This window comes from Myotis daubentonii, chromosome 2 (assembly GCF_963259705.1).
Source record: "Myotis daubentonii chromosome 2, mMyoDau2.1, whole genome shotgun sequence".
Taxonomy (NCBI): domain Eukaryota; kingdom Metazoa; phylum Chordata; class Mammalia; order Chiroptera; family Vespertilionidae; genus Myotis; species Myotis daubentonii.
In genome coordinates, this window is record NC_081841.1 from 22,948,062 (window position 1) to 23,090,918 (window position 142,857).

The 142,857-nt window shown below is 43.6% G+C and overlaps 6 protein-coding genes, 1 long non-coding RNA gene, 1 other non-coding gene and 2 pseudogenes across 13 annotated transcripts; 4 read left to right on the forward strand and 6 right to left on the reverse strand.

Moving 5' to 3' along the window:
• Window positions 1–22,819: 22,819 nt before the first annotated feature.
• Window positions 22,820–27,765, reverse strand: LOC132225963 (transcription factor EB-like; annotated as a pseudogene).
• Window positions 27,766–35,694: 7,929 nt separating this feature from the next.
• Window positions 35,695–40,987, forward strand: GDF3 (growth differentiation factor 3). The gene is made up of 2 exons (XM_059680921.1): window positions 35,695–35,962; window positions 40,158–40,987. The coding sequence occupies exons 1-2, from the start codon at window positions 35,695–35,697 to the stop codon at window positions 40,985–40,987; spliced, it is 1,098 nt and encodes a 365-aa protein (XP_059536904.1).
• A 514-nt stretch (window positions 40,988–41,501) lies between these two features.
• On the reverse strand, window positions 41,502–41,605 carry LOC132228889 (U6 spliceosomal RNA). The gene has a single exon (XR_009451498.1). It is a non-coding gene; the product is annotated as a U6 spliceosomal RNA (small nuclear RNA).
• Window positions 41,606–46,341: 4,736 nt separating this feature from the next.
• APOBEC1 (apolipoprotein B mRNA editing enzyme catalytic subunit 1) lies at window positions 46,342–54,855 on the forward strand. Its single transcript, XM_059682138.1, has 5 exons — window positions 46,342–46,472; window positions 48,865–48,892; window positions 50,712–51,109; window positions 53,241–53,359; window positions 53,823–54,855. The coding sequence occupies exons 1-5, from the start codon at window positions 46,457–46,459 to the stop codon at window positions 53,949–53,951; spliced, it is 690 nt and encodes a 229-aa protein (XP_059538121.1). The 5' UTR covers window positions 46,342–46,456; the 3' UTR covers window positions 53,952–54,855.
• LOC132227244 (proteasome subunit alpha type-6-like) lies at window positions 52,153–53,103 on the reverse strand (annotated as a pseudogene).
• A 1,534-nt stretch (window positions 54,856–56,389) lies between the features above and the next one.
• LOC132226020 (uncharacterized) lies at window positions 56,390–57,844 on the reverse strand. Its single transcript, XR_009451000.1, has 2 exons — window positions 56,901–57,844; window positions 56,390–56,666 (listed from the first exon to the last, which is right to left on the reverse strand). It is a non-coding gene; the product is annotated as an uncharacterized LOC132226020 (long non-coding RNA).
• Window positions 57,845–76,712: 18,868 nt separating this feature from the next.
• LOC132227246 (eukaryotic initiation factor 4A-III-like) lies at window positions 76,713–78,034 on the forward strand. The gene has a single exon (XM_059682139.1). It carries the CDS (start codon window positions 76,757–76,759, stop codon window positions 77,972–77,974), a length of 1,218 nt encoding a protein of 405 aa, XP_059538122.1. The 5' UTR covers window positions 76,713–76,756; the 3' UTR covers window positions 77,975–78,034.
• Window positions 78,035–85,222: 7,188 nt separating this feature from the next.
• On the reverse strand, window positions 85,223–94,869 carry AICDA (activation induced cytidine deaminase). Its single transcript, XM_059680922.1, has 5 exons — window positions 94,786–94,869; window positions 89,395–89,542; window positions 87,061–87,331; window positions 86,672–86,787; window positions 85,223–86,223 (listed from the first exon to the last, which is right to left on the reverse strand). Exons 1-5 carry the CDS (start codon window positions 94,791–94,793, stop codon window positions 86,170–86,172), a joined length of 597 nt encoding a protein of 198 aa, XP_059536905.1. The 5' UTR covers window positions 94,794–94,869; the 3' UTR covers window positions 85,223–86,169.
• A 13,604-nt stretch (window positions 94,870–108,473) lies between these two features.
• On the reverse strand, window positions 108,474–122,095 carry MFAP5 (microfibril associated protein 5). 6 transcript variants are annotated; one of them, XM_059682140.1, is made up of 10 exons: window positions 121,898–122,093; window positions 121,291–121,350; window positions 120,108–120,140; window positions 117,437–117,475; window positions 117,072–117,104; window positions 116,143–116,178; window positions 113,651–113,677; window positions 112,530–112,626; window positions 111,695–111,768; window positions 108,474–110,408 (listed from the first exon to the last, which is right to left on the reverse strand). In XM_059682140.1, exons 2-10 carry the CDS (start codon window positions 121,346–121,348, stop codon window positions 110,296–110,298), a joined length of 510 nt encoding a protein of 169 aa, XP_059538123.1. In that variant the 5' UTR covers window positions 121,349–121,350; window positions 121,898–122,093; the 3' UTR covers window positions 108,474–110,295. The 6 variants fall into 6 exon arrangements, with proteins under 6 accessions (XP_059538123.1, XP_059538124.1, XP_059538126.1 ...); XM_059682141.1 differs by lacking the exon at window positions 121,898–122,093 and adding an exon at window positions 121,712–121,836; XM_059682143.1 differs by lacking the exon at window positions 116,143–116,178 and having other exon boundaries at window positions 121,898–122,095.
• A 12,547-nt stretch (window positions 122,096–134,642) lies between these two features.
• On the forward strand, window positions 134,643–136,278 carry LOC132227249 (calponin-3-like). The gene has a single exon (XM_059682147.1). It carries the CDS (start codon window positions 134,643–134,645, stop codon window positions 135,156–135,158), a length of 516 nt encoding a protein of 171 aa, XP_059538130.1. The 3' UTR covers window positions 135,159–136,278.
• The last annotated feature ends 6,579 nt before the right edge of the window (window positions 136,279–142,857 follow it).

Sequence of the window (142,857 nt, forward strand, 5' to 3'; positions counted from 1 at the left end):
ATTTACCCTTAAGTGTCCTTGGTTTAGGGAAGATGGGACTTACTAGGTAGCTGCAACTGCTCTTTAACTATAGGTGTAAGATTCCTTATTCCATGTGTCCAGGAATTTTCATAGCTTCTTTTTTAAAAAATTTATTTATTCATTTTTGATAGAGATCAATGCATTCATTGGTTGATTTTTGTATGTGCCCTGACCAGAAATCGAACCCACAACCTTGGCATATGGGTCAGCACTCTAACCAACTAGGCTACCCAGCCAGGGCCTTCATAGCTTCTTATGAAACACAATATAGTATACAGATGATGTATTATACAACTGCTCACCAGAAAGCTATATAATTTCATAATGTCACCCCAATAAATTCAAAAAATAAACATGTTTCAGATATGCCTCATTTATTAAAGATGCCCTATACACACATTTGCTAGTAAAAATTGAAAGAGTACATCAAAAAATGTGTTACAACTCAAATAAGTACAAGAATACAGTGTACATCATGTCATAATTCTTTTTTTAAAGGTGTGAATTTTATTATTTATTTATATATATGTATATGTATATTATTTATTTCAGAGAGGCAGGGAGAGGGAGAGAGAGATAGACACATCAATGATGAGAGAGAATCATTGATCAGCTGCCTCCTGTATGCTCCAGGCATGTGCCCTTGACCGGAATTGCACCCAGGACCCGTCAGTCTGCAGGCTGACGCTCTTTACACTGAGGCAAGCTAGCCAAAACCATGTCATAATTCTTAACAATACCAAAAGGACCTGGATGTGATAGGCAATGACAACAGTCACATTGAAGTATTGGTTCTTTCTGGGGGGGGAAAAAAAGAAGAAAGAAATGGATTAAATGAAATGATCAAATGCTCCCTCAAATCTAAATAGCCTTTGGAATAAGGTACACTAAAAGGTAAAAAGCAAAACCTTTGTGGCGGTGGTAGTGGGGAGGAGGCAGAATTGAAATGCATGAGTACCAACGAATACCAGAGCTTGGGCAATTTTGTAATGGTAACAGCTGCTGGTTGTCAATCAGAAGTTTGTCCATTACCACCCAGTATTATTGGCATGAGCATCCGGTTTCTGACAGCATATAGACAAGTAAACATACACCAAAACAGTGAACCTTAACGTAAATTATATTTAGGTGATAATAATGCCTCCATGTAGATTCATCGCCTAAAGCACTGGTGCGGGCTGCTGGTAGTGCTGGAGGCTATGAGTGTGTGGGGTCAGAAGGTACATGGGAATTCTGCATTTTCTGCTCAATTTTGCTGTGAGCCTAAAACGGTTCTAAAAAGATGATATTTACATTATGAGCATCCCCACCCTCCCTTGGGAGAACTGGAGGCCCAGATCACACAAACTCACCCTATTCTTCTGGCGGTTTTGAATAGCCTCATTCCTCCTCCTCAGCCATGTTAGAAACTGTCCTTTGAGGTCCCTTTTAAGACTTGCCATTGTCCTCACTCCGCGTCGTCTCCGGTAGACCAGGCCATAACTCAGCGTCAGTTCATACTCCTTTAATTCTTCTTCTTGGCCCCGTTGGGGAGAAGCATTTCCTGGAAGAGAAGGGAATTAGGGGTGAGAGCCAAGTTGGTAAGGGTGTTTGCTAGTGCTTCTGAGACAGCTTGAGTGTCAGCTGAAAGAAAAGAAATGTAAGATCCATTACCCCCGGCCGCCATTTCTTAGGAGGGCGCCCGGCCCGTTCTCTGTAGCTTCCGCCGCCGCCACGTGGTCCCCGCAGAGGCCGCCCGGGAGCACGTGGGGCCGAGGACCGGGGACCGGCACCTCCCACGGCGCCGCCTCCGCCCCCCCCCCCACCCCCCGCGCAGGAACCCGGGGCGGCCGCGCGCAAGCGCGGGGAGGAGCCCCCAGCCCGTGGGCTCCGCGGACGTGGCCGTGCACTTCTCCCCGGAGGAGTGCCTGTACCGGGACGTGATGCGGGAGAACTGCTGCCACCTGGGCGCGCTCGGGTTCCGAGGCACCGAGCCGGCCCTCATCGCCTGGGTGGAGGAAGAGGCTGAACTGGGGGGGCCAGACGCCCGCGATCCGGAGTTGGGAGCGTGTCTGGCAGAAGACACGGGTGAGCAGGTTCCAGAACCAAGGAAGAGAAAGGACTGAGAGAAGGCACCGGGGCGCTGGAGAAGATCCTTCCTGTGGCCGCTCGGCCTCTTCGTTAAGATTTCACACAGGGAGCCGAAACCGGTTTGGCTCAGTGGATAGAGCGTCGGCCTGCGGACTGAAAGGTCCCGGGTTCGATTCCGGTCAAGGGCATGTACTTGGGTTGCGGGCACATCCCCAGTGGGAGATGTGCAAGAGGCAGCTGATCGATGTTTCTCTCTCATCGATGTTTCTGACTCTCTATCTCTCTCCCTTCCTCTCTGTAAAAAATCAATAAAATATATTTTTAAAAAAATAACCCTTATTTAAAAAAAAAAAAAGATTTCACACAGGGAGCATTATCTCAATTCGTTGAGGTTCTGCTTCCCAGCATATGTTGACAGTTTGGCTCAAATAAACTCACAAAAATTCTTTACAGGTTTTAAAAAAAAAAATTTCACACAAAATCCAGGTTTCTGACTTCTCTTGAGAAATCCAAAGATTTGGCAACTCAACCTAAACTCCCACAAAACCACAGCTGGCAGGAGCCGGGGGCAGCTGTTCCCTCTGGATGGAGCCGGACCTGTGCTCCGGTTCGGCATGCTCGCCACCCTCATCAGCTCCCGACCAGCATCGGCCGGCGCTCATGGCTTGCCCAGGTCTCTTCCAGGCAGGCTCGCTCCACCTGGCGTTTTCCTCTCCTTTACATGACCTGCTGGGCTCCTGTGGTAACTGGAGTTTGCAAACCGTGGTCTGTGGCAGCCGTCGCCAACCTTTTGGACCTCACGGACCACCAGTGGTCCACGGACCACCGGTTGGCGTCTACTGGTCTATAGCATTCAAGTTTTCCTGAATCGGGGATTTACATAGAGGGCATATATGTGAAAGGGCACAGGAGAGAAGTAAAAGCAGGCTTTATTTTGGAAAGAAAAAAAAAAAGAAAAAAGATCCATTACGCCCAAGTCACTAGTCTGGTCTCAGGCTCAAACTAGGCCTGCCCTGACACAGGTGAACATGGACAGTGGGAGGTTTCTCAGGTGGAGGATTCCTTCTATCCCCTGCGTTACCGACTGTGCTAGTGGAGAACTCTGCACAGTGGCGGGCATACATTGGGAACATGCCTTAAAATCCACTATTATGGGAAACATTGCCTTCAAACCTTTCTTTTTCCTGCTTTTTTAGTTCTGAATGTTAGATTTTTTTCATGACGTCAAAAGTAGCTAAGTACATAATTCCAAGTGGAAGATTATGGGACAGAAAGTAGGTACTGGCAGTCATTCCATTGTCATTTGTGTAAGTGTTTAATATGAATGAGGGGAGGTAAAGCATTAGTAAAAGTCAAAATTTCTTCCGCAGTTCAACTTTGTAACTGCAACTCTACTAAATTTTTCTGGAAAAAGAACCACTCCAGTGAAAAAGCCAAGAAACCTCACTTAGAACAATCTCTCCCCAGCATTAAGCAGAGTAGGAAGTTGAAATGGCTATCGCCCTCTCCGTGTACACCCAGATTTTTCATGGTAGTAAATCTTTCTACTCAAAACCAATATTATGGGAAGCCAACCACTTTAACTCTTGCCTCTTCGCTCACAAACCATTCAGCATATCTCACACATATGCATGCCATATAATAAAGCTGTGAATGGGCTTACAATATAAATTAGGATTTTCTTAGAAGCAGTGTTCTAGGATACTGCTAAGTAGGTCCCCACCTTCCTGCCTCCTTTCTGTGGCCCAATTTTTCTGGGAGCCTCACCCACTCCCAGGCTCACTCCTTTGAAACATTTTCCTGACCAATGGTGGCTGATGGTGTAGGACCTGGTGCATGTTCTTCTGTTACCTGAAAAGCCACCATTTTCCTGTTTATTAACATCCTCTAAAGCGTAGATTTAGCCAGAAAGCCAATCCTGAAAATCTTGGCAAGATTAAAAAATGTTGCGGGGCTGACATGGCTCAGTGACCTATGAAACAGGAGGCCATGGTTGGATTCCCCGTCAGGGCACGTGCCCTGGTTTCATGGTTGATCCCCAGTGGGCCATGTGCGGGAGGCAGACAATCAAGGATTCTCTCAACATGGATCTTTCTATCTCTATCCCTCTCCCTTCCTCTCTGAAATCCATAATAAAAACATATATATAGCCCTGACCAGTTTGGCTCAGTGGATAGAGGGTCGGCCTGCGGACTGCGGGGTCCAGGGTTCGATACCGGTCAAGGGCATGTACCCTGGTTGCAGGCACATCCCCAGTGGGAGGTGTGTAGGAGGCAGCTGATTGAGGTTTCTCTCTCATCGATGTTTCAAACTCTCTATCCCTCTCCCTTTCTCTCTGTAAAAAATCAATATATTAAAAATATATATATATATATATATCCTAAGTTAAAGATCTGGAGACAGAGAAGCATTAATCAGACAGTCAAAGCTCAGAGGGAAGGTAGGGGAGGGTGGGGGTATGGGGGAGAGATCAACCAAAGGACTTGTAGGCATGCATATAAGCCTAACCAATGGACAGACACCAGGGGGGTGTGGGCATGAGTGTGAAGGATGGGGGGGCGGGCATAGGGGGATAAGGACATATATGTAATACCTTAATCAATAAAGAAAAAAAAGAAAAGAAAAAAATAAATTTAAGTTAAGTTCCTTATGTTTTGTTCCTTTTCACTGTTCCTGACCTGTATTACTGATGGAAGTACTGATTTCAAGACCCTATGAGCCATTCTAGCAAAATTTTGGTTGCTTTTCCCCAGAAAGTGAACTGAAAAGATTGAAATGTTCCTAAGCATAGGAAGCAAGCTAGGCAGTTTAATACTCTTCCCTTTTTCCTCTTTGTCCCTGCGCTTTTCCCCCACTGGAGGGGCCTACTTAGCCTATTCTTTTAAACACTGAAGGCATCCCCCTAAGAAGGGAGGGCAGGCTTTTCACTGCCCCCCAAAGGACAGCATCTGTCTTACCGGAATCTTCTTCATCGGACATCTGAGAAAACGACCCAGTGGAGGGGGCGTTGAGCTCTGCTGGTGAATCCATTGCAAGTCTTCACAGGCTGAAATTCCTCCTAGAATCTGAAGGCAGGATCAAGCATAAGGTGATGCTCAAAAATCTCAAGTTGCTACAACGTAGCCTGGAAAGAACAGGAGTGAAATGTGGGGAAAGCGCTAAGCTAAATAATGCTGGTAAACCAATCAACAAGCCTATTTTAATGTAAATGCTGATGACAAAAGAGATAAGGCGGGTGGGAGTAGTTCTGCATCTGCTCTCCGAGAGATAATCATGCCCTCTGGCCCTTAGGCTGGAAAATTTATCAGCAGCCTCGCTGGGTGTAGAAAAAGTAATTCCCAGAAGAAAGGGGCTTAGGAAACAAGTTATAGAAATGAAGGAAGGGCCCTTGGAGCTTGGGAAGGTGGGATCTAATGGTAAGGTGCCTGGGGCAGGGAGGGGGGAGGAAACTAGAAAGGCAGGGGCATGCTCCCAGGAGTGAGAGGGCCTACAGGTAGTCCTTACAGAGCCAGAGGTGCGGCTCTAGAACATCAGAGCCCACAGAATCCTTTTACCTCCCCCTAAACCTCCCCTCTTCAGCTCAAAACGCTAAAAGATAATTGGCTTTATGAAACCAAGGTCCTTCTAGGACAGTGGTCCGCAAACTCATTAGTCAACAGAGCCAAATATCAACAGTACAATTGAAATTTCTTTTCTTTTTTTTAAAATATATTTTATTGATTTTTTACAGAGAGGAAGGGAGAGAGATAGTTAGAAACATCGATCAGCTGCCTCCTGCACATCTCCTATTAGTTATGTGCCCGCAACCAAGGTACATGCCCTTTACCGGAATCGAACCTGGGACCTTTCAGTCCTCAGGCCGACGCTCTATCCACTGAGCCAAACCGGTTTCGGCTGAAATTTCTTTTGAGAGCCAATTTTTTTAAACTTAAACTATATAGGTAGGTACATTGTTATTAACTTAATTAGGGTACTCCTAAGGCTTAGGAAGAGCCACACTCAAGGGGCCAAAGAGCCGCATGTGGCTCGAGAGCCACAGTTTGCCGACCACGGTTCTAGGAGAAGCTTGCATTTTTTTCCCTGTACCTTTCAGAGTCAAATACCTGGTCTTCTTTAAAAAATCTTATCTGAGCCATATTTTAAAATGCAAGTTTTGCCTGCCTAGTGTGGTTCATGGTTGAACATGGAGCCATGAACCAAGAGGTCACTGGTGGGATTCCAGGTTAGGGCACAAGCCCAGGTCTCAGGCTGGATCCCCAGTGGAGGGAGTGCAGGAGGCAGATGTTCAATGATGTTTCTCATCAAAGTCTCTCTATTCCTCTCCCATCCTCTCTCTTTAAAAACCAATGAAAACGTTCAAGCATATGAAGATGGGAGGGTAGATGAAAGATTTTATGTATATTTTGTTTCCCAAAGAAATTCACATCTGTAGATGAGGAGTCATGAAAAAGGAAAATAACCTAAGTAAAATACCATTGGATGGCAGCCTTCTCTTATATTTCAACCACTATCATATTTCATTTCCTCCTGTCAAAACCCTCTACTTTCCTTCTACCGCTAACTCTTCTATTATTTTTTTTACATTTTTTTATTGATTTCAGAGAGGAATGGAGAGGGAGATATAGAAATGTTAGTGATGAGAATCATTGATAGGCTGTTTCCTGCAAGCCCTGTACTGGAAGTCAAGCCCACAACACGGGCATTTGCCCTGACAGGGAATTGAACCATGACCTCCTGGTTCCTAGGTCCAACCTCAACCCAAACTGGTGGGTTCCCTATGTTTTGTTAGTTTTTAATCCTCACCCTAGAATATTTTCCCATTAATTTTTAGAGAGAGGGAAAGACAGAGAGAAACAACCATGTGAGAGAAACACATGAAATGGTTGCCTCTTGTACAGCCCCTGACCAGGGCCCTGGCCAGAGAGGAGCCTGAAACCGAGGTACTTGCCCTGGACAGGAATTGAACCAGGGCCCCTTCATTCCTCAGACTGACACTCTATCCACTGAGCCAAATCTGCTAGGGCTAAAAAATATTTAAAACAATAGGGAGCCGAGCCCTAGCCAGTTAGTTCATTGCTAGCAAAATCAGGTATAAAATAAGGACTAAGAACAAGGTAGTGAACATGTTACTGGGAGAGAAAACCTAAGTTCTTGTTTTCTTGAGGGAAACATTTCCATCAAGTGACAAAGTGGAGAAAAGCAGGCAAGAATTTGACCTCAACCGTGTGAAATGTTTTGAGATAGAGTATTATATTTGTGAGTGTAATTTTATGGCTTCTTTCCCATATAGGAGAAACCTTTCCATCAGTATGGAAAACTAAGAAAATTACTTTCCACTGCATAATCTGGATGTCACAGATTAAAGCTTATTTTTCTGTGAATAAAATGTATTGAATAAAGTACTATTCTTTAAAAAGATCTTAAAAAAAAAAAAGAATTTATTGACCTCACCACAAAATCTTTTTGGGGCAGTGACACAAGGGCATAAAGAACCAGCAGGAGAGCCTAGGCTGGGCTGCTTTGGCTTTCTGGGAAGTCAGAGAAAAGGGGGAAAAGGGGAACCTTGGAGACAGGTCCAGGATGAGGTGCTGCTGCCCATTGCTCCCCTTGTTGCAAGTCTCCTGGGGTACCTTAGAGATTAGGGGATATGTCCCCAGGGGTGCGGTGAATAGAGGGGGAAGAGAATGGCATGGGCATGGTCTCTGGGAGCTTCAGAGGTTTGAAAGGGTGGGTGTTTTGTGAAGAGCTTATGGATAGAAAAAGAATATTCACTAGCTTTATGCTGATGCACCAAAATGAGATTTATTCTCTTAACTGGATTTCTATTATCTGCCTCCCTGACTAGGGTGATTTAAGCTATTTACCCTCTGGTTGGGGAGGGGAAGTGTAAACCATTTACCCTTAAGTGTCCTTGCTTTAGGGAAGATGGGACTTACTAGGTGGTTCCCCAACTATAGGTCTAAGATTCCCTATTCCACTTGTCCTGGAATTTTCATAGCTTATCAAATACACATTATAGTATACCAGTGATGTATTATACAACTGTACACCAGAAAACTATAATTTCATAAACAATGTCACCCCAATAAATTCAAAGAACAAGAATACACATGTCTCAGATATGCCTCAAGTTTATTAAAGATGCCCTATACACACATTTGCTACTAAAAATTGAAATACATCAAAAAATGTGTTACAACTTAAATGAGTACAAGAATACGGTGTATGCCTAAAATGACTTCATGTCATAATTCTCAGCAACTCCAGACGAAGGACCTGGATGTAATAGGCAATGACTACAGCCACACTGAAATACAGGTTCATTCTGGGGAAAAAAAAAAAAAAAAAAGGATTGTGTTATGAGTAATGAAATGATCAAATGCTCCCTCAAATCTAACTAGCATTTGGCCCTAGCTGGTTTGGCTCTGTGGACAGAGCATGGGCCTGTGGACTGAAAGGTCCCAGGTTCGATTTCAGTCAAGGGCACATGCCTGGGTTGCAGGCACAATCCCCAGTAGGGGACGTGCAGGAGGCAGCTGATCAATGATTCTCTCTCATCATTGATGTTTCTATCTCTCTCTCCCTCTCCCTTCCTCTCTGAAATCAATAAAAATATATTTAAAAAATAAATAGCATTTGGAATAGGGTACACTAAAAGGTAAAAAAACAAGACCAAAGAATACTAGCACATGGGCCATTTTGTAACAGCTGCTGGTTGTCAATCAGGGGTTTGTCCATTACCACCCAGTATTATTGGCATGAGCATCCAGTTTCTGACAGCATATAGACAAGTAAACATACACCAAAAGAGTGAACCTTAACGTAAATTATATTTAGGTGATAATAATGCCTCCATGTAGATTCATCGCCTAAAGCACTGGTGCGGGCTGCTGGTAGTGCTGGAGGCTATGAGTGTGTGGGGTCAGAAGGTACATGGGAATTCTGCATTTTCTGCTCAATTTTGCTGTGAGCCTAAAATGGCTCTAAAAAGATAATATTTACAGTATGAGCATCCCCACCCTCCCTTGGGAGAACTGGAGGCCCAGATCACACAAACTCACCCTATTCTTCTTCCGGTTTTGAATAGCCTCATTCCTCCTCCTCAGCCATGTTGGAAACAGTCCTTTGAGGTCTCTTTTAAGACTTGCCATTGTCCTCACTCCACGTCGTCTCCGGTAGACCAGGCCATAACTCACCCCCACTACATACTCGGGCATTTCTTCTTCTCTGTCCCGCTGTTGGGGTGAATGTTTTGGTGGAAGGGAAGAGAACTGGATACTATGGTTGAGACTCAACTTACTAAGGTTTTTTGCTAGTGCTTCTGAGACAGCTTGAGCGTCAGCTGAAAGAAAAGAAATTTCAGATCCATTACCCCCAAGTCACTAGTCTGGTCTCAGGCTCAAACTAGGCCTGCCCTGACACAGGTGAACATGGACAGTGGGAGGTTTCTCAGGTGGAGGATTCCTTCTACCCCCTGCATTACCGACTGTGCTAGTGGAGAACTCTGCACAGTGGCGGGCATACATTGGGAACGTACTTTAAAATCCACTATTATGGGAAACATTGCCTTCAAACCTTTCTCTTTCCTGCTTTTGTTAGTTCTGAATGTTAGATTTTTTCATGATGTCAAAGTAGCTAAGTACATAATTCCAAGTGGAAGATTATGGGACAGAAAGTAGGTACTGGCAGTCATTCCATTGTCATTTGTGTAAGTGTTTAATATGAATGAGGGGACGTAAATCATTAATAAGAGTCAAAATCTTTCCAGAGTTCAGTTTTGTAACTGCAACTCTACTAAATTTTTCTGGAAAAAGAACCACTCCAGTGAAAAAGCCAAGAAACCTCACTTAAAACAATCCCTCCCCAGCATTAAGCAGAGTAGGAAGTTGAAATGGCTATTACCCTCTCCGTGTACACCCAGATTTTTCATGGGAGTAAATCTTTCTACTCAAACCCAATATTATGGGAAGCCAACCACTTTAACTCTTGCCTCTTCCCTCACAAACCATTCAGCATATCTCACACATATGCATGCCATATAATAAAGCTGTGAATGGGCTTACAATATAAATTAGGATTTTCTTAGAAGCAGTGTTCTGGGATACTGCTAAGTAGGTCCCCACCTTCCTGCCTCCTTTCTGTGGCCTAATTTTTCTGGGAGCCTCACCCACTCCCAGGCTCACTCCTTTGAAACATTATCCTGACCAATGGTGGCTGAGTAGTGTGGGTGATGGTGTAGGACCTGGGGTGCACATTCACTGGACCCTTTCTTCTGTTACCTGAAAAGCCACCTTTTTCCTGTTTATCAATATCCCCTAAAGCAGCGGTTCTCAACCTGTGTGTCGAGACCCCTTTGGCGATTGAACGACCCTTTCACAGGGGTCGCCTAAGACCATCCTGCATATCAGATATTTACATTACGATTCATAACAGTAGCAACATTACAGTGATGAAGTAGCAACGAAAATAATTTTATGGTTGGGTCACAACATGAGGAACTGTATTTAAAGGGCCAGAAGGTTGAGAACCACTGCTAAAGGGTAGATTGAGCTAGAAAGCTAATCCTGAAAATTTTGGCAAGATTAAAAAACGTTGCGGGGCTGGCATGGCTCAGTGGTTGAGCATAGACCTATGAAACAGGAGGCCATGGTTGGATTCCCCGTCAGAGCACATGCCCTGGTTTCGTGGTTGACCCCCAGTGGGCCATGTGCAGGAGGCAGACAATCAATGATTCTCTCTCAGCAGGAGTATTTCTCTCTCTGTCCCTCTCCCTTCCTCTCTAAAACCCATAATAAAAAATTATATAAACTTTACTTTAAATTGAAATTAAGTTTCTTGTGTTTCCTCTTTGTCCGCTGTGCTTTTTCCCCCAGTGGAGGGGCCCACTTAGCTGTATTCTTCCTTAAATCACTGAAGTCATCCCCTACGGACGGAGGGGAGGCTCCTCACTTCCCCAACTCCTGTAGTCAAAAAGGGCAGCATCTGTCTTACCTGAATAGCTTTCATTGGACATCTGAGAAAATGACCCAGTGGAGGGGGCATTAAGCTTTGTTGGTGAATCCATTGCAAGTCTAGTCACAGCCTGAAGTTCCTCCTAGAACCCGTCTGCAAGGATTTCAAGCTGAAGGTGATGCTCAAAACTCACAAGTTGCTACAAAGCAGTCTGGAAAGAACAGCACTGAAATGCGGGGAAAGCGCTAAACTAAACAATGCCGGTAAGCCAATCAACAAGCCTATTTGAAAGCAAATTCCTGATGACTAAAGAGTTTAAGGTGGACTATTCCTGTTAGTGGGCTAATAGAAAACTCTGCAGCTGCTCTCCAAGAGCTAAGCACGCCCTCTGGCCCTTAGGCTGGAAATTTATCAGGAGCCTAGATGGGCGTATCCTAAAATTTAGTGTTTTGTTTTTTGTGGTTTTTCTGTGTTTTGTTTTTTTTTTCAAATTCTACTTCCAGAGATGACTACTGGTTTGTGAACCAGACTTGGCTCGTTCTAGAGCAGAGCAGAAAAGGGCAGTTTCCCCCCATTTTTGGATTAACCCCCAATTACGTTGACTGAGAAAGTTTCCTTGAAGTTTTCCTTGCCTGGCTCATCCTAAATCTTTGATGCTTCTAAGGCAGTGGTTCACAACCTTGGCTGCACATTAGAATCACCTGGGAATCTTTATTTTTTTTCCCTTTGGGAATCTTTTTAAAATCCTGATTTCTGGGCCTCATGCTCCGGAAATTCTGTTTCTTTGTTACTAATGTTGTGGCCCCACCCCATAACAAAGAAACAGAATTTCTGGAGGATGAGGCCCAGAAATCAAGATTTTAAAAAGATTCCCAGGTGATTCTAATGTGCAGCCAAGTTTGAGAACCACTGTTCTAAGAGGAAGTAAGTGTCTGTTATAAACAGCTGATTAGCTTGATATTTTATGGGTGTGTTATTTTAGATCTATAATTTCATTTTATAAGCTACACCTTTTAATGCAGTTAACATTGTTGAGCAACTGAGATTAATTAAATTTATAATTGCTGCCCTTCACCCCAATACTTGTACTGAATTCTAGCAAAGAGCACCAACATTAACGGCTGATTTTCTACAGGAAGTAGAACAAATCTCCTGTCGACCCCATCTTCTTTTTCTCACTCCTCTTCAATGTACAACCTTGTCCATCCCCTTTTCAGCTGGAAACTATGAGAAAATACTCAAAAGCAATCTTGTTTGTTTTTAGTAACAAGAGATGACATTATGATCAAGAAATATTTTTGTAGGAGCCCTGACTGGCTGAGGACCGATGGGTCTCAGGTTGGATTGCTGGTCAAGAGCAAGTACGTGGGTTCCAAGTTTGATCCCTGTGCCTGGTGGGGTGGGTGTGGGAGGCAACCAATTTATGTGTGTGTCTCTCATATCCATGTTTCTCACTTTCTCTCTTTCTCTCTTTCTCTCTCTCCCCTCCCTCCTCCTTCCACTCTCTCTAAACATCAATGGAAAAATATCCTTGGGTGAAAATTAACAAAACAAAACAAAACAAAAGAAAAGAAATATTTTTGTAGGGGATAGAGAATAGCCATGAACATGCTGTGTCACAGCACTTTATTCAAGTGGTTCTTGAAAGCATGGCCTCCAGACAGGCAGTCTCAACAGCCCCTAGTAATTTGTTAGATATGATTAAATATAATTAGCTTCAACCTGAACCTACTGAACCAAAGACTGGGGTTCTCACCCATCATTTTAAAGTTCCCTGGTGACTCAAATGCATGCTAAAGCTTAAGAAGCACGGCTTTATGGCTCTCTTAACTTTCTCCTCCTATTGTTCATCTCTCTGCTGTTCTCCTTTTTGCCCTGAGCCCCTCTCCTACAACGGTCTCTGAGACTTCCAGGGGAGAAGTGAGAGTAAAAATCAGATTGCAGGAGATTTAAGATATAGAGGTGAGACAGTGAAAAGGGCTGACGTACACTTTCACTCAAGAAGTCCAGGTTTCCCCAGCTGGCGTTGCCCAGTGGTGGAGCTTCAACCTATAAACCAGGAGGTCAATTCCAGGTCAGGCCACATGCCTGGGTTGCTGGCTTGATCCCCAGTGCAGGGCTTGCAGGATGCAGCTGAACAATGATTCTCTCTCATCATTAATATTTCTCTCTCTCTCTCTCTCTCTCTCTCTCTCTCTCTCTCTCTCTCTCTCTCCATTCCTCTCTGAAATCAATAAAAAATATATTTAAAAAAGAAAAAAGAAATCCAGGTTTAAGGAAAAGGTGAGAGAAGCATATCTATAGGAAGGTGTTGTGGGGGATAGATGGAGGAGGTTCAGTTTACTTCAACCTGACAGAAACTGAGCCAGAAGCAACAGAAGGTAAATATATGAAGAGGATTGTTCAGAAACACAATCCCTAAAATATGCTTTAAAAGATCAGATAAAAAAGTCTAAGCCCGGCCGAAACCGGTTTGGCTCAGTGGATAGAGCGTCGGCCTGCAGACTGAAAGGTCCCAGGTTCGATTCCGGTCAAGGGCATGTACCTGGGTTGCGGGTACATCCCCAGTGGGGGGTGTGCAGGAGGCAGCTGATCGATGTTTCTCTCTCATCGATGTTTCTAACTCTCTATCTCTCTCCCTTCCTCTCTGTAGAAAATCAATAAAATATATTTAAAAAAAAAAAAAAAGTCTAAGCCCTAACCGGTTTGGCTCAGTGGATAGAGCATTGACTGCAGACTGAATGGTCCCAGGTTCGAGTCCGGTCAAGGGCATGTACCTTGGTTGTGGGCACATCCCCAGTAGGGGGTGTGCAGGAGGCAGCTGATGGATGTTTCTCTCTCATCGATGTTTCTCTCTATCCCTCTCCCTTCCTCTCTGTAAAAAAACAATAAAATATATTTAAAAAAATAAAAGAGTGTGGATCCCAAGAGAAAAGATTCATTTTGTGTGAACCCCAAGAAGGAATTTATCTGCTGAGATGGACTTCTCCTGGTCTACGGAGGGCCCAAATTTTACCTATATATATAAAAGCCCAGTGACCATTATGGCAGAGCGACCAGTAGGACTGGGACAACTGGTGGCTATGACATGCACTGTGGCAGCCAACCAGCCTGATCCAGAATCTGATTTCCCCCCACCCCTACCCCCCTACCCCCTCCAGTTCCTCACCCCCACCTCCCATCCCCTCCCCCCTCCCTCCTCCAGTCCCCTACCTCCTACCCCCTCACCCCCCCCCCCCTTCCCCCAGCCAGCGGGGCCCAATTGGCCCTGAACAGAAGGAGGAGCTTCAGAGTGGCGGAGGCAGCGAACAGAATACACCACAGTCTCCCAAGCCCCAAGTCCTGGTGGGGAGGGAGGGGCAGCAGCAGGGAGCACCAGCCAGTCCAGCCACCACACCTCCATCCCCCCAGTTGCCATCACCGTGCCTGGGGATGCCAGCCATGGTCATGCCACCCAATCCCCAAGAAGAGCTGCTGCCACTGGCCGGCCCAGGTCCCAGTGGTTTGGGGACCAGGAGGTGATAGATCCACCCTTCCCCCAACTGGTGGGCGGAGTATGAGGTAACCTGCAGCCCGGAAATACCTGAGTGACTAACCCTGTACCTTATATGGACTATACATTGGACCACCAATCCACACCTGCCAAATACCCTCAGCCCTTGTCCTATATGGACCATACAGTAAACCACCAATCAGTGTGCGCTGAGTACACTAAGCCCCCACCCCTTCCCATTCCGCTCCTCAAAAGGCGTGCCCACCCCTGCACGAGATGCTGTCCTCCCTTGCGAGACAGCCCTCCTCGAATAAAGCCTGTGGTCCTGGATTTCGGCCTCTGTCTGATTTTTCATCTTTGGTGCCGGGACCAGGATGAAGGGGAGGATGAAGCGGTGACACCCAAGGGGCGAGGCTGGCGCCAGCAGGGGCAGAGTCCGGCCGGGGGCTGGGCGTGGGGGCCAGGGAAGTGGCGCCCCTGGAGCTGGGCTTGAATCCCACCTGGCCACCGACCCTTGTCATTGAAACTGCATCCACAGGTAAGGTGGGCGGGCGGGCACTACAGCCCCACAATGGCGTTGGGGACCCGGGTGCCCTGGCTGCCCCCTCCCTGAAGTGCGCCTCGGCACCTTCCTCAGGCTCCCCACCTTGAGCACCAATCCCCCCCTCCCAGGCCCCCCTCCCCCCCCCACACCCTGCTTCTATAAATGTTAGCGGATCAGTCGAAAGCCTGAATTTCATTTTCCCAAAGACTTGGAAGAAAACAAAACACTATTAATGCTTTTCTTTATGATCATCATTATTCTGGCTTTAAAGTGGTCCTCAGAGGCAAACCGCAGCACCTGGCGCTGGAGGCCCGTGTGCAAGTTTCTTCCTTCTGCCAAGGGGTCGGGGCTGTTCGGGGCCTCTTGGCCGGTTGCCATGATTTGGGGGGAGGTGGGTGTTTGCGCGCCAGCGACCAGGATGCTAACAATTCGTCGGGCAGGCCCGCCGCCCCTAAACCTGGCTCTGTCCCTGGCAAAGAGGTGACTTTAACCGGCCCTTACCCATTCCTTCCACGAATCGCCACACCCTACTCCCTCACAGTCCCTCGCCCCCCCCCCCCCCCAACCCCCATCCTTCATTTCTCCCTCTCTCTGCACAGGAAACAGATATCCCAGGGTGTGTGTGTCTAATTCAGGAGGGGCAGCATTGCCAGAGGGCTGGGGGTTGCCTTTCGTTCCCAGCTGCCCAGAGAGAACACCAGCTTTTGCAGGGAGCATTGAAACTTGCAACCCCTTCGGGTGGCCGGGTGGCCGGCCTGGCTGTGGTGTTACAGGACTTGGGTGGTGAGTGGGCGAGGTTCCGCTTACCGGCAGTCCGGACTCTCCCGGGCTTTAGAATATTGCCCTGGGTTCAGCCTCCCTTTGCCTGACTCCACGGTTGGGGTCCCCAGAGGGGACTAGGCTTGGGGAAGAGCCGCTGGCCTGGTGGTGCTGTTTGTCTAGGGACTGGGGAAGAGGGCGCTGTGTTGTGTGTTCTGAGAAAGCTTTGTTGTGGTGGAGTGGAAATGTGTAGCTTTGGAAATACAGCGGGGCCTTGACTTACGAGTTTAATTCGTTCAGTGACGGAGCTCGTAACTCAATCAATTGTGAACGAGTGAGACACGTGATGCTGGGCTGATGTTGTGGCGTTCACTGTGACGTTCGCTGCGCCAACTAGCGGTGGGGTATCTGAAGCTAGCTCGGAACCTGAATTTTAGCTCGCAACTCAAAGCAAAAATCAGCCGAGAGACAGCTCGTACGTATCTCGAAAAACTTGTTAGTTGTGACACTCGTAAGTCAAGGCCCCACTGTAAATAGCTTTCCAAGGCCTAGAGGGGTGGGCGCTCCCAGCGGAGGGGAAAGACAGTTTGTCCCTCCTCCCTAAGGGTATTATGCTAAGTGAAATAAGTCAGACAGAGAAAAAGACAAATACCATATGAGTTCACTTATTTTTTATTTTTATGTTTTTTAATCCTCACCTGTGAATATTTTTTTTCATTGATTTTTAGAGAGAGTGGAAGGGAGAGGGAGAGACAGAGAGAAACACTGATGTGAGAGAGATACATCCATTGGTTGCCTTCTGCATGCCCCCGACCAGGGCCAGGAGCCTGCAATGTAGGCACATGCCCTTGACTGGAATCGAACCCGGGACCCTTCAGTCCTCAGGCTGACTGGGTCATATAAGTTCACTTATATGTGGAATCTAAAGAACAAAATAAATGAACAAACAAAACAAAAACAAGCTCATAGATACAAAGAACTAACAGGATTGTCAGATAGGAGGAGAGTTGGGGAGTAGGTGAAAAAGGTGAAGAGATTAAGAAATACAAATTGGTAGTTACAAAATAGTCACTGGGATATAAAGTACAACATAGGAAATAGTCACTAATCCTATATAATAAAAGCCCAGCAACCAAATGGCAGAACGACCAGTTGACTAGTCACTATGATGTGCACTGACCACCAGGGGGCAGTTCCTGCATTGAGCGTCTCCCCCCTGGTGGTCAGTGCACTCCCACAGTGGGAGAGCTGCTCTGCTGAGCAGGATGAGTGGTCCTCCCACAGAGGGCCAATCCCTGCAGGCCACGCAACCCCCACCAGTGCACGAATCTGTGCACTGGGCCTTTAGTATTATAACTGGGTGGGACCAAGTGGGTACTAGATTTTCTGGAGATCACTTTGTAAATTATATAAATGTCTAACCACTATGCATACACCTAAAACTAATTACATATATATGGCTAGTATGAAAAGTGTCCCCTCAGGAGTTCAACCAGGAGACCAGGATTTCGATTGCTTGCTATGATGTGTGCTGACGACCAGGGGTGGCACAAAACATGGCGGGTGACCAGTGGCAGTGGGGTGCTGAGGGAGCAAAGGAAGGAGGAGGCGAGGAGGTGGGGACGTGGGGAACCTGATCGGCCTTGATTGCCAGCCAGGCCTAGGGACCCTACCCGTGCACCAGGTAGTATAAAATAATATTGAATGTCAATTGTAGTTGAAAAAACCCCACTCTCTGGTAGCAACTTTGAGTCTCTATTCTGTGCATTAGATCTTCAGAATTTATTTATCTACTAGTTGCACATGATTTGCTCTTAGTGCCTTAATGCTTATTGATTTCAGAGAGGAAGGGAAAGACAGAAACATCGATGTGAGAAACACATCCATTGGTTGCCTCTGGTCAGAGAGGAACTTGCAACTGCAGTACATGTTCTACCCGGAATCGAACCCGGGACCTTTGTCCGCAGGCTGATGCTCTATCCAACTAGGCACAGTGATGGCGAACCTATGATATGCGTGTCAGAGGTGACACGCGAACTCATTTTTTTGGTTGATTTTTCTTTGTTAAATGGCATTTAAATATATAAAATAAAATCAAAAATATAAATCTTTGTTTTTTGTTTTTTTTTTTTTTTTGTTTGTTTTTTTTCTGGTGTAACACTAAACATTTATTTTGATTGAAGGAAGTAGACGCGTAACAGCTAACAAGATGGCACAGCTGCCCAGGGCCTCTCGGATGAGCTCCAGACATGTCCCAAAGATGGAGAGGAACCTGTTAGCAATGTGACAGTGGGAGGATCTTAGAGACTAGAGCAGTGACTTGTGGAAAACACAAAACTAGAAATACAACATACTTGAAAAATAACTGTTTACATTTTAGCAAATGTTTGAAGGAAGAATAAACAAAGGCAAAACTCTCTTTGTACCTTCTGGTTTGCCTCTTCATTCAGGGGAATAACTTCCAAGGTAGAAAGGGTGAGAGTTGAGACCTGAGGCTGGGAAAAAAACATTTGCCCTTGCAGGTGACTGGTAATTTGGTGTTTATAAGTCAGGGGCTGGCTGTTTTTGCCTATCTAACTCCTCTGTCATTCCGGTAATAAACTGCCTATGTCCTCATATCTGAGTTGTTCAGTGCATTTCTTCCAAAGGGAGGATACTCTGTTTTTGTTATCAGCAGCCATTATGTTCTAGCACATTCTGGAATGGTAAATCTTTGTTTTACTATGGTTGCAAAGATCAAAAAATTTCTATATGTGACACGGCACCAGAGTTAAGTTAGGGTTTTTCAAAATGCTGACACGCCGAGCTCAAAAGGTTCGCCATCACTGCACTAGGGCATGAAATTAAAATTTTTTAACCAAAAGCATTTTATGGCAGGTAGTCACATCCTAGGCTAGAATCTTCCCAGACAAAAGTCAATCTTTGCCTTTCTGTGTCTGCATCTACAATAGCCTTCCTTTGGAATGAATGTCAGGGCAACTCCTTTTTTCAAACTCCTTAGGGCAATGCACCAAGGCGGAGACCATTAATCCTCTCATTGTTATTCTTATCATGCTAATTGTTGACTATTAACCATCCAGTACCCACCTACGTCTGTCATTTTCGTTTTCATCCAATCCTAGAGGTTTCCCCTCTTTGCTTTCTCCCATCTTCCTAATCTATCACCAATGCAATATATAAAATAAGGTTTATAACGGCCATTCTCTTTGAGATTTTGCTTCCCTGTATAGTCGACAACAGTTTGGCTCAAATAATCCCAACAATTCTTTACAGGTTTTGAACCTTTTTTACAAAGGGAGATCCAGATTATTTGTATTAATCCAGCCCTTGAAGGAGGAATATAAGGAAGCAAAAACTCCTCAAACCAGAAGAGAAAGGACTGTAGCTGTTCCCAGTGACAAAACGGGAAGGCAAAAAGGGAAATCGCTAAGTGTGAAAACTGTCAACTGCGCACAGAAGGTGGAGCCCCAAGACTCATCTCGGGGACCCGGGAGTCAGAATCCACTTGGGATAGACTGGACTAGGAGCCTGCACTGCTTTCCTATCAGCGTTTTCCCATAAAAAAAAAAAAAAAAAAAGTCAGGGCTGGAAGAAAATAACAGAAGACGAGGAAGTTTTAAAGCTGTGGTTGAAGATAAACGTAATAACTTTTCACTAACCTCTGAGAAGGACTTTCTAGCAAATTTACCCTCCAGGAATGTTAATCAGTGAAACGGCTTCATCTGCCTGAGGCTTTAAACCAGAGAATGTACCTTTAAAATTCTAACCTGCCCCAGAGTTGTAATCTAGGATCTCAGGAATCTTGGCTGCACTTTCTCTCTTATCTGCTGACCGCACCTTTTCTCTCCAGGTGTCTTTTTCTTCTTCTTCTTCTTCATTTAACAAGTATTTATTGAATGCTCTCCAGGTGTCTTCTTGAGATGAGAAATCTTTTCACATCAGGTACCTGGTTGGCTTCAGGTCTGGGGAGAGAGTCGCAGGCAAAAATCCAAGTTTTGATCTCAACGAGCATGCATTCTGGTGGGAACAGACGACAACAAATCATAGATCCAAAATATAGGGTCTGTTAGTGAAAAGTATTCCAAAGAGGTGTGGACGAAAGGGGCCACGTGCTGACCTGACAAGCTCAGGGGAGGCCTGCATGGCAGTTTTGCAGACTCGGAGACCTAAAGTAACCACAAAGGATGGTCTGAAATTAAACCTTAACTAAAAGCAGTTATGGTGGGCAGTTACCTTCACTGATAAGGTCAACCTTTACTGTAACTGAGCCTATCTGTCTTTTTGCATCTATGATAACATACTCTTGAAATATCTGGGTAACTTGTGATTTCCCTGTATCTGGAGCCCCTGGGGCACAACCAGGTGTGCTGAGCCCAGGACAGATGCAGCAGATTCTTTCATTTATCATGTTAATTGTTCCTGCACCCACCTAAGTATGTGTCCATCATTTACTTTTTATCCTGTCACAGAGGTTTCCCCCACTTCGCTTAATCCCACCTCCTTAAATGTGTCACCAATGAATTTCATGTATAAATACGGATGTAACCCTGCCATTCTCCGGAGCACTATCTCAATTCGTTGAGGTTCTGCTTCCCGGCATATGTCGACAGTTTGGCTCAAATAAACTCACAAAAATTCTTTACAGGTTTCAATGGTTTTTTTACGTTAACAGAGGGAAAGCCTGGGAAGGGAGACAGGAGGCCCTCATTTTGGAACATTGTCCAGACCCCGGGTTAATGAATCATATGAGGCGTACCCTCCGCTGCTCTCTGACCGCGTCTGGCGGGGCGGCCCCAGGGGGCCTGGGACACTCCGCCCCTGCGGGTCCACCTTCCCTTGGATGCCCTTCGCGGGGGCCGCCCGCCGAGCCTGGAGCCATCCCAGCAGGAGGTTCCCCAGCCTTCCAGGGCCTTTTCCTCATTGCCGCCCGTGAAGCCCGACAGGCAAGGTGGGGCGAGCCGCGTGTGGGCAGCTCTGTCCCCCCCCCCCCCCCCCCCCCCCGTCTAAAGTTGCCTTCCTTTCTGGGGATCCACCCTAGTTCTTGACATTCCACAATGAAGACTCAATATTCCCAGGGATGGAATCTTGCCTCTATTGTGAATGATTTAATGTCCTAGTGGAAAACATGGAATGACTTTGCAATATGACAGCCCGCTAGAGAGCAGCGTGCAGGTCAGGGTTCATGGGCAGAGGGCAGTGTGAGGGACAGATTTCTCAGTTTTCCGTGTGAGTAGAGCTGGCTGGAGTCATAGATGAACTGGTTAACTAGTCAGTGAGGTTTATCAGAACAGAGTAGCGAATACTGTCAGCATGCGCAGTGTGGTGTGGGATGAGATTTCAGGAAAGACTGGTTTCTTCCTCTACTTTTGGGGTGCCACAGAACCCACAGCAATGCTGTTGGGGCACCAAGTGGCTCTGGGGATCCAGTGCAGAGATGAGAGGCAAGCCGGGTGCCTGTCATTTCCCTCACTTACTGCCCTGCCTTCCCTTTTGGAGAATCTACAGTTTAGCCTGTGGACAAAAAAAAACAGGGGTCCTGTTATAGGTGCTGGTGCCACACCAGACCTGGGGTCAGCAATCTGGCACTGGGGTTCTGGCTAAGAAAAGAATTCAGGGCCAAGACTCAAAGTCGCTAGAGACTTATTAGGCAAGTAAAGAGAAAGTACACTGGGAGATTAATGTCCAGCGGGCGGCTGGAAGAGCTGCCCTGGAGAGAGGGCTAAGGGCTGCTTTTAACCCCTCGGAGGGCGGAGGGTAACGGCTTTCTCCTTCAAACTGACACATCGGGGTCTGTCCACTCATCTTCTGTTCTTGTATGGGAGTGAGATGGGGCTTTCCTCCAGCCCCCTTGTCTTTAGGGGGTGGGAGGGGGGTCTATCACATGGTTTCACCACGTACCAGGGGAGAAAAGGTTGGGAGAATCCCACCCGTGTGATGGGAAGAGAGGGTGAAGGGGAGGGTCTTAGGGGCGAGGTCCTGATTAACAATACTTCTCTCCAATACTTGTTCTACCAGTTTTTTCCATTGCTAGGTGTCTGGGGCATTCTGCCCTGGAGACCTTCTGTAACTGGCCCGTGGTCCTGTTCTGCCCGTGTCTGTCTAACTGCCCACCATAGTTCTATGGAAAGTAGTGTCACGGGCTGATCATACATTCCTAACTGGGCAGGCCATGGTGGAGAGCCACACACCCCCGCATGTAACTTTTTTAGTGAAAGGGTTTAAGCTAGCCCTGTCCATTATTCTTCTGAATCTAGGTTAACACACCTTAGAAACACCAAAACTAATCTCCCTCAAAGTGGGTATTAACCCTCAAGAGAGCATAAAGTCTTGTAAACTCACCTTGCTTTTCCCCACCTACAGGTAATCTTCCTTATGTTCCTGCCTTAATTTCAAATACGTCAAAGAAGCTCCAAAACTGTTATTCTCTGGAGCATTTGAGATCTTGCTCCCAAGCATATGTTGCCAGTTTGGCTCAAATAAACTTTTTCTTTGTTTCTTTTTTTACCATTTAAAATTATTATTATTATTGGTTTACAAAGCACAGTGTTTACTAAAGGCACAAAGTGGGGAGACTGGAGGGGAGCTGCCTTCCAGCAGAGACCCCACACCAGCCTGAACCCGGCACCCTCTGCCGGCCATCCCCGCCCTCACACCGCCTGGTGGAGAGCTGTTAGCACCAAAGGGGGGCTGGGGGCGCCCCACCTGTGTGAGGGGGGCGGCCAGGCTGGAGGATGAGCTTGTTGCCATCTGAGTTCCAGAAAAGAAGGTTTGGGCTCCCCCTGGACCAGTCACTGCTTCAGAGAAGGAACTTGCTGAACCCCCTGCTCCAATGAGTCTCACTGGTGGGGGTGGGAGCTCAGGCTCAGAAGACAGGACCCTCCAGGGCCTCCTCTCACCTCCAGCACACCCCCTGGGGCCAGGTTCACGACCTCCTCCTGCTCAGCCCATCAGAGGGCTGCTCCCCCCACCCCCCAGTGGAGTACTGAGCTGGATGGGGCTTCTCCTGACCCCATAGGCTGCCAAGAGGGCACTAAGTCCAAACAAGGGGCCGAAGGGAGGAGTGAGGCAGGGCAGGTGGCTACTTCACACACAAGTGCAGCCTGAAGGGGGGAGGGAGGCGGCCCTGCCCTCGCAGCCCCCAGGCCTGCCCGTCCCAGGGTCACAGCACATCGCCCTCTTCCATGCTGAAGCTGCTCCTGCAGCCGCTGGCCTTGGAGGCCTCGGGGGACATGGTGGAGAAGAGGGGGTCGGAGGCCAGCGGCAGCAGGGAGTTGTCCAGGAGCATGAGGTCCAGGTCCTTCTTGGACAGGTTGGGGAACAGGGAGCCGTGCTCTTGCCCCGTCGGTTCAGGGTAGCCGAAGCTCAGGCTGTGACTTCAGTCCAGATGGTGGAATGGGGATGGTGGCTGGGCCAGCGGGGGCAGCGGGGGCCTGGGGTGGCAGAGCCGGCAGTGACTCCGGGTTGGGGAGCTCGGTCCCCGATAGCAAGGCCTCCCCCGGACCCTCCTCACTAGGCAGCTCCTGCTTTACCACCTGCTGGGCCAGCTCGGCCATGTTCACGCCGGACGGGAGGTGGCGGGGAGGCCGGGCACTCGAGCCTGTATCTCCAGCTCCTGGATTCGCAGCCAGAGCTGTTTATTGGGCATCTCTAGGCGCCGAGAGTGGTTCTCAAGCTCCCGGGGCTTCTGAAGGTCCTTCTGCATCCTCCGGATGTAATCAACAGAGGCCTTGAGGATGGTGCCCTTGTTCCAGGCACGTCCAGGTCACTGGCCTTGGGGACCAGCGTTCCCAACTCCTTGATGCGGTCGTTAATGTTGAACCTCCGTCTCCTTCCAATTAGGTTGTGAATGTCCTTCTGCCGCTCCTTGGCCAGGGCCCGGCTCTGAGCATCTGTAAGCTCATGCTTCTGGGTCAGGTCGGCTGGGCAGGAGCTGCTGGTGACACCCACCAGGGAATCTGTGACCTGAGGGTCACCACTGTACACATTCAGGTGGCTGCTGGACAGCGGTAGCTGGGGGGTGAGGTGGAGAGGGAGGCCTGGTGAGCAGCCACCTCTCCGTGAGGGGTTCTCCCTAGGGCCCATTGCTCTAAGGGGCCTGCTGCCAGCACCAGCAGGGTCGGAATTCACTCGGGGCCTCTCCAGCCAGCAATTCCACCTCAGGGTGTACGGAGTCCAGGGCTGACCAAGCCACAGGCCCCAAGAGTTCAGCCTCCACGTGGAGCCTCGAGGAGGCAGTGAGCAGCCAGGTATAAGTTTGGGAGAGGATCTGCTCCCCAGGCTTTAGGAGGTCCCGGGGCGGGGCACCTAACCTACTCCGAAGTTTTTGGAATGCTTCCTGGAGGGCGTGGAACTGAAGTCCTGAGCAGAACTGAGAGGAGGGTCCTACAGGGGCGGATGGGGGCTGCCTGTAGGAGTGCAGTGACCCAGGGCCGGGCAGGAGGTGAGGCTGAACCTGGTACCCTGGGCTCAACTTGCAAAGACCTGGGATTTGGGGATGGGCAGCCAGTGGGGGTGTAAGCAAGTGCCTGGCAGGAGCAGATTTGGGCTCTGGAAAGATCCCCAGCTCCTGCACAGAAACATACAGAACACATCACAGGCCCAGAGCCCTCACGGGGCACAGGCACTCACAGGGCACAGGTCCTCTCCCTCCCTAGACCTCATGCCCTGGGCAGCTCCTGCTGAGCTACTGGGAAATGTCTCATTGGCTGGGGATAGAGGAGGGACTCCTTGTGTCCCCACTGTGAGATGTGGGGGCGCGGGGCGGAGTTTCCACAGTGGCAGGGGCCAGGGGCCAGGGCGGCAGGCTCAGGCTCGAGGGGCAGCAGTGAACAGCAGAGGTTCAGAACCCCCAAAAGGGGTGGGGATGCCTGCACCTTCACCTGCTCGGTGTAAACATGCGTCACCTTTGTGTGCAGCTAGCCCCCCGTTTCTTGCTGCATTTGTTGTAACGTACCCCGCGAATCACAGAAGGACGCCTCAAGAAGTCGAATTAAAGAGTCACATTTATTGCAATTTGGGACTATGAGGGACCATTCTCAAATCTCATAGCGATAAGATGGTGGCAAAGCCAGACTTATATAGGCAAAGATCACAAAGGTATTGATTACATCTCATGGTGTGGAATGAGGAACCTGGTTTGCCAAAAAGCAGTTTACAGAAGCAGAGCAGCATGTTAATTATAGTTTTGGTTCTTGGGGTCATTGAATTGACAGAAACACATTATCTAGAGCCCTCGGGTCTGGAATGAGGAACCTGGGTTAAACTTAGGCATGTTATCTAAATTACAGTTTTGGGTCTCTGGAACACTGAGTCAACAAGGACACGTTAGCTAGAGCCCTCTGACCTTGGGATAACTGTGCTGTCCTTCCCAGGTAAAGGAAAATGTGCTTTCTAAGGCCAGTATGACCACAACCCATGGGATATTCACATTACAATCAATAGGGTATTCAATCGAACGGGATGATTTATACAATTCAGAAAATCAAAATAACTTTTCTATTGTTAAACAAAGCAAATAAGCACAGAAGCCAAACCGCAGGGTTAAAGGTAAACTATAGTTTCTACCTGAGATGATTGCTACCATGCTTCAGTTTAATCTTCCCACCATCCTGTGAGGAGAAGGCATCGTCCCTATTTTGCAGCTGAGAGCAAGGACTCGAAGAGTGAAGAGACTTCCCAAGGTCACAGCCAAAGCCAGAAGCCAGGCCTCTTGATTCCAAGCCTGGCTCCGTCCCACCTGCCGCCTCCCTCTGCCCAGGAGGCCCGGGGAGCATTCTCACTGCCAGAGGCTCTGGAGGAAGGGGACCGAGCCGCCCATGTCACTCACCCCATGGAGTGAGGACCCGGCCCTGTGCCCGCTGGGCCCTAGGTTTGGAGAGGAAGGGAGCCCTGGGACCCAAAGGAGCTCACCAGCTCTGGGCCTCCTTGTGGCCACTGCTGCCCCCGGGAATGCTCCCTGACCCCCTCTGCGGAGGCCCAGCACCGTGCGTCAGGCCCCACCCACCAGGGAGCCTCCCCAGCGGCCCAGGTGCTGGTCCCTGCGAAGCCCCATCGTGTACGCAGGTGGACACAGGCCCCTTGGGATTCTAGTGCTCCCGGGCCCCGGCCCTCGTTACATGATTTGATGGAGGCGACCCCGGTTCTGGTTCTCTCCAGACTCAGAGCCAGGTAGGACCTTGGCCCCTCCCTCTGGCACCGCCACCCTCCCTGGCCAGCAGTACCGTGTTGGGCATCTGAGACTCAAGATTCTAAAATTAATTTATAAAAGCATTTTTTCCCCAGCCAGTGTTGCTCAGTGGTTGAGCATTGACCTAGGAACCAGGAGGTCACAGTTTGATTCCTAGTGAGGGCACATGGTTTCGGGCTCAATCCCCAGTGAGGGGCATGCATCAGGTAGGTGATCAATAATTCTCTCTCATCATTGATGTTTCTATCTCCCCTCCCTTCCTGTCCCTGAAGTCAATAAAAACATTACAAAATAATAATAAATTAAAAAAAGATACCCGTGAAGTACCAGAAATAATACACCTCAAAGGGCGTATTAACCCTTAAGAGAGCACATAATCTTAAGTATCCTGTAATCCAATCCCCACTTTGCTTTCTCCTGGCTCCACATAATCTTCCTTCTGTTGCTTCCTTAATTTCAAATGCATAAAAGATTCTGCAAACTACCATTCTCAGGAGCATTTTTCTCAGTCCATTGAAATCTTACTTCCAGGCATATCCTCTCTTTGGCTCAAATGAATTTTTATAAAAATTGTCTACAGGTTTGAAAGTCTTTACATCAAAAGATTTGAGATCAGAGGATTATCCTGGATTATCCAGGTAACCACAAAGCTCCTTGTAAGAGGGAAGTTGGAGGGTCAGACAGAAAAGACTGTGACAACAGAAGCAGAGACAGAAAAGGTAAAGTGAGGGGAGCCTGGAGCCAGGAATGAGGACAGCCTTTAGAAGCTGGAATAGGCTGGGGGTGCATATGATCCCCAAGAGAACGAACCATCAGTGAAAAGAAGTGCTTTCGTTGCCACGTGGGCATATATACATTTTATATTTGTACATGATAAGTCACAAGTATTCAGAAAGAATAAATACGTCCATTTGCTTCCAAGATTATTTTAGTTTTGTTCTCTTTTTCCTCTCCCTTAAAACTTGTAAATCCTGCCACTATTTTTTTTTCCTGCTGATATTTTTGAAATAGCAGAAAAATTTAGAGATCCTAAATCTGAAGAGGTCAAAGAGGTTAATCCCAAGAGTAAAGGTCATGAGCAACATCTTTTCTATTGTCTTCTGACTGCTTAAAGGAGAATACTTTTAAAAATTTGCTATCTAAGACTTAACAAAACATGACCTTATCAATTGCAAATTTATACTTTTGGAAGAAAGGAGGACTATTTTTTTGTTTTCTTTGCTCTAGGCCCAAATATTAAGGGTAGTCTTATAGATAAGAGGACAATTTAGACATTTAAGCATTAATATGGTATTATCCTTGCCTTTGGAGACCAAAAAGATTCAAAAGTCTGTTATTCAGAAGAAAAATTGTTTACAAACATTTATTTAAGATTTAATTTGCCATTGAAGAACCTGTTTCTTAATCATAATTTACAAAACATTAAATATAAAATTTTATAATGCAATATTATTTTATCTTTCACCTAATTTTAATTTACAGTTATTGTACTCTGTGTTCAGTATTTTTTGTTTTTTAATTTTATTTACCTTGTCTAGAGTAATTCTATTGTTATATGCTTATACTTATTTTTATTCCTGGATTAGTATTTATATACTAGAGGCCCAGTGCATGGATTCGTGCACCAGTGGGGTCCCTTGGCCTCACCCATGGGGATCAGTGGACTTTCGCACGCTGCAGCCCGGCCTTACCCGCCAGCTCGTCGGTCTCTAGCCCATTGTTCATGCCTCTCCCGTTCATCCCGGCTCCACTGCACCTGCCGCTGCCACCACTCTGGCACCCAGGGGGAGTGTCCTCAGGAGAGGCTCACACTGCCCCAGCTGCACTCGCCAGCCGTGAGCCCGGTGTTTGATGTCCATCTGTTAGCTGAGCACTTTTCCTGCTGTGGGAGTGCACTGACCACCAGGGGGCAGCTCCTGCATGAGCTCCAGCCAGTCTGCTGGTCACTTGGGCTTTTATATATATAGATGTCTAATACTTTGAGGTGTGTTATTCTGAGTATGAAAATATTCACAGTATATGAATTTATAGATGAAAGGTAGGAACTTCTTTGATGAGATTAAATACTCTTAATTTTTACTTATTGATTTTAAAGAGCAGAGGGATAGAGAGGCATTGATTTGTTGTTTGTTCCACTTATGCATTCATTGTTGCTTTTTAAAAAAAATATATATTTTATTGATTTTTTTACAGAGAGGAAGGGAGAAGGATAGAGAGTTAGAAACATCAATGAGAGAGAAACATCAATCAGCTGCCTCCTGCCGAAACCGGTTTGGCTCAGTGGATAGAGCGTCGGCCTGCGGACTGAAAGGTCCCAGGTTCGATTCCGGTCAAGGGCATGTACCTGGGTTGCGGGCACATCCCCAGTAGGGGGTGTGCATGAGGCAGCTGATCGATGTTTCTATCTCTCTATCTCTCTCCCTTCCTCTCTGTAAAAAATCAATAAAATATATTTAAAAAAAAAAAAAAAAAAAAAAAATCAGCTGCCTCCTGCACACCTCCCACTGGGGATGTGCCCACAACACAGGTACATGCCCTTGATTGGAATCGGACCTGGGACCCTTAAATCCGCAGGCCGACGCTCTAGCCACTGAGCCAAACCGGTTAGGGCTCATTGTTGCTTCTTGTATGTACCCTGATGGGGGTTTGAACCTGCAACCTTGGCATATTGGGACGATGCTCTAACCAACTGAGCAGGGCTAAGGCCTCACATCCCAACTTCTTAAAATAATGCCTGGCACAAATATTTGTTGAGTGGATGAGTAAAATTATTAGTATATTGGAAGATACATGCTATGAACAAAATATAATGGGAAAGAGAATGCAGATCGTGGGAGAGAGGTACAAGTTGGAAATTAGAATGGCAAGGGTAAGTTTTAAGGAGAGGGTAAGGGAGGTCAGGAAGTCAGACATGGGGACATCTAGCCAGAGTCTTCCCAGCAGAGGGAGCAGCTAGTACATGAAGAATTGCAGTAGCAGCAAAACCAGTGTGTCTGGAGCGGAGTGAGTAGGCATTAACTTGTCCTCTGAGTGAAACAAAGAGCCAGTGGAGGGTTTTGAGATGAGTGAATGTGTTCACTGATATTTTTAAAGAATTTGGGTGATGTGTTAAACAGACAAATTAACAGGAGAAAAGCATACAAATGTATTTAATATGTTTTACATGACATGGGTGCCTTCATAAGGAAATGAAGACCTGAAGAAACAGGCTGCAGTATTTTTATGCTAAAGTTGATGGCAGATATACTAGTACTAGGGGCCCGGTGCACGAAGATTCATGCACTAAGGGTGGGGGTGAGGGTGGAGAGGGTGGAGGGGGGGTCCCTCAGCCCAACCTGCACCCTCTCCAATCTGGGAGCCCTCAGGGGAGCCCTCTCCAATCCAGGAGTTTCTGTCTGTCTTTGCAATCCTATGAGCGAATTGTTTGAGACCCCCAACCCAGTTTGGTTTGTTGCTCACAGAATAATAGAGGCATTTTTTTTCTTTGCTCCATTGGTGGAGATTTCCTGGAAGTTTTAGAGTATCTTCCCTTTAATTTTTCCTAGACACTCTGATTTTACTTATGTCTCTCACCTTTGCTTTCCCTCCATCCCCCACCACAACAGTAACTTGCTCCAGGCTCACTTTGCTCTAGTGCAGTGGTTCTCAACCTTGCTAATGCTGCGACCCTTTAATACAGTTCCTCATGTTGTGGTGACCCCCAATTTCATTGTTACAAATTGAACATAATTAAAGCATAGTGATTAATCACAAAAACAATATGTAATTATATATGTATTTTCCGATGGTTTTAGGCGACCCCTGTGAAAGGATCATTCAACCCCCAAAGGAGTCGCGACCTACAGGTTGAGAACCACTGGTCTAGATTCATCAGCCACCAGAACTACAATTCCCAGCATTCCTGGTGCTCCTGTGCTCTGGTTTTCCGTTTCTGGTCCTGGGGCTGCCATCAGAACTACGATTCCCAGCATTCCTGGTGCTCCCCACACTCTGGGTTTTCCCCAGCAGAGGGAGCCATGTCCCCCCAAGCCTCTGGCTCTCCTGCTCTGCTCTCCGTCAGGTGACCGAGGGAGCCATGTTCCCCCCCTCGAGGGAGCGACCGAGGCAGCCATGTCCCTCCCAAGCTGCCGGCTCTCCCACTCTGCTCTGTGTATGCAAATTACCCACCATCTTTGTAGGGTTAATTTGCATACTCACTCCTCATTGGATGGTGGCGTGGCTGGTAGGTGTGGCTTGAGCATAGTGGCAGGACCATTAATTTGCATGTTTCTCTTTTATTATATAGGACTAGAGGCCCGGTGCACAAAAATTTGTGCACTCAGCGGCGGGGGGGGGCGGGGGGGGGGGAGGGGGTCCCTCAGCCCGGCCTGTGCCCGCTTGCAGTCTGGGACCCCTCGGGAGATAACGACCTGCTGGCTTAGGCCCGCTCCCGGGTGGCAGAGGGCAGACCCAATCCCTAGGTGCAGCCCCTGGTCGGCTCAGAGCAGGGCCGATTGGGGATTTGGGGCGCCGCCCCCTGTCATGCACAGAGCAGGGTGGATCCGGAGGTTGCGATGCCACCCTCAGTCACGCTCAGGGTAGGGCCGTTTGGGGGGCTGGGGCACCGCCCCCTGTCACACTCAAGGCAGGGTCGATGGGGAGGTTGTGGCGCCACCCCCTGTCATGCACAGAGCAGGGCGGATTAGGGGGTTGGGGCGCCGCCACTGTCACACTCAGGGCAGGGCCGATGGGGAGGTTATGGCTCTACCCCATCACACACAGAGCAGGGCCCGTGGAGGGGGGGTTGGGATGCTGCCCTCTATCACCCATAGAGCAGGGCCAATCAGGGGGTTGGGGCGCTGCACCCTGTCACACACAGAGCCACAGGGCGATCAGGGGGTTGGGGAGCTCCCTCCTATCAGGCACAGAGCAGGGCTGATCAGGGGGTTGGGGCGCCTTCCCCTGTCACGAACAGAGCAGAGTGGATAGGGAGGTTGTGGCCCCACCCCCTGTCACACACAGAGCCTCAGGGCGATCAGGGGGTTTGGGCGCTGCCCCCTGTCACACTGATCCCGGTGCCGGGAGGCCTCGCAGCTCTGCTGATCCCAGTGCTGGGAGGCATATTACCCTTTTACTATATAGGATAGAGGCCTGGTGCACGTTCCCCGCCTGCCTTGCCGGCCTCTGAGCTTGCAGTTTGAAACATTGTTACAAATATATGTTATTTGTAAATAACTTTAAAGTCTTTTAAGTGGCTCCATCTCTTTTACCTTGATTCTCACTGTGCTTCCAATTGATTTGATAAATGTGGTTTGAACATCTTAATTTGGTTTGTGAGCCTTTCTGTCCTGTGACTTCTTGGATAGCATGACTGGAGGCTACTGTTGCATCAAGTTAATATCCCACACCACAGGATGTAAACTGTATAATTTATTTGTTTATTTTCATATATGTTTTTATTGACTTTAGAGAAAGGAAGGGAGATGGAGAGAGAGACACACAGCAATGTGAGAAACATTGGTCAGTTGCCTCTGGTACACAACCAGACTGGGGACTGAACCAGAAACCTGGGCATGTGCCCTGACCAGGAATCAAACCAGCAACCATTTGGTACACAAGATAATACTCAACCAACTGAGCCACAGTGGCCAGGGCATTGTACAACTTTTTATTTATTTATTTATAATATATTTTTATTGATTTCAGATAGGAAGGGAGATAGATAGATAGATAGATAGATAGATAGATAGATAGATAGATCAATGATGAGAGAGAATCATTGATTGGCTGCCTCCTGCACACCCCCAACTGGGGATTGAGCCCACAACCTGGGCCTATGCCCTTGACTGGAATTGAACTGGGACTCTTTAGTCCACAGGCCAACACTCTAATCACTGAGCCAAACTGGCTAAGGCCATGGTACAACTTAGAAGAGCATTTTTAAATATATTTCAAAATATAAGCCTTAAACAGTATTTATAAAACAAGTGCAAATCTTTCTATAAGTAGTTCTATATTAGCCATTTTGCCTTGCTTTTGACTTTCTAATTTGGGCTGAGAGTCCAAAATTACATGATTTTGTTTGTAGAACCCTAAATGAATATCTAATTTAACCCTGTGATTTTAGGTAAAGAAAGGGAGGCCCAAATAGGTTAGCCCTTTATGACATCTCAGATCATTCATATCCTTCTATTAAAAAATAATTAAAAAAAATAAAATAAATAAAAAATAATTTTAAAAAATAATAATTCCAGGCCTGTCTGGGTAGCTAAGTTGGTTAGAGTATCGTCTTGACATGATGAGATTTGGGTGTTTTTTGTTTTGTTTTTTTTGTGTGTGAGATTTTGGGTTTGATACCTGGTCAGGGCACATACAAGAATCAACTAATGAATGCATAAATAAGTGGAACAACAAATCAATGTCTCTCTCTCTCTCTCTCTCTCTCTCTCTCTCTCTCTCTCACTCTCAAATAAATAGAAGAAATAAATTAGTTAAAACAATATATAAAATTTCCATGCCTGAGTAGCCTATATAATAAAAGCTTAATATGCAAATTGACCAAATGGTGGAATGACTGTTCGCTATGATGCACACTGACCACCAGGGGGCAGACACTCAACACAGGAGCTGCCCCCAGCTTGCAGGCCCCAGGCCAGCCAAGGCAGGTGCCAGTGGGGGGCCCCTGATTACCCTGCTGGTTGCCCCACAGATCAACCCTGATCATTGGCTAGGCCTAGGGACCCTACCCATGCATGAATTTCATGCACCAGGACTCTAGTATATCATAAAAGACCGAGTGAATTGCTCAAGATTACATGGTTATTGGAGGAGCCTAATTAACTCAGATTCCCTGACTCCTGATTTGTTGTTTTTTCTGCTGTAGGTGACTGCACACTCTCAATTATTGCTTTCTTTCCCTTGATCAAGCTCCACTTTAATAAATAATAATAATTAATATCAGCTAAACTTTTATCAAGTGGTTACTCTTTGGCAGACATTGTCCTGAGCCTTGCATATGCTCATCAAATCCTCTTTGTACCTTAGCAGAGAAAGCTTTGTTCTCACTTTACAGTTGAGTGACTTGTCCCTGGTCTTACAGCTGCTAAGTGGTGGAACCAGAATTTAAACCAGTTAGTCTGATTTTTGATTTTAAGTCAGGTAAGTTAAATAAAATGCAACCTATACTTACTATTGAAAACAGGTGGGGCTTATAGGTTAAAAGTGTTAGCTAAGCCCAGCAGGTGTGGCTCAGTGGTTGAGTGTCAACCCACTAACCAGGAGGTCACAGTTTGATTCCGAGTCAGGACACATGCCTGGGTTGCAGGCTCAATCCCCAGTAGGGGGCATGCAGGATGCAGCTGAATGATGGTTCTCTCTCATCATTGATGTTTCTATCTCTCCCTCTCCCTTTAGCTCTGAAATTAATAATTAAAAAGTATATATATATATATAAAGTGTCAACTAGGATGCAAGTAGGAGGAGATAGGAGAAATGGGAATGGAGAAAACTTGGCTATCTGGAAGAGTAAGACCTCTAGAAATAGTACCAATTCACTTGTTCACTTATTTATTGCACATATATTTATTTATTTTTATATGCTTTTATTAATTTCAGAAAGAAGAAGGGAGAGGGATAGAGAGATAGAAACATCAATGATGAGAGGGAGTCATTGTTTGGCTGCATCCTGCACACCCCACACTGGGGATCGAGCCCGCAACTCGGGCATGTACCCTGATCGGGAATCAAACCATGATCTGGTTCATGGGTTGGCACTTAACCAATGCGCCATACCAGCCAGGCTATTGCACATATACTATTGAATGTCTTCTACCTGCCAGATACTTTCCTGGGCAATGGAGTCAGTCAGAGGAAAAGATCCAGTGGAGATTTTCAGAGGAAAAAATATGATTTCAGTTCCCAGTGACTTTATGGTCTAGGAGGGAAATAGGCAAGACACAGTGAAATGCACTGTGATAAGTGCCATAAAGAATCTCTACTCTGACTGGACAAAAATCGTGCACCTATGGATGCGGACAGTGGGTGGGGAGTGAGGGCGGAGGGTGGGGCGGGAACTGGGAGGAGGGGAGTTATGGGGGGGAAAAAAAGGAACAAATGTAATAATATGAACAATAAAGATTTAATTAAAAAAAAAAAAAAAAAAAAAGAATCTCTACTCTGCCGAAGCCGGTTTGGCTCAGTGGATAGAGCGTCGGCTTGCGGACTGAAGGGTCCCGGGTTCGATTCCGGTCAAGGGCATGTGCCTGGGTTGCGGGCACATCCCCAGTGGGAGATGTGCAGGAGGCAGCTGGTCGATGTTTCTCTCTCATCAATGTTTCTAACTCTCTATCTCTCTCCCTTCCTCTCTGTAAAAAATCAATAAAATATTTAAAAAAAAAAAAAGAATCCCTACTCAAGCCTCAGTGGGAGAAAGAAGAAGCATCTAAATCTCTCTTCTCAAAAAGCTTGAATATTATTTTGGCAACAAACAAGCTAATTGGAAATAGCACCAATTCATACATTCACTTATTTATTGCACTATTTATATTTATTGAATGTCAGACGGCTTCCTCAATAGCAGAGTAAGAGGAAAAGATCCCGTATTTGAAAATCTCACAGTACTTTGTCAAACCAAAACAAAACAAAACCAAAAATTGATATATGCTGCCCTACTAAGCTTTTCAATAACCCCATGTCTTTTCACATGTAATTTCTTCAGTCCTGGATGCCTGATTGTCTTACTGAAAAATGTCGACTTAAACTTTGAAACTTTCTCCTCTGAGAACACTTTGGGTGTACTTACCATTTGGCAGGCATTGTGCAGAGCACATTAAACACATCATCTTAGCAGATTCCTATGGCAAATTAGAAGGTCAGTTTTTATTTCCAGTTGAGAAAAAATATACATTTTTAGGAAGGTTAAGGGACATGCCCAATGTCTGATAGCTAATAAGTAATGGAACCAGAATGAACCCAGTTAGTCTGACTTTTGACTTTCAGTGAGGAGAACAAAGGTAGATGAACAAACTTCAGCCCCTCTTAGAGCTGACAGCTGACAAAGTGTGTAGACCAACTTCCTTGGGAGGATTTCTTGCTCCCTGAATTAACTTCCCACACATCTATCTATATATTTGTCTAATTAGACTATGAATGACAAGACTTTGAATTACTTATTACTATGTTGCTAGCACCTGTCTCAGCACCTTGCACATAATAGATCAGTGGTCTTCCACCTTGGCTGCACATTAGAATCACCTGTGAATCTTTTTAAAATCCTGATTTCTGGGCCTCATCCTCCGGAAATTCTGTTTCTTAAAGATTCCCAGGTGATTCTAATGTGCAGCCAAGGTGGAGAACCACTGTAATAGATGCTTAATAAATACTTGTGAAATGAACAAATGCGTGTCTCCATTCCACTCTGTCTACTGCTGACAAACCTGAGATTGTTGTAGAGTTAGGCCCACACACTGGTAATCTTTGCTTTGTGTACTCATTTTCTGGAACAGTGGAGCTAGGGAAGAGGAAAAAAAATTGTGTCTTTTTACATCCAATTGCCTCTGAGGAGCTGGGAAGAGAGCAATTCACACTTGATTATCTTACATCAGATAAATTAGCAGCACCTGAATTGCTGGGAAGTCAGGAGCTAGAGCTCTCTTCAGCCTCACTAGCCAGCTTTGTCTCAGCTCAGAGGCCATGCTTCCTTCCCTGCCAGTCTTGGCTCTCAGCCTCTCCTTAACTCTGGCCTTGGGCCAGACATTCCAATTTCAAGAACATGCCTTCCTCCAATTTCTGGGTCTAGACAAGGTGCCTTCACCTCAGAAATTCCAACCCGTGCCTTATATCTTGAAGAAAATTTTCCACGATCAAGAGACAGCAGCCACCATTGGGGTCTCACGAGATCTATGCTACGTAAAGGAGCTGGGAGTCCAGGGGAACATACTTCGACTTCTCCCAGATCAAGGTAAGGATATTGGAGTGTTTCCTAGAGGAAAAATCTGGCTTTTTGGGGGGTGGGGTGGGTGGGGGCAGGGGATGGCGTGAAGAAAGGAAAGAAGATGTAACAGTTACTGAGGGGTTCATAGAAAGTTGTGTGCTGGTATTTTATGGACTTTATCTCATTTAATCCCAACAAAAATCCCGAAAGGTAGGTTCAGACAGTAGAACCTGTAACCTATTCAAGATCATACAGCCAATGTGTAAGGAAAGTGAGGATTTAAAATAAGTTTTGTTTTTCTGAATCAACAGCTTTGTGCTGCAGTTTAGGTGGGAGGGGTGAGGGTGCAATTAGGACTCAGTCTTCCACTCTTTAGCCCACAATTTAGACATCTTGGTGTCTTTGGTATGGCAAGCAGGGGACTAAAATGTTGAGCTCAGTTTGCCCATGCGCCTAGCTTCTCTTCTCATACCTCCCACTACTTTTGTTGGATGAAAAAGCTATTTTTGGCCTCTGAATACAGAGCAATAGTATATGCCATTCTCATACTCTGTATAAGGATCTGATTGAGTGCTATTTAATAATTGGCCAACTAACCAACCATCAAAATGACCCAGATCAGCTGTTAAAAGTTTATTATCCTGCCTAGTTCTTGCCCTTCACTCTTCCACCCAATTCTTATTCAAAGTCAGAAATGAGTGTTGTAATCTGCATTTCTATATGGCCTCCCAAGTGGTTCAAAGGCGGCCGTGAGAGGCCTAATAGTTAGTTGTACAGCAACTAAAGATTGAGATTTGAATATTTATTTGTCCACGAAGCTGTGTACCGGGAACAGTGTATGGCCACGACAATACGGAGATTAAAGATAAAATTTGCTCTATTAGCTTATAAAAGGAAGGCAGACAAATGACTTCCATAAATACATTTGTATTAAGTATTACATTAGAGGCTTAGGACCTTGGGGGTGTGGGTTCAGGGAAAATTTCTGAAGGGTTAAGAGGTAAGAGGAGCTTGTTTGAAGGGTTTTTCTTTGAGAGAGCAGAAAACAGTGGAGGTTACTTCCTTCCTCAATGGAAATTAAACTGATTTTTGTGATAATAAATCATATCAAATAATGGTGTGTGTGTGTGTAGTGGGGGGGGGGGGCAACATAATCTCACTATCATCTCCCCCTAACTCTTCCCCTAGAGAAAACCAGCATTAGCAGTTGTATATTCTTCCAGACTTTTCTTTTTTGCATACATAATACTAATAATGGAAACTTGTAATCTAAAAAAAAAAATGGGGTCATACTGTACATTCATTCCTTTGTATTAGGAACATCTCACATAATTCAAAACAAATTGCCAACTTATTTTCATTTTTTAAAAAAAATATATTTTATTGATTTTACAGAGAGGAAGGGAGAGGGATAGAGAGTTAGAAACATCGATGGGAGAGAAACATCGATCAGCTGCCTCCTGCACACCTCCCACTGGGGATGTGCCCGCAACCCAGGTACATGCCCTTGACCTGAATCGAACCTGGGACCTTTCAGTCCGCAGGCCATGCATGCTCTTATCCACTGAGCCAAACCGGTTAGGGCTTTTTTTCATTTTAATGGTTGCATGATATTCCATTGTATAGATATGCGATAATTTAGTAACTGATGCCCTGTTGATGGGCATGGGTGTGTAATAAATCATGTAGTTTTACATCTTTACATCCACTTTTTTGTGTGCATACACTTTTTCTATTATTTCCTTAGGATAAATTCTTAGAAGGGGATTGTTGCATCTAAGAGCAGGCACATTTATACTTACAGTATATAGCAAATGTCCTCCAAAATTTATACCATGAGTGTAAGAGAATTCTCACTTTCTCACAATTATTTTTACATTTTAAAATATTTTTATTAATTTATTATTTTAAAAATTTAAATATTGTTGAAAGTATTATGTATGTCCTCCTCCCCCCCTTTTACCCTCCACCCCTCACTTCCCCACAATTGACAGCAATCCTTTTAAAAATAGGAACTTATTGCCCTGGCCGTATGTCTCAGTTGGTTGGGTGTTGTCCTATGCATGGAAAGGTTGCCAGTTCAATTCCAGGTCACAAGCCCAGGTTGTGGGCTTAATCCCCAGTAGGGGCATGCAGGAGGCAACCAATCGCTGTTTCTCTTACACACACACACACACACACACACACACAAAAACTAAAAAGAAATAAAAATAGGAACTTATTGAAGTGTAACATACATTCAGAAAAGTGCTTATATCATAGAGAACAGCTTACTGACTTTTCACAGAAAACCAGCACCAAGATCAAGAAACAGAATATGACCAGCAACCCCAGAGGATCCTTCATGCTCCCTCTGATTAATCACTACTCCTCTACAGGGGTAACTTCTATTCTGATATCTAACATTACATTTTAGTTTTGTCTTTTTTTGAACTTCATGTAAATGTAAATGTGGAATGTAACCTTTTTTTGTGTCTGGCTTCTTTCACTCAACATTATATTTATGAGATTTATTTGTAGCTCATTCCATTGAGGTATAGTATTTCATTCTAATAACATATGACAATGTACTTATCTATGCTACATTGGATGCCCACTAGGTACACTTTTAGCTTTTAATTTTTGTTAACCTGGGAGCAAAACACAATGTCATTGTTTTAATTTTAATTTTTTAATAAGGTGGAATAATGCCTTTTTAATTAATTAATAACTTCAGAGAGAGGAATGGGGAGACGGGGGCCGGGGGGGGGGGGGGGCGGGGGAGAGATTGGTTGGCTGCCTCCTGCATGCATATAGTAGTTTTGCATTTTCATCTTTTCAAACCTGTCCATTCTGGCTTTTGTCATGTTTTGTCCTCACATGCCTAAGGAATGTGACTTAGTGATATGAATAAAAAGGGAGGACAATATACTAGAATTAGACCCAAAAATAAGGGAGATCAACTGTTCAGAGAGGTTGAGAAGGGTAAGTACTGTGACTACACCCCTGCATCTGACAGTTAACAACCTTTAAGAAAGGTGTTTCAGTGGAGTAGTAGGGGCAAAAGAGTAGGAAAATAGCAGGAGGCTATCCTATCTAATAAAAGGCTAATATGCAAATTATCTCCTTGACCGGGAGTTCAACCAAGAGGTGGGGCCGGACTGCCAACCACCCATGGCCACTCTCCCCAGTCAGCCTGGCCAGATTGGCCCCAATCAGGGAGGGACAGCTGGACCCCACCCATGCACGAATGCATGCACCAGGCCTCTAGTAAGTAATAAGTAGAGATAGCAAATGTAGACTGAGCTTTTAAAAAGATGGTCAATGAGAAGAAAGGGAGAGATGATACATTGGGCTTGAAGAGAAAAGTGGGTAATTTGAAATGCGTTTTATTTATTAATTAATATTTTTTTAAAAATATTTTTATTGATTTCTGAGAGGAAGGGAGAGGAAGAGAGAGATAGAAGCATCAATGATGAGAAAGAATCATGGACTGGCTGCCTCCTGCACATTGGATTGAGCCGCAACCCAGGCATGTGCCCTTGACTGGAATTGAACCTGAGACCCTTCGGTCTGCAGGCTGATGCTCTATCCACTGAACCAAACTGGCTAGGGCTATTTTTTAATTTTTAAAAAATGTTTGTTAGTTCTTAGCCAAGGATATTTTTAAAAGATATATTTTTATTGATATCAGAGAGGAAGGGAGGGGGAGAGAGAGATAGAAACATCAATGATGAGAGAGAACCATTGATCAGCTGCCTCCTGCACACCCCCCACAGGGATCAAGCCCTCAACCCGGGCATGAGCCCTTGACTAGAATGAAACCTGGGACCCTTCAATTCGCAGGCCAACACTATCCACTGAGCCAAACCAGCTAGGGCCAAGGATATTTTTTCCCATTGATTTTCAGAGAGGGAGAGGGAGGAAGGGGGAGAGAGAGAGAGAGAGAGAAACTTTGATGTGAGAGAGATACATCAATTGGTTGCCTTCTGATCACTTCATAAGGTATACAAGTGTCCAATTGCTATGTTGTACACCTGAGACTAATATAATATTGTATGTCAACTATAGTTTAAAAATATATTAAAAAATGAGGAGTGAAATAAATAAATCCTCCTTTTGAGTACAACTGATTATTTCCTGCCCTTACTTTGTATATGTGATATACATTGAACATTTATATCATAGATGGATATAGAAAAACATATTACGGTGACCCTCACATCTTTCTGTTCTTATCTAGGTTTCTTTCTTTACTCCAAGAACCTTCCCCAGGCCTCCCCTTGCCTACAGAAGCTCCTCTACTTCAACCTGTCTGCAGTTAAAGATGAGGAGCGGTTAACGATGGCCCAGCTGGGCCTGGACTTGGGGCCCAACACTTACTATAACCTGGGGCCAGATTTGGAGTTGGTTCTGTCCCTGGTCCAGGAGCCTCATGTGTGGGACCGGTCCATTCCTAAGCCGGGTAAAATGTTTGTATTGCAGTCAGTACCATGGCCTCAAGGTGTCCTCCACTTCAACCTGCTGGACGTGGCTAAGGATTGGAGTAATAACCCTCAGAAGAACTTAGGCTTGTTCCTAGAGATACTGGTCAAAGGACAGAGAGACTCTGGGGTGAATTTTCAGCTTGAGGACACCTGTGCCAGACTGAGATGTTCTCTTCATGCTTCCCTGCTAGTTGTGACCCTCAACCCTAAGCAGTGCCACTCTTCTTCCCGAAAAAGGAGGGCAGCCATCCCTGCCCCTAAAGTTTCTTGCAAGAACCTCTGCCATCGTCACCAGCTATTCATCAACTTCCGGGACCTGGGCTGGCACAAGTGGATCATTGCCCCCAAGGGGTTCATGGCAAATTACTGCCATGGAGATTGTCCTTTCTCATTGACCACTTCCCTCAACGGCTCCAATTACGCGTTCATGCAAGCACTGATGCATGCGGTTGACCCGGCGATTCCCCAGGCTGTCTGTATTCCCACCAAGCTGTCTCCCATTTCCATGCTTTACCAGGACAATGATGACAATGTCATTCTACGACATTACGAAGACATGGTAGTTGATGAATGTGGGTGTGGGTAGGCTGTCCGAAATAGGAATCCAGGGAGTGTTCTTAGGGTAAAGCTTTTAATAAAACTACCTACCTGGTTTATGAGCTCTTGGATATGAAATATCAATATGGTTATAATTTGTCTTCCTGGAAAATCCATCATGACTGATGATGTCCCAAATTACACACACACACACACACACACACACGCACACGCAGCCTTAATGAGTATAGGAATTAAAAACATTTTTTTTTTTGTTAATCCTCACTTAAGGGTATTTTTCCATTTTTTTTTTTTTTTTTAGAGAGAGTAGAGGGGAGGGGAAGAGACACAGAGAGAGAAACATTGGTGTGAGAGAGACACATCGATTGGTTGCCTCCCACACGTGCTGCAACCAGGGCCGGGGATTGAACCTGCAACTGAGGTACATGCCCTTGACTGGAATCAAACCTGGGACCCTTCAGTCTTCAGGCCAATGCTCTATCCACTGAGTCAAACTGGCTAGGGCATAGGAATCTTTTATTTTTATTTATTTTATTTTATTTAAAAATATGGTATGCTTCATGAATTTCTGTGTCATCCTTGAGCATGGGCCATGCTAATCTTTGTATTGTTCCAATTTTAGTATATGTGCTGCCGAACCAAGCACCATAGGAATTTTTTAATTGATATTGTTTTCAGAGAGATACAGAGGAAGGGAGAGAAAGAGAGAGAGAGATTTGTTCCACTTATTTATGCATTCATTGGTTACTTCCTGTATGTGCCCTGACTGGAGATTGAATCAGCAACCTTGGCATATCAGGACAATGCTGTAATCAACTAAGCTACTCAACCAGGGCTATAGGAATTTTTTAAAAATCACCAATATCTACAGTTAATTTAATGGCTGCAAGAGATATAATTATTTAGATGTCTATTTTACTTAAGAAAATGTTTGTCATTAGACATTGTGTTTGCAATTTCCATGGTGGAATAGTGGTAGCATTGTCCATATCTTTGAAAATTTTCAGTTAAAAGTATAACTTGACTCTTCTATAATTAGTATAAAATATATTGATATTAAAACAAGCATGCATATATTATGGGGTAAAATGCAAAATTCACATGGACTTCAAATATAGAACTTTACACATAGTAGGATACTTTGGGTTATATCAGGAAGTAAGAGGTTACTTACCTCTCTTGTTAGGAGAACGAAAGTGGAAAAGTTTGTTACTACCTTAAATCAATCTCACCATTCCCCCTGGATTATTGCTACTACTTTTAGTATGATCTTTTGTTTTTATTTTTGGGTTTTAAAAAATGTAGACTATACCTTGGTCAGGTGGCTCTATTGGTTGGAGTGTTGCTTGTATGCCAAAAGGTTACGGCTTCAATTTCCAGTGAAGGCACATACCCAGCTAGGACGCATAACGGAGGCAACCGGTCAGTGTTTCTTTTTCTTTTTAGGGTGGAATTGCTTTTATTGGGGTGGGAACTGCAGGCCCACCCATGGTCAGGTTAGTGTTCTGTTCCGAGGCACCTGGAAGCCTGGTGACTCCACCTGGCACCTGCCCGGGTTAGTGGAACATGCAAAGCTCAGTCAGGGGGTGGAGACCAGAGGCTGGGTGGAGCAGGAGGGGTGGCCCCCGGCTGGGCTGCCTGAGTCAGTGCAGACAATCCATCCAGCATCCCCGGGCCCAGTGAAGGGCTGCGGCTCCCTGGGAGAGACAGGCAGGCGGGCAGCACCGCAGACAGGACTTTAGAGGCTCAAGGGGCCAAGGGGCCCCCCGGAGAAAAAAGCCTGCTGGAGTCCCAGCCATTCCTAGCCAGGGCCAGCCACCCCAGGCTCACCAGGAGGGCCTGTCTCTCACTCACCCCAGGCCTCGGGGCCTGGTGTGCCAGGGGGACACACAAGGTACTTATTAGGAGCTGAGGCTGAAAGGCAGAAGCCAGAGGCCTGAGGTCTCAGGAGAGTGTTGGGGCTGGAGGCAGGAGACCAGGACAGAGCCAGGCCAGCTGGCTCTACAGACTGGACCGTCATCTTCCCATGCGGAAGGGACCTTTCCTGGTCGATTTTTCTCACATCAATGTTTCTCTCTCCTTTTCTGTCTCTCTCTCTAACATTACTTTTTAAAATGTAGATTATTATAATTTAACTGTATTACATATATATATGTGAAGATGCCTGCATAACCCTCCCAGTCCCTTTCCTCATCCTTCTAGTGAAATCACCATCCTGAATTTGGTATCCATCTTTCCCTTTCATTTCTTTATAATTTTACTACATGTGCTTGCATCCATTAACAGTATAAAGCATTGCTTCACAAATATGTAAACTTTATAGAAAAAATATTGGGGTTTATTTTTCTCTCAGTTTATTATTTCAGAGACTAGAGGCCCGGTGCACAAAAATTTGTGCACTGGTGGGGGAGGGAGGTGGGGGGTGTTCCTCAGCCCTCTCACAGTCTGGGACCCCTCGGGAGATAACCACCTGCTGGCTTAGGCCTGCTCCCCGAGTGGCAGATGGCAGGCCTGATCCCTCAGTGCCTGTCCCACCTCCCTGGGTCACGCACACATCAGGGCCGATCTGGAGGTTGGGGCGCTGCCCCGGGTTGGGTCGCACACAGGATGCCTGGGCGGGCCGGCTGATAGCTGCTGCCCCGCCCAGCCACCCTGGGTCAGGTCCCACACGGAGACCCGCTGCCCTGGGTCACAGATAGCAGGCCTGGATGGCGACAGAGCAGGCGAGATGGCGCTGTCCCGCCCTTCCTGCAGTATGCAAATTAGCTGCCATCTTTGTTGGCGGCTAATTTGCATATCACGCTGATTATCCAATGGGAGGCATAGCGAAGGTATGGTCAATTACCATGTTTGTCTATTATTAGATAGGATTATTACAGGTTGATACATGTACGGATATAATTGATTTTTTTAAAATGCTGAATAGTAACCCACTACAAGCGTATTATACAATTGATTTATTCATTATTCTGTTATTGGACACTGGGGACATTCAAACTGCTAGGGTCATTCCATAAAATGGACACAAAATTTTTTAAAAAAATTATATTTTATTGATTTTTTACAGAGAGGAAGGGAGAGGGATAGAGAGTTAGAAACATCAATGAGAGAGAAACATTGATCAGCTGCCTCCTGCACACTCCCTACTGGGGATGTGCCCCCAACTAAGGTACATTCCCTTGACTGGAATCCAACCTGGGACCCTTCAGTCCGCAGGCCGATGCTCTATCCACTGAGCCAAACCGGTTAGGGCTGGACACAAAACTCTTAACAATCTATTTGTCTAGCTAGGATTTCAGTGTAGGACAGCAGTGTATATGGGCAACTTATAAAGAGAATGAAGAGGCTATAGAGATTAGAGTGCAATCCTTATATATATATATAATATTTTGATTTCAGAGAGGAAGAGAGAGAGATAAAAACATCAATGATGAGAGAATCATTGATTGGCTGCTTCCTGCATGCTCCCTACTGGGGGTTGAGCCCGAAATCCAGGCATGTGCCCTGATGGGAAATCAAACTGTGACCTCCTGATTCATAGGTCAGTGCTCAATCACTGAGCCATGCCGGCCGAGGAGTTCTGAGTTTTCTAAAACAGAATAGAAGATGGATCAAACATTCAATAGGAATTCTAGTAGACACAAATTTAAATTATATACTATCTCCACTATTGCCTATGTGCCCCATATGACTGTGTTTTACTGTATTAGTTTCCTATAGCTGCTGTAACAAATTTCCATGAACTTGGGCAGCATTGCTTCACAAGGCTCTAGGGAACAATCCATTTCCTTGATTTTTCCAGCTTCTAGATGCTGTCCTTGTTCCTTGAATCATGGTCCCCTTCCAGCCAGTAATTACATCATTCACATCTCTGCTTCCATCTTCACATGTCCTTCTCTTTTGCCTCCCTCTTTTAAGGGCCTATGTGATTGGACTGGGACTACCCAGACAATCCCAGATTATCTTCCTACCTCCAGATCCTTACTTTAATTAACTCTTCAAAGTTACTTTTGCCTTTATACTTACAGGTTCCAGGGATTAGGAGGTGAACATCTGTGTGTCTGTGTGTGGAGGGGATGGGGAGTCATTATTCTACCTATCATGAAACCCTTGGCTTCTAAATGACCTTCATGTATGATGTGGCACTTCTGCTCCTTCTTCAACTCTCACCTGCCACTTGAAGCAACTGCTTCATCTTGTGGAAGCTCTAGCTTGACTTTCATAGTTCAGGAAAGTCTTATATTTAGGGCTCGGGTGTTGTCTCCATAGGATTTGAGATTCAAAGTTCAGGGGCTGTAGATTTGAGAACCTAAAGGGAGCTTTAGGTCTCGAGAGGGACCCCAATTCTGGGAGTGTATGCTAAAATTCAGAGAGCTTGACCCAGGTTTTGGACAACAGGGGACAATGGCAATAGGGAATCAATATAGTATTCACTTTTTATTTTTTTTAATTATATATTTTCTTGATTTCAGAAAGGAAGGGAGTTGAAGAGAGAGATAGAAACATCAATGATGAGATAATCATTGATTGGCTGCCTCCTGCACGCCCCCCACTGGGGATTGTGCCCACAACCTGGGCATGTGCCCTTGATCAGAATCAAACCTGGGATCCTTCAGTCCGCAGGCTGACACTCTAGCCCAGGGGTCCTCAAACTACGGCCCACGGGCCACATGCAAATACAAATATTGTATTTGTTCCCGTTTTGTTTTTTACTTCAAAATAAGGTATGTGCAGTGTGCATAGGAATTTATTCATAGTTTTTTTTTTAAACTATAGTCCAGCCCTCCAACGGTCTGAGGGACAGTGAACTGGCCCACTGTTTAAAAAGTTTGCGGTTCCCTGCCTAGCCATTGAGCCAAACCAGCTAGGGCAGTATTCACTTTTTAGGGGAGGATAAAAAAACGTAAGTGGACTTGGCCTTACATTTAGCTCTGGTTTCAAGAAGGAAGAGAGATCACTTAAGACTTGTCACCTAATTACCTGAGTCAGAAGTCAAAGTCCTTCTGATTTTGCATCTGTCAGTACCCCTCCCCTTTCCAACAAGATCTGGGGCAAAGAGCAAAGTAAGAGGAAGTTATAAATAAATTCTCTCTTCTAGTTGTTCTTTCTCTGTTCTCTCCAAGAAAGAATGATGTGTCAGTCTTGCCTTAACCTTAATTTAAAGGAAAGGGGAAGTTTAAAAAATTCATATAATATTAGGGAAGAACTTTGTAATTCAGATATCCTAAGGGATTTACTCTACAGCATTTATCATTTGCACCAAAAGCTTTCTTGTCAACCCATTGATGCTAACCTCACACCAAATTCTCTCTTAATCTGCTACCTGTTTGTACAGTCTAGACACCCAGTAAGTGCCTGAGACTCAGGAATGCGTCATTCTCTGCTCAATCAGGTGACAGCAGTCACTCCTGAAGAAACAATCTTAAGGCATGTTGTTGACAGGAGCAATCAGCACAATATATAGCTCCAGGGGAGAAAATCAGTGGCACACAGCGCCATGGCTTCTGACGCAGGTAAAATGGATCGAGGTCCTGTAAGCTTCATAGTCTTGAAAAGTGTAGAAACTCTGTGTGTGTATGTGTGTGTCTTACTTGTGTTCTTGGGTATTTTCCAACTTTCCTATTTATTACTACATTAATGCTATTTTTAAAAATATATAATTTCACTTTATTTGAAAATTGTCTGCCTCCCTGTAGACATTATTTTTTTAAAGGAGATTAATCTGCTGAATGGTGACTGGCTGTGCTTGGTTAAATAAGATTTGTTATAATTATTAATACTAACTATTGACATCCACAAATAATTTTAAACAAATGACATTAAATCAATGCTTGTTTCACTACAATAAAAAATTAAATATACAACTGTTAAATAATAATTTAAAATAACAACCGAAGTGATACCACAAGGGCATGCTAATTATTTAAGGTTTAGTTAGTTAACTTTAGAAAAATTCGTGGGAGAGGTAGAACACTTCAGGCTGTAGAAGGAAATAATTTTCAGATGAGGTGGAATTTGAGTTTGGATTCTAAAGAGGTAGAATTTAGGTTGGCAAAGGGAAGGCATTTCCAGGTTGATTGACACAAAGATTTTGAGAGAATTGACAAAGATTGTGTTTTGAATATACTGAGTGCACTGGTGAGGCTAGAGAAGAGTTTGCGGAAATAATCTATAGTGAAATTAGAAGGCAAATTTGAAGTGCTATTATAGAGAGGGCTTTGAATCCCAGGCTAAAAAAATTGAGGTCGACCTTTTGGTAAAAGAAAATCTCTGGAGAACTTGCGAACAGCATAGACATGATTGAAATAAAGCTTCAAACACTTCCACCTGGCATTTGATGTCTTCTGGACTGGAAGCAGAAAAGACTGGAAACAAGGAGACCAGTAAGAAGACTGTTGTAGGAGTGCGGGCATGATGTGATTGGAAATAATACAGATATCAGTCATGGGGAAATTTTGCCACCCTGGAGATCTTCTATGCGGCAGGGTTTTGCTATCAATGCCTCAGTAACCACTGGCAATAACAGAACAAAGCTGGAAGGTCATTTATTTAAACAGAAACCAAAAGACAGGAACAAACACAAAGAAAGCAATAATCATAGAGAATAAAGTTGGAAAAGGGGGGAAAAGAATGGGAACATGGTAAAAGAGGAACAGAACAATAAGGTTAACTATAGTCCTCCAGCTCTTAATACCCACTTATTCTTGGTTGAATTAAATGCACAATATGACAGTATTATTCTTTTTAAATTTTTAAATTAGTTTTGAGAGAGAGAGAGAAGAAGGGAGAGAGAGAGAGAGATTGGTTCTCTTTCACTAGTTCAATAATATTTTTCTACATGCTCTTTGACAATGCTGCCTTTTTTTTTTTTTTAAACTCATCACTTATGCAGATGTCTTTTCTCCTTTCTCTTGAATTGTGGTTTAAAAAATATATATGTACATTAAGCCAATGGTGTTCCAGCTTCTCTCCACACTACCAATGACTCTTTCTGTAAGTTATAACCTTAATTGAGATAATCATAACTTAAAACATAAAGCTTTACGAAATAATACAGACTCCCTGTACATTTTGCTTAGTTTCCACCAATACTTACATTCTGCAAAACTGTAGAATAATAAATATCACAACCAGGATGTTAACATTGACACAATCCATCAATTTTATTCAGATTTCCCCAGTTTCACTTGTACTCATTTGTGTGTGTGTTTAGCTTCATGCAATTTTGTCACCTGTATAGGTTTGTGGATCTGCCACCACAGTCAGATTTAAACAGTTCCCACAGTACAGATCTGTTTTATTGCCCTTTTATAGCCAAACACTCCTTCCCGCTTCACCCCTGTTCCTAATCCTTGATAACTATTTATCTGCCCTTCTAAAATTTTGTCATTTTAAAGTGCAACTAAAGCCCAGCCATTATGGCTCAGTGATTGAGCATTGGCCTGTAAACTGGGAATTCACGATTCATATCCTGGCCCGTGCACATGCCTGGGTTTCAGGCTTGTTCTCCAGTGTGGGACTTGCTGGAGGCAACTGATCAATGATTCTCTCTCATCATTGATGTTTCTTTTATTTAGATTTAAATTCTTTATTGCTTAAAGTACTACATGAGTCTCCTTCCCCCCTGCATGGACCTCCCCCAGCTGCTCCCACCCCCCAGCACATGCCCTAACCCCGCTACTGTCTGTGTCCATTGGTTATGCTCATATTCGTGCATTTGGTTGATCTCTTACTCCCACCCCCCTGCTTTGCCTCATAGGTTGGACAGTCTGTTTGATGCTTCTATATCATTGATGTTTCTATCTCTCTCCCTCTCCCTTCCTCTCTGAAATCAATAAAAATATACTTTAAAAGTGCAACTCAATTTATATATATTACTTGACATACTCATCTCTTGGTCAACAGGTTCTTCAGCTGGTGATCCCACCCTGAGGTAAGAATAATACTGTCAGCCCTGGCCCAGTAGCTGTTAGTTAGAGCATCACCCCAATATGCCAAGGGTATGGGTTTGCTCCCCAGTCAGGGCACATACAAGGATCAGTCAGTTAATGCATAAATAAGTGGAACAACAAATCTCTCTCTCTCTCTCTCTCTCTCTCTCTCTCTCTCTCTCTCTCTCTCTCTCTCTCCCTTCTTCTCTCTCTCTCTCAAAACTAATTTAAAAATTTAAAAAGAATAATACTGTCATATTGTGCATTTAATTCAACCAAGAATAAGTGGGTATTAAGAGCTGGAGGACTATAGTTAACCTTATTGTTCCGTTCCTCTTTTACCATGTTCCCATTCTTTTCCCCTCCTTTTCCAACTTTATTCTCTATGATTATTGCTTTCTTTGTGTTTGTTCCTGTCTTTTGGTTTCTGTTTAAATAAATGACCTTCCAGCTTTGTTCTGTTATTGCCTTACTAATGCTCTTTTCTCTTTAGATCATATGTTTTTATAGCCATTAGTGAAAGGTCCAAGGAATGGATTTGTCACTTTCATTTCAATTCCTGTTTTATATTATATGCCCATTTTCCAGACATATCATTATAACAGGGGACTTTTGGTCAAGGAATTTGTTATCTTATGATGGTGGAAGGACTTACTTATGTAATAAATGAATGTGATACTTTAGGGGTGAATGAGAAATATTAGAGTGTAACAAGGTTATTGGAAAGGAGGGTCCTCAGCACAATCCTGAGTTTCCTAAGTCACAGCTTGGACACACAGAGATGCCATTGACAACAAGTTGAATTTCTTTCTTATGAGGTATTAGTGTATAGAATTTAACATGGAGGAATCCTGAGGCCAAATTACTCTCCTCTTAGGTTTGGCAATAGAATTTTATTCTTGACTAGAGGCCTGGTGCATGAAATTTGTGCACAGGAGGGGGGGGGCGTCCCTCAGCCCGGCTTGTACCCTCTCTAATCCGGGACCCCTTGGGGGATGTCCGACTACCGGTTTAGGCCCGATCTCTATGGATTACTGGTGGTTACTAAAAATTCTTTGTTAATTCCAATGGGTTAACAAAAATAGACACAAAAATTCTCCAACTACCCATCCCTAAGACAAAATTGCATAAACCAATTCCTATGGGGCCTAAACCAGCAGGCAGACATCCCTCTCACAATCCGGGACTGCTGGCTCCTAACCGCTCACCTGCCTGCCAGCCTGATCCCCCTAACTGCTCTCCCCTGCTGGCCTGATCCCACTAATTGCTCTCCCCTGCCAGCCTGATCCCCCTAACTGCCCTCCCCCACTGGCCTGATCCCCCTAACTGCTTTCCCTGCCAGCCTGATCATTCCTAACTGCCTCTGCCTTGGCCCTGCCACCATGGCTTTGTCCAGAAGGACATCTGGTCTAATTAGCATATTACCCTTTTATTAGTAAAGATTTGAAGCTTCTACGCCTGAGAAAATCTAGTTGGAGTTCATTGAGGAATAGTAAATATTGACAATTGGAACATGGTACCTCTAAGAGTGAGACAGAAAGATTAGGATATACAGAGAAAAAGGACACATTTATACCTGAATTTAAGACTAATAAGCAATGGTATAGAGGGAGTGGTAACCAAATAACAAGAGTTGGGAAAAAATATCTTTACTGTGCTTGTGACAGAAGCTCTGATAATTCAAGCGGAACTCCCCAAATAACTTTTAGACATAGAGAAAAAAAAGTGTCCTGAGGTTCATGTGTTAGATTTGCCTTATAGAAAAAGGGAGCATTAAATGATTTTTAAATTTCCTCTAAAAATTGCATGACAATATTTTAGGAGAAGAATCGAACCCTGGGACTTTGAAGCAATCTTTGACCCCAGAGAACTCCGTAAAGAGGCCTGTCTGCTCTATGAAATCAAGTGGGGCACATGCCACAAGATCTGGCGACACACAGGCAAAAACACCACCAGGCACGTTGAAGTCAATTTTATAGAAAAAATTACTTCAGAAAGACAATTTTGCTCATCCACCAGCTGCTCCATCATCTGGTTCTTATCCTGGAGTCCCTGCTGGGAATGCTCCAAGGCTATTACAGAATTTTTGCGTCAACGACCTGGTGTGACTTTAGTTATTTATGTGGCACGGCTTTATCACCACATGGATGAACAAAACCGACAAGGACTCAGGGACCTCATTAAGAGTGGTGTGACTGTCCAGATCATGACAACCCCAGGTAAAAACAATAAACCAAGAACTTAAGTGTTTATGAGAGACTGTGGTGGCAGCCAGGAGATTGATTATCCCAGAGTAGAAGTCTCAGAAGTAAAAGTTTAAAATAATGTAGAAAGCACCAGGTCTGAAATTCATAGCAGGGAAAGTATCAAAAGAATACAACTTTATTTTCTACTTTGCCATTATGGCCTCTCAGCCATCTTTGAATGAACTGTTTTGTTCTTTTCAGGGATTCAGGGAGAGTCTAGTCCACCTGAAGTAGCAAATGGGCCAGAGGGCTTTAGATATGTTATATATACTAGGGGTCCAGTGCACGAATTTGTGCACCTTGAAAGGAACTGTGGGCCGCGAGGCTGCAGTAGGCACAGAGGTGGGTCTCGGCCCATCCTCTGCGCCCCTGCCTGGCTCCTTCTGCCGTGGCCCCTGGTCCCATGTCTGCCAGCAGCTCCGCTCCCTCTGTCCTCGCTCCCATGCACTGATGGTGCCTCCCTATGGCGTGGAACAATTGGGGCTGGTGCCAGCAGCAGGTGCGAGTGGTGGCTGCCGCCCGGATTGCCCCTCAGGAGATGGGGAAGGTGGAGAAGCCTTCTGGGGTGATCACAGCTGGCAGCCACCCCTTGCACCCACTGATGGCACCAAGCAATTGGGACCAGCGCCGGGCACCAACAGCGGCTCTGGAGCCAGCAGCAGGTGTGAGCGGGGCTGGCACTGGCAGCAGGTGCAAGCACTGGGTGGGACTACAGCTCATGGGAGCAAAGAATTTTTAGTAACCACCAGAGGCTTGCCCTGATGACAACGACTGGCACCCCACCTTGGTCTGGTGCCCCTGCTCACCTGCTCCACCATACCGCCGTGGCCGACACCTGCCATGTTCCACGCACACCCTCTGGTGGTCAGCGCACGTCATAGTAACCTATTGTTCAGTTGTTCCACTGTTAGGTCTATTTGCATATTAGCCTTTTATTATATAGGATATATAGTGACCCCCCTCCCCCATGTATTCACACTTAATAGCTGCTCAATTGATGTTTCTTTTCTTTTTATTCCAAAAGCACTGTTTTTATTTATATAGAACCCTAACCACTTCAGTGACAGGAGGAGTGGGAGAGGTTCCTTTTTCAATCCAAGGGCCTCCATACTGTTCATCTGTTGTTACCAAACACACAGGCAAGTGGTGTAATGGATTTGGTAAACTGACTACAATGTTTAGTCTCTCTCTGCGAGAGCAACAAGATGAGCGTCAATGTCTGCTTCTGTAAGAATCCTGAATTTAGGATTTTCAACTGTAACTGCTCCAACTTCTATTTCTGACGTTTTGAAATCAATTGATAGAACAGTAGGCAGGCAGGTAATCGCAGTTTCCACTGTCTGTGCAAATGTCCAATCAAATTTCTTCTTCACTTTTTTTTCAAGAAAGCTGGTTGACTCAGTTTGTTTAACGCCTGCTGCAGTGGCTTTAAACCCACAGTAGTAACCTGCCGGGTCACACTTGTACACCTGAGGGCCTTGTTCTTCATCTATACCAATTAAAATCATACAACAAACAAGGGGCCTCATTTCAGCATTCTGTGTGTAGACCTGAGAAATATCAGCAATTCTTTTACACAGCATGTCCCCAGGAATCTCAATAGCCATACTTGTATTTCTAATTAGCTGCCTCATAGCGTGCCCTCTGTACCTGGGATCTGCTGTCAGCTGTCATTCCTGTCATCATACAGCCAATGTTTTCAGTTATCTTGAATAAGTGAGTCACTGTGCTGGAATCCAATAATTTGTCAGGTACTTTTTTCTGTGTGACAGTTACTGCACGGTCTTTCCCTCTGACAGCTACTGATGTAAGGCCACCCTGATTAATAGCCTTAAAAACATATTCTACTTGGTAAAGCCGGCCCTTGGGTGAAAAAATGGTAATATGGCAGTCAAAACCAGCGCTGGAACCACGGGACATGTTGATGCAGCCACTACTTCAAAACGGTCTCCTCAGTTGATGTTTCTTTCTTTTCAGATTTAACCCATTGGAATTAATAATTATTGAAAGTGTGTATACATGTTTGGGAGACACCCAGTATTTAAGTTCAGCTTTCTTTAAGTAACTTTTTTTGGTATTTGTTGAATGATTTGTGTTTCCTTAGAGTATGATTACTGCTGGAGGAATTTTGTCAACTACCCACCTGGGAAAGACACTCACTGCCCAGTATATCCCCCTCTGTGGATGAAGCTATATGCACTGGAACTCCACTGCATAATTTTAGTAAGTTATTTTAAGAGCCAAAGATTCTTATGCAAAAAAAAAAAAATAGCATCCTCCTTCAAACTTCTTTCTGGATAATTTTGACATGTACTCTCCTCATCATTTGTCATTTATATTAGTTATTTAACTTCTTGACCTATTTTAAGAAAATGTAAGACAATCTCTTTGTGGAAAATAAGTAGGAAAGGGACATGGATGAACTGGTCTAAGATATATGTGGACTCCCTATTAAGTAGATACTATTGTTACTACAACACATACTGGCTTTACAGAATTGCAGATATTCTCCTTTACCATATTGGTGTGTATCATTCTATTGAAGAAATGTGTTCCATTTGTACTCTCTTGAGAGTAGTTCAATGGTCTTTTAACTGGTGTTATAAAATGTTTGTGGTAATAGTAGAATTAAGAAAAATATTAGCTTAGCATTTTATTTTATTTTATTTTATTTATTTTATTTCAGAGTCTCCCTCCCTGTTTAATGATTTCAAGAAGATGTCAGAAACAGCTTACATGGTACAGGCTTAATCTTCAAAACTGCCATTACCAACAGATTCCACACCATATCCTTTTAGCTACAGCGTGGATATAACTTCCTGTGACTTGGAGATGAATACAATGATTCTTTGCAGGAATGATGATTCACTAATGATTGAATGTCATTAGTTAGAATCTAGAAATTTTTTTGTTTCTGTTACTATAAATTTACGAACTATAAATTATCTGAAAAATAAAGGACTATCCCATTTACAATAGCATAAAAATACATAGGAATAAATTTAACTAAGGAGGTAAAGACTGAAAACTATAAGATATTGATGAAAGAAATTGAAGAAGACACAAATAAACGGAAGGATATCCCATGTTCATGGATTCAAATAACTAATATTATAAAAACATCCATACTCCCGAAAACCATCTATAGATTCAATGCAACTCTATCAAGATTCCAATAGAATTTTTCACATAAAAAAATACAATTCTAAAATTCATATGGAACCATAAAAGACCTGAGTAGCCAAAGCAGTCCTGAAAAAGAAGAACAAAGCTGGAGGCATTACAAGTCCTGATTTCAAACTATATTACATATCTATCGTAATCAAAAGAATATGGTATTGGCACAAAAACATAGACCAGTGGAACAGAATAGAGAGCCCAGAAATAGACACATATATATGTGGTTAATTAACATTTGTCAAGGAAATCAGGAACACAATGGGGAAAAGGTAGTTCCTTTAGTAAATGATACTCACATACAAAAGAATGAAATGGGACTTCTATATTACACCCCTCATAGACATGATTTTAAAATGGTTTAAAGACTTAAATGTAAGGCTTGAAACCATAAAACTCCTAGATGAAAACATGGGGAAAATCCCCTTGACCTTAGTCTTGCAATAATTTTATGGATATTATACCAAAAGTGAAAGCAACAAAAGCAAAAATAAACAAGTGGGACTATAGCAAACTAAAAAGCTTCTGCACAGAAAAAGAAACAGTCAACAAAATGAAAAGGCAACCTACGAAATGAGAGAAAATATTTGTAAACCATATGTCTGAAACAGGGCAAATATCTAAAATATGTAATGAACTCATACCACTCAGGATCATGGATTGTGTTTTCTACTACTGTTTCGCAAATCACCCCAACATTTTGTGGACTAAAACAACAATATTGATTATGTCACAGTTTATCTGGGTCAGGAATTCAGGAGCAACTTTGTGTGCAAACTATCAGCAAGGGCTGCAGTCCTCTCAAGGCTTGACTGAAGCTCCAGAAGGTGCTTCGCAGATGGCACATCACGTGGCCGGCAAGTGGGGGGAGGTCTCAATGTCTTGCCACGTAGTACTCTCCCGGGGGCTGCTGAATGTTTTCATGGCTTTGCAACTAGTTTCCCATGGAGCAAATGGTCTAAGAGAAAGAAAGGTGCAAACTTGCCATGTCTTTAATGACTAGGTTTTGGAATTACACATTATTTATTCTGCCGTATTCTATTGGTCACACCCCATCCAGCCATGACACCATGTGGGAGGGGACTACACAAGGACTTGGATCCCAGAAGATGGCAATCGTTGGAGGCCATCTTGGGTTTAACATGTAGGAGCTTCCACTGTGTTTTTCAGGAAAAATAATGATATGAAGCCAATTTCTAAGAAGACGCTAAAGGGAAACAAAGAACAAAGTAGCTTCTATTTTTATTTGTTTCTGGATCAGAGCATCATAAGATTTAATTGATGATTTATTATTCAGAATTTACAGGATGATTTATTGTTGTAATTGAGTAGCTACACACACACACACACACACACACACACACACAGGTTATTATTTTGCTTACACTGCAGTATAATGCAAGTTGGGTGGGAATGTCATTGAGGGACTCCAATTCTTTTCATCTGATGACTCCATCTTTCCTATGCAAATGGTCTAAGAGAAAGCAAGGTGCAAACTTGCCATGTCTTTAATAACTAGGTTTTGGAATTACACATTATTTATTCTGCCATATTCTATTGGTCACACCCCATCCAGCCATGATTCCATGTGGGAAGGGACTACACAAGGACTTGGATCCCAGGAGATGGCAATCATTGGAGGCCATCTTGGAGTCCTCTACTGAATCCTCTACATTTCATTTATCCAGCACACAGAGGAGAGGGAGAGAGAGAGAGAGAGAGAGAGAGAGAGAGAGAGAGAGAGGAGAATGAGGAGGAAGTGGAGGAGGAGAAGAGGAAGAAGAAGAAGAGAGGAGAAGGGAGGGAAAGAGAGAGAAGGCATTAAGTAGTATGAAAGAATGCTTTTTTAGAATTAAGGATTGACTGGCTATGGCAAACATCAACCCTGTACCCATTCACTAATCAAAAATCAGTTATGTGGCCCTACCTAACTGTAAGGGAGGCTGAGAAATTCAGTCCAGTACTGTGCCAAAGAAGAAATAAAAATGGGCTTTGATGAACACATAAAGTGCCTGTCACAATGAGGAAACTAGGACACGAGACATTATGCTACTTGACCAGGATCAGTAGGGAATGTCATGGCAGAGGTGGAATTAAAAATCAGTGTCTTTTTTTTTTTCTGAGGTATTCAGGATATATCAGTAATCAACGTATCACTGACTTTCACGGAGTCAGACTCGCCCAGTCATTTGCCTGGCTTGCCTTCCTGGGTTAGCATAGGGATAAGGCAGTCTCTTTCTGGGGAATAAATACAGGCTGGGGATTTATTAGATGTCTATATGAAGAATATTTGTGCCTTTTTAAAACTCTTGTAAAAGTTGTTCTTATAAAAATATTTATATTAGAAAGAACTCTCCAGCACCAGTTTGGTTCAGTGGATAGAGTGTCGGCCTGCGGACTGAAGGGTCCCGGGTTCGATTCCGGTCAAGGGCATGTACCTTGGTTGCGGGCATATCCCCAGTGGGGGGTGTGCAGGAGGCAGCTGATCGATGTTTCTCTCTCATCGATGTTTCTGACTCTATTCCTCTCCCTTCCTCTCTGTAAAAAATCAATAAAATATATTTTTTAAAAAAAGTAAAGAAAAAACTCTTAAAGATAGGAGACAGTTTCTCACATGAACTTATAATACTTATTAACTTTATTTTACAAGAAAAATAGTGGAAATCATTCATGTTTTTAAAAGTCTCATTTGTTTCAGTTTTTAGGAAGCTGAGAGCTTTTTCTTATGTACTGAACATTTTCTCCATACTCCACATCCCACTTACTTACCTCCAGTCATTTTATTCTTGTTTAAAGGTTTTTGTTAATTTGAATAATTATATTTATGATTTGAGAAGTTAGTATGGATAAGTCTTAAAATTTTTTAATGGTAGCAATTAAAAACTATGTGATAAAATTATGAAATACTATAGGAAGGACCTAAAATTTTAAATAAATAGATAACATTAAATAGTTCTGCTTTCTACTTGATTTGCCTCATTCATCTTTATATCATCAGAGCTTAAGTGAGTGGCTATTATAGGATTTGCTTGATTTATGAAAAATAAATTATTTAGAATTATTAAAATTACCATGAGGGGATATAAGGAGTACTGTCTATATGTCAGAAAACCTAAATATATTCATCATTCTGTCACCTAAACACTGTAACCTTGGACAAGTGTATTAACTTATCTAAGCCTTAATTTACTCATCTATCATCAAAATTTTGATGACTATGGCTTAAGGAAAGGGAAAATGTTGTAAATGTTTCCCTCCATGTCCCGCGTGGTTCAGGGTTCAGGATCTGGAAGAGGAGCCGCACACAAATGAAAGAGAAGAGACAAGAGATAATTTGGAAATATTGGGGTGCCGGGGTCCAGGCCCAGCGGTCCAGGGGTTCCCTAAGGTGTGGACGGAGTCGGCGAAGAATGTTTTACATGGAGACAGCGTTCAGAACTCTCTAGCTCTCTTTATTCTCCGTGGATCTTCCTGTGGCTGGCTGGGGCCACAGAGAAAGATCCTGAGGCAAGCTGAGCCTTTATTTTATAGTCAGAGGTAAACTGCCGGGGTCCAGCCCCAGCGGGTCCAGGGGTCCCCAAAGGTGTGGACGGAGTCAGCGAAGAAGCAATGGTACGGAGGCAGCGTTCAGTTGATCAGCAGCCTAGCCAGGATCTCCAGCCAGGTTCTCCAGCCAAGTTCTGGTCTGGATCTCCAGAGAGGTTCTGCTTCGGATTTCCAGTGAGGTTCTGTAGCCATGTTCCCTCGCTAGGTTCTCCAGCCAGGTTCTGTCCAGGCTCTCCAGTCAGGTTCAGTGTCCAGGTTCCAGTCAGGTTCTCCTGCCAATCTCTGTAGTCAGGTTCAGTCCAGGATCCCTTGCCATGTTCTCCCGCTAGGCTCTGTCTCTAGGCTCCGAGGCCAGTCCCTCTCCAGGATCCTCCGGCATGCTCTCGCCAGCGAAGTTCTTCTGTCTCTAGGCTCCGTGTAGGTTCTGTCTTCTGAATTCTGTCTCCTGAGTTCTGTCTTCTTGATTCTGTCCTAAGTTCTGAGTCTTTCTGTCTTGTTACAACTGTATTTATACCAGTTGATTTAATCCTATCAATCTCTATTACAAAGGTTAGGGCGTTTCTTATCTCCATTCCAGGGAGAAAAGATTATGTAGTTTAAGCATGATTGTTCGTAGTTAAAGTGATTAATTACCCGCCTGGCACTTAGTTGAGGGGTTTCATTCCCTCCCTAACTTCAGGGGAAAATCCCTACCTGGGGATTCAACCTTTCTCAGAGAGGTGACTTTGGTTAAAACACAGCGCCAAGAAGGTGAGCAAACATATTAAGAACCGTATGCCATATATGCCAGGTCCCTTGAAACAGCAAGGATGGACCGGCTCCCGGCAGTAAACAAGGTAGTGGTTACCATAATTACACTGTTCTTGTGCGTTTCACTTGTTTTGACCACTGCCTGCACTTCCCTCAGCCCATTAGCTTCCCAGATAAGATCTGGGGAGCCTCATAAGGTCAAGCCTAATTATGCTTAAGAGGACTGTGCCCTCTAAGCTGGGACTTGTTTGTGACTTTGCCAACCAGTCAGTCCGAGGCTTAATCCTATATCGGCTCCCCACAGGAAAAGATAAAAATGATATGGTTTATGGAATAGGAAATTTGGAGCCAGAAACTTCTATTTTTCTCTATGGTATGAGTTATCTATTGTGGTATGACAAATTACCCCCAGATTTAGTGGCTGAGTCAAGACACATTTACTCTCTTAGTTTCTGTGTTGGGAATTTGGGAGTGGCTTCGCTGGGTGGTTGCTCTGGATCTCTCATTGGTTTCAGTCCCAAGAGGGTCTGTGCTCATCTGAGGGTTGAACTGGGGCCAGAGGATCTGCTTCCAAGATGGCTCACGCACATGGCTGTTGGCAAGTGGACCCTCCTTGCCATGTGGGCCTCTTCATAGGTTGTCATCATAACATAACAGCTAATTGCAATATAGATGTTAGATATTTTCTTAAGTATTCATGAAATCTCTCTAAAAGAATATACTCATGTCTTAAAAAAATAATGTTACGTAACATTGGTTTATATTTTTTTAAGAAAGCACTAAGATTTTTAAAAAAATATTTTTAAATTGATTTCAGAGGGAAAAAGAGATAGACACATCAATGATGAGAGAGAATCATTGATTGGCTGCCTCCTGCATGCCCCCATTTGGGGATCGAGCCTGTAACCCAGGCATGTCCCCTGACTGGGAATCGAGCCGTGACCTCTTGGCTAATAGGTCAGTGCTCAACCACATAGCCATACCAGTTGAGCAACATTGGTTTCTTGTTGGAAGAGCAACATGGGTAGCTAGAGGAAGTGCATACTTATCTTTCTGTTTTTCCTTGGTTTCTTTGAGCTTCCTCTTCCTCTTCTTGTCCCTTAAATGATGGTATTCTGCCGGGAGCCGGTCCATCCTTGCTGTTTCAAGGGACCTGGTATATATGGCATATGGTTCTTAATATGTTTGCTCACCTTCTTGGCGCTGTGTTTTAACCAAGGTCACCTCTCCGAGAAAGGTTGAATCCCCAGGTAGGGATTTTCCCCTGAAGTTAGGGAGGGAATAAAACCCCTCAACTAAGTGCCAGGCGGGTAATTAATCACTTTAACTACGAACAATCATGCTTAAACTACATAATCTTTACTCCCTGGAATGGAGATAAGAAACACCCTAACCTTTGTAATAGAGATTGACAGGATTAAAATGAACTGGTATAAATACAGATGTAACAAGACAGCAAGACACAGGGCTTGGAAGACAGGACCAAGAGAGACAGAGCCTAGGCACAGAACCTACACAGAACGTTCTCTAGAGACAGAAGAACTTCGCTGGTGAGAGCATGCCGAAGGATCCTGGACAGGGACTGGCCTCGGAGCCTGGAGGCGGAGCCTGGCGAGAGAGCATCGCAGGGGATCCTGGACTGAACCTGACTGCGGAGATTGGCAGGAGAGCCTGACTAGAACCTGGTGACTGAACCTGACTGGAGTACCTGGACAGAACCTCTCTGGAGAGCCTAAGCAGAACCTCTCTGGAGATCCAGACCAGAACTTGGCTAGAGATCCTGGCTAGGCTGCTGATCAACTGAACACTGTCTCCGTGTCCTTCCTTCTTCGCCGACTCCATCTACGCCTTTGGGAACCCCTGGACCTGCTGGGGTTGGACCCCGGCAGTAGTCTCTGAGATGTAACCATGGGCTTTTTTCTGTCTTTTTTTTTTTCTCTCCCTCTCTCTTCTAGGATTCCTATAGTGCAAATGCTAGTGTACTTGATGTTGTCCCCAAGGTCTGCTAATATCTTCTCACTTTTTAAAATTCTTTTTTCTTTTTTGCTGTTTCAGTTGGGTAGTTTCTATTACCTTATCTTTGATGTCACTGATCTGTTCTTTTGCCTTTGATTTATTTTGTGTATTTTTCATTTTATTTATTGTAGTCATCAGTTTTGATTTTTATTTATTTTGATTTTAAGAATATTTTTGAATTTTTATAATCATGTATTTTAGCCATAGCTGATTGGCTCAGTGGAATAGCGTTGCCTGCAGACTGAAGGGTCCCAGGTTCGATTCTGGTCAAGGGCACATACGTTGGTTGCAAGCGTGGAGGCAACCAATCGATGTGTCTCTCTCACATTGATGTTTCTCTCTCTGCATCTTTCCCCATCACTTTCTCTAAAAAACAAACAAACAAAAAAGCTTAAAAAATAAAAATGTATTTGAGCCAGCCTTGGCCTGTGTTGGTCAGTGGTAGAGTGTTGGCCTCGTGCACATACCTAGAAAATGGGACCTGCTAGCTCTCTAAGAATTCCCAGACCTTTTAGCCAATTGCGCCCTGTTTTCATTTTGTTGCTTCTAATATTCTATAAAACATCCTTCAGGAAAGATGCTCCGCTGATTGTAAGGCACTGTACTCCCCAGTCCATAAATTGTCCCACTCCCTCCCCCCCAATAAAGGACATCAAAGTTGTAACTAAATTGTCTTATTGTTGTCTTTGACAATGCTTAGACTTTTCTCTCTACCAGAGTATAAGTATATTCACCAATCTCCATCTCCTCACACTCAAGGTGGGGAGAGTGAAGTGACAAAAGAAATTGAGTAGATTCCCTATGGTTATATGGGCCTATTTGCAACAGTGGTTATGAATTTATAGTGGTCATGCATTTATAGTCGTTAATTTGCCCTCTTGTGTGTCATTCTTCAGTTGCACTGAGATGATAAGGTGCAGGCATGGAGAATGCTGATGGTTAGGGTTAGCCAGGTTTAGGACTTTGGCAGAGGGTAGCAATAAAAAGAATGGGGTGGGGTGGGGTGGGGGGAGGAAGCTTCAGATTAGTATGCCTCTGAGATGGATTTTTTAAAAAAAATTTAAAAAGGAGAGGGCTGTTGGATTGGGAAAAGTCCAAAAGGCAATGAGCTGGAAATCTTGATAAGATCATTGCCGGGGTCCAACCCCAGCAGGTCCAGGGGTCCCCAAAGGCGTGGACGGAGTCGGCGAAGAAGCAATGACACGGAGACAGTGTTCAGTTGATCAGCAGCCTAGCCAGGATCTCTAGCCAGGATCTCCAGCCAAGTTCTGGTCTGGATCTCCAGAGAGGTTCTGCTTTGGATCTCCAGCGAGGTTCTGTAGCCATGTTCCCTCGCTAGGTTCTCCAGCCAGGTTCTGTCCAGGCTCTCCAGTCAGGTTCAGTGTCCAGGTTCCAGTCAGGTTCTCCTGCCAATCTCTGTAGTCAGGTTCAGTCCAGGATCCCTTGCCATGTTCTCCCGCTAGGCTCTGTCTCTAGGCTCCGAGGCCAGTCCCTCTCCAGGATCCTCCGGCATGCTCTCTCCAGCAAAGTTCTGTCTCTAGAGAACGTTCTGTGTAGGTTCTGTGCCTAGGCTCTGTCTCTCTTGGTCCTGTCTTCCAAGCCCTGTGTTCTCAGTTCTGTGTTCTGCTGTCTTCTGAATTCTGTCTCATGAGTTCTGTGTTCTGAGTTCTGAGTGTTTCTGTCTTGTTACAACTGTATTTATACCAGTTGATTCAATCCTATCAATCTCTATTACAAAGGTTAGGGCGTTTCTTATCTCCATTCCAGGGAGAAAAGATTATGTAGTTTAAGCATGATTGTTCGTAGTTAAAGGGATTAATTACCCGCCTGGCACTTAGTTGAGGGGTTTCATTCCCTCCCTAACTTCAGGGGAAAATCCCTACCTGGGGATTCAACCTTTCTCGGAGAGGTGACTTTGGTTAAAACACAGCGCCAAGAAGGTGAGCAAACATATTAAGAACCGTATGCCATATATGCCAGGTCCCTTGAAACAGCAAGGATGGACCGGCTCCCGGCAGATCATTAAATAGGTGCAGTGGTATATTCAAACAATCGAGCTTGAAGAATAGTATGTTACAGTCAGAATCAGAATGGATTAATTATTTTGAAAGCAAAATAGCTTTAATTGATAACATCACCAAGAGTCTGTAGCTGAGTTAGAATAGAAAAGTTGAAAGGAGGAGGCTAAGGAACTAAGAGGTAAGCCCCTTCATTTGTCTTGTTTTTAAGAATTTTCTTGGTGTTCTCATATGTTTCTTTTTCTAGATGAACTTTAGAATAATTTTGTGGTGTTTCTAAATATCTATCAGAACTTTCAAAATGTCATTAATGAAACTCTATATGCCAGACAAGAAAGGTAACCCACCCTTTTCTCTCCAATTATCTCTTACTCTTGTGTGTCCATTTTTTTCCAGCTAAGGTTTTTATAATAAGAGTGTGTACTCATTATTCTATTTCCTTATCTTCTGCTCCTCAGCTCTTTGGAAAACTTTTAAAGACACGGATGGGGTCTCTTCAATCTTTATCTTCCTTTACCCACTTGTAGTATTTATGTATTTGACCACATTATTCTTGGAACTCTTTGACATCGATGACACATTGTCTTCTGGATCCCTTCTTCTCAGTTTTCTTCTTAGGTTTTTCTTAGTCTTTCTACTCCTAAAATATCAGTGTTTTGCAAGATTATCACCTCTCAGTCACTTATTTGTTCAAGAGACTGGATAAAACCAATCTGGGGATAGAGCAATGGATAAAACAGAGCCTATCTCTGCTTTCATGGTGCTTAAGTGCCAGCGTTTTCATGCTGTATAAACACACTCCCCAGGAGATCTCACCCATTTCCATGGCTTCAACTACCACCTGTAATCAGGAGTGATTGTCATCAACAACTGCTATTATCCAAGCACCAACAAAATCAGAAAAGGGCATCAACTGATCATATAGCCAGTCTGGCTGCACTCTATTGTACTAGTTGAATACCAGCCCAACCTATACTGTATGCATATTATAATATGATTTCTGGTGGTGAAGAGAACAGACTGAAGCCTCCAGACTGTTCAAATTCTTTACTTTCTGCTCTGTGACCTGGGCGAGTTACTTCATGTGTTTGTGCTTCTGTTCCCTCCTCTACAAAATGGACAATAAAGTACTTTAGCATAGAGTTGTCAGGAGAATCAAATGAGAGAATACATATAAAGTATTTAAACCAACTTGGATAGAATATGCTAAGCATTCAATAAATGATAGCTATTACTATTCATTATCCCACAGCTTTGTCTCTCGTCCTGACTCCTTTTTCTTTCCAAAGTTATAGATTAAGTGGTTTTTCCTCCAAATATACGATAGGCTCTTGGGAAACCTACAAGGTTCAGTATAATTGGGAGGAGCAGCCTTGTAAACAAATAGGGACAATTAAATTTTATATGTACTGGGTTTGATGGGGAGAAAGAATAAAAACAGGAAACATATATGATATGACTCCTTATGTCCTCTGTTAGAGGTGGTTCATATGTGTGAATCCATTTCATCTTCACTGCTCCACCAAGTGAATACTATCATTATCCTCACTTTATAAATAAGAAAACTGAGGCACTGAAGGTTCAAGTGATTTGAGCAAAGCCATATAGCTACAAGTTTTAAACCATTTTGTCTCCAGAGCGTAAGCTTCGTGTCACACCACTGTACCATCTCACCCCCAAAAAAGCATTAGTTTGTAACAAAAAGAGCATTTTAAAGAAATGATTTACTTATTTATTGATTTAAAGACAGAGAGAAACGGAAGGAGAAACATCAATTTATTGTTCCACTTATTTATGCATTTATCGGATGATTCTTGTATGTGCCATAACAGGGGACTGAACCCACAACCTTGGTGTATTGGGACAACGCTCTAACCAACCGAGTTACCTGGCCAGGGGAAAAGGAGCATTTCTTACAATTTTCTTTACATATTAGATCTCTATTTCCCTCCATATTTTACAATTTGGGAAATAGCCTCTGGAGCAGTGGTTCTCAACCTTCCTAATGCCACAACCCTTCAATGCAGTTCCTCATGTTGTGGTGACCCCCAACCATAAAATCATTTTCATTGCTTCTTCATAACTGTAATGTTGCTACTGTTATGGATCGTCATGTAAACATCTGATCTGCAGGCTGCGTTCTCATTGTCCGTGACCCACAGACTGAGAACCCCTGCCTCTGGAGGAAGCAAGCTGTGGACCTTCATTCTAGTATTTACTGTAACAATCGTCCTTCCCTTATACTTGGAATCAATCCCCTAATGCGGACTTGTTTTCTCATCTCCTATTTGAAAACATCTGATCTTTGATCATGAAAGATATAGTTTTCACTTTAAATTAAAATGAGTTTTCTGTGTGCTGGGACAGCCTTGCTTTATTGCCTAGTGAAATTGTCACCAAAGAGTAAATAGGCACCATGGGAGTCAGAGACAAAGCTGGAGACAGAGGAACAAACAAACGTGAGTTAACAAACTCCTTGTCCCAGAACTCAGAGCAGTGAAAACACCGATGTGTCTACCAGTCTCCAGGCCGGGATGATGGATTTTGACCTGTCCGCAATCTAATAAGAAGGATGCTGTTTGTGTGTCTAGAGCTAAAAATAGTCACTGCACTTCAGTGAGATCCTAAACTTACTGAGAATTCGCATCCTTTGAAATGCCAAGACAGTGTTTATCAAACTATGGTTCTTAAATTATCAGGGAAAATCACAATCTTTCATGCAAGACTCCATTGGATCATCTTGAATGATTGTTTTATAACTGACAATAACCAATGTTAAGAGAAGCCTGAATGAAACCACCAGGCCCTGTGCCCAAGAAAAATTCACAATAACTTGAATAAATTAAAATTATGAGACAGCTGAGCCATCCTGGAACACAGGATAGAATTCTGAGCTCAAGTTTCCATTGCTATATAAATTATTGCCATATTTACTTTGTAGTATGTACTATGAAATCTTCTCTTTGTATAAACCAATGTGAAGACATAGCATTAGCTCTGGCCGGGTAGTTCCATTGATTGGAGTGTCCTCCCCTACACCAAAAGATGGCAGGTTTGATTTCCCTGGTCAGGGCACATACCTAGGTTGTTGGTTTGATTCGGGGGGGGGGGGCTGTCTGGGGGGGGGAATGTATGGAAGGCAACTGAGCAATGCTTCTCTCTCACATCTCTCTCTCCGCCCACTCTCTCTTCCCTCCCCTAAAAATCAATAAAAACATCCTCTCGTGAGGATTAAAAAACAGCAACCACAAAAACCCACATTGCATTAGGAATACATAGCCATTGAAAACTTCTTAAGACAAAAAAGTATGTAAGTTTGTATTCCAAGTAGATGATCACCGTAGGTTCCTTCTAATTTTATCATTCTATCATGTACTGATTTGGTGTTTTTAAGACTCTAGTTCAACTTCACCAGTCTTTATGCAGGCCTTCACAAACTTCTGTGGCTCACTGATTTGAATATATTTGATCTCTCTTGGCTCAATTTTGAATTTAGATCTTGTCTATGATAAAGAGTACATGAAGCCACCATAGGTTGTAAATTAGAAGGAAGAAAGAACCAATTTTTATGGGCCACAGCAGCTTTAAAACCCTAAGGGCAGATTTTATTTGATTAACATTCAGAGGCGGTTGTTGGTGCTGTGCAGACTTCATGGTTCAAAGATTAGAACAGCTTGCTATGCATCAAGCTAACCAGGCTTTGTGTCTGCCTCCCCAGTGATGTGTGACTTCAGACAAGCTCTGTCCCAATCTGTGCCAGGTCCTGGAAATTCACAGCTGCCCCTGGTCTCTTGGCCAAGAGATGGGACAGCTTCTGAGCTGTTACTAACCCCAGAACATGTCACTATCTCTTTTTGGTTCCTTAAACCCTTGTGAATAGTTCAATTGTGCCATCTGTTCTTGCCAGGATTCTGAATGTTTTTATGAGATCAATAGCAAATACATTCTATTTCCTATATTTTTGAGACATAGGCAATATTTAGTGATTGTCTTTGTGGATCAGCAGGTGATGATGTATCAGTGAGTTGTTATGGTCTACAGAACCAGGAACGAAGCTTGGACACCTGTATGAAATAGAACCTAGATACAACTGTTGTGCACCCAACTATGGAGTGCAAGTACCCAGAACCTGTCTTTGGGTCACATACCCTTCCCACTGCATCAAGCATTAGACATGGCAAGGAATCAGAGGAAGGCCAGCCAGCACTTCCTCGGACATTGACTTTATATTTCTATTCGGTCTGGATGCTGGTTTGTGACCTAGAAGATCCAGGAAGGGTATATCTGAAGAGAGAGCGGTTCTTGAAGTTGAGAATCTGAAGGGTTTATTAACTCTATCACCTTAAGTAGCTTTAAAAAAAGGGGGAGGGCAGGCTTCTAGTTTGTGTTGGAGATAAGAGAGATAACAAGAAGCAAACCAGCCCAGCTGGTGTGGCTCAGTGGTTGAGCATTGACCCATGAACCAGGAAGTCACGGTTCATGCCTGGGTTGTGCACTCAATCCCCAGTATGGGGCGTGCAGGAGGCAGCCAATCCCATGTTTCTTTCTCATGACTGTTGTTTCTATCTCTCTCTCCCTCTCCCTTCCTCTCTGAAATCAATAAAAATATAGAAGGAGAAGAAGAAGAAGAAGAAGAAGAAGAAGAAGAAGAAGAAGAAGAAGAAGAAGAAGAAGAAGAAGAAGAAGAAGAAAAAGAAGAAGAAGAAACAAATCAGCCAATATCTGTAGCTTGGGTTGTCTCTTGGTATGTGATGCATTTACTTTATACCAAAACTTATCAAGTATCTTATCTGCGGCTCTTCCTGGGCTTGTGATAGTACACATGAGCAAGTTGCTAGGATAAAGCGTGGCTACTGTAGTCTGATATACTCTTGGGAGAGGAGTAAATTGTCTTATGGGATTTTTGTGAAGGCGATGTTGGTGGGTCAGCCGTATCCTCTGATAGGTAAATGCCAGAAATATTCTCCCAGATTCTGACTGGTTATCAGGTAGAGGACTTGAACAGTGCTTTCTAGAATCCTATATAATAAAAGGCTAATATGGAAATTGACCGAATGGTGGAATGACCAGTCACTATAACATGCACTGACCACCAGGGGCAGACGCTCAATGCAGGAGCTGCCCTCTGGTGGTGAGTGCGCTCTCATGGGGGGTAGGGGGAGCGCTGCTCAGCCAGAAGCCGGGTTCACGGCTAGTGAGTGCAGTGGAGGTGGCTGGAGTCTCTCCCACCACCTCCACGGCAGTGCTAAGGACCCCTTGGACTATGAGAGGGTGCAGGCTGGGTTGAGGGGACACCCCCCCCCCCCCAGTGCATGAATGTTGTGCACTGGGCCTCTAGTGATGATATAAAATGAGAGCTGCATGAGAGATTATATATATCCAGGTGGACAGTAGAGATAAAATAATCTGTCTTAAAGTAATAAGAAAAATTACCCTATATCTTCCTGAATACCCAAGTCTCTGAATATGAAAATGTTTGTACAATTTCCTAGCTGTATCCCAAATCACATTTCCACGAAAGGTCACATGTTTCCTGTGAATATCCTCATACAACAAGGTAGTAAACTTTTCAACCTTACTTAAAATTTTATATATTATTTCAAAACTTTACCCCATAAAGAAATGGAAGTTACCCCCTAGATGAGGAATAAAGAACAATAAAGTCATACTAAAATACAGATTCATTTACACTAGCTTAAGACTTTATGCAAAAACAAAATAAAAAATGTATTGCGTATCATAGAAATTTAGTCTTCTAAGAGTGGAAAAATTTTTCCTTCTTCCCTTCTAGGTTCTATGGTTGGTCTGGTAATTAAATTGACATAAGACATTCTTTAGCCCGTTTGGCTCAGTGGCTAGAGTGTCAGCCCATGGACTGAAGGGTCCCGGGTTTGATTCTGATCAAAGGCACATGCCCGGGTTGTGGGCTCTAGTCCCAGTAGGGGGGCGTGCAGGAGGCAGCCAATCAATGAGTCCCTCTCATCATTGATGTTTTTTTCTCTCTCTCTCTTTCTCACTTACTCTCTGAAATAAATAAAAATATATTTCAAAAAATTGACATAAGACAGATTAGCAGGAGAAAAACAAATGTTGTTATGTATGGAGCTTTGTAAAACTACTAGAGGCCCAGTGCATGAAATTTGTGCATGGGTAGGGTCTCTAGCGGCTGCCGGCAGGGCCTTCCTTCATTCTGCGCTGCCCCCTGGTGATCAGTGCACGTCATAGCAAGCAATCGAACTCCCAGTCAGTCGAATTCCTGAGGGGACACTTTCCATATTAGGCTTTTATATAGAGAGAGGTGACTTAAGAAGTGACCAGCACAGGAAACTTTAAATCTTTAGACAGAGGAACAATATATTTGTGAATAATTGACAAAACAAATGGGATTTGGGTTTAAGGAGTAAATTGAAGTAACAAATTTGTTTATACAGCTTTCTGGGCCCTAATTCCCTGCCCTAGTGATAAGGATGCCTTCCACCTTCTACTCTCCTAGTATAGGCAGGGTACTTTTCACATGAGAGATTTATCTCCTGCATTCTAGGAGACAAAGGAGGGTATCCTTTAAAAAATAATATATATATATATATATTGATTTCAGAGAGGAAGGGAGGGGGAGAGAGAGATAGAAACATCAATGAGCAGAGTGAATCATTTATTGGCTGCCTCCTGCATGCCCCACACTGGGGATTGAGCCCATAACCTGGGCATATGCCCTGACCAGGAATTGAACTGTGACCTCCAGATCAATGCTCAACTGTTGGGGGCCAGCCCCAGCAGGTCCAGGGGTTCCCCAAGGTGTGGACGGAGTCGGCAAAGAATGAAGGACACAGAGACAGCATTCAGTTGATCAGCAGCCTAGCCAGGATCTCTAGCCAGGATCTCCAGCCAAGTTCTGTCCAGGTTCTCTAGCCATGTTCTGTGTTTTATTGTCTTGTTACATCTGTATTTATACCAGTTGATTTTAATCCTATCAATTTCTATTCCAAAGGTTAGGGCGTTTCTTATCTCCATTCCAGGGAGTAAAGATTATGTAGCTTAAGCATGATTGCTTGTAGTTAAAGTGATTAACTATCCGCCTGGCACTTACTTAAGGGGTCTTATTCCCTCTCTAACTTCAGGGAACAATCCCTACCTGGGGAAACAACCTTTCTCAGAGAGGTGACCTTGGGTAAAACACATAGCGCCAAGAAGGGGAGTAAACATATTAAGAACAGTATGCCATAGACGCCAGGTCCCTTGAAACATATGCTGTGCAGATGTTTCTTCCCTGCAGCGACTGTGTCAAGCAGCAAGGATGGACCGGCTTCCGGCACTCAACCACTGAGCCATACCGTCTGGGCCCTTGGGTGGGGGAGGGTGTTTTATATTCTTTTATGAGATGATCAGTCAAGTGCAGCCACAAGAGGAAAGAGACTTAGGAAAAGTTTACTACACTCAAAGGTCCTAGAGACAGGAGGCACTGCATGCCACATAGAGCCTCATGGAAGAGCAGTCAGGAGACAGAAGGCAGGAGGGAACAGAAGGTTTAGGACACAGCCTTTATTGGGGTTTCCGGGGAGAAGGGCAAGGCAGGGCAGGGTAAATAGTTTAAGATTAGCTAGTTTAAATAATTTCACTGGGCTCTAACCTATAGGGATGGTTCCTAGTTGCCTGGTACTTAGGCCTGGGATGATGAAGGAAGAAGAATATTGCTTCCTGGGGGTGTACAGGCCAAACAGAGGAGGAATGGCTCTGGACTAGTTAGTTTGCATATGAAGGGCCAGCTGAGTTCTTGCTATCTCTCAGAATTGGCTAGCCCCAGGAGGGTCAGAAAGGTTGTTTAAGGGGTCAAAACATAATACAGAAAAAAAATTAAATATAAACAAGACAAGGGACCCTACTACACATTAATAGTCTATATTTATATTTATGTGTGCATATATATATATATATATATATGTGTGTGTGTGTGTGTGTGTAACATTAAATTTGCATATAAACTGAGTTACAATTGGCTAATTGGCATGTTATGTTTTCTTGACACTTAATTAGACATTTATTGCACTGGCTGGTGTGGGTCAGTGGTTAGAGCACCAGCCTGCCCACCAAAGGGTCATGGGTTCAACTCCAGTCAAGGACAAGTACCTGGGTCGAAGGTTCAATCTCTGGGTCAGCATGTGCAGGAGGCAACCAATCCATGTGTCTCTCTCACATCAATGTTTCTCTCTCTCTCTCCCCCTCCCTCCCTTCCTCCCTCTCTCCCTTCCACTCTCTCTAAATATCAATATAAAAAATATCCTCAGGTGAGGATTAACAAAAAACAAAACAAAAATAAACCCCACATTTATTTACTTTGATTCTGCAGGAACTTAGCAATGGGGGTTTGGGGATTGTAGAAGTGTTTGGTTACTTTTCAGCCTCAAATATGTTTTTAGACCCTTGAAAAACTCATAAACCTTAGGATAGTTCAGATGCCAGGCCATAACCTAGTCTATCAGATTATCCTTAATCTGCCCTAACCGGTTTGGCTCAGTGGATGGGGTGTCAGCCTGCGGACTCAAGTGTCCCGGGTTCGATTCCGGTCAAGGGCATGTACCTTGGTTGCGGGCACATCCCCAGTGGGGAGTGTGCAGGAGGCGGCTGATCGATGTTTCTCTCTCATCGATGTTTCTAGCTCTCTATCCCTCTCCCTTCCTCTCTGTAAAAAATCAATTTAAAAAATTATCTTTAATCTGCCCTGGCTGGTTTGGCTCATAGAGTGTCAGCCTTCGGACTGAAGGGTCCCACGTTCAATTCCAGTCAAGGGCACATGCCTGGGTTGTGGGCTCAATCCCCAATTGGGGGGGCTTGCCAGAGGCGGCTGGCCAATGGTTGTCTCTCATCATTGATGTTTCTATCTCTCTCCCTCTCCCTTCCTCTCTGAAACCAATAATTAAAAAAATTATCCTTAATCTACCTTGACATTTTTTATGAGTGATGGATTCTGGTAACCCTCAAATTTTGATGAGTATCTTATTGCCCCTCCACTCAGTAGGACCAGACAAAATTGCCCTTGACGAATGTACTGCATAATTTCCTGGCATCAACTGACCTAGTCTATCACAGAACAAACACAGCTGCCTTGCCTTCCCTGGAGCCAGCAGATATTTACTATTTGTGGCTTCCCAGGCGAGAGAAATTACAGTATGGTTGCAAGCAATCTCAGTAGAATTAAGGATCTGTTGATGAGCTTGACTTGTAGCCCAGTTTAAGATGCTGAATCAATCAGAACAGCACATGTATCAAGGGCTTATTATATTCAGATAACCTTCTAAGGGCAAATAGTGGGCAAATCAAAGCAATAAAAATCCTATAATTTTTTCTCATACACAATCAAACTTCATGAAAGTATAATTTCTTTTTTTAAAATTAAATCTTTATTGTTCAGATTATTACATTTGTTCCTCTTTTTCCCCCCCATAACTCCCCTCCTCCCAGTTCCCACCCCACCTTCCGCCCTCACTCCCCACCCACAGTCCTCATCCATAGGTGCAAGATTTTTGTCCAGTCTCTTCCCCCATCCCCCACACCCCTTTCCGCCCCCCCAAGAATAGCCAGTCCATTCCCTTTCTATGTCCCTGATTCTATTATGATCACCAGTTCATTCTGTTCATCAGATTATTTATTCACTTGATTCTTAGATTCACTTGTTGATAGAGGCGTATTTGTTGTTCATAATTTGTCTCTTTACCTTTTTCTCCTTCTTCCTCTTCTTAAAGGATACCTTTCAGCATTTCATATAATACTAGTTTGCTGGTGATGAACTCCTTTAGCTTTTCCTTATCTGTGAAGCTCTTTATCTGACCTTCAATTCTGAATGATAGCTTTGCTGGATAAAGTAATCTTGGTTGTAGGTTCTTGGTATTCATCACTGAATATTTCTTGCCACTCCCTTCTGGCCTGCATAGTTTCTGTTGAGAAATCAGCTGACAGTCGTATGGGTACTCCCTTGTAGGTAACTGAATTTCTTTCTCTTGCTGCTTTTAAGATTCTCTCTTTGTCTTTTGCTCTTGGCATTTTAATTATGATGTGTCTTGGTGTGGTCCTCTTTGGATTCCTTTTGTTTGGGGTTCTCTGTGCTTCCTGGACTTGGAAGTCTATTTCTTTCACCAGGTAGGGGAAGTTTTCTGTCATTATTTCTTCAAATAGGTTTTCAATATCTTGCTCTCTCTCATCTTCTGGCACCCCTATAATTCTGATGTTGGTACGCTTGAAGCTGTCCCAGAGGCTCCTTACACTATCTTCGTATTTCCGGATTCTTTTTTCATTTTGCTTTTCTGGTTTGGTGTTTTTTGCTTCTTCGCATTTCAAATCTTTGCCTTGATTCGTGCGCTCCTCTGGTCTGCTGTTGGGAGTCTGTGTAATATTCTTTATTTCAGTCAGTGTATATTTAATTTCTAGTTGGTCCTTTATCAGAACATCGAGGGTCTCATTAGATTTCTTGTACATCTCATTAAGTTTATCGGCAGTCTCTAGAAGACACTTGAAAGAGCTCAAAAGTGTGGTTTTGAACTCTATATCCAGTCGTTTGCTTTCCTCCAGTTCTGTCATTTGTGTCCTGTTTCTTTGTCTCGGCATTTTTTATGCTTCGCTGTGTCGATAGAGTGGCTTTCTGTGCTAAGTGTCCCAATTACCTGAGGTAGACACTCTTGGTGCACCCCCTTGTGGTCTTTGTGCGCAGTCTTGTTGTAGCTAAGAAAGTATAATTTCTGATTGTTGCTACTCATTCCCAATTTTTTACTGCCCCCCTTTTTTTATTGCCCATTTATTCTTCAACCCACCATTTCACTGAAGCCCTTATTATCTTATCTCTCTAACCACTTCCTATTTTATCTTCATTTATGCCACTCCTTTGATTTCCCTTTTTTTCTTCTCCTTTTTTCCTCTTGGTGTGCCTTTTGACACTCATTGGTAGGTTCTTCTTTTTCTTCCTGCACCCTCTGTCTGTGCTTCTCAGTTCTCTCGTTCTCACTCAATATACTTTCCTCCTTTGGGAACTCATATACATGCATGTATTCATTTAATAATACTGATGCATGTATCAGTGAGTTGAATATACCAAACCCACTTTTTCCAACTCAGACTTTTATATACAGGGGTTGGCAAAAGTAAGTTTACAGTTATGAGTACACGAAATACAATGTACTCTTATATTAATTAATTTTTGTATTATTTCTTTGTATTACAATTGTAACCTTACTTTTGCCACCCCCTGTACAACCATGTACATGCTTTAACAGGTCCCAAGATTAACTCGTTGTCTTTATTGCCTTATTCTTTCCTTCCTCTATTTTCTCTCTTGGTAATGGGACTACCATCAGGTTATTCTTCAAAATGGAAACCAGTTATCCTCAGCTACATTCTGTTCCATGACTAATTAGCTACTCCCTGGTATCACTAGCTCCTCCTCTTATTTATGACTCCAGTCCTGCCTTAAAGCCTCCAACCCTTTTATCCTGGCCTAACTGCAGTAGTGTAGGAAACATCCTAGTCTCAAATTGATTCTCTAATTTATCCTCCATGCTGTGGCCAGAATGTATACAAGCCGAAAATTGGATCAAGTTATTCTCCCTTAAAAAAAAAAAATCCTTTCAGATAGTCTCCATAGCCTTCAGCTTAAAAACTATACTCTTCCACTTAATGTTGTAATGTACCCCGCGAATCACACAAGGACGCCTCAAGAAGTTGAATTAAAGAGTCGCATTTATTGCAAGTCCAGGACTATGAGGCGGCATTTTGCTCTCCCAGATCTCATAGTGCGCGCCCCAGCCCCAACACCAGACTTATATAGGCAAAGATCACAAAGGTATTGATTACATCCTAAGGTTTGGAATGAGGAGCCTGATTTGCAAAAAAGCAGTTTACAGAAGCAGAAGCAGCATGTTATCTAAATTACAGTTTTTGGGTCTCCGGAACACTGAGTCAATGGGGACACGTTAACTGGAGCCCTCTGACCTTGGGATAACTGTGCTGTCCTCCCCAGGTAAAGGAAAATGTGCTTTCTAAGACCAGTATGACCATAACCAATGGGATATTCACATTACAATCAATAGGGTATTTAATTGAATGGGGTGATTTATATAATTCAGAAAATCAAAATAACTTTTCTATTGTTAAACAAAGCAAATAAGCACAGAAGCCAAACCGCAGGGTTAAAGGTAAACTATAGTTTCTACCTGAGATGATTGCTACCACAGATAATTTGTGTCATCTTGGGTAGGCCCCAGTTATTTAATCAATTGATTAATCTGGGCGTTGCTCTGGGTTATTTTGTAGTTCTGTGTAAATCCAATTGACTAGAACTATTCTACATAATCTGGGGGCGGGGGGATCTAATCCGATTAGTTTCGAGTATTTAAGGCAGAACTGAGGCTCTCCACAGAAGTTTCACCTCAGGACTCCTGCCCTCGTGTTCCAGCCACTCTTCCTGACAGCCCGTCTTGCAGATTCTGGACTTGCTCTGCTAGCTCCTGCGCTCAAGTAAGCCGATTCCTTAAAACGTACCTCCTACTGGTTTTTCTGACTCTGGTGGGACCCTGACTGATAGACTCTCTCTCCTGCAAATTGCCCAAGCCTCAGGGTGTCTCATTGGTAGTCGGAGACAAGTTTTGTCATTTACCCCAACTTAGGATGTAAGTTTCTAGGTGTCACAGAGAGATCCGTGGCATTGCCTCTGCTAGACTTACTAAACTGAAAATTTATTGACTCCTTAAAGCTGTGGGATATTCTATGTATTAGTAAGGAAACACTGGAGATTGTAAAATAATGAATTCCTATTAAGTTCTAAGTCTTTAAATTTTCTTTCTGTAGTTTTTCGCAAGTTTTCAATGGGACCCGACCTGCGCGCCCAGGAAACCACCGGAGTGAGGGTGGGGGCGGGGGAGGGGGGCGGCTGGGAAGCGGGGGGGGGGGGGGGGCACCCCGGGGAGGTGCGCTCAGGGCGCAGGGACCCGCACGCGTCGCCGCGGGCCTGGCTCCGGCCCAGCTTCGGTCTCTCGAAAGCGCGCGCGCGGTTCCGACGGGGGGCCGAGGGTGGGGAGGGTGCCCGCGGGTGGGGAGGGTGCTCGCTGCGCTGGGGGGGGGGGGGGGGGGGAGGGCTTCGCGCCGGCGTCGGCAGCTAGAGTTCTCGGTCTCTGCAACGTGGAGTCCCGCGCCCGGGAGTGAGCTGCCCGCGTCGCGCTGTGGGGACGGGGCTGCTGAACCGGGCCCGGCTTCCTGGACGCCTTTTATGGGCTTTTCCTCCCAAAGACGGTTGGGACAGGGGCTCGGGTCCCGGCTTGGCTCAGATGCGCATGGCGGCCCCTGCAGAGTGTGCGGTGGCGGCGCGAAGGGCACCATCTTGTGTGGAGACGGCGCCCCGCAGCCCCGCGCCTGGCCCTGCTCCTCGGGCCCTGGTGGGGCTCGCTGCCCCTTTGTCTGGAGCTCCGGGGCCCAGGGCAGAGGCGGGGCCGTGCTCGGTGGTGGCATCACAGGAGGAACAGCTCTCCCGAAGGGTAGCTCTTGAGGGGGGTCTTCTGGGGACAAGGGCTTCGTGGGAGATGGAAACTGTTTTAGAAACTTGTGTTTTCGGAAGCTTGTTGGGAACAAGTGGCTTCATCTTGTAGAAACAGTAACGAAGAGGAGTGGCTGTGGTTACATAATCTAAATTTTCTTTTTTTTTAATTATTAAAAAATTATAAGCTATATTTCTTTGCAGAAGTATATGAAGTAAAAAGTGAAAGTTTCTTTTTCTTCAGCTTCCTCGTCCTAGCCAGTTTTCTTTCTGGAGATAGCAACTGCTAGTAATTTGGATTTGGTCTCTTTAGCCCTTTTGCTAAGCATATATGTATGTGAATGTTTATGTTTAAAAAAGGTCTATCTATAGCACTTACTCCATCGCCATTCTTAATCTCACAACTTCCAGACTTTAGAATGACTACTCTATTGTAGTCAAGACTATGAAAAGAATCCACCATCAAATCAATCAGTGAGGCAATTAGTTAATTCCAATCAGTAAGTTAGTTGCAACTTGGTAGGGAGTGCTGAATTTCATCTATCCGCATCTGGTAACTAAAATTTAGTTGTTGGACGCAGGATCCTGGCGGCCACCTCCACGATGGCGAACTACGGGACGGCGCGGAAGAGGCCGGGCAGAGAGGAAGACGTGACCCAAGTGGAATTCGAGACCAGCGAGGAAGTGGACGTGACGCCCACGTTCGACACCATGGGCCTGCGGGAGGACCTGCTGCGCGGCATCTACGCCTACGGGTTTGAAAAGCCATCAGCCATCCAGCAGCGCGCCATCCGGCAGATCATTAGAGGGAGAGACGTCATCGCGCAGGCTCAGTCTGGCACGGGCAAGACCGCCACCTTCAGCATTTCCGTCCTGCAGTGTCTGGACAGCCAGGTCCGTGAGACCCAGGCTCTGATCTTGGCCCCCACGAGAGAGCTGGCCGTGCAGATCCAGAAGGGCCTGCTCGCGCTGGGCAACTACATGAAGGTGCAGTGTCACGCCTGCATCGGGGGCACCCACGTGGGGGAGGACATCCGGAAGCTGGACCACGGGCAGCACGTGGTGGCCGGCACGCCGGGGCGTGTCTTCGATATGATTCGGCGCAGGAGTCTGAGGACAGGTGCGATCCAGATGTTGGTTTTGGATGAGGCCGATGAGATGCTGAATCAAGGTTTCAAAGAGCAGATTTACGACGTGTACCGGTACCTGCCCCCGGCCACGCAAGTGGTGCTCCTCAGCGCCACGCTGCCCCACGAGATCCTGGAGATGACCCGCAAGTTCATGACGTACTCCATCCGCATCCTGGTGAAGCGTGACGAGCTGACGCTGGAAGGCATCAAGCAGTTTTTCGTGGCGGTGGAAAGAGAAGAGTGGAAATTTGACACGCTGTGTGACCTCTATGACACGCTGACCATCACGCAAGCCGTCGTCTTCTGCAACACCAAGAGGAAGGTGGACTGGCTGGCGGAGAAAATGAGAGAAGCCAACTTCACGGTGTCCTCGATGCACGGGGACATGCCGCAGAAGGAGCGGGAGTCCATCATGAAGGAGTTCTGGTCCGGCAACAGCCGGGTGCTCATCTCCACCGACGTCTGGGCCCGGGGCCTGGACGTCCCTCAGGTGTCCCTGGTCATCAACTACGACCTGCCCAACAACCGGGAGCTCTACATCCACAGAATCGGGAGGTCGGGGCAGTACGGCCGGAAGGGCGTGGCCATCAACTTCGTGAAGGACGATGATGTCCGCATCCTGCGGGACCTGGAGCAGTACTACGCCACGCAGATCGACGAGATGCCCATGAACGTTGCCGATCTGATGTGAGGCGTCTGCTGCGCTGGGGACAAGTTGGTCGGCTCTGTCCCCTCAGGGCTGTCCAGAGCAGTTTCTGTTTTGTTTGTTTTTTTAATTAAATCTTTATTGTTCAGATTATTACAGTTGTTCCTCCCCCTCCCCCCATAGCTGCCCTCCACCCGGTTCCCACCCCACCCTCTGCCCTTAACCCCCCCCCCCATAGCTGCCCTCCACCCTGTTCCCACCCCACCCTCTGCCCTTACCCCCCCCCCCCCCATCCATAGGTGTATGATTTTTTTCCAGTCTCTTCCTGCACCCCCCAAACCCCTTCCCCCACCCCCGGCCAGAATAGTCAGTCCACTCCCTTTCTATGCCCCAGATTCTATTATATTCACCAGTTTATTCTGTTCATCAGATTATTTATTCATTTGATTTTTAGATTCACTTGTTGATAGATGTGTATTTGTTGTTCATAATTTGTATCTTTACCTTTTTCTCCTTCTTCCTCTTCTTAAAGGATACCTTTCAGCATTTCATATAATACTAGTTTGCTGGTGATGAACTCCTTTAGCTTTTTCTTATCTGTGAAGCTCTTTATCTGACCTTCACTTCTGAATGATAGCTTTGCTGGGTAAAGTAGTCTTGGTTGTAGGTTCTTGCTATTCATCACTGAATATTTTTGCCACTCCCTTCTGGCCTGCATAGTTTCTGTTGAGAAATCAGCTGACAGTCGTATGAGTACTCCCTTGTAGGTAACTGACTGTCTTTCTCTTGCTGCTTTTAAGATTCTCTCTTTGTCTTTTGCTCTTGGCATTTTAATTATGATGTGTCTTGGTGTGGTACTCTTTGGATTCCTCTTGTTTGGGGTTCTCTGCACATCCTGGACTTGGAAGTCTATTTCTTTCACCAGGTAGGGGAAGTTTTCTGTCATTATTTCTTCAAATAGGTTTTCAATATCTTGCTCTCTCTCTTCTTCTGGTACCCCCCATAATTCGGATGTTAGTACGCTTGAAGTTGTCCCAGAGGCTCCTTACACTATCTTCATATTTTTGGATTCTTTTTTCTTTTTGTTTTTCCAGTTGGGTGATTTTTGCTTCTTCATATTTCAAATCTTTGACTTGATTCTTGTGATCCTCTAGTCTGCTGTTGGAACTCTGTATAATATTCTTTATTTCAGTCAGTCTATGCTTAATTTCTAGTTGGTCCTTGTTCATATCCTCAAGAGTCTTAGTAGATTTCTTGAGGGTCTCACTAAATTTTTTGGCGGTTTCTAGAAAAATTCTTGAAAAACCATATAAGTTTGGTTTTGAACTCTATATCCAGTAGTTTGCTTTCCTCCATTTCTGTCATTTGTGACCTGTTTCTTTGTCTCCGCATTTTTTATGCTTCCCTGTGTTGGTAGAGTGGGTTTCTGTGCTAGGTGTCCTATAGGGCCCAGTGGCTCAGCCTCCCCAATTACCTGAGGTGGACACTCTTGGTACACCCCTCTGTGGGCTTTGTGTACAGTCTTGTTGTAGTTAAGCCTTGATTGTTGTAGGTATCACTGGGAGGAATTGACCTCCAGACCAATTGACTGTGAGAATCAGCTGTGTCTACAGTGGGAGAACTTCTGTGCTGGGAGCCGGTCCACCCTTGCTGCTTGACACAGTTGCTACAGGGAAGAAACATCTGCACAGCATATGTTTCATACTGGCATATATGGCATACTGTTCTTAATATGTTTGTTCACCTTCTTGGCACTATGTGTTTTAACCAAGGTCACCTCTCTGAGAAAGGTTGTTTCCCCAGGTAAGGATTTTCCCCTGAAGTTAGGGAGGGAATAAAACCCCTTAACTAAGTGCCAGGCGGGTAGTTAATCACTTTAACTACGAACAATCACGCTTAAGCTACATAATCTTTACTCCCTGGAATGGAGATTAGAAACGCCCTAACCTTTGGAATAGAGATTGATAGGATTGGAATCAACTGGTATAAATACAGATGTAACAAGACAACTGGAGATAGAACCTAGTGAGAGAACAAGGCAAAAGATCCTGGACAGAACCTGGCTGGAGAACCTAGCGAGGGAACATGGCTACAGAACCTGGCTGAAGATCCTAACCAGAACTTCGCTGGAGATCCTGAACAGAACTTGGCTGGAGATCCTGGCTAGATTGCTGATCAACTGAACGCTGTCTCCATGTCATTCCTTCTTCGCCGACTCCGTCCAAACCTTTGGGGACCGCTGGACCTGCTGGGGTTGGACCCCAGCACTTCTGTGCTGGAGACACCCTTCTGGGGCAAGACTTGCTTCAGTGGGGCTTTGGTGCTCACTGAGTCTGCCCCCTGAGTGTGTCCCTTATGGATCTGAGGAGTTGTAATCTGGATGGTCCTACTCTGACCACTGGGTACACTGGCTCTTGGATCTCTAAGGAGGTGCTAATTTAGCCTCTTCCTGAGGCTACCCAGCAGGAGCTACGGAGAGATCTGCAGATTTCTCTTCTTTCTTTGGGGTTTGGAGGTGCCCAGATGAGGCCCAGCTATGAGGCAATGCAAACTGCTGTGGGAAGTTCTTTTGGAAGTTCTGGTTCTCTGACCCAGCTGCAGTTTGTTAGGTAATTTTCAGATTGTAAAGGGCCAGGCCTTTCATATGCAAAAGCCTCAGCGCACAGCTTGAGTGGGGCAGGGTCTCAGGGAATCAACAGGGCGGAGCAAGCAGCTATGGCTGATCCTCAGCACTGCCCTAAGAGGCCCGAGTCTCTGTCCTGGTAATCGCTGTAAGCACCTCTGAGGGAAAGCCGCCCTCGAGTTCCAACCGATGCCAGACAGTCCAGTTTCTCCCCATATTTGTCTGGGTCCCCAGAGACTCACCCAAAACTGGAGTTCAGAGCAGTTGGGAGCTTGAGACTCCCTCCGGATTGAAAAAGACAGCCACATCCTCAGTTGCCAGCCCTTTCCACATGGGCCTCCGTACCTCTGTACTTTACTTCTGCACCTCCTCTGAGTCTCAGTGTGCTTTTCTCTTTCCTTCTAGTTGTAGAATTTCCACTCAGCCAGCCTTCCTGTGGTTCTGGATGATGTCCCTTTTGTCTTTTAGTTGTATTTTTGAAGTGGTTGTGTGAGGCAGCAATTTCCAGTGTTTACCTATGCCGCCATCTTGGTTTCTCTCAGAGCAGTTTCTGTTTAAGGAGGTTACGACACACATGGGAATTGAACCTCGACCCCTCTGACCACATTGTCAGGGCATGGGAATACCTGCAGCTCATGGGGAGAAGGATGTAGGAAGGCACACAAAGTTCTTGCAAAGGGGAAAACAAGTCTGTAGTGGTACCTCGCAACACGACCAGGATTCAGTCTTGGGTTCTGTCTTCTTTTCTTACCTATGTGTAAATAATGCTTTGCTCTTGGTCTTTTTCATTAAACATTTTAAACTTTAAAAAATAAAAAATAAAAAAAATAAAATTTAGTTGTTGAGGATAGTTGGGAATCTCTTGTTGAGAAATAAACCTTACCAAAGGGCCCATGGAACCCTGGTTGGTGGCTCTGCTGGTTGGAGCATCATGGTTGTGAGTTTGTTTCCGAGTGTTTTTAAAAAAAATAAAATAAAAGAGCCCATGGGTACAGTGCTGGAACTATGCAGTACTCAGATTCTGTGTTCTGGTATGCAATCTCTGATGGATAAGCAACTGCACTGTTGTCCTGAATTCCCAGTCCATGTTAGATATTAAATTCTATTATTTTAAGTAGAATAAATACAGCTCTATAAAGTCTAGACTTGTGAATCACAATGCTATGTACCTAGTAAATATTAGGAACAATGAATGAACAGATGAGGTATTTGTTGCTTATGAAATTTTCTTGAAAACAATTATTACCACCACCACAGAATAATTCTCTGTAAAATGTAATAGGAATTAGTGAACACCATAACTATTGGAGTAGACTTAGCAAGAGATATAAAGAGCTCCAATTAAGGTGTGATCTCTAGACAAAGACCTGGAAGAATACCCCTGTAGTTGAACAAGTTAGATTTACTACTCTTTTAAAACATATTTTTATTTTTTAAATAGGTTTTTATTGATTTCAGAGAGGAAGGGAGAGGGAGAGATGGAAACATCATTCGATGCTCAACCATTGAGCCATGCTGGCTGGGTGGGTTTATTATTCTTGCAGTGAGGGAGAATACCTAGGGAACAATCAGTCATGAACTGTCTCAGTGAGAGGGTGTTTCTCTTACTAAGACACTTCATGACTATACATTCAATTATAGAATTTGGGCTTTGTGTTGGTGAGTTGGGGGGAGCATTTAGGAAAACGGGGATTTGCTTTAGATTAGATATTGTGAGGCAGTGGGGGCAATTCTATGATTGGGTATGTAAAAAATCTAAGAAGTAGTAGTTATTCATTTTAGACAAGAGAGCGGGGGTATTTGGTATTTTATGGTGGCTCAAGACAAAGTATGAAGTAGCTTTACTCTCTCATTTTATTATGGGTTCAGAGTAATCTTGTCTGAGGTTGGTAGTCTATGAGATTGAATATGTCCAACTAGAAAATAATATGGCTTTGTTATGATTGTCAGGCCAGCTTTTCACTATCAGGGGCTGCTTCTCCCCCTCTTCCCCCTCAAGTGCTAGTAGAGAATTTAGAGAAAAGTAAATAAATCCAGGAAAAACATCCTGCACGCAATATCTACAAGACTGGATAGGGAGGGGAGGGGAAGGAGTGATGCCAGGGGTAATTTCTAGGTTTCTGCCTTGAAAACAGAGAGGATGGCAATGCTGTTCACTAAGATAGTACCAGCTTTGTGTTATCTTCCAATTTAATACCAAAAATGCAGATGCTCCTCATCTTATAATGGGGCTACATCTCGATAAACCCATTGAAAGTTGAAAATACTATCGTCAGTCAGAAATGCCGAAACCGGTTTGGCTCAGTGGATAGAGCATCGGCCTGCGGACTAAAAGGTCCCAGGTTCGATTCCGGTCAAGGGCATGTACCTGGGTTGCGGGCATATCCCCAGTAGGAGATGTGCAGGAGGCAGCTGATTGATGTTTCTCTCTCATTGATGTTTCTAACTCTCTATCTCTCTCCCTTCCTCTCTGTAAAAAATCAATAAAATATATTAAAAAAAGAAAAAAAAAGAAATGCATTTAGTACACCTAACCTATCACACATCATAGCTTAGCCTAACCTACCTTAAATGTGCTCAGAATAATATTTTCAAAATGCTGGGAACACAGTTCACTACAGAGGATCGGTTGTTTACCCTCATGATCGTGTGGCTGACTGAGAGTTCCTCAGCTTCATGAGTATCATAGTGCACATTGTTAGCCTGGGAAAAGGTGAAAATTCAGAATTTGAAGTATGGTCTCTACTGAATGCATATTGAAAGTAAAAAATCCTAAGTCAAACTGTCATCACTTGGGGACCATCTGTATATGAAAAGATAACATCATCATACCCATATTTCAAATGGGAAAGGAAGGCTTTATAGCGGTCCAACTGTTGAATGGAACCAGAACACAAATACAGGATGGTCGGACTCCAAAGTTATATTGACTTTTTAAAATATTGAGATAAACTTTACATCTATGTGAATTTTTACTATTTTAAAATATACAATCATGTGATTTTTAGCACAGTCACTACTGTTGAATTCCTTACCATTTAAAAACCTGTATATATTTTTATTGATTTCAGAGAGGAAGGGAGAGGGATAGAGAGATAGAAACATCAGTAATGAGAGACAACCATTGATTGGCAGCCTGGCAGCCTCACGCCCCACATTGGGGATCGAGCCCACAATCCAGGCATGTGCCCTGACTGAGAATCGAACCATGACTTCCTGGTTTATAGGAAGACACTCAACCACTGAGTCACGCCAGCCTGGCTTGTCTTTTCACTTTCATACTATTGTCCCTGGATGCACAAAAATTTTTGATGAAGTTCGATTTCTCTGTTTTTTTCTTTTGTTGCTTGTGCTTTTTGGTTCATTTAAGACTCATTCCAAAGTCATGAAGACTTCAACCTGTATTTCCTTCTAAGACTTTTATGGTTTTAGTTCTGACATTTAGGTATTTGATAAATATTGAGTTAATGTTTTTATATGGCATGTGGTAGAGGCCCAAATTCATTTTTTTAAAATATATTTTTATTGATTTTAGAGAGGAAGGGAGAGGGAAAGAGAGATAGAAACATCAATGATGAGGGAATCATTGATCGACTGCCTCCTGCATGCCCCCTACTGGGGATTGAGCCCACAACCCAGGCATGTGCCCTTGGCTGGAGTCGAACCTGGAACCCTTCAGTCCATAGGCCGACGCTCTATCCACTGAGCCAAACCAGCTAAGGCCCAAATTCATTTTTTGCATACAGATATCTAGTTGTCCCAGCACCATTTGTTGAAAGGACTCTTCTTCTCTCCCATTAAATGGTCCTGGCACCCTTGACAGAAATCAGTTGAACATAGACGAATGGACTAATTTCTGGACTCTGAAGTGTATGTCATCATACTGACTTTTAAGTTTAACTTTGTAAATCACTTATAGAATTATTTTATGAAACATTTTATCTCCAAAGCTTCCAAAATTATTTGTCATTTATTCAGTTGATTGAAATGAACCAGAATCAAGTTTGCTGTGGAAAAAATGACTAAAAATCAAGAAAATGGTTTTATAGCAACATTATGACATGGTAGATGTGTTATAATTATATAATTTATTAGACTCATTTCTAAAGGTATACATTTATGAGACATTAAGGAATCAATTTTAATATATCTAAAAAGAAAATTATAACAAAAATATTAGACACAATATAGCATAATATACAATATGAATGGATACATGAAAAACTTATATACAATAAGAATAAAACAACATAATTGTGCATTTGATATTCTCTGCCCTCTCAAATATTATTCTCTTCTGTTATATTCTCTTACATAGTGAACATTTCTTTGAGAGAAGCATCATATACATATAAAAAGCAGAAAACCATGACCTGGTTGACATTGCTGAGGTTAAAGACCCATAGCAGAAAATAGATTTTTCTCTTCTCAGTATTCAAGCCACTCCCTTATAAGCATTCATTAATTATCATGTTTTGGTTTCTAAATTTTTTAAAAAGATGTGTGTTTCCAGATTTGTTATTGGAAGCATCAGCTCATTTTGGATATCATTTTCACAATCCTCATATTCATTTTAAGGTCTTTATTATATGACTAGAGGCCGGTGCATGACATTCATGCACTGGGGGGGGGGGGGAGGAGGGAGGAGTGTCTCTCAACCTGGCCTGCGCCCTCTCACAGTCTGGGACCCCTTGGGGGATGTCCGACTGCCAGCTTCTTAAAAAGTCGGCAGTCGGACATCCCCTTAGGGGTCCTTTGTCCTGCCAAAGAGGTGGGAGAGGCTCCCGCCATTGCCGCTGCACTCGCCAGCCATGAGCCCAGCTTCTGGCTGAGCAGCGTTCCCCCTGTGAGAGTGCATTGACCACCAGGGGGCAGCTCCTGCATTGAGCATCTGCCCCCTGGTGGTCAGTGTGCATCATAGTGACCGGTCCTTCCACAGTTCAGTTGATTTGCATATTAGCCTTTTATTATATAGGAGGATAGCCTGAAGGTGACCATGATATTCCATACCAAGAAAAAATCCTCTTATAAGCAAACATAAAAAATATGCCTCAGACAATTAAAACATACAGCACATGTTTGAGTATTAATTCTTTAAGGAGATGGCTGGGAGTTACAATCACCCAGAGCTTCTCATTAAGAGGTTCTGTAGATCATGGCCTAATAGCTTGTTCACTTGAAAGTGCCCCCCACAGGAAAAGAGTGGAAAAATCTGATATCATTGAAAACTCAGAATGAATCAAATAAAAAAGGATATTGATTCTGAAAATACTTTATCCTCTCACCATGCTTTTAAGGATTTATCTTCTGCTTTCTCCTTGCCTAACATGTCATAGAATATTGACACGGTAGGTGCTCCCAGACTCTGCAGTTCTGTCATTTCCCAGTAGGGGACACAGTTGCATTAGAAACAGCACCAGTTGCAGCATTGCTCAGCTGGGCCTGTATTCCTTCTCTATTTTCAAGACATATATATTTTTAAAGTCAGATATATGAATATTATGTCTCTAAACTCTAAAACATTAAGAGTTGAAGAAAGAGAATTCTCGAAGGACTGTTCTTTTACCCACTATCTTCAGGGATATCTCATTGTACTTGACATTCTCGGAGGCTGGTATCAAAGTCCCAAAGTACGAAATGCGTCTCGTAAGTCATCAACCTCATATAGGGGCTGTAGAGAAAGAGAGAAATAAACTGAGTGGATGGCTTTGTGACATTTTGGAAAAAACTGAGTTGGGAGGGAGGAGGAAGAGGAGCCAGGAAGAGGAGAGGAAGGACTTTTGCCTGGAGGGAAATAAATGCCGAGGAGAGTCTAACAGAATAAAGACATGTGAGTGAGGAAAGAGAAGGGAAGGGCAAGGCATCTTAGCAGAGGGCTCTGAATTGTAAAACAGAAGAGCAGAGTCAATGGTAGGAGAAATGACAACAATAATTAAAAACACACACACAGAAAATAAGGTTTTCATAAGAAGAAAAATAAGAAGAGTGATAAATGTGCAAACACCCACATGAAGTGTACATACACACACATGAAAATGTAAGAAACAGAAGCAAAGAAAATAGCTCCAGGAAAAGATGACTGAGAAAGAAAGAAAACGAGAAACGAAGGAGCCCCTTACCAGAAGGATGCGTCGAAGCTGCCTGGACAGACGCACTGAGTTTTCATGCAGCCCCTCCCAGGCTCTGAAAGTTCTTTCACGATTTTCCACAAAAGTATTCCAGCAATAAAAGTAATCTGTAAAAGGAAGGGGGAGGGAGGGCCAATATACTCAGATTCCAAATCTAAAGGAAATCAAGAAATCCCCAGCCTCCTTTTAATTCTCGTCCTTGTGTCCAAGCCATCCATTCTTTCCCTCCAATTCTAGCTGATAATTTTGGGCTCCTAAAGTGAACTTGAATCCTGGTACAATTTTCCGGCCCTCGAGCTTCCCCCTCACTCATCTGAGTCTGAATTGCCATCCTGGGTGACAGCTGCTGCCCTGAGCCAGGCAGAAGGGCACCCTCCTACCTTTGAAGGTCATGATGGCGATTTGGGCCCCTGCGCGGTGCAGCCTCCGCAGGCCCTCGGGCTCGGCCTTGTAATCTTCGCAGAAGTAGAGGCGCGCGGTGAAGATCCGAAGACTGAGGTTGGGGTTCCCCCTCAGGAAGTCAGCCACGTGCCGGGCACAGTCGTAGCAGGGACTCCAAGAGGTGAACCAGGTGACGCGATAGCACCGGCCAGGGTCCAGGTCCCAGTCGGAGATGTAGCGCAGGAAGAGCAATTCCACGTGGCAACCCGACTGGGGAGAGAGCGGAGGACTCGGCTCATGTTTACTGAGCTGATAGCTTTGCAGGCGTTAACTCACCTCCCTCCCACGGTGATCTTTGTTGGAGCCTCTACAGTTTTGTCCTTAGGTCACAGAGGTTACACAACTGCCCGAAAAAGCACAGGGGTGAGCTTGGCCCTGCAGAGAGGGGGAAAGGCTGTGGGTTTTCTGTCGCGTGGGGAGGACCAAATGAGTTGAGTTTGGAGTAGCAACCCACTATCTCAGTAGAGATTTAATTTGTGTTTGTGAAGTTAGTTTTGTGCCTTTGAGGAGGAGGAAAATGGCTTGTAAGTGCCTAGTAATGTTACAAACACACACATGAAGTGTACACACACACACACACACACATGAAATACACAGGACCACTTGGTGGGAAATATATGAGCTGAAGGGCTGGAAAAGGTAAGATGGATTATGGTGAGGCCGACAGTGAGTGTTGCAAGAGCAAATTAAATAATATGTTCGCTCGTTGTATGATCCCTGTGATTGTAATAATGTCCACAATAGTGAGACATAGCAAGTCCACTTAGTATTGCAAAGAAGTGGTAAGTCCCAGAATCTGAAGACCTTGGTTCCATTACCCCTCATGTGACTAAGACAAGTTGCCCAATTCTTGGATCTTCTAATCTTATCAGTAAAATAGACTGGGCTGGTGAGAAAAGATTAACCAACAAACTTGTATGCACATATGCATAAGCCATGGACACAGACAATAGCCTGGTGAAGGCCTGGGGCAGGTATGTGCAGGATAGAAGGAGTTAAAGGGGGGAAAAATAGGGACATATGTAATGCTTTCAATAATAAAAATTTAAAATAAAATTGTTTAAAATAAAGTAAGTAAATTGTAATTTTAAAAAGTAAATAAAATAGGCCGAGTTGGTGTTATAAGGATTACAGGAGAGAGAAGTAAAGGATTGGTATCAACAAAGCCTTATATAGTTAGTCATATCACCAAATAGAAGAGATTAGAATGTAAAACAATTGTGATGAGATAATTTTCATAATCAAGGGAGGCAAAGAGAATTAAATAGTAAAGTAAGTGCTAATCAGTGCCATTCCACCCATGGGTTCTTCTCTGGGACTCCAACAAGACCAGATGTTACAAGGGAGGAAGTATTCATTGGTAGAAGATTATGTAAACCCTTTGGGATTGGGGTGAAGAAGTTTCCTTGGAAGTGTAATTCTCAAATGTTCTAGATGCTGAGAGATTGATTTAATCAACCAATTGAGGCTTCCCTGTTTCTGGGGTGTGCCATGCTCAACGTACTCACTGGCCTATGCTCCGTGTGAGCAGGAGAGAATAGAAATCATTTGGAAAACAGAATTGGTCCTCAATCATTTTTCGTAACATTTTCTCCCTTAATTTTAAAAAATTCAAAAGACACAATTTGTTTTTCACATTTAAAATTTAGCTTGGCCGAAACCGGTTTGGCTCAGTGGATAGAGCATCGGCTTGCGGACTGAAAGGTCCCAGGTTCGATTCTGGTCAAGGGCATGTACTTGGGTTACGGGCACATCCCCAGTAGGAGATGTGCAGGAGGCAGCTGATCGATGTTTCTCTCTCATCGATGTTTCTAACTCTCTATCTCTCTCCCTTCCTCTCTGTAAAAAATCAATAAAATATATTTTAAAAAAATAAATAAATAAAATAAAATTTAGCTTGAATGAGCTGATAATATCCCCCCAGATCAAAAGGCTCTTACCTCTGATTTCTTCCTTAATCTCAAAGGCAATTTGGATGCTGGGGTTAGGGAAGGAATGTTTGGGGGCAGTTATTCTTGGCATTGAAAGAAGGTGTGGCATTAATGTGCCGGACATGATGAAGAGGACATTAAATGACATCTTTGGGGGCATAACTATTATGGTTACAGGGACATGTAAAAAAGAAAGCAAAAGAAGATTTGAGGAATCTAGTGGGGACAAATGCAAAACAGACTAAAAGCAGTACCGTCATCAGGTTAGGCGGCTCTAACAGTGCTCACACTAATGAAAAGTGTTAGCTTTTAATTGTCTGGGAAGCAAATGTTAATTGATACCTTGTTTCGAAGGTGACCAAAGTCCAATGAAAAGGAGGTGGCACTGTCTCGCCTCTTCACCACATAGCACAAGTAGGTCTCATGGCGACCCCTTGCCCAGCGGACGTTTTTGAAGTGGTAAAGGAACTTCCTCTGCTTCATCAGGAGGCTGTGGGAGAGAGGAGGGAGGAGAATGCAGGAGTACAGCTCATTCTCTGGTCACGCAAGGCTTTCCTTCAGCTGTTTTAAGATCCGCAATTACTTGGGTCAAAGCAGAGAAGATGCTCTTGTTTCATTTACTGGAAGCCTGAGACCTACTGAGCTTGGAATCCATTATAAACTCCTTCTCATACTTATATGTGACCCGTTGAGAGAGAGAGAGAGAGAGAGAGAGAGAGAGAGAGAGAGAGAGAGAGAGAGAGAGAGAGAGAGAGAGAACCCCAACGCCCACAGGACCATCTCCTCCCACAGCTGTCTTCTAGATGCTGATAACTTGGAATGACAGACTTGTTCCTCAGTCCCATAATTGTATTTTCAGGTTTCCTTTGCAATCTTAACCTAAAATTCAAACTCAAGATGGTCAAAATAGTATTCCTAACCAGCCCTCTTCCTGCGTGTCCCGCCTCTCCTCTGACTTCCCCATCTCAGATAATACTGGGATCATCTTTGTTTTTTCTCCCTCTTCACTCCTCGTATTTAATGATCTAAATGTGTTGATTCAAACCTCCAGGTGTTTCTTAAATTTGTACCTGCACAGCTTATGTTTCAAGGGACCTGGCGTATGTGGCATACTGTTCTTAATATGTTTGCTCCCCTTCTTAAGTGCTATGTGTTTTAACTAAGGTCACCTCTCCGAGAAAGGTTGTTTCCCCAGGTGAGGATTTTTATCAGTAAAACCCCTTAACTAAGTGCCAGGCGGGTAGTTAATCACTTTAACTACAAACAATCACTCTTAAACTACATAATCTTTACTTAGAATGATCTCCTTCAGTTACTTCCTTGTAGCTTAATAGAACAATAGAGAGGAACCTTGGAATGGAGATAAGAAACGCCCTAACCTTTGGAATAGAATGGATAGGATTAAGATCAAATAGTATAAATACAGATGTAACAGGACAATAAAGAGGAACCTGGCGATGATAATCACCTGAACGATTCCTCCTCCGACTCCGAGTCCTTCCTTCTTCGCCAACTCCGTCCACACCTTGGGGAACCCCTGGACCTGCTGGGGCTGGACCCCAACATGACATTAATCTACATTTCTGGCCTCTTTCCTAATATTTTCCCCCTTTCCCCACCACGTTAGGCCCCCTAGTGCAGCAGGACCCTGGTCACTAATCTCCTTTCCTCTTTATTTCTAGACATCTTGCTGATGGCACTTCCTCTGACTAAGAGCTTCCCTACCCTTTTCTATTGGGCAAAACCTACATGTCCTTCAGAGCCACAGTTTCAACTGTTCTAGTAAGATCTTTCTTACCACCACTATCCCAAGATTACTAGGCAAAAATCAAATGATAACAAGAAAGCCTTCTGCAGTTCCCCATTGTTCCCCACCTTGTTGCTATCAAAGCATTCCTCCTTTGTTATCAATTGCTTGCTGATATCTGTCTCTCCAATTAGATTCTGTTTTTTTAAAAAATAGTTTTTATTGATTTCAGAGAGGAGAAGGGAGAGAGAGATAGAAGCATCAATGATGAGGGAGAATCATTGATCCACTGCTTATTGTATGCCCCCTACTGGTCATTGAACCCTAAACCTAGGCATGTGCTCTGACGGGGAATTGAACCTGGAACTCCTGATTCATGGGTCAATGCTCAACCACCGAGACAACCAGCCAGGCTAGACTCTGTTTTGAAAGTGTCACTTTATGAGTAAAAATATAAAAAACATATATATATTATATGTATATATGTATAGTTAAAAGTATAAGAGCAATATTTGATGGTTGTTACCTTGAATACTACAAAAAAAGTAGAAAGTTATAAAATTTAAAATATTAAAGAATTTTACAATGTGGAATATCAGAGTCTAATGACAATTACTGTTAAAATTATGTTTCTCCTTCTGGTCTTTTGCACGATTACATACACATGATTTTGATAAGACTGGTTTCATGTGTAATTTTGTATTCTGCTGCTTTTTTAACTGGAAATGTGATCTAAATATTATGCTGTGTTCACACACAGGGACCAGTTCTTTTTCTGTTACCTAGTTCCTAGGACAGTGTCTTGCATACCATAAGCACTATATTGAACTGAATATGTAGAAATGCTCTCTGCTAACTCAAAATTCTTTGCAGTTATGAACATAACACACACAATACAGTGTGGTTGTTCCCAAAGTACTAAAAGTGTCTGGTTTTTGTCCTAATCTTTTTCAGAGATGTATTTATCCAATTTGTGAAAATAATGCTGCCACCTAATGGCATTAAGCAGAAGTGCAAAGAATTTGTAGAAATAAACACCCAGCCAGGGATTTGAATACCGTTTGCTGGCAAGAGAATTGAAACTTTTTTTTCCTTTTTTTTTTTTTTTACATTGAAGTATAATTTACATATTTCACCCATTTAAAATGTACAGTTCTATGAATACTGGTAGATGTAAATACCCCAAGCTGCTACCACAACCAAGATCCAGAACATGGCTAGGGTACCCCTCCCCCAAAGTTTCCCCATTCTCTTTTTCCCATCGGTTCTTCCCTTCTCCCACAGGCAACCGATAATCCGATTTCTGTAACTATAAACTACTTTTCATTTTCCAGAATTTCATATGATGCATACATTGTCCCTTCCTTTGTGTCTGATTTCTTTCATTTGGCGTAATGACTTTGAGATTAATTCATGATGTTGCGTGTATCAGTAGTTTGCTCCTTTCCAGTGCACAGTGGCATTCCATCACAGGGATATAGCACATTTTGTTGGTTCATTCACTTGTTGATGGACCTGTGCATTGTTTCTACATTGGGGATATTGTGCATAAAGCTTCTGCAAACATTCATATACCAGTCTTTGTGTGGACATGTGTTGAGAATATTTACTTTAATAAAGTAATACATGTGGTAGACCCTGAATTTAAAAGTTAAGTACTCAATTGTCAATCTTATTAAGTTAATAAACAAAGACAAGAGCTTTTTATAGCTGTCACAATTTAAATGTCTTAATTCATACACATGGAGCTTATTGGAATACTCTTTAAATCCCGCAGCAGAGAACTAGATTTATCACCAATATACACATTATGTATGGCAAACAATAGAAAAATCAGGCAGTTATATTATTTTAGATTTAAAAATGCATATTTGGCAGGGATCTGAAATGGATGGTAACAAAGATCTGATACTAATTAGATTTATTTAAAATGAAAGTGATTTATTATGATAATCATTGCTATTACTGTTGTTACATACTTATCACATAATAACCCATAGCATATATAAGTTGAATACATAACAAGTGCTTAATAAATACTGAAGAGAAAGAAAAAATATCCTCTTTTTGTGGCCCAATCAGTTTTAAATAGATTAAGCATCATCTCGTACTAATAAGTTCCTTTTACATTTAACCTACCCTTCTGGGCTGCGTGGAGGAGAAAGGCTGGAGTGGGGCAGGAGGAGGGGTAAGGTAACTATATCATGCACTGAAGGCAGTGTGGCAGGCACCCGTTACCATGCGGACAAAGTGTTCTGAAAGTTATAGAAAATGACATGACAGCGGTAAAGGAATTCAGATGGACTTTCACTTCCCACGCCACAGGAAAATGCAATAGCTCTTCACTGTCTGTCAGAAGTTACCTGTCACAATGAAGTGAATTGCATGATCATGACCTATTTAACTTTCTCGATCCATCACTTCCCTTCAGCTGTAGCTAGGAGCCTGTTTCTAGCACCTTGTGCTCTTGGTTTCTTTTCTGGGCACAAAGGACTTTGCAGAGGCAGTTTTTTAGGCCTCCAGATTGACAGCTGTTTGAACAGCTGTGCTCCCTCAGGCAGAACACTAGCTGCACCCCCAGCAGTGCAAACCTGGAGGCAGACGGGTTAAAAATAATCGTGACAAAGCCCTCCTCTCCTGCCCTGTACCGTCACTGATGGGCTCTGCAGATATTATTTTCCTGGATGATAATTACATGTTTCCCTTTTCCTCCTGTTGAATTGATTTTTTCTCCCTTTTTATTTGTCTTTCTCTGAATCTCTACTACTGATTTTACCACTGTTTTGCATTTCATTATACACAAGTATCTCTACTAAGTCCTTTACCTCTGACCTGCACCTTAGATCAGTTTTCAAAATTTCACTGAAACTGAGCAGACATTCATTCAACAATTTTGCTCTCAAGAAAATTTTCTGCCCTGGCTGGTTCCCTCAATGGTTAGTTAGCATGCCAGGGCACATACCTCAGTTGCAGGTTCCTCAGCCCCAGTAGGGGTGCATGCAAGAAGCAACTAATCAGTGTGTCTCTTTCACATCAATGTTTCTCTCTCTCTGTGTCTCTCCTCCCCTCCTCTCTCCCTTCCACTCTCTCTGGAAATCAATGAAAAAAATATCTTTGGATGAGAGTTAAAAAAAAAAAGAAGAAAGAAAATTTTCTGAAGAACACTTACTCTGCCGTTAAAAATCTTAATTGTGTTGTGTACATTCTTTGTAATAGAGGTAAATTGAGATAAAGTATATAGATTAGGTATCATCCTCATAACATTTGTAATAATCATAAAAGCGGGAATAGACTAAGTTCTGTGATAGTAACTTAACTGACATAAACTGGATGCGAAGACATTGTGAAAAATCTTACAGAATACACATAGAAGAAGTAAGTTCAGCCACATCTAAAGAGATTGAAAGAGTAGGTAGTAAAAATGCCATTAACTGCCTAACAATTGGACATACAACATTAAATAATTTACTTGACTGAATTTTCCTCCTTATTATACACACAATCATAGTGACTTTTAAGTAATTAATTTTGAATATTGGCATTTAAAAAAAAAATTCCTCCCTAGGTAACTAAATTATTCAGTAGAATCTCCCTAGGGAAGTTTATCTTCAAGTGATTTTTACAGTTGAATACTTATAAAATTATTACTACAATTGCCACTACTGTTTTAGTGTAGTATTGCTATTTTCTTTTCATGATTTGAGTCTATAACCATTTACTATGTTGACATAATTACCACAAACTAGTTATAACTGCAGTAAAATCTCAGAACAAGTCAACACATGGTCACAAAAGTTCTTTTGAATATGGAAGAGAGAGAGATCTGAACAGAAGATGAGACAGAACCAGAGAAGTAAATCTGCATGTTGACCAGGCAGATCTTGTAAAGCAGATAGTGCTAGGAAAGGATAGGTACCAATCTCATTACTCAGATTTGCTCTGGCAGAAAAACCAGTGAAGCTACCCAAAAGGCACTGTCCTTTTACCTGTCCATAGTGGGTTCCAGAGTGTCTTTCTTGGCTCCCCAAATGTCTTAGGCCGAGGAAAGCTTGCCTCAAGCACGGTTGCTTCACTGACTGACAATGCATTGGCCCTACACATTCAAATTTGAGCTTACCATTTGGGCTCCTCCCTCCAGCATCTCCACCAGGTACCCCAAAGACCTTCCTCCTGTTTGGGTCCAGTGAAGATGGGTGGGGCTGACATAGGCAGAGTCACACGGGTAAAATGATTGAGGGCCATTCTGTTTAATGTGTTGGTTTCTTTTGGTCTGCCTCTCCAAAAACCCAGTCCATGCTCCACAGGTAACAGATCAGGAGACAGTTGCAGTAGACACTTAGTAAATTATAATTATGGTAATGAATAATATCTTTAATTTAGAAAGCATAACACTAGTAATGTTCATTTAAATAGCATCTTGTGTTCTGTGAGCTGAAATCATCTATTTCCTCATTTAGTTACCCAATGTCTCTGAATCAATAGAGAAGTCCACTAATAGCTCTGGTTTGTGACTAAGTGAGCTCACTCAGTTATGTAGGACTTAGGACATAGAAATTTTAATCTCTGATGCTCTAAACCAACTGAGGTACCCAGCCAGGGCTGGCAGTCTTGCTTGGTTGCTCTATTCCTTTTAAATCCTATGCCCAATCTATTCGCAAATCTTGTCAACAACTCTGCTTACAAAGTGGGCCACTTTTCACCATCTCCAGGTCCAAGCAACCTGAATTATTGCATTTAGCCTCCCACTGGTCTTCCTTCTTCCATCCTTCTTCAGTTACTACCTATTTTCAACAGAGCAATCAGAGTAAACCTTTCAAAACATTGGCTGCATATATCAGGCAAACTCAATAAATGGCTTATGCAAGATCTAACTTTTCTCTCACAAAAAATTTAGAAATTGGTCAAACAAGTAATTAAATCTAAATCTAATAGAAACATGGACTTTAAGCTCTTTGTTTTATCAAAAGAGCATCTGGCCCTACTGGTATGGCTCAGTGGATTGAGCATCGTCCCATGCACCAAGAGGTCATTGGTTCAATTCCCAGTCAGGGCACATGCTTGAGTTGTGCCCTTGATCCCCAGTAGGGGCCATGCAGGAGGCAGCAGATCAATATTTCTCTCTCATGGATGTTTCCATCTCTCCCTCTCCCTTCTTCTCTATCTAAAAATCAATTTAAAGCCGAGACCGGTTTGGCTCAGTGGATAGAGCGTCGGCTTGTGGACCGAGGGGTCCCGGGTTCGATTCCGGTCAAGGGCATGTACTTGGGATGCGGGCGCGTCCCCGGTGGGAGATGTGCAGGAGGCAGCTGATAGATGTTTCTAGCTCTCTATCTCTCTCCCTTCCTCTCTGTGGAAGGTCAGTAAAATATATTAAAAAAAAAAATCAATTTAAAAAACATTAAAAGTATCTTTTGGCCACATCTTTAGCTGGAATGTTTTCTTCATCTTTCAGTTCAGTGATGAATCTCATGAACCTCATTCAAAGGGAAAGAAAATGGTGCATATTGGGAAGCATAAGACCAGGCAGTATGGGAGAGAATATTAGAAAAGTGGCTATTGAGTTAATTTCTCCAAATTGGTTTCTGAAGCAGAATTATCTGTGGATATTTATTTATCCCATTTTATAAAGTAGATTTTATAAGGTGTTGGAAAAATCTAATAAACACACACAAAATATTCAATATACATTCTTGTATAATACCTTCTTTTTTGAAAATCTTACCTTTTAGTGCATAGACTACATAAAGAAGATTCCAACATATATGTTTTAGATATTTGGTGTTTGAAAATGAAGGTTCTGGAAAGCAAAAAGTTCTGTTGTGTTTATTTTGATGTTATACCCCATTTGGGGCAATTCAAAAAGTGCTTTTATAAGTGATTAATAAACACCATCTTTGCCGAAACCGGTTTGGCTCAGTGGATAGAGCGTCGGCCTGCGGACTGAAAGGTCCCAGGTTCGATTCCGGTCAGGGGCATGTGCCTGGGTTGCGGGCACATCCCCACTGGGGGATGTGCGGGTGGCAGCTGATCGATGTATCTCTCTCATTGATGTTTCTGACTCTCTATCCCTCTCCCTTCCTCTCTGTGGAAAATCAATAAAATATATTAAAAAAAAATAAACACCATCTTTGAAAACTGAAATTCATTCATTTACTATTTATTGATGACGTATTATGAGAAAGTGTAAGGCTAAGCTTTGAAGGGGGACAATGCTGTACATTATAGTTCTTCAAGGAATTTATAATTTTGTTAAAAGTTTTAAAAATAGACAATACCAACCTAACCGGTTTGGCTCAGTGGATAGAGCATCAGCACACAGACTGAAGTTTTGTGGGTTTGATTCTGGTCAAGGGCACCTACTTCAGTTGCTGGCTTGAACTCCACCCCCGGTCAGGGTGCATGCAGGAGGCAACCAATTGATGTGTCCCCCTCAAGTCGATGATGTTTCTCTCTGTCTCTCCCTCTCCCTTCTATTCTCTCTAAAATTCAATGGAAAATATCCTCAGGTGAGGAATAACAACAACAAAAATAGACAATACTTAAATGACAATTTAAAAGAATTAAATGTTAATAAAAGACAAATCTGAAAATCATAGCATCTCAAAGTTGAAGGAACTTTAGCGTTTATTTAGCTAGCCCTGATCTTCTTTAAATAGGATATACGTGTCTGGAGATGGACATATGCCTGGCAACATATCTGGGAGTTAGTCAAAACTAGGGTAAACGTCTCATGCTAACCTAAAACATAAATTGTCCAAAGATTAGGAGAAAACAGTATTTTTTATTATAAAAATATTTGGCTCAGTGGTTGAGTGTCAACCTATGAACCAAGAGGTCACAGTTTGATTCCTGGTCAGGGTACATGCCCGGGTTATGGGCTCAATCCCCTATAGGGGGTGTGCAGGAGGCAGCCGATTGATGTTTTTCTCATCACTGATGTTTCTATCTCTCCCTCTCCTTTACTCTCTGAAATCAATAAAAATATGTTTAAAAAAGAAAAAACTTGTCCAACATAAGAAAGTAACTTTTATTTCTCCAAAAGTTGCATTCCCTTGTTCACTTTTCTTCTTTTAAAGGAAGAAGTTCATCTTTTATAATTATAATAACATTTTGCATTCCTGGGTATTTGAAATAAAAAATTTTATAGAGTTGCACTCAGCTATTTTTAAAAGTTACTTTTCTCACTAACTACCCTCTCCCCTTACCAATTTCTCTTGAAAAGTCCCAGGACAACCTGGTTAGTTTATTTTTAGCAAAAGCCACCTGACTTGGAAATTGTGCCTCTGGTGGCTGAGGTAAGCCTTGGACATCTGGACTTTACCACTGCTAACCTTCACCACGAGAAACACAAGGTGAGGTTTCACTACGGCCAGTTTGTGAGTCCCGAAGGGCCCCCTGGGACTCCTCCAGGGTGTACATTCCTGTGTCTGAAAGCCAAGATGCTCAGACATTGACTCCCCAGCCCACTATTTTTGGACACCAGGTAGATTGTTCAATATGATACTTTGTTGTTTTTGAGAGTCCCAAAAAAGAGTCTGCGTGGGTGAAAGTCTGATTTTTGGAGTGCTTCAACTTCTGCTTTTCCTGATTTTTGTTTTTCTCAGTTTACTGCCAGCCACATTACTGGGGTATGAAGAAGTTGAGGGACAGGCCTTTAATCATATACAGGAATTACTCAACTTCTGCTATGCAGCTGCCTAGGACTTATTGAGGTTAAGAGAGCAACTAAGCAAGCATTCATCAAAAGCCTAGCATGGGCAAAGGGCTAAAGAAAGAGAGTTATTTTTGATGAGAAAATTAACTAAAGAGGCTTCATTTATCATGCACATACAAGATGTAGTAGAGGGTAGTGGGAAAAGTTCGGTTTGTAATCAAGTACATTAACCCTTGAGTTTTATCTTGACCACAGTGTCTTTGACTGTGTTGCCTAATACCGTAGGTTTTATTTTTACCATGTGTAAAATGTGAACAAATAAATGTAATCACAGCTAACCTTTTTTTTAAAAAAAATATATTTCATTGATTTTCCACAGAGAAGAAGGGAGAGGGATAGAGAGTTAGAAACATCGATGAGAGAGAAACATCGATCAGCTGCCTCCTGCACCCCCACCACTGGTGATGTGCCCAAAACCAAGGTACATGCCCTTGACCGGAATCGAACCTAGGGCCCTTCAGTCCGCAGGCCGACCCTCCATCCACTGAGCCAAACCAGTTAGGGCACAGCTAACCTTTACTATGCCAGGTTCTGTGCTAAGCATATTGAGTATTATTATCTCTTTTAAGTCCAACAGGTAGGAATTATTATCCTAATTTTTAGGCACTGAGGCTCAGAGTTGAGACAATTATCTTGCAGGATTGTTCAAAGTAATGCAAACAAGTGACTCAAAATGGTTACTAGTGCATAAAAAACAACTGTTTTCGCCCTAACCGGTTTGGCTCAGTGGATAGAGCGTTGGCCTGTGGACTCAAGGGTCCCAGGTTCGATTCCAGTCAAGGGCATGTACCTTGGTTGCGGGCACATCCCCAGTGGGGAGTGTGCAGGAAGCAGCTGATTGGTGTTTCTCTCTCATCGATGTTTCTAACTCTCTATCCCTCTCCCTTCCTCTCTGTAAAAAAATCAATAAAATATATTTAAAAAAACAAAAACAACAACAACAAAAACAACTGTTTTCACAAAGTGTGCTATATAATAAAAGGCTAACATGCAAATTGTCCCCCAGATCAGGGGTTCGACCGGGAGTTCGACCAGGGGGCGGGGCCAGCCAGCCAACCACATGCGGCCCCTACCCCCTGCCGGCCCAGCCTGATTGGCCTGATCGGGACAGGCTGGCCAGACCCGAATTCATGCACTGGGCCTCTCGTTCTCTTATAATAACTCATATTTAGAAGACCAGACATTAAAACATAAATTATGATCACCAACAAGTTATCTGTTCCCATGGTTCAAAGTTTTCTGATTAGTAAACTGTGAGTGAGTAGTTTTCAGGTTCTCATACTATATTTCTGTCTAAATAGTCCCTGATAGTCATTGGAATCAGATCACCCCCTGCTGTAGGATGTCCTGGCATCATATTGGCAAATTCTTCCTCCTAGGTTCTCTTGATAATGACTATGTTGCCGGTTGTATTTACTACACCTTTTATCATTATCTTATTTTTATATGTTTTTATTGATTTTAGAGAGAGAAGAAGGGAGAAGGATAGAGAGATAGAAACATTGATAAGCTGCCCGCTGCACGCCTCCTACTGGGGATTGAGCCCACAACCCGGGCATCTACCCTGACCAGGAATCAGCTGGTGACCTCTTGGTTCATTGGTTGATGCTCAACCACTGAGCCACACTGGCTGGGCTACTGTTATTTTAGAGTGTACTTTTTCTACTTACGAAAAAAGTTTGCTGTAAACAGCATGCCATGTTATACCGTTAGCAGGCTCATACAGTCTCCTGTTTACAGAATTTCTTAATTGCATCATTTTCTCTTGTGCTTGATTTAATCTCGCATTGTTCTGTATAGTGACATGCTGTACAGGCTATGAAATCATCTAACAACACTTTTCTCAGAATGAGTCCCCATTGTCAGGAAGTGCCTGACTGTATCAGCAGCCCCGATTTCTTTAATACATAATTAAGCTGGGTTTCTTCCTCCTGTCCTTCGATGCCCATTTCTTTTCCCCCGCATCTATCCACACACATTGGCTAAAAATACCAATAAGGATCTCCTCACTTTGTTACCAGAAGTTGACAGGAAGTATCAACTACCTCAGCACTATTACACAAAACACCACCAACCCGCTCAATACACTCAACACTTTGGCTAATATATTCAACACTAGAGGCTGGTGCATGAAACTCTTGCACTTGGAGGTGGGGGGGGTGCCTCAGCCCAGCCTGTGCCCTCTTGCAGTCTGGTAGCCCTTGGGGGATGTGCAACTGATGGCTCAGGCCTGCTCCCACCATCAATCGACATCCTTAGAGTAGCTGCAGAGGTGGGAGAGGCTCCCGCCACTGCAGCTGCACTCACCAGCCGTGAGCCCGGTTTCTGGCTGAGCAGCGCTCCCTCTATGGGAGCGCACTGACCACCAGGGGGCAACTCCTGTTGAGCATCTGCCCCTTGGTGGTCAGTGCATGTCATAGCAACCGGACGTTCCGCTGTTTGGTCGATTTGCATATTAGCCTTTTATTATAGAGGATAGCCCTGCCTCCCATGCATCCTTATAACTTTAGACCTACATACCCAGGTTCCTTAAAGGAGGTATGGCTAAAGCATCAAAAAAGTAAGTCAAAGTTCACCCTATTGCGACAATTACCCAAGGTATGCTCTGTAGTTAGTAATTTATGCCCCATACAAATAATCTTAAAAATCTTGATTATGGCAAAAGGCCACATGCCGGGGTCCAACCCCAGCAGGTCCAGGGGTCCCCAAAGGTGTGGACGGAGTCGGCGAAGAAGGAATGACACGGAGACAGCATTCAGTTGATCAGCAGCCTAGCCAGGATCTCCAGCCAAGTTCTGGTCTAGATCTCCAGAGAGGTTCTGCTTCAGATCTCCAGCCAGGTTTAGTCACCAGGTTCTAGTCAGGTTCTCTTGCCATGTTCTATAGTCAGGTTCAGTCCAGGATCTATTGGCATGCTCTCACCAGCGAAGTTCTTCTGTCTCTAGAGAACGTTCTGTGTAGGTTCTGTGCCTAGGCTCTGTCTCTCTTGGTCCTGTCTTCCAAGCCCTGTGTCCTTAGTTCTGTGTTCTGAGTTCTATGTCTTGCTGTCTTGTTACATCTGTATTTATACCAGTTGATTCAATCCTATCAATCTCTATTACAAAGGTTAGGGCGTTTCTTATCTCCTTTCCAGGGAGTAAAGATTATGTAGCTTAAGCATGATTGTTTGTAGTGATTAACTACCCGCCTGGCACTTAGTTAAGGAGTTTCATCCCCTCCCTGACTTCAGGGAAAAATTCCTACCTGGAGAAACAACCTTTCTAGGAGAGGCATCCCCTCCCTGACTTCAGGGAAAAATTCCTACCTGGAGAAACAACCTTTCTCGGAGAGGTGACCTTGGTTAAAACACAGTGCCAAGAAGGTGAGCAAACATATTAAGAACTGTATGCCATATATGCCAGGTCCCTTGAAACAGCAAGGATGGACCGGCTCCCAGCAGCCACATAGTATATGATTTCTTCTATATGAAATAACCAGAATTGCTAAATCCAGAGAGGCAGAAAGTAGATTGATGGTTGCTCAGGGACTGGAGGGAGGGGAGAATACATTAATGGATAGGGGTTTTCTTTGGGGGTGATAAAGTTTTGGGAGTGGTAGTTATATAACAATGTATGGTTAATTTACATTATGTGAATTTCACCTCAATTAAAAAAGAATTCCTGATTAGTCAGAGACTTCAAGGGACTGAAACCTGTCAGACATCCAAGGGCCACAAGTTCAAGTGTGCCAGAGGCCGACAGGCCAACTGCACCTACAAAAACTAAATCCAGATTCTGCTCTGTTATTAAAAAGTTTCTGGATGCTGAAAAAAATTTAATTAGAAACCTTGAACTGTAGAGAAACTAGTATTGTCACCCCTGTGTATTCCCACCATCAGTCGGACATCCTTAGTGCTGCCGCAGAGGTGGGAGAGGCAAACCTGTGTACTCACTGGTTAACCAGCAAGAATCACCTCTGTTTTGTTATAAGAGAAAAAATAGAAGAGTCAACCTGTTCAAGAACAGTTAGAGGGAAACCAGTCAGCCTAAGTAGAAAAAAATGTCCTATAGTTTTATTAACTGTACTAGAGGCCCAGTGCACAAAAATTTGTGCACTGGGGGGGGGGGTCCCTCAGCCTGGCCTGTGCCCTCTTCCAGTCTGGGACCCCTCGGGGGATGACCACCTGCTGGCTTAGGCCCGCTCCCCAGGGGATTGAGCCTAAGCTGGCAGTCAGACATTCTTCTGTCAGCCCGGGAGCCCTTGGGGGATGTCCACTTGCCAGTGGGGAGCAGGCCTAGCTGCAGTCGGACATCCTTAGCGCTGCTGAGGAGGAGAGAGAGGCTCCCACCACCACCGCTGTACTAGCAGCCGTCAGCCTGGCTTGTGGCTGAGCAGAGCTCCCCCTGTGGGAGCACACTGACCACCAGGGGCAGCTCATGCATTGAGCGTCTGCTCCCTGGTGGTCAGTGTGTGCCATAGTGACCAGTCATTCCCAGTCGTTCTGCTGTTAGGGTCAATTTGCATATTACCCTTTTAATATATAGTATAGAGGCCTGGTGCATGGGTGGGAGCCTGCTGGTTTGCCCTGAAGAGTGTCCCAGATCAGGGTGGGGTCCCACTGGGGTGCCTGGGCAGCCTGGGTGAGGGGCTGAGGTCCATTTTAAGGCTGGCCACAGCCCCTTCAGGGTGGGGGTCCCCGCTGGGGTGCCTGGCCAGCCTGGGTGAGGGGCTGATGGCTGTTTGCAGGCTGGCCAAGCCCCCCAATGGGGACCCTCACCCCATGAGGGTGTGGCCATCCTGGGTGAGGGGCTGATGGCTGCTTACAGGCTGGCCACAGCCCCCAGCCACCCAAGCTCCCAGTGGAGGCTGGCTGGAAGCAGGTATCTGGGGTTTATTTATCTTCTATAATGGAAACTTTGTTGCTTTGAGCGGACCCTACAGCCAGCCAGGGCAGGTGGGAAGCTTGGCTTCCTCCATCACCGGGGCAACCAAGCCTCTTGCTTACTCCAGCTCTGTGGCTGCTGGCCGCCATCTTGGTTGGGTTAATTTGCATATAGTTGCTCTGATTGGCTCGTGGGCGTGGCTTGTGAGTATAGCAAAGTTATGGTCAATTTGCATGTTTCTCCTTTATTAGATAAGATAATATCACAGGTATGTAATCTTTGAAAACCTGATCTTGTTAATTCTCAGAATCACAGATGTGCTGCCAGCAATTTACAATAGAGAAGTTATTCACTTAATATCACATAATTTGTGAGTGCTATGACAGGATTGGCCCTGAAACGAACAGAAATCCTTTTAAAATTTATTAGAGAGAGAGAGAGAGAGGTCAATTTGTTGTTCCACTTATTTATACATTCATTAATTCTTGTATGTGCTCTGACCGAGAAACAAACCTGCAACCCTGGCATATGGGGAAAATGCTCTAACCAACTAAGCTACCCTGCCAGGGGACCAATTCTTTTATATTAAGATGAACAGGATGATATAAATATGTTTTGTTATCCTAGAGCTATGTTGATTTGAGATCTAGATGTTCTTTGCATAAATTATATAATATTTTTTAGTTTCTATGTGGCAAGAGAGAAATTATCCCTGCTCTATGTCATTAGAACATATAGTAATTCTTATGAATTATGCTTTATGATTTAACTTATAATTGAATTTATGAATTATTATATCTTAATGATCAATTATTTACTAATAGAGGCCTGCTGCATGGGATTTGTGCACTGGTCGGGGGCGTGGCCTGCAGGGATCGACCCGCTATGGGAGCAGCCACTCATTAAGGTCAACTGAGCAGTGCTCCCACTGTGGGATCACACTGACCACCTGGGGGCAACTCCTATATTGAGCATCTGCCCCCTGGTGGTCAGCGTGCGTCATAGAGTCTGGTCGAGTGGTTGTTCTGGTCATTCTATCATTCAGTCACTGGGCTTTTATTATATAGGATGTCAGATCTACCTCAGTTTCTCTAAGATAATGGCAACATAAAAGAGCATAGTGGTTTAACCTTAATGAAATTAGAGATTACTTTTCAACAAATAAATTGGTTTCTCTAAACCAATTAGGCAGCTGTCATTCATAATTTTATCTGAACATTTTTGTAGTAATTCCTGTTTTCAATAACTATTGACGTTGATGCTAATATTACACATTTCATAAGTTGATTTGTATTAATATTACTTTATCTCCCTTCTCCCCAAAAATCTCATCTATTTTCAAGAGTGGATGGATACATATAAGGATGTCATTTTATACAAATGGTTGCAATGTTTTCCTGTGCAGTTCTTATTTACCCTTCATTGTAACTCCTGTGTTTGACCAGAACAACATAGGGAACAGTATATAATAACAATGATGTAGGGTGATACCTCAATGGCCATCAATCCCTTAAATACAATTCAGGTTGTTTTCCATTATAACATTTCCATATATTTGCTCAAAGCTCATCATTATCTTTTATTAAGGAATTATTGGGGGAGGTGAATCTCCCACAAATTTGAGATCATTCTGAATTCAATCTTCATGAATTATTTTGTAAATTTAATAAAGTACTCGCTACACAGCATAGACGTATGGCTAAGTAAACAAACAAAACAAAGGGAAAGGGAAAGGGAAAGGAAAGAGAAAAACACCAGAGAAAGAAAAGGAGAAAAAACTGCAGGACCCCTGGGTTAGGAACATACTAGAACCTTACTGAGTGGTTGGACAAATTGAAAAAAAAAAAAAAAGCCATTATCAGCTATTTTTTAAAAAATTTGATGGTTTGAAGTGAAGTGAAGCTTGATTTGTCAACAGGAAAATAGGAGCTTTGCACCTCTATTTATATAAACATTTGCTTTTTCAACTTAGGTTCTGCCCAGAAGTTGTCGTTTGACTGACGCTCCTGGCTTTGCTTGACTGGCTTTAGAAAAAACACACACACGGTGGCCACCTGTTTCTCCACCACAGAGAAATTCAACAAGTCACTTTCACTGATGTTTGGTTGGTGAAACACTAAAAGATACGAGGATTTTCAATTTTTATTGGGATGTTGCATTTTTTAACCAAATCTTTGCCTCCCTGAGTTGACAGAACTCTAAGGACAGCCCCGCCTCTCTTCTGCTCTGCTCCCAATATCCTCCCATGCTACCCAGTAAGGTTCCATACCTCTCAGATCCCTTCACCACACTTTCCAAGTTCCCTTCTCCCACACAGATGTGTGAATTCCCAACTTCTAGCCTCCTGGTTCTCCTGCCCTGATGGCCACCTGTCATCACTCTCCCATCTCCTTATCCCTCTTGTTTAGCGCTCTGCTATCTTCTTTTCTGCTTCTTTGATTTCTTTCTTCACTGTGTTACAGCAGTACCGAAGGAAGGGAGAGCCTTAGAGGTTGCAAATTGCTTGCACCTTCTGACCAGGTGTAAAGTATTCGGTCAAAGTCAACTTTTGCCACAGCACGTAAAGCAGAGGAGGGTGGAGCTTGTGGCTAGCAACATATAGTGCTTGATGTCATCATAAATAAGGTCCAGAAGTGGGAGACCAGCTGGGGTTTGCACCATCTGCCTGTAAGTCAAAAGGATACTCAGAGAAAGTGTGCATGGAACTATATTTAGAGAGTGCAGAGCACACTTGAATTTCCAGAACTTACTTGTTTATTCAAGGAGAACTTTCTTCTATTATAAGCATGAACTATGGAAAAAGTTAGGCTCAGAGCAGGATCGATTCAATTTTGGAAGAGAACATAAGGGTGAATCTTATAGTAGGCAGATAAGCCTGCTATCTCTTCAAGGTATCAGGAAGGCATTCAAATTGCCTAACTTTTAACCAAACCCTTTAATGCCAACATTTAAAATCCATTGTTTTGGTTCACGTAATTCTTTCTCATCAAATCTTAAGTTCCTTGCTTATGAAGGTTATCATTTGCATAAGAAAAAAAGGATAACATTAATACCTTAAAGAGTAAAAGGTTTTCAAATCTTTTTGTGGGAGGAACAAGGGAAAAAAACTAGACCATTAGGGACCTGCAATTGTTACTGGAAATGGAACCTGGCCCTGAGAGGGTCTGCCTGGGGCCAGCTGGTAGGTTCCCAGGGTGTGTGTTCTTGACTTCCTGCAGAACAAATGTCACAACAGAAGTCTGAGGCACAAAATAAGAAAGGCTTGGAGGAATGAGCCTAGACCAGTGGTCGGAAAACTGGCCCCTTGAGTGTGGCTCTTCCACAAAATACCACGTGCGAGCGCGCACGTACAGTGCGATTGAAACTTTGTGGCCCATGCCATGGGGCCAAAGAGCCGCATGTGGCTCGCAAGCCGAGGTTTGCCGACCACTGGTCTAGACCTGTCTGCTTTGGCTCATTAAGAAATCAGAGAAGCCCGGTTGGTTGGCTCAGTGGTAGCTGTTGACATATGAACCAGGAGGTCCTGGTTCGATTCCTGGTCAGGGCACATGCCCGAGTTTCTGGCTCAATTCCCAGTGTGGGGCATGCAGGAGGCAGCCAATCAATGATTCTCATTATTGATGTTTCTGTCTCTCTCTTCCTTCTTATCTGAAATACATTTAAAAATATTTTTTAAAAAAAACAGAGATAAAGGGACTTTGGGGACAGGTTCAGGGGGTTTTCCTGGGATGAACTGTCATTGTCCATTGCCCTGGTTGCAGGCCTCACGGGGTCCCTTAGAGTTTAGGAGATGCACCCCTGTGGGAAGAGGCATGGGCATGCTCCTGGGAGGGAGAGTGTACTCTGGACCTTTGTTTTGAGGGGGTTTAAAGTCTTTGCATTTAAAGTAGTTCTTTTTTTTTTTTTAAGTATATTTTTATTGATTTCAGAGAGGAAGGGAGAGGGAGAGAGAGCTAGAGACATCAATGAAGAGAGAATCATTGATCGGCTTCCTCCTGCACACCCCCTACTGGGGACTGAGCCTGCAACCTGGGCATGTGCCCTTGACAGGAATTGAACCTGGGACCCTTCAGTCTGCAGGCCGACTCTTTATCCACTGAGCCAAACCAGCTAGGATAGAGTTCTTAAAGGAAGATCTCAGTAGAATATTTATCAGCTTTGTGCTGATGTACTAAAATAAGGTTTATTCTCTTCATCCACCCTTGGGTAATGGACAGATGTTGGAAAATGGCACTAATTGGATTTTTGCTATCTGTCTCCATGAATAGGGTGATTTAGGCTATTTACCCTTTGATTGGGGAGGAGAAGTGCAAACCATTCACTTTTAAAATGTCCCTGGTTTAGGGGAGATAAGATTTACTAAATGGCTACAAACTGCTTGGCATCTAGATTTTTCTAGGAGGCTGCAAACTACTGTTTAACTATCTGTCTCAGTTTCCCTATTCCATTTGTTTTGGGTTATTGGTCTGATTCACAATGGGTCAAGGCTTTAAAAAACACACAAAACACACCCTACAAACAAACAAAAAACAGAAAGGAGGTGAATGGGATTCTGCCCATGGAGAGGTTAAGAAGTGGTACTTCTCCTCAGAAGCTTTGACCTGGGACCATTTTTAGGAGGAAGCTATAAGGGGGAAGAGTATTTTATAATGATGAGGAAAGAGGCTGGGAAGTGAGTTAGACAAGTTGGTTTACATATCAAGAAGAGTAAAACAGGTAGAGAACATAAGAAAAATGAGAAATGGCAAAACACAGGAATTTGATCATGCAAAAGAGAAGTGAAAATAAAGCATGAACTTCACCTTGCAAGACAGTTGGTCCTAAAGGGGGCAGAAAAGAAAGAATTTTCCGGTGAGCCCAGGAAGGGCATCAGGAGGAAAGCAAGTAAATTTGGAATGCTGGAGGACCAACAGTAAAGTTATGGAGTGAAGAGCGATACAACAGAGGATAGTGGAATAGAGAGATTTGAGCAATATTGTTATTTAGTTTTCAAAATGGAATAAAAGCGTGAGTTCAGGTCTTCTTTTTAAACATAAAATGGAAAAAGAAATAACAGACACACACACACTTCTCTCTTCTGAGAAGAAAATTTGGAACAATTATTTTAAAATGTTTAATTGGCAATATACACAATACTGGGATTGAGGTGCTTTCCAGTGGTGAATGCTACCTCTCGTCAATATGCAGTAGGAGGGTCAAGTTCATGAAGACATTTTGACATGATTCTTGGGAACTCTGTGCCCATGAGATTTCTCTACAGCGGCTACAATATGCATATGTTTGTCTATGTGTCAGTACATTTACTTCTAGAGGCTGTGGAGCAGAAATTGCATGCCTTGGGACCTTTTCTAACATTTTTCTTTAATAAATTGTGCAAATCCCATTAAACTAAATTGCTTCTTAACAGCAAGAATCCAAGACTCAGGGTAGTTTTCTCAGCGATATGACAGAAATTCACTCCCTACAAGTGGTATTCTATCATATGTAACGGGTTATCTCAGATTCCCCTAGTTCCTACTTGAATTCTATTGGCTTTTAAAGAAGGTTACTGAGTTATTCAGATAGACGGTCCATAATATATAATTTGTCACTTATAGTGAAATTTTGTTCTATTATATTGTGGACTATTGTCCATTTAATTAATACAGGCTATTTCCCCCTCTTATAAAGCAGACATGTTTGTTATGAGTTAGACTGCATCTCTAGGCTTCAAGAAATATTAACAATACATTTAAGTTTTAAGAATCATAGAATTAAAAGAAACTAATGTACATTAAACCTTCTCTTGTTAAAAGTGGGGAAATTAAACCAGGGCCTAGTGAGGAAACATGACTTACCTGAGGCTACCTAGTTACTGCTAGACCCAGGATAAGAGTGTGGGTTATCTAAATATCGTGCTTCTTTTACTTTTTTCTATAAACCATTAGGTAAACTTTGTGCCTGCCTATTAAAGTTCAGGTCTGAATGCCCTTATTAGGCCCCAAATCAGGCTATTCCAGAATCTATTTGAATAATAATTGCTACAGATTTTGGTAAGTGGTGAGAATGGAAGTAGCAACAACTCACAAAAACTCAGACCAGTGATATGGTTTGACATTAGTTGTCTAATTTACCTGTGGATGTGGACTAACCCCAATTCTACCATAAATGAGTAAGAAAATGAGACTTACTTTCTACCCCTATTTGCCATTGGACAAACACATCAACAACTGAATAGGAAACCATGGGTCCAAGTTCTATACCTGGCATACTCCTCTCTTTAGCCTCAGCCTCTGAGCTTAGCAGAAGGCAACATTTGGGGTCTTTATATATTGTTAGTAGGATTGTATAAATATTGGCTCTGGAGAATTTTCTAGAGCTACAAAAATTGTCATGACCTTTTTCATAAAGAGAATCTGCCAAGTAAATGTTATGATAGTCAGCAAAATAGTTAAAATAAGAGTAAAGAGGACTATAATTTTATAGAAAAAAAAAGGGTAGTTAATATAGGAAACTCTTGTAAGGAAAGTAAATGAAGTTCTATGGCTAGCCAAAATAGACCATGATAATTTCTTCCACCCTAAGAACTATCTCAGACAGCTTCAATAGTAACTATTATTGACCTTAAGTTTATTTTCCCTTGAAATTGCATTTAAACTGCCTGGTCATCATTTATCTAATATGTCTATGATATTGGGAAGCAGTAAAACCATGCAATAATATAGAGTTTGTATTGTAAGTACCAAAAATGAGATCAATGTTTCAGTCTGGGTGAAACATCAGGGAGTAGGGACAAAAGATAAACATTGCAAAGGGTTTGGTCTAAGAAATACTAATGTATGGGTTAGCTGACAATAGTTAGACAAGGAGTTCCCTCTTCCTAAAGCATTCTCTTCATCCCACCCATACATTTTTTTTTCTTTTTTCCTTTTCCTTGATGATCACAGACCATTGGGTCTCTGCAAATTGACATTTTCACAGGGAGGAAGTCGGAAGTAATTGGAACGCCGGAGTCGCCTTGGGGGCAGACCAGCCATCTGGCGGCAAATCTCATCTAGAGGAGAAGCAGAGCATGATGGGATTAGAATGCGGGAAGATAACAAAGGGCTGATGTTTTAAGGGAAAGAGAAGACCAGTGTGGGGGAGTGAGAAGGTTGGGGAGGAATGTATCTGAGTTAGAATCACAGCTCTACCACTTATTTACCACTAGAGACTTACTAGAAAGTTTCTTAAATTTTCTGAACTTCACTATCCTCTCTATAAAATAAACATTACAATACCTGCCTCAACAGTTTAGTTGTATTAAAATGGAATAATGTATGCAAAGTACCTAGCACAGGTGGTCAGTAAATGTTAGTTTCCTTTCTACACCTAGCTCCCACTTTTTCTAATCATGGACTTTTGAATAACCAGAAAATGAGCTTCAATCACTTAATATATACCTAAGTGTTTACTATGAGCAAATAGCTGACTTGACTAAGTCCCCAGAGACCCTTGAAAGTGCCTAGAGTCCCAAATACTCAACCTCAATCTCAAGGTGCTTCCCTTGCAGGTGGCTTGCACAGAGCCAGTGGGGACAAGCAGCAAGTTTCCTTCTCCGAAGTTAAGTACAGCTTTTAGTCAGGAACTCAGCACAAGGCGGGCTGCTTAGTCAGAAGTGGCTTGTCTGTGGTGCCCTCTCCAACCACAGCCACCTTTGGGGGCTGGCCGATGGAGAAGGTGAGAAGAATCTTTGTTCCCATCATACATGGTCATTCACTTTCGACCCTTTTAATTGTTTTTACAAAGTCGTTCTACCTTCCTCTACCTCAGAAATTTCACAATGAGCAATATAAAAGGTGCTTGCAAGCTGTGGACTGTTTTTAAGGTAGCCAGTTTCTAAATGTCCAATCTATTTCTAATTTAATTAAAGGCCTAGCCAAACATTACTGTCTCCAAATTAATGTTTTGTGCAGGTTTTTTTTTGTAGTTATAAACATGGCTGCAGACGAGTAGCATCTCTATTTGTAATGATTGACTTGGTCTTTTTACCTAGAACCTCAGTGAATTATCTTCAAAGCAGCCAGAGCTCTGACCAAATACAGGAGAGATTTGGAGTTACTATCTAATTGGAAAGAGACCTGGGGGTACTTTTTGTAGGGTTATGTTTATGTATTAAGCATGCTGCTTTACTTAGATTACTTACTTGGGGTAACTTGGTGGAGAAGGGGCTGATGTGAGTTAAGAGGGTGACCTAAAGCCCTCCACCAAAGCCAGACCTTGGATCCATTAGCATTGTGTCCCTCTTTACCTCCCTCATAACTGTCCCTTCCCCCACTACAAACACAGACATCATCTTACCTTTCATAGCTTCATGTTCTTTGCAGACAAGACGGGAGCAAATCTCATTATTGATGATGTACATGCGTCGTAAACTGCCATCGTCCCAATGTCATGGTAAAATAAGGAGACAGAAAGAAGTGTTGAGAGGGAGAACTAGCCTAGGCCTAAGATGCCTTTTCAACTTCTTATCTGAATTTCCTTAGGTATTTCCCCACTCTTATCTGAATTTCCTTAGGTATTTCAGAAAATGGTATTACTCTTATTAGCGACACTTGGCATACTCTCCCTAGAATCAAGCTTAATACTAACTCCTCCCCCACTATTTTCTAACTTCAGACTTGGATCTTTCATTTCAGCCTTTTTCTATGAGGTAGTAAATTCAACATACTTGTGTTTCCCTCGTGACTATCCTTCCTCCAGCCTTTACTTTTATTTGCCCTCTAGCATCTGGACTTGTTAGTCAGCCTGTGCTCTGAATACCTCAATCCAGACTCCAGGTTCTATTTGGTGCTTTCAGTAACAGCTAGACTCTAGCAGTGGTTCTCAACCTTCCTAATGCCGTGACCCTTTAATACAGTTCCTCATGTTGTGGTGACCCCCAACCATAAAATTATTTTCGTTGCTACTTCATAACTGTAATCTTGCTACTGTTATGAATCGTAATGTAAATATCTGATATGCAGGATGTATTTTCATTGTTCTCGACCCACAGGTTGAGAACCGCTGAAGAGGATTATGCTAAAATTTTCTGTCCCTCCAAAGACTGAAATTCCATAGCAGAAGTCATTAAATAGTTGCTGACATGAAAACACTATCATGGAAGACGCTTTCTGGGTATTCTGGGACCCCTTACCTGGTAAAGCATAACTGATGAACGCATTGCTTGACTGGCCGATGCACAGAGTAGAGTCTCGTGCAAGGAAATTTTTCATCCCGGCACTCTGAAGAAGCTTACACAAAAAAAATAGGGAGAGGTGTAACAAACATGAGAGATATAAACAAAAGATGAAAGAGGTAGAGGAGGAAAAAACACACACAAACAATGGGGGACATCTGTAATACAACAATAAAGATAAACATTTTTTAAAAGGGGGTGGAGGAGGAGAGAAAACGTGGGAAAAGCATACAAGGTAGTCGCTACAGAAGATCTTTGTAAGTTGTGGCATCTCTTTCCTGCTCACCAAAGCAGAGTAATAGGAAATTGACTGAAGTGAAATTTAGGTGCTTTCCTACCTGGAAGTAGAAGTGGCTAAAATAATCGCTGCGGGGTTTTCTAGGAAAAAAGTTCTCCTAGCATTACACAGGTGAAATATCAAACAAAAATGCTGATGATCCCGTTCTGAAAAACGGAATTTTTAAGACGGGTAACTATTTTCCTGTCCCAGTAGTTGTCAACAATAGCTGCACATCAGAATTATCAATGCATTAGAGCAGCGGTTCTCAACCGGTGGGTCGCGACCCCTTTGGGGGTTGAACGACCCTTTCACACGGGTCACCCGAGACCATCGGAAAACACATATATAATTACATATTGTTTTTGTGATTAATTACTGTGCTTTAATTATGTTCAATTTGTAACAATGAAATTGGGGGTCACCACAACATGAGGAACTGTATTAAAGGGTCGCGGCATTAGAAAGGTTGAGAACCACTATATTAGAGAAAGCAATTTTAGTCGTGATGTCTATAGTACTATTGAGTACTTGCAGTTAGTTCCCAACCCTGTAACCAAATAAAGTCCAAAGGATTGTTTTGGGATCATGAAGGGGTGGTCAAATCTTTTCACCATGACTTTTAGGACAGAAGCTCATATACAAAGGCAGGGGTGGGGCTGCGGGAGGAAGAATTAAGGACACTAAAAATAATCTTTGAGAAAAAAATTGGAAGTAAACTAGAAGATATGTACCCTTCAAAGAACAAAGAGGTAAGGAATCCTCCAGAAGACAAGAAAGCTTAGGAAAAAGACAATCATACCTGTGGTGTTCTTATCACTGGGTGAGGCTGGAAGGCAGAAATTTTATTCAGTTATTATTAGTTCTCGAAGTTACTACCTCTATAACGGTCATGTTACCTCATTTGAAACCCATGTGGGGGCACCCATGTAGATAAGAAACAAACCTCTATAGCAACTTCTAAAGAACAAACAAACCCATAATGGTTTGTTTTGATTCGCACAATTGCAGTGATTTAGAAGTTAGGATGGTAAATATGATTTTGCCTTTCTAGGGAGTTGAAATTTTATTATATTGAGAGGATTTTGTATTATTGACAATAAACAAATTTAGTAGGGACACAACAAATAGCCACATGCTCAGAAGAGTTTCAGCCTAGAACTAAAAAGAGAAAATATTTTTGCTGTAGAAGCTCTTCAAAAAAGAAACTTTCCGCCCTAACTGGTTTGGCTCAGTTGATAGAGCGTCAGCCTGTGGACTGAAGGGTCCCAGGTTTGATTCTGGTCAAGGGCATGTACCTTGGTTGCGGACACATCCCCAATAGGGAGTGTGCAGGAGGCAGTTGATCGATGTTTCTCTCTCATCGATGTTTCTAACTCTCTATCCCTCTCCACTCCTCTCTGTAAAAAAATCAATAAAATATATATTTTTTTTAAAAAATAAATTTTCCTCTCTGTAAATCAGATACACTATCATGTGTTCTTTGATAAAATTTATTCAATAAAGAATAGCAAGGGTCATGGCCATAGCCTAATCTAACCTAGGCGCTGGTTAAATATGGGCCTAATTTGAAGAATGGAGAACAAATTACGGAGCAAGATGGATCTTGAGGGAATTAACTAACTATGGGAGTTATCAGTAAAAATGTGATTGGCAGAGTTGCTAATAGGATATTATAGGAAGAGTGTTAGGTGATCTCATCTATCCCATGGTTTCAGTTCCAAGTTTATATTCTGAGAATTCTCAAATTTATACTTTTAGCCCAGATCTCTCTTCAAGCTTCAGACCTATAAATCTAGCTACCATGTTATAAAAGATTTAATGGATTTTTCAAATCCATCAATCCCAAACTGACTTAATTATTTTTTCCAATTCAAATTGTTCTTCAGTGAATAGTAGTACCATCCACACAACAGCCATCATCTACCTGATGGAAAGCTGAACATCATCACAACAGTCTCCTCCCCCTTGCAGTTCACATTCAATTCTCACTACTTTTACCTTAGTTCAGGCCACCATCTTTTAAAATATATATATATATATATTTTACTGATTTCAGCCCCAGCTGGTTTGGCTAGGTGGATAGAGCGTCGGCCTGTGGACTGAAACATCCTGGGTTGGATTCCAGTCAAAAGCACATGACCAGGTTGTGGGCTCAATCCCCAGTACGGGGTGTGCAGGTGGCAGCTGATCGATGATTCTCTCTCATCATTGATGTTTCTGTCTCTCTCTCCCCCCTCTCCTTTCCTCTCTGAAATCAAATGCATGCCTCCTACTGGGGGTCGAACCTGCTACCCGGGCATGTTGCCCTGACCGGGAATCAACCATGACCTCCTGGTTTCTAGGTCGAAGCGTAACCACTAAGCCATGCCAACCCGGTCAGGCCACCACCTTTTATTGGGACTGCCGCAACGTCATCCTCATTGGTTTTCCAATTCATAAGTCTGATTGGAACCTTCCTTTGCATAAACTATACTCTGATTGGTTTTTGTTTCCACCCCAAGCCTTTGCCCACATTATTTTCTTAACTTAAAGCTCTTCCCGTTCTATTCACTTGATTCACTTCTATTTGTCTTCCAAGAAGCATTTTAGACAATGTGCTCTCCAGAAAAGCCTTTCCTAACCCCCAACACTGAATATAGTCAAGGGCTCTTTTTCAGCTGTCCACTTGTCTATTTTGTCTATTAGACAGAAAATATCTAGTAGAAGAAAATTAGTTTTATTTACCTTTATATCCCTGGCACCTACGTAGCAGGTTTTCAGTAAATATTTGCTTAAAATAATGTAGTTGTGATCTCCTTTTCTCGTGTCCTACCACTTATTCCTTGTGGGTTGGACCCTAATCATTTAAAAAAATCTGTTTTCCCAGTGTGCCAAGCTCTATTTTGCTTTCACCTGTTTGAACAGCTATTTCCTTTGGTTGGAATGCACATCCCTTCCATAATTGCCTGGCTTGCACCAATTCTTCTTTCAAGATTCAGCTTGACCATTACTTTTAGGAAGTTTTTCTTTATCTCCCATACATTTCTTTGGTTATATATTTTGTTTTAGTCATATAGTCTTAGAAACGTTAAAAGATCATGAGTTGGTATTTTGTACATCAAACACTTGGCATAGTTATGCTTGTTAGGGGATCGAAAAAAGTCATTAGATTTAATTGTGGGAAGAAAGTGCTACATAAACTGTAACCCTGTATATTTAGGATCCTTCACCAGCTGTCATGCCTTCCATAATAGGCTCTAGGGAAAGCCCAGAATGGCCCCGGTGACCCTGGGCTCCCAGATCTGAACTCACCCAGGTCATCTGTGGAAGGCACAATATCGGCCAGAGCTGAAAAGGCACAAAACAGCAGGTGTGAGGAGGGCTTTGAATTGGCAAGGGAGAAGGCAGAATTAAAGAGGGAGAATGGAGCCCTAACCAGTTTGGCTCAGAGGATAGGGCATCAGCCTGTGGACTGAAGGGTCCCAGGTTTGATTCTGGTCAAGGGCATGTACATTGGTTGCGGGCACATCCCCAGTGGGTGTGCAGAAGGCAGCTAATCGATGTTTCTCTCTCTTTTTTTTTTTTAAATATATTTTATTGATTTTTTACGGAGAGGAAGGGAGAGAGATAGAGAGTCAGAAACATCGATGAGAGAGAAACATCGACCAGCCGCCTCCTGCACATTCTCCACTGGGGATGTGCCCGCAACCCAGGTACATGCCCTTGACTGGAATCGAACCTGGGACCTTTCAGTCCGCAGGCCGATGCTCTATCCACTGAGCCAAACCGGTTTCGGCCGATGTTTCTCTCTTATCTATATTTCTAACTCTTTATCCCTCTCCCCTCCCCTCTGTAAAAAAAATCAATTGAAAAAAAGGAGAATGGAAATATTAGGTCAAGGTCAAGGCTATGGCTGAGTTTGTGTATTATGTCCAATGAAATAGAAGTAATTGAAGTAATTGTGAATATTTTTGAAGAATATTTGTCCTATTGACATTATACTAATTTGGGGGAGCCTTTATCATTCATGACTTATTTTAACTATTAATCCACTTTGTTTCCTCTTTTTAGAGGACTAGGGGCCCTCTCTTTCTTTTTATCTCACTGTCACTAAACAACATGCCCACAATCTCTCTATGCCTTTCCCAGAGATAAAAAAAAAAAAAAATAGGATTAACTTAAGAGCTGGAATAAATGTTGTGAGAATCATGCCATTTTTAAAGAACTGTAGTAAAAGCTACCTGTTTCATCTGTAGAGAGTTCAACTACCAAATCTGCAAAGGAAACAACACAGAGAATGAAAAATGCAAGTAGGAAAAGTAGAAAGGGAAGCAGGATAAGGGATGATGATCTAAAAGGAGGCAGGAAAGATTGAGGTGAAAGAATGTGGACTGTGGGGGCGAATGTAAGGGACTTTCACAGAAGGAACTGGAGGAGAGAAGAAGCTTGGGCATGCTTGCAGCATCGGTGGCATCTAAGATAGACAATGGAGCTCTGCATGAGTTCAGAGTGCCCACCAACCTCTTTTTTAGGCTTTCTTTGTATAGACTGCAGCATCAATCCTTCTATCCCCAATATGAAAGCAAAGAAATAAAGGAAAACTTACTAGGATCTTCTGTCAAGTTTTCATCGGGTGCCTCAGTTGCTAGAGAGAAATGAAAAATCAAAACATTTTCTGAGCATTCTTTTTACCCCTCCCAGTAAGTGGAATTGTTGAGCACAGTGGCCAGCACAGAGTATGTATTCCACAATTGTTTTTCTTATTTGCTTCCCAGCCTGAGTCCTTTCCCCTCTAACCCAACCAAATGTCACTTTCCTGTTTCCATGAATATACCTTTGTAGTCCTTGACCCTAGAATGTCTTCTTTCCTTTGTCTGTATTATAGAGGAATGAATAAGTTAAACTACATGCCCATCAGATAATCTTCCACAGACACCCCTTTCTCAGTTGGACTTTGATTAAGCATTAGACTTCAGGAATAATTTATATTATTTTTATTGTCCTAACAGATGATACTACATTTAGATAATCTGAGTTAATTATGTGCCAGGCGCTGTTTAAGTCCCTGTTTTTACAGATAAATAATTCACCCAAGGTCATAGAGCTTGCTAATAAGTACAATGGATTGGTGACCTTTTTGCAATGCTTACTCAAAATGAAAATTATCTTTACCAAAGACACTGATTTTGCTATTTATAACTTTGATGTAATTGGATATCAGTCTGCTGATAGGCTTATATACAAGAGTGTTTACAAAAGGTGATGTTGGTAACTTTATGATGCTCATTGAGAAGCGAGGTGAAGGGAGGGGAGGGAAAATGCCTGTGTTAGTAGACAATGCCTTGTAGTTGATCATTGAAAAGTACAGGCAGGAGGAGAAGGAATAAAAATGGTCCATGTCTTAAGGTGGAATCTATTGGAATAAGTAAAGAAGACTGTACCTATTTAAAACCACAAATAATAGCACTTCCTATAACAACTTTTTTGATTAAAAAAAATAACAAAGCAGTGTTAATATCTAATAGCAATAGCAAATATCCCAGCTAGAATGATCCTTCATTGTAGAAAGCTTATAGTCATAATCTATTTTACCCACTAGGGGTCAGCAAATTCACATAATTTGGTTTGACTTCTTTCAACTTCAGAGTCTAAATGTCAGATTTAAAGGTAGTGAGAATAGCATTTTAATGAAGCACACCAGAGTTATTGATCATTGTACTAGAGGAAAAACACAAATAAAGCATTGTGAAGGAATTTCCCCTGCTAACTGCTTACCTCATTAAAAAAAAATTCCAGACAGAAGAATAATCAGATCTGACAATAGAGCATTTTTATCTTTACTGCTCAGTATAAACTTTCTTCTTTTAGAGCAACTCTTGATAAGAGGGATCCAGGTTTCTTTCAGTCTTACAGGATATTTGAAAAACCACTGACCCGAATCATTCCGGAGACTGTGAGGGGAGTGGAGCCTCTGGGGTGTTGCCCATTCTGGCCCTGTTTCCTTTCTCTCTAGCCATATTCCAGTCCAGCCACTCACAGAAACAGAAGAGAAGCAGGGAGGGCAAGGGGGTTGAGAGTGTATCCCAGCTGCCTTGGGATTTCAGGGCAGAATACTGCTTCTCTGCATATTCCTCAATTCACCCATCTTTTCCATGAGCTATCACCATATAAATACTTACCTAGAATTTATGTTCTCTGAAAAGAAATCTTTAAGAAGACATTTTCATCTTATATTATAATATTTCTGATAGAAAAGCAACACAAAGTCATAGATACCTATCTATATATATATAAAAGCCTAAGCGACCAGTCAACCATACAACCGGTCAACCAATCGACTGGTCACTATGACACGCACTGACCACCAGGGGGCAGACACTCAATGCAGGAGCTGCCCCTTGATGGTCAGTGCACCCCCGCAGCAGGCGCAGCAGGGCCAGGATGAGTGGCAGCAGTGAGACGCGTGGGCTCGGGCTCCTCCCTGGCCGCCTGCTGCTTCGTGCACTACCACATCCCTCAGGGGATGTTAGACTGCCTGGGATCGGGCTGAAACCAGCAATCCAACACCCCCTGAGGGGTCCTAGATTGTGAGAGGGTGCAGGCCAGGCTGAGGGACCCCACCGGTGCACAGATTTGTGCACCAGGCCTCTAGTTATTAGATAAGGTCCAAGACTGGGCCTTACTCAGTCCAAAGAAATGAATCTAGTCTACCCTAATTCTATAAAAAATACTAGTTGTGACACACTCATTTGATTTTATGACCCATTAATGAGTTACACACTGCTGTGCTCACAAGGGTTGGAAATAGTAAGAGATAAATTATAACTTTTTTGAATGTCTTGGAATTTCCTTCATTAAAGCGAAGAAAGTAGTCCTTTGGAAGCCAAAATGTTTGAGTTCTGTTCAGTTGTGCCACAACTTGCCTATAGTACTGAGATAATTACTAATCCTGTCTTGGCATTTTAGTCTCTCTATTGTCATATGGATAGGAAAAAGCTTTCTGTTAGGGTTAGTGGGCATTTTCTGAGTGAGATAAGAGATGAACAGAGGCGAGTGTAAGCAAGAGATGGTTATAGAGGAGGTCCCGGGAAAAGTGTTTCGGTAGATAAATAAAAAAGATAAGACTTTATGAATGGGATAATAGGATTAGAGAAACTGGTGAATTAGATCCTATTTCCCACACTGTGGTAACACATCTCTGCTGTATTACAGATTCTTTAATTCTGACTATTCGTTTACATAACCTCAACAAAACCCAGATCCAAAAGTTCACCTACCTCCTTGACCACTGACCCCTAGAGGTGTCCAGTCTGTACAAAGGAAAGAGAAAAGGGATGTGAGTGACTCCAGCTCTATGCACTCCCCGCCCCCCCCCCCCCGCCCCCGCCCCCACCCTCTGCCCATAAGCTTTAAAAATATTTTTAATTGATTTCGAACCCGGGACCCTTTAGTTCGCAGGCCAACACTCTATTCACTGAGCCAAACCAGCTAGGGCCCCAAAAAGCTTTTATCAAATGAACCAGAAAATGATGGGGAAGTGGTTGTACGTTATCTTTCTGTGTTTTATTTTTTGTGTTTTATTTTTATATGGTTCAATACAAAATTACTCAGATCATTAGTGCTACACACAAATGTGGAAACACTTAAGCAAGACAACAAATTCCTGAGAACAAACCCCTGCTCTGTTTTGCCCTGACTCAGCATGCCCTGTTGCCCTCATTCCCAGCCAGAAGGAATGGGGTCCTGTTCCACAGAGAGAGCCAGTAGCAATTCTACCCTGTCCTGTCCTTCTATGCCCACAGCCATCCCACTAGCTACACTACTGGACAAGCCAAAAAGATTATTGTCTCACAGTCTGTACGTGGCAGAATGAGAAAAATAGAGTAGAATTTTTTTTAAAAAAAAATCCAAAGTTTATTTTCCGTGACTAAACTTCTAGCCAGCTTCTGTGAAATCTGTGAAGATCATTTAGTTCTGTGTATAGATTTGGCACATATTTTTGCTGTGCAAGTGAATATACTTGTGTGTATGCTGGTGCTAGTGTTGGGTGTGTGTTACTGTTTTTCTACAGGATTTAGATTTGGTCTACTTTCTTATTAGGTGGTCTGCACATGTGTGTGCATCAGCTTCCTTTTCCCTCGGTATGTGTACTTGGGTATTCATGTGTGTGAGCCTTTTTTGGTTAATATGCATTTGCATGTATTTCACCTTAATTTCATAACTCTCAGGATACCTTTTCCTAAGTCTGAGGTCATCTCTTTCCATATATCTGCCTTTTTAAAAAAAACACACAAATCTATTCCTTTCTTCTCTTTCATAGCAATTCTAGAACTCAAGAGCAAGCATTTCTCTCCCAATCCCCCTTCAACCTCCTTCCAATCCACTCTAACACACCTCCAGACAAGTGTATAGCTGAGGAGCTAGCATCTTAGGGAGAAAAGAATAAAGGTAGGGACTCACCTGAGGGAATGATGAGTGCAGTGAGAAACAGCAGCACCTTGGGTCCAAAGAGCAGCATATCTAACAGGGATGGTGGGGAGAGTAGAGATTGTAACGCTCAGGGACACACCAGCATTTCAGTTCCAGGGAGGGCTGTCTGTGGCCCACATCTCTTTGTCTTCCCAGGACCTTTCCTGGCCCCCCATATCACTCAAACCCTTTCTCTCTTCATATCTTTCACCCGACATTTATTTCTCAATTCGAATTCCATTCTTTGGTCACTTACCATTATTCTCACTCTCCTTGCTCTTTTCTACCAGGTCAGAGAAAATTTTATATTCTGAATGGTCCATGTTTGCCCCTGCCCTGCGGCCTCTTTCACCCCTAGGGTCTGATCTCCTTCTCTTTTGGTATCTGTGACTTGTTTATGTCACCTGCTCACCTTGGTGTCTTCTGTCATTTGAATGTTGTGGCTAATTGTGGTGTCTGCTCAATTTTAAGTTGTTCGAGGAGATTCCCAATCGCCCCCCTCCAGCCCTTCGATGTATACACACACACACACACATATGCACACACACATACACACTCCTTCTGTTTATTTAGGGTTTTATACAATGAAACAACTCACTGTCTATGGTCGTCTGCTCTTTCCACCGAGTCCTTTGGCTGCTGACTGTGTCTCTCTCCTTCTCACGCTATTCCCACTTTGGCTGGAGAATAAGATGAACAGGGCCACTCCCTGGGAAGGACTTCAAATTTGGCCTCCTGAAACAATGAGATGAGGTAGAGCGAGAGAGAGAAAGAGAGAGAGAGAGAAAGAGAGGGAGAGGGAGAGAGAGCCAGGCTAGAGGAGTGTAATGAGGATAAAATGAGAAGGGGGATGGGAATTTGCCGTCACTCACACCCTCATTCCAAAGGTTATTACCACATTGGTGATAGATACTGCTGCTCTCTAGAAGGGTTGGTCCAAGCCCACATATGCCTTTCTTCCACAAGCCTATTTTCCCTCTCGCAATCTGGCCTGGGCAACCTCCACCCCCATTCCCTGGGTTCCTTCTTACCTAATCGATTCTACCTCATCCTTGGAATGTGTTTCTGCACATCACCAGAAACTGTTCTTATCTCTGACTATCTTCCATCTTTGAATCATTTTTGCATCTTCCTTTCTCAGTTTTGTTCGTTTTGGACATTCATCTCTTCAAGTCCAACAAATTCCTTTGTATCCCTATATTTATCTTCTTTCTTTGCCTCTTTCTTGACCTACTCATTCAGACTCTTGTTGTTGTTGTTTTATTCCTCTAGAAATCCCAGTTATTCCCACATCTAAGCAAAAACAGACAGCACATAAATTTTGTCCAAGAGGAGGGCTGTCTGTCTTAGGGTTCGAAAAAGTTGAGGGACACAGTGCCCTCTAAATCATTTTGGAATGTGGAGCAGCTCTGTGGGAGGAGATGCCAGCTGTATTTTGTCTTTGGCTTTGTCTAAGTTTATGCTAAGAATCTTAGTGTCTGGAATCTTAAGGACAAAATGCCATCAGAAGCCCAGAGAAAACTGAGGGTCAAGTTCATGTTTGTTCTGCTGGACTTACTTTCCACCAGTGCTTTTCCTCATATTATGTAATATGTAGATGACTGCCGGGGCTGACCAGCAGACCCTGAGCGACGGGTGAACAGATTGCTCTGACACACGTTTCTATGAAAGAGAGGGCTAAAGTACTGTTTTACTTTAGAAGTAAAAAGCAGTCCTGTTCACCTGCCTTCTTAGACTTTATTGTCAGAACAGCTTGAACTAAAATTAACCTCTAGATACAATCAACAGGGTAAGCATCCTTGAGAAAGTATATGCTTCTACAAGGTCAGGTCTTTAGAGACTAAACATAGAGATTCTAGCAAAACACCCCAGGGGATCGGACTTGTTTGGAAAAGTCAAGGTAGGGGCTGCCACCTTTGGCAAGTTCCCCCCAAAGGCCCCCGACCTTTCAGAGAACCCTCCATGCAGACATTCCAACCAAGTCCCGTGCTTCCCCACAGATAACACTTTCTCAGATCCAGGAGTTTTATTAAAAACTTTTGTATAATGCCGAAACTGGTTTGGCTCAGTGGATAGAGCATTGGCCTGCGGACTGAAGGGTCCTGGGTTCAATTCCGGTCAAGGGCATGTACCTGGGTTGCGGGCACATCCCCAGTGGGAGATGTGCAGGAGGCAGCTGATCGATGTTTCTCTCTCATCATTGTTTCTAACTCTCTCTCTCTCTCTCTCTCTCTTCCTCTCTGTAAAAAATCAATAAAATATATATATAAAAAATACTTTTGTATTTTCTCTTATTCATAGAAACCCTAGTAGTTAGACCATAAAATATCTCCACTTTAGAAAGAATCAACTTGAATTATAGAATCTCAAAAAGGAGGAGTGGTTAATCTTATGTGCACTAGAGTTTTGCAAATGTCAAGGCATCTGTTAACTCCTGTAGTCTACATTGTGTATCTCTCTGATGAGCTAACTTAGAGAAGAGAACAGATGGACACAGAGCAGATTGTATTAACAAATTACAGACCAGAGGAAAGGAGGGTAAAGGAAGGGAGGAGTCGAGCAAGGGAGGAAAGAAGAGAAATAACTAGCTGTCTAGCTGGAAAGAAGGGAGAGCACTGGATATAATGAGAAATAAGTGAATAGCACCTCTGACTCCTTTGAAGGAACTGTAAGTGTGCCATTTTTGAGATACATGTATTCTGGTGAGTCCCTAGAACAAATCTGAGTACAAACCCAGCTCTGTCCTCATCTGCTTGGCCCAGAACTTGCTCTTCTTCCATCTGCTCTGCAGTGAGAGTACAGAGGCTGGAAAACAGATGTGATTCTAGTCTGGGGAGAGTTAGGGGGGAAAAGGCAGGGGGTGTTGATCGGGGGGGAAAAACAAAAAAGCAGATGCAAAGCAGACAATCTGAGGCAGGTCATATAATAAAGAGCCTAGAGCAGCAGTCATGTTTTCCATGAAGCTCAAACAGATGGAGAAACTGAACTAAGGCCAATCATTTGGCAGGGAGAGCAATGACCTCAATGTGCTGGCCTAGCTAGAGACTGAAGTGCAGGAGAGCCTCCCCAGGCAGTAGGAGGGGGCACTCTCCTGGGGTCCTGGGAGGGAGTCTGAAGTTAGGTCAGTGAAAATGGAACAGAATGTTTAGAGCAGGGCAGAAGAAGGCAGACAGGGAGAAAAGGAAGGCAAGGCGAGAACTGGCTGAAGAACAGAAACCACCATCTATTCTTGGGCTTAATCAACATGCAGAAGTGCAGTTGGTTTTAGAGTAGTTTGGTTAGTTTTTTTTTCCTCCTTCATGGTAGCTCCCCACTTATTTTTAGAGCCCAGGTTTGGATCCCCAGGTTCGGAGAACCTCCTATTTACTTTGCCCAAGGTGATTTGGTCAGCCTCTGTTCTATCAGGTTATCAGTTTATCATGGAATTACATGATAATCAGCATCAGTGGTCAAAAATGAGCAATGGTCATTCACAGATGTGAACCTATCATTTTCCGAGGCTCTCGCTGACACTGGGGAAGAGGCCTCTGGGCAGCAGAACTCCCACTAGACACAGGCTGGGTCTCTAATGGGCAGAGAACACATTCTCCAGCGATAGAGAAGTCCTCCATGGAAATGAGTGGCAGGTGCACAAGTGACTTAAGGAAGGCAACCAAATGTTTGTGTTACCTAGGAAATTTTTAGTTTTCTAAAAAGGTCTCCAAGCAATGGAAGATGGGGCAAAGTTCGAAGGAAGAGAAGGGAGGCAAAGATACAGGACAGCAAACTGGATTTATTCATCTGTTTTTTGGCCTGTAAGAATACACCCATTAGTTGAAGGCCTCTGGGCAAATGTACAGAAACGTTATTACTACAGTCCAATCCAACTAAATTAAATCCAGGGCCCAAACAGACACACAAAAATATTCCATAAAAGGAAGAAAAAGAAGGGAGGAGGGTTATATGAGGTGGGGGAGGAGGAGGGAGGGAAGAGAAAGCAGTGTGCATAGAGGAATGAAGCAATAGAGTAGAGACAGCCAAACCTAAAAGATGGACTCACCGCAGGATTTAGAGGCAGCCAACGTATGTCCTCAGAAAACTTGGGCAAAGGAGAACTTGCTGCTTCTTAGCACCCCAGACCTGTTATAACACACTGTTCTTCATGCCTCTGTACATGGCACTTTCTGTCCCTTCCTTTCTGTGATATCCTTTGCCCAACTCTAGTATCTAAATGCTTATGTGTACATGACAACCCAGCTCAGTGCTGCCTCTCCCCAGAAACCTTTCCTGACCCCCTTGCTTCTGAAGGATTAACCTTCCCCTCTACTGAGGGCCCGCTTTGTTTTTATAATTATGCCATCAGCGTTATTATTTATTTTACATATTCGTATTTCGGATTAGACTGAGAGTTCCTTGATAGCAGAGGCTCGGTTTTACTCATCTCTAGCTGACAGAACGATCAGTACATAACAACTCAAAATTTCAACATTTGAACTGAGTTGAGATGAAGACTTGAAATAGTAACTTCCTATTTCGAGAGAGAAACATTCAAAAACTGAGTCAAATGCAAAGAAGTGGAGGATAAAGTTCTAAAGAAGAAAGTGGTTTGAGAGCACAACAGCAAGTGGAACAACTAGCCAACGCATTGAAGTGTGATCGGAGGGGAACAGAAGGAAGGGAAAGAGGCAGAGGAAGTGAGCAAGTTATTCCAGAGACAACGGGAATAACTTATTTCTTTTTTTTTTAAAGTTTTTAATTAAATCTTTATTGTTCAGATTATTACATTTGTTCCTCTTTTTTTCCTCCCCATAACTCCCCTCCTCCCAGTTCCCACCCCACCCTCCGCCCTCACTCCCCACCCACTGTCCTCATCCATAGGTGCACGATTTTTGTCCAGTCTCTTCCCACATCTCCCACACCCCTTTCCCCCCCAAGAATAGTCAGTCCATTCCCTTTCTATGTCCCTGATTCTATTATAATCAACAGTTCATTCTGTTCATCAGATTATTTATTCACTTGATTCTTAGATTCACTTGTTGATAGATGCATATTTGTTGTTCATAATTTGTATCTTTACCTTTTTCTTCCTCTTCCTCTTCTTAAAGGATACCTTTCAGCATTTCATATAATCCTGGTTTGGTGGTGATGAACTCCTTTAGCTTTTCCTTATCTGTGAAGCTCTTTATCTGACCTTCAGTTCTGAATGATAGCTTTGCTGGATAAAGTAATCTTGGTTGTAGGTTCTTGGTATTCATCACTTTGAATATTTCTTGCCACTCCCTTCTGGCCTGCAAAGTTTCTGTTGAGAAATCAGCTGACAGTCGTATGGGTATTCCCTTGTAGGTAACTGAGTTTCTTTCTCTTGCTGCTTTTAAGATTCTCTCTTTATCTTTTGCTCTTGGCATTTTAATTATGATGTGTCTTGGTGTGGTCCTCTTTGGATTCCTTTTGTTTGGGGTTCTCGGCGCTTCTTGGACCTGTAAGTCCATTTCTTTCACCAGGTGGGGGAAGTTTTCTGTCATTATTTCTTCAAATAGGTTTTCAATATCTTGCTCTCTCTCATCTTCTGGCACCCCTATAATTCTGATGTTGGTACGCTTGAAGCTGTCCCAGAGGCTCCTTACACTATCTTTGTATTTTCGGATTCTTTTTTCATTTTGCTTTTCCGGTTGGGTGCTTTTTGCTTCTTTGCATTTCGAATCTTTGACTTGATTCTTGCGCCCCTCTGGTCTGCTGTTGGGAGTCTGTATAATATTCGTTATTTCAGTCCATGTATGCTTAATTTCTAGTTGGTTCCCCAATATAAGATCGAGGGTCTTATTAGTTTTCATGTAGATCTCATTAAGTTTATCGGCAGCTTCTAAACAGTTCTTGAGAGACCTTAAAAGTGTGGTTCTGAACTCTATATCTTCCATTGACAATTTTGTCCTATTTCTTTGTCTCCGCATTTTGTTATGCTTCCTTGGTGCATCCCCTAGTGGTCTTTGTTCGCAGTCTTATAGTTAAATCTTGATTGTTGTAGCTAATTCCAGGGAGGGTTTGACCTCCAGGCCAAGTGGCTATGAGAATCAGCTGTGTCAGCAGTGAGAGAACTTCTGTCCTCTAGGGAGGTGCTAATCTAGCCTTTGCCTGAGGCTATCTGGCAAATGCCTCTGTGCAGGGCTTGGGCAGGGCGGGTCGCACAGGATCAACAGGGTGGGCCGGAGAGAGCAGTTATGGCGGCTCTCAGTCCTGTCCCCAGGGGCTCTGCCTCTCTGAGTCCCAGCACCCGCTGCAAAGCTCGGAGAGAAAGCTGCACTGGCTCTGACCAAAGCCAGACAGTCCTGCCTCTCCCGTTTGAGTCTGGGTCCCTAAAGACTCGCCCGGATCTGGTGCTCAGAGTCTGCGACTCCCTCCCGATTGAAAACAACAACCGCGCCCTCTGCCGCCAGCCCGCTCCGCGCACTCCGCACCTCAGAATTTGACTTCAGCACTGCGCCTCCTCTGAGTGCCCGTGTGCGTTTCTCTTTCCTCCTAGATGTAGGACTTCCACTCAGCCAGCGTTCCTGTGGTTCTGGGTGATGTCCCTTCCGTTTTTTGGTTTCCCTTTTGAAGTAGTTGTTCAAAGCAGCAAACTCCGGCGTTAACCTATGCCGCCATCTTGGTTCTCTTATTTCTTTTTTAACAAAGGGATCGTAACACCAAGGCTATAATGAAAATCAGTGCATGTGAAACATATGTAACTTATATCTACAATCATTAGTGCTTTTGTCTCATTCTGCGTGGTGTAAATTTTCTGGTGGTCTTGCATTGTTACACCCACCCTCCCTTGACCATGCAAATGTAAAATGCTTGGTCCAAGTTAAGGATTCTGTTTAAGCTTCCTGAAATAGAACCCACAACAAAAGTTTTGAAAAACTGGCTACACACAAACAAAATAGGACAAATACTATACATTCATTAACAGGAAGAAAATTTCCACCTTCCCTTGCAACTCATAAACAAACAAACGAAAACAGAAAGCCTGGAACTTGCAAATATGGGGGGGAAAATCACCAGGAAAGTTTATGTTTACACAATTATTAATTTTGTATAATTGTTAAGAAGTAATAATAGCAGCTAATATAACTATTCGATTTAGTGCGTTTATGTGATTAGTACATATTTATATTTTGTATAGATTATGTGTGCTGGGCGCAATGATCCCTACCTCCTATTCTTTACCCCCTTGGGTAATTCTCGCCCCCTGAGTGCAGGATGAATTTAGGGACCACTAGCAAATAGAATGCAGCAGAGACAATGTGGTGTATCTTCCCAGATTAGGTAACAAAGAGACTGGCTTCTAGTTCTGGGCTTCTCTCCTGATCCCTGGCTTGCTTGTTTGTTCTGAACAAAGCCAGCTGCCACAATGTGAGCTGCTCCATAGAAATGCCCATGTGGTAAGAATAAAACCAAAGGCACCCAAGGCCCGTCAAAAGCCATGTGAATGAACTTGGAAGTGGATACTCTCTGTTGGGTCTTGAGAGGAAGACTGGGGGGCTGAGTGAAAAAGGTGAAGTGATTAAGAAAAAACAACAACAACAAGCTCAGAGACAGATAACAGTTTGGTGATTACCAGAAAGGAAAGGAGGTGGGGGGAGGTAGAAGAGGGTAAAGGGGGGATAAATAGTGGTGGAAGGAGACTTGACTTGGGGTAGTGAACACACAATACAATGTACAGTTGATGTATTACAGAATTGTACACCTGAATCCTATATAATTTGTTTTTGTTGTTAATCCTCGCCCGAGGATATTCTTTCCATTGATTTTTAGAGAGAGTGGAAGGGATGGATTGAGAGAGAGATGTGCAGTCCAATGCTCTAACCCAGGGGTCCTCAAACTATGGCCCGCGGGCCACATGCAAATACAAATATTGTATTTGTTCCCGTTTTGTTTTTTTACTTCAAAATAAGATATGTGCAGTGTGCACAGGAATTTGTTCATAGTTTTTTTTTTTTAAACTATAGTCTGGCCCTCCAACGGTCTGAGGGACAGTGAACTGGCCCCCTGTTTAAAAAGTTTGAGGACCCCCTGCTCTAACCACTGAGCAACAACAGCCAGGACTGAAACCTATATAATTTTATTAACCAATGCTACCTCAATAAATTCAATTAAAAAATTTGTTTTTCCAAGCCAATATCTTGACTATGTTGCCTTATAAGATAACCTGAGCCAGAGGTATGCAGCTAAACTGTACTTGGATTCCTAATTGACAGAAACTTTGGGAAAATAAGTGTTTGCTTTTTTAAGCTGCTAAATAGATAACTAGTATGTCCTATAACTATAATAATGCACATAGTTATGTATCTATTATATAAATACTAGAGGCCCGGTGCACAAAAATTTGTGCACTCGGGGGTGGGAGTCACTCAGCCCGGCCTGTGCCCTCTCGCAGTCTGGGACCCCTCGGGGGATGATCACCTGCTGGCTTAGGCCTGCTCCCCAGGGGATTGGGCCTAAGATGGCAGTCAGACATCCCTCTGGCAGCCCTCGGGGGATGCCCACTTGCCAGCGGGGAGCAGACCTAAACTGCAGTCAGACATCCTTAGCGCTGCTGAGGAGGCAGGAGAGGCTCCCACCACCGCCGCTGTACTGGCAGCCATCAGCCTGGCTTGTGGCTGAGCAGAGCTCCCCCATGTGGGAGTGCACTGACCACCAGAGGGCAACTCCTGCACTGACCATCTGCCCCCTGGTGGTCAGTGTGTGTCATAGTGACCAGTCATTCCCAGTCTTTGTGCTGTTAGGGTCAGTTTGCATATTACCCTTTTATTATATAGGATAGAGGCCTGGTGCAGGGGTGGGGGCCAGCTGGTTTGCCCTGAAGACTGTCCCGGATTAGGGTGAGGGTCCTGCTGGGGTGCCTGGCCAGACTGGGTGAGGGGCTGATGGCTGTTTGCAGCTGGTCACACCCTCTTTAGGGTGGGGGTCCCCATTGGGGTGCCTGGCTAGCCTGGATGGGGGGCTGATGGCTATTTTCAGGCTGCCTGCACCCCCTTCAGGGTGGGGGTACACACTGGGGTGCCTGGCCAGTCTGGGTGAGGGTCTGAGGGCCGTTTTCAGGCTGACCAGTGACTGAAGCTCCCAGCCTCTCCTTTTTTTCTTTTTTGTTAATTCTGAGATTTATTTACCTTCTATAATTGAAACATTGTTGCCATCACTGGCGCTCCCAGCTCTGAGGCCGCAGCTGGCTGAAAGCAGGTATCTGGGGTTTGTTTGGCTTCTATAATTGAAACATTGTTGCTTTCGGAGCTCAGAGCCGGGCCGCAGCAGGCCGGGAACCTTGGCTTCCTCCATCACTGGAACAAGCAAGCCTCATGTTCACTTCACCTGCGTGGCTGCCGGCCGCCATCTTTGTTTGCAGTTAATTTGCATATTGCCCTGATTAGCCAATGGGAAGCGTAGCAGAGGTATGGTTAATTACCCTTTTTGTCTTTTATTAGATAGGATAACATGTATATATTTAGAACTAGTATATAATAATGTTATGATACTGATATAATTATATTAATATGAAAGACTATAAATTAATTGTTAATTATTATATGCTAGTTAGTAATATCAACTAACTAATGTTTATGAAACACAATATCAATATGCTGAGCATAAGTATGATTATGCTCCTTTTGGAATTAGTACATACAGAGGAAAGCAGAAAGAAAAAAAAAGGAGAGGTTAAAAGAAAGAAGAGATAAGGGAGAAGGACAGAGAGAAGGGACAGACATGGACACTAAGAATGAAAAAAAGAAGGAGGGAGAAACAGAGAGAATGGGAGAGTTCTAGAATTCGTAGAAGCCATAGAATTATCCTTCAATATTCACTATGAATCAAACTTTAATAATATTTACTGCTTCTGCAAAAATTAGGACAGAATAAAATAAATGTAGTAAAGCACAGCATATGTGCAGCATAGTTAATAATATTCCAACTATGTAAGTGTTAGATGTGTCTGAGATTTATCAGGATTATCACCCAGTGAGTTATATAATGTCTAATCACTGGGGTGAATACCTAAAACTAATGTGATATTGTAGGTCAACTGTAATTGAAAAAATTTTTTTTAAATGGTTTAAAAATAAATAAATTTATTTTGGAGCTTAAATTATATATTGGAGTGACTTCCTGAATAAATAGCCATGAATAATTCATTTATTCAACAAACATGTAAAACTTTCTATACTCTAGCCTTTCCATTATAAGCACTTGGGATATAGCAGAAATAAAGCAGACAACATTATCACTTTTCTATTGCTTACATTTTCTAAGGAAACTTACAGAAATTAGTTCTTTGGAGGTAGATTTTTTTCTCTAGTGACTTGGCATTGATATATTTCTAGAAACAGAATGACGGGTTGGATGACTAATAAAGGTTGGAACTGAATTTCGTCACGGCGAAGTTGGAGCTTGCTTGTTGTTCAGTTGGATCACCTGCACCGTGTCAAGTTTCTGGTGTGAGTGAATAAGGCTAATGGCGCTGTCCTGAAGAGGTGATGGTGCTACTTTTCCAAACACCACATATGTGCCATTTGTCTATCATGAACCTTTGATATATTTGCCTCTTCCCAATTATCTTAATAGTGTTAACAAACCACACCAAAACTGGGTGATTTAAAAGACGGATTTCTTATTTTCCATGATTTTGTATGCTAGTCAGGCAAAAATTCTGCTTTTCATGGTGTTGGCTGAGAGATCCACAATGGCCTCATTCAGATGGCTAGTTGGTGCTGCCCGCCATCAGGAATCTCTGGTGGGACTGCTGGCCAGAGTTCTCTTCCATGTAGTATTTCGACCTGACTCACGCGGGCTTCTGACAGCATGGCTGTGGGTTGAAAGAGGGAGCACTCCAAGAAGCAAGGGAAGAAGCTGCAGATCTCTTTAAGATTCAGCCTCAGAAGTTACCCAGCATTACTCCCGCCAGGTTCTATTGGTCAAACTAAGTCAACAGAGTCAGTTCCAACTTAAAGACAGGACAAAGACATCTCCTCTTGGTGGGAGGAGTGGCAAAAGGTGTGTAGCCATCCTTAATCTGTTACAGAAGTTACCAGGCAGTGGGAAGGCACACAACAGGCACTTGGAAGATTCAGAAAATGCACTTTAATTCCAGGAGCACCAGTGCTGTGACTCAGGGGAATCAGTTCCCAAAACTGAGCACCGAATGGGGCGGGGCTTTCCCTTTTATCCTCCTAGTTTCTTTGTCTCCCAAATATGGACCAGACTTTTTGTGGCTTTTGCAGCCCCTGTGACGGTTGTAAGTGGGGAAGTGAGATAGTGAAGAAGACCCTGTCTGGCACTGGCAGTCAGACCCCATTGTGCGGCTGTGTATGGTTTATAGCTCCTGTTGAGATAAGCATTCAGGGAAATAGGTTTTGCAAGGCTAGCTAGGACACAAGCGGAAAGGGGGTTGGGGCTTAAATATGGGCTTGTATGCATATACATTGGAAAGCAGGTTTGACTGGGCACAGACCTAGGTTGCCACCCTGAATCGCCTTCAGAAATCCACCACAGTGCCTCTGAAGTTAAACTGAATCTTCAGTGGACTAGATAAGTACCAAACATGGGCATTTGTAGCCTGCCCTTTCCCTGAAACCTAATTCACTTCTCTTGACAACTCTAAGAAAAGCGGTCACACAAGGACCTCTGTGAGGTTCAATATTATAGATAAATTTCAGTCTTATTTTCTTGTTTTCTGCAACATTAAGCACTGTTGATCAATACCTCCTTTGTGAAATGTCCTCTTCCCTTGAGATCTATGACATCACAACCCTTGTTTTCCTCTTAGCATCACTCAATGTTCTTGTACATTTCTTTTTCTTGTTTACACTTAAATGTGGATATTTTCAAGGTTCACGCACTGGCCACCTCTCTTTTGACTATACTCTTATTCTTTTTCTTTTATTTCAGAGAGAGGAAGGGAGAGGGAGAGAAGGATAGAAACATCAATGATGAGAGAGAATCATTAATCGACTGCCTCCTGCATGCCCCCTACTGGGGATTGAGCCCACAACCCAGACATGTGCCCTGACCAGGAATAGGTCAACACTCAACCACTGAGCCAGGCTATCCTCTCATTCTTATTAATCACACCCACTCCCATGTCTTTATTTACTTTTTATTGGTTTACTAGAGGCCTGGAGCATGAAATTCATGCACAGGTAGGATCCCTAGGCCTGGCTGGCAATCAGGGCCAATTGGAGCCTTCCAGCTGCTGGCTGGGGCCTCCCTTCATTCTGTGCCGCCCCCTGGTGGTCAGCGCATGTCATAGTGAGTGATCGGTCGAGGGGACACAATTTGCATATTAGGCTTAGGTATATATAGATGCTCCAAGATCTCCTGAGCTGTTGTCAGAATGTACAAGAACACATCTCTATTTGGATGTCTATAGGCACCTTGAGTCAGTCAAACCTTAATTATAGAGAGTAGAATCCTTAAGCAGACAGGAGAAAGCTCAAGAACATGCTCTAAGCCCTAGCTGGTTTGGCTCAGTGGATAGAGCATTGGCCTGGGGACTTAAGGGTCCCAGGTTTGATTCCAGTCAAAGGCACATGCCCAGGTTGCAGGCTCAATCCCCAGCAGGGAGCATGCAGGAGGCAGCCGATCAATGATTCTCTCTCTTCCTCTCCCTTCTCTGAAATCAATAAAAGTGTATTAACTACAACAATAACAAAAGAACAGCCTCTAGGCTGAGCTTCCAAGAGTGGCTATCAAGAGACTAAATTGCTCCTCCTGCCAGCTGGAGGCACCTTCCAAATTGAGATGTCTCCACCCAGGCTCTAGAACCACCCTGGCTCTGCTATAATCTAAACCAGCAAAATGGATCCTCACTCCCTGCCTCTCTCCTCACTTAATTTGATTTTGAATTAAGTCTCATGCTAGTGCTCATGGCTGCTGGAACCTAATTCACATAAAAACTCCAGCTATAGTAGAATCTAGGGTATATTGTTTTTAGTTTTCCACCCTCTGTAATGCAGGAAGGTACACAAGAAGGAAGTTTGAATCAATGTTGAGCAAGCTAAATTATAATATCTTAGCATGTCTAAAATTGAGTCATCATGTTCCCTGGACAGGCCCTCCCCCCACCCACCCCCAGACTATGGTACCACTATTTACTCAATTACCCACTGAAATATGTGATTCAGCTTCCTCAATTTCTCTTTCCCTCACCTTAGACCCCCGTCCCCGCCCCACCCCCGCAACACACACACAGACACACACACCTCCTTGTCATCAAAATCCTATTGATTGGCTCCGGGACCAGTCTGATCGCGCCGCCCAGGGAGCGAGCTCGGAGCGTGTGCGCGGCGGCCACTCCCGGGCCCGGAGCCGAGAGCCAGACCCGAGCAGCGCCCGCCATGACCCACTTCAACAAGGGCCCGTCCTACGGGCTCTCGGCCGAGGTCAAGAACAAGATCGCATCCAAGTACGACCCGCAGGCCGAGGAGGACCTGCGCGGCTGGATCGAAGAGGTGACCGGCATGAGCATCTGCACCAGCTTCCAGCTGGGCCTGAAGGACGGCATCATCCTCTGCGAGCTCATCAACAAGCTCCAGCCGGGCTCCGTGAAGAAAGTCAACGAGTCCTCGCTGAACTGGCCGCAGTTGGAGAACATCGGCAACTTCATCAAAGCCATCCAGGCGTACGGCATGAAGCCCCACGACATCTTCGAGGCCAACGACCTGTTCGAGAACGGGAACATGACCCAGGTGCAGACGACGCTGGTGGCGCTGGCCGGCCTGGCTAAAACCAAAGGCTTCCACACCACCATCGACATCGGCGTGAAGTACGCCGAGAAGCAGACGCGGCGCTTCGACGAAGGGAAGCTGAAGGCCGGCCAGAGCGTCATTGGTCTGCAGATGGGGACCAACTAGTGCGCCAGCCAGGCGGGGATGACCGCCTACGGGACCAGGAGGCACCTGTACGACCCCAAAATGCAGACGGACAAGCCCTTTGACCAGACCACGATCAGCCTGCAGATGGGGACCAACAAAGGGGCCAGCCAGGCGGGGATGCTGGCGCCGGGCACCCGGAGAGACATCTACGACCAGAAGCTCACGCTGCAGCCCGTGGACAGCTCGACCATCTCCCTGCAGATGGGCACCAACAAGGTCGCCTCGCAGAAGGGCATGAGCGTGTACGGGCTCGGGCGGCAGGTCTACGACCCCAAGTACTGCGCCGCCCCCACCGAGCCCGTCATCCGCAACGGCAGCCAGGGCACGGGCACCAACGGCTCGGAGGTCAGCGACAGCGACTCCCAGGCCGAGTACCCCGACGAGTACCACGGCGGGTACCCCGACGACGACCCCCGCGAGTACCAGTACGGCGACCCCGGCCTCGGCCTCGATTACTAGGCGCGGAGCCGCCGTCCCCGTCGCGGTCACTCGTGGGCGCCCGGCCAGCCTGGAGTGACGCTCCTCCGCCCTCTGAACCCTAGTGCGCTTCCTGTCCCTGAAGGAGAGGCTGCCTCGCACCCCTCCTCCTCCGCCCGCTCTCCCTCCGCAGCTCCTTTCCGGCTGGGCAGGCCAGCCTGCAGCGACGTGACCCCCGGCGCTGGAGCGAAGGGAGCCTGAGGGGCGCGGGTTCCCCCCGACATCTCTGCATCCTCACACTCTTTACAGAACTGGTGTTCGCAAGCAATAGGAGGCTTTTCTCTTACATTAGTGTCTGGCTCCTCCGTGGGAGACTAAACCCGTGCTTAGCGCTCAGGCGCCCGCCAGCTAAACCGAGAAGACGCAGCGTGTCAGCCGCTCGCGACCGATGCCCGCGGTGTGGGTCGCGGATGGAAATGCAGGCGCGGCCCGCGCTCTGGGGACGCCCGAGTCGCTCCCACCTGCGCGGGGGGTCTGACGGCGCAGGCCCTTCCTGTTGTGCCAACGTATCGGTGTAGACTTGCTCTGTTTCAACTGTATTTATTGCTGCATTTCTCAGCATAAACTTATCCCAGTGTATTTTTTATAAATAAATATTTTTTTTGAACATTAAAAAAAAAAATCCTATTGATTTTACCACATTATCTTTCAAATCTGTCCATTCTCTTCATTATTTCCATTGCCAGAGTAAGATTTCTAGCATGAATATGATTACATAATTCTCTGGCTTAAAAGCCTTAAAGACTAATTATTGTTAGGATAGGGGTGGAACTCCTTTGTATGGCACACATAGCTATTTACAATATCTTTATCTCTTTTCACCAGTACTCTCTTCACTCCATCCATACATTTGCACTTTGGTTTCCAGCCATGATGAATTATTTGCAGTTCTGCAAAAGCTCTAAGCTATTTTTTGCTTTTAAGTCATTAGACATGCTACATTTTATTTGCAACACCTCCACCATAATTCTTTTTTTAAAAAAATATATATATTATTGATTTTTTACAGAGAGGAAGGGAGAGGGATAGAGAGCTTGAAACATCGATGAGAAACATCGATCAGCTGCCTCCTGCACACCCCCTCCTGGGGATGTGCCCACAACCAAGGTACATGCCCTTGACAGGAATCAAACCTGGGACCCTTCAGTCTGCAGGCCGGCGCTCTATCCACTGAGCCAAACCTGTTAAGGCTCCACCATAATTCTTATTTCCCCATAATCCTTATTGTTCAGCTGCCTAATTTCTACTCATCCTTTATAATCCATCTTAGGTAAGATCCCCTTTGGATTACTTTCCATAGGGTCTCCACTGCGATGTGTGGCTTATTGTGGACTAATGCTTTTTTACAGCTGTGTACCCCAAAGCAAGCACAGAGACACACACACTGTGCATCAGAAAGATGTGTTGCGTGGAGGGGAGAGGCTGTATTTCCTAAAACTGGACACAAGAGGGCAACAAATAACTTCTCTAGAACAGTTTTGTACTTAACTTGCTTTTTCCTACATCCCAATTACTATTTCAACTGACTGTTGTTTATGTAGTTCATAACTACAACGACTCTTGAGTTATACCTGATAAGATGGAAGATTCCTAATGACTTAGAACTGTATTTCATTCATATTCTGGTTGCTTTCTCAGCACCACGCACTTCACAAAGTATTGGTAATTTTAAAAAGATGAAACAGTTTCTACATGCAAGGAATCAAGAATTTAATGGGAAAGGAAAGTGACTCTGGATTTTCTTTATTGCCTGACAAATAAGAAACAAGTGATTTAACCCATTTTCATCAGTAGCAATGGCTGCTGAAGACAATGGCGAGGATAGTTAGCTGTTGGGTACAAGTAAAATAGAAACTTAGGATCTCCTAAATGATTGACATGTTTGAAAAGCATGATCACCACCAAACCAGCAAATTCTAACCCAGGAAATTCTAGCATGGCCAGAGAAGCATGCTCCTTCTGAAGCCTATTGCTTTTCCACCCTTTCATTTAAAATAGACTTTATTTTTTAGAACAGTTTTATGTTCATAGCAGAACTGAGTGGAAAGCATAAAGAATCCCCAATTACTAATACTCTCTGCCCCGCCTACCTACATTCTCCTCCGCACAATGTTCAACAGTAAAGTGAACCCTAATGTAAACTCTGGGCTTTGGGTAGTAATGATGTGTCATTGTAAGTTCATCTGTTATAAGAAATGCACCTTTCTGGTACATCCTGTTGTACATTCTATGGATTGTGACAAATGTGTAATAACATTTATCCACCATTATATTATCACTAGAGGCCCGGTGCATGAAATTTGTGCACTGGTGGGGGTTATCCCTCAGCCCCGCCTGTACCCTCTCTAATCTGGGACCCCTCGGGGGATGTCCGACTGCCTGTTTAGGCCCGATCCTGTGGGCAGTCGGACATCCCTCTCACAATCCGGGACTGCTGGCTCCCAAACACTTGCCTGCCTGCCTGACTGAATGTCCCTAACCGCTTCTGCCTGCCAGCCTGATCACCTCCTAATCACTCCCCTACTAGCCTAATCGATGCCTAACTGCTCCCCTGCCAGCCCAGTCGCCCCCAACTGCCCTCCTTTGCCAGCCTTTTGTCCCCAACTGCCCTCCCCTGCCAACCCGATTGCCCCCAACTTCCCTCCCCTGCTGGCCATCTTGTGGCTGTAGGCACCGTCATCTTTGAGGGCGTGACAGTCAATTAGCATATCCCCTCCTTATTGGCTGTGGGCGCCACCATCTTTGTGATGGCATGAGAGTCAATTAGCATATTTCCTCTTTATTAGATAGGATACTTGTTTCACTGACTTAAAATATATTCTGTCCTGCCCTCCCCTCTAAGCCCTAATAACAACTGACCCTTAGTTTTGTCTTTTTCCAGAATATATATATATGGTTGGCATAAAACAGTATGTGTTAGACTTTTTCATACCTTGCCCTATGCATCTCTTTCATTTGGCTGTTCCTGAGTTGTAGACTAGACTTTATAATAAAGGGTAATAAGAAGTAAAGTGTTCTCCTGAGTTCTATGAGCTGTTCTAGCAAACTATTGAACTTGAGGAGTGGGTTGTAAGAGCCCTAAATTTATAGCCAGCTGGTCAGAAGTATGGGAGGCAGGACTTACAATTGGCATCTGAAATAGAAGCCATTTTATGGAATTGAGCCCTTAACTTGTGGGATCTGAAAGTAACTAACTCTAGGTAGATAGTGTCACTGAGCTGGTGTTTGAGAATTGGTCAATGTGGGGGGAAAAACATACATTTAGGTTCAGTGTACTAAAATGCATTTTTGACTTACAAAGTTTTTAACTTGCGATACGTTTATGGGGCCATAACTCCATCATAAGTTGCGGAGCATCTGTACTCAATAAGTTTCTGAATTCTGGAGGGATTAGACAGGCAGTAAAACTAAATGTTTCAATTCTGTTCACAAAGATATACATTACAAAATTGGTGTAAGTCCTAAGTAGCTTAAGAGGGGAAAAAAGGTTTCCTTAACTTTGGAAAGTAAACCATTAAGGAACCAGCAATATTTCCAAGAAAAAAAAGTTGTAAAAATAATAATCATTCCCATTAGTTCATTCAATCCTATGTTATTAACTCAGGTTCTTCTTGAATCCAGTTTTTCCACTTGTTCTAGAAATTCTTACCCAGTTAGCGATATGATCTTAAAGTTATTAGAAATTTGCATTCTAAAGTACTTGTCAGAGTGCTTTCCATGAATCTCTCTGAATATAAAGTTCTTTTTACAAAAGCATCAGAATAAAACAATTAACTGTCTGTAAGTGACAGACTAAAACAACAACAAAAAGGCCATGGTTAACATCTGTTGAGAACACATTTGATAGGAAAATGTAGATATTTCTGTGGTATATAACAATTTAAGATAATAATAGGGCAATGAGAGCATTGACACACTTCTATGAACTTCAAACAATTTCTGAAATACCGATAGTAATGTATACCCATACACATATAAACTAAGAAGGTATATCATCATATTATTTGACTATGCTTCCCACTTATTCACATACCAAATAAACCTAATTAATTTAACATCTCCCCTGCACAAGGTGAGAGACAAATCCTTTGAGATATTCCAATGAACCTTTGGAATATTTCGATGTTAGTTTTAGTTCAAATTGACTTCATTTAGAATTTGATCTCACACCTGTCAGACTGGCTATCATCAACAAATCAACAAACGACAAGTGCTGGAGAGGATGTGGAGAAAAAGGAACACTTGTGCACTGCTGGTGGGAATGCAGACTGGTGCAGCCACTATGGAAGACAGTATGGAGTTTCCTTAAAAAACTGAAAATGGAACTCCCATTTGACCCTGTGATCCCACTTCTAGGAATATATCCCAAGAAAGCAGAAACACCAATCAGAAAGGATATATGCACCCCTATGTTCATAGCAGCACAATTCACCATAGCTAAGATCTGGAAACAGCCTAAGTGCCCATCAGTAGATGAATGGATTAGAAAACTGTGGTACATCTACACGATGGAATACTATGCTGCTGTAAAAAGGAAGGAACTCTTACCATTTGCAACGTCATGGATGGAACTGGAGAGCATTATGCTAAGTGAAATAAGCCAGTCAATAAAGGAAAAATACCACATGATCTCACTCATTCATGGACAATAGAGACCATTATAAACTTTTGAACAATAATAGATACAGAGGCAGAGCTGCCTCAAACAGATTGTCAAACTGCAGTGGGAAGGCCGGGGAGGGTTGGGGGGCAGGAGGTAGGGGGGTAAGAGATCAACTAAAGGACTTGTATGCATGCATATAAGCATAACCAATGGACATAAGACACTGGGTGATAGGGGAGGCTAGGGGACTGTCTAGGGCGGGGGGATAAAATGGATACATATGTAATACCCTTTGTAATACTTTAAGCAATAAAAAAAAAATAGAATTTGATTGTGGGAATTTATCAAAACCATAAAAAGGTTTAAACATTTGATTAATTAGAAGAGGGAGTCATTATGAAATAATGCTTCATTATCTATTCAAACAAAGTGATAGTACAATATATTAAAGACATACAGAAGGTTACATGGTTGTGAAAACAAACTTAGCTATTTTAGTATTGAGAAGGCTCAGGTTTCCTAAATAATCAAAGTCCTAAAAAGACACAAAATCTTTGCTCTCTAGCCAAATTACTTAAAAGGTACGATTACTTTCAAAATCTCTTAGTCCAAAAAAACTTTTTGTCCTTTTAACAAAAAGACAAAATCTAATTTTTTATTAGTGTACTTTAAAAAAAAAAAGATTTTTTATTGCTTTTTAGAGAGAGAGAGGAAGGGAGAGGGAGAGAGGGAAAAACATCAATGTGAGAGTGAAATTGGCTGCTCCTACATGCCCCCTATTGGGGATCAAGCCTGAAATCTAGGCATGTGCCCTGACCAGGAATCAAACCAGCAACCTTTCCATGCAAGGGCCAAAGCCCAACCAACTAAGCCACACATGCCAGGGCTATTAGTGTATTTTTTATTTGAAGATTCATTCTTTGAAAACATATTTATTCAAATTTTAGCCAGTTTGACAACACATAAAATTCTTTTCTAAATCTAATGAGCAAAATAGAAACATACTTATAGGTACAGAAAACAAACTGACAGCTGTTAGAAGTGAGTTAGGGGGCTGGGTAAAATGTAAAGGGATTAAGAAGGTAAAAAAAAGGGGAGAAAACACCACACAAAACTAATAGACACATGACAATATGGTGATTACCAGAGGGAATGGAGGATAGGGGAAGGTAAGAGAGGGTAAAAGGGGCATAAATAATGGTGGGATAAGACTTGACTTTGGATGTTGAACATACAATACAATATACAGATGATGCATCTACACTAATAAAAGACAAAGATGATAATTGACCATAACTTCTCTAGACCCCAAGCCACGCCCACCAGCCAATCAGAGCGACTATATGTAAATTAACCCAACTAAGATGGTGGCTGGCAGCCACGGAGCTGGAGCAAGCAGGAGGCTTGGTTGCCCCGGCGATGGAGGAAGCCAAGCTTCCCGCAGGCCCTGGCAGGCTCTGAGCTCCACTCAAGGCAACAAAGTTTCAATTATAGAAGACAAACAAACCCTAGATACCTGCTTCCAGCCAGCCTCCACTGGGAGCATGGGTGACTGGGGGGCTTGGCCAGCCTACATACAGCCATCAGCCCCTCACCAAGGCTGGCCAGGCACCTCAGGGGGGACCCCCACCCTGAAGGGGCTGTGGCCAGCCTGAAAACGGCCCTCAGCCCCTCACCCAGGCTATGCAGGCACCCCAGTAGGGACCCCCACACTGAAGGGGCTGTGGCCAACCTGCAAACAGCCATCAGCCCCTCACTCAGACTGGACACACGCTCATGGGGTGAGGGTCCCCCCTGGGGGCTTGGCCAGCCTAAAAACAGCCATCAGCCCCTCACCCAGGCTAGCCAGGCACCCCAGTGGGACCCCCACTCTGATCCAGGACACCCTTCAGGGCAAACCAGCCGACCCCCACCTATGCACCAGGCCTCTATCCTATATAATAAAAGGGTAATATGCAAATTGACCCTAACAGCAAAATGACTGTGAATGACTGGTTACTATGACACACACTGACCACCAGGGTGCAGATGCTCAATGCAGGAGCTGCCCCCTGGTGGTCAGTGAGCTCCCCCCGGGGGAGCTCTGCTCAGCCACAAGCCAGGCTGATGGTTGCCAGTAGAGTGGTGGTGGTGGGAGCCTCTCCTGCCTCCTCAGCAGCGCTAAGGATGTCTGACTGCAGTTTAGGTCTGCTCCCCGCTGGCAAGTGGACATCCCCCGAGGGCTGCCGGGCTGCCAGAGGGATGTCTGACTGCCAGCTTAGGCCCAATCCCCCAGGGAGCGGGCCTTAGCCAGCAGGTGGTTATCCCCCGAGGGGTCCCAGACTGTGAGAGGGCACAGGCTGGGCTGAGGCACCACCCCCGAGTGCGCAAATTTTTGTGCACCGGGCCTCTAATTTATTATAGAATTGTACACTTGAAACCTATATAATTTTGGTAACCAATGTCACTCCAATAAAGTCAATGAAATTTTTAAAAAAATATTCCATTTGATAAACCCTAAAAAAAATTTTTTTTTTCATTTTAACACTTAAGAATAGATATATAACTTTTTAAAGTTTGCCACTTTGGCTTAATGTACAGTTTTTTTGTTTGTTTTTG

What these genes read in the sequence shown, in the direction of transcription:
- GDF3 (XM_059680921.1), top strand. Translation starts at nt 35,695, where the DNA reads ATGCTTCCTTCCCTGCCAGTCTTGGCTCTCAGCCTCTCCTTAACTCTG. An exon ending in TCGACTTCTCCCAGATCAAG is followed by an intron (nt 35,963 to 40,157) that starts GTAAGGATATTG and finishes GTTCTTATCTAG; the next exon opens with GTTTCTTTCTTTACTCCAAG.
- LOC132227246 (XM_059682139.1), top strand. Translation starts at nt 76,757, where the DNA reads ATGGCGAACTACGGGACGGCGCGGAAGAGGCCGGGCAGAGAGGAAGAC.
- AICDA (XM_059680922.1), bottom strand. An exon ending in TTGGTCACCTTCGAAACAAG is followed by an intron (nt 87,332 to 89,394) that starts GTATCAATTAAC and finishes CTCTCTCCCCAG; the next exon opens with TCGGGTTGCCACGTGGAATT. An exon ending in AGCTTCGACGCATCCTTCTG is followed by an intron (nt 86,224 to 86,671) that starts GTAAGGGGCTCC and finishes CTTTCTCTACAG; the next exon opens with CCCCTATATGAGGTTGATGA.
- LOC132227249 (XM_059682147.1), top strand. Translation starts at nt 134,643, where the DNA reads ATGACCCACTTCAACAAGGGCCCGTCCTACGGGCTCTCGGCCGAGGTC.
- MFAP5 (XM_059682140.1), bottom strand. Translation starts at nt 121,348, where the DNA reads ATGCTGCTCTTTGGACCCAAGGTGCTGCTGTTTCTCACTGCACTCATC. An exon ending in ACTCTCTACAGATGAAACAG is followed by an intron (nt 116,179 to 117,071) that starts GTAGCTTTTACT and finishes GTGCCTTTTCAG; the next exon opens with CTCTGGCCGATATTGTGCCT. An exon ending in CATCAGTTATGCTTTACCAG is followed by an intron (nt 111,769 to 112,529) that starts GTAAGGGGTCCC and finishes GGACGATGGCAG; the next exon opens with TTTACGACGCATGTACATCA.
- APOBEC1 (XM_059682138.1), top strand. An exon ending in CCAGATCATGACAACCCCAG is followed by an intron (nt 51,110 to 53,240) that starts GTAAAAACAATA and finishes GTGTTTCCTTAG; the next exon opens with AGTATGATTACTGCTGGAGG. An exon ending in AACTCCACTGCATAATTTTA is followed by an intron (nt 53,360 to 53,822) that starts GTAAGTTATTTT and finishes ATTTTATTTCAG; the next exon opens with AGTCTCCCTCCCTGTTTAAT.